At 40.6% G+C, this 127,571-nt stretch overlaps 3 protein-coding genes, 1 long non-coding RNA gene and 2 pseudogenes across 24 annotated transcripts; 4 read left to right on the top strand and 2 right to left on the bottom strand.

Moving 5' to 3' along the window:
• The first annotated feature begins 7,130 nt into the window (after positions 1-7,130).
• On the top strand, positions 7,131-7,249 carry LOC120585331 (uncharacterized; annotated as a pseudogene).
• Positions 7,250-25,934: 18,685 nt separating this feature from the next.
• DENND2D (DENN domain containing 2D) lies at positions 25,935-45,298 on the top strand. Of its 6 annotated transcripts, XM_039841175.1 has the most exons (13): positions 26,549-26,640; positions 30,321-30,451; positions 31,027-31,202; positions 32,065-32,177; positions 32,856-32,925; positions 33,628-33,705; positions 34,771-34,911; positions 36,094-36,242; positions 38,589-38,766; positions 41,558-41,599; positions 42,025-42,109; positions 42,444-42,683; positions 43,133-45,298. In XM_039841175.1, the coding sequence occupies exons 2-13, from the start codon at positions 30,364-30,366 to the stop codon at positions 43,207-43,209; spliced, it is 1,437 nt and encodes a 478-aa protein (XP_039697109.1). In that variant the 5' UTR covers positions 26,549-26,640; positions 30,321-30,363; the 3' UTR covers positions 43,210-45,298. The 6 variants fall into 6 exon arrangements, with proteins under 6 accessions (XP_039697107.1, XP_039697110.1, XP_039697109.1 ...); XM_039841173.1 differs by lacking the exons at positions 26,549-26,640; positions 30,321-30,451 and adding an exon at positions 25,935-26,164; XM_039841176.1 differs by lacking the exon at positions 30,321-30,451 and having other exon boundaries at positions 26,478-26,640.
• On the bottom strand, positions 36,236-40,473 carry LOC120585017 (uncharacterized). Of its 4 annotated transcripts, none has more exons than XR_005648191.1 (3): positions 38,870-40,473; positions 37,560-38,336; positions 36,236-37,073 (listed from the first exon to the last, which is right to left on the bottom strand). It is a non-coding gene; the product is annotated as an uncharacterized LOC120585017 (long non-coding RNA). The 4 variants fall into 4 exon arrangements; XR_005648193.1 differs by having other exon boundaries at positions 37,560-38,315; XR_005648192.1 differs by having other exon boundaries at positions 37,560-37,787; positions 38,870-40,464.
• A 534-nt stretch (positions 45,299-45,832) lies between the features above and the next one.
• CEPT1 (choline/ethanolamine phosphotransferase 1) lies at positions 45,833-77,970 on the bottom strand. 2 transcript variants are annotated; one of them, XM_039841179.1, is made up of 9 exons: positions 77,817-77,970; positions 71,174-71,583; positions 66,902-67,049; positions 65,375-65,516; positions 54,485-54,569; positions 48,582-48,713; positions 47,972-48,130; positions 47,325-47,450; positions 45,833-46,724 (listed from the first exon to the last, which is right to left on the bottom strand). In XM_039841179.1, exons 2-9 carry the CDS (start codon positions 71,510-71,512, stop codon positions 46,605-46,607), a joined length of 1,251 nt encoding a protein of 416 aa, XP_039697113.1. In that variant the 5' UTR covers positions 71,513-71,583; positions 77,817-77,970; the 3' UTR covers positions 45,833-46,604. The 2 variants fall into 2 exon arrangements, with proteins under 2 accessions (XP_039697113.1, XP_039697114.1); XM_039841180.1 differs by lacking the exon at positions 54,485-54,569 and adding an exon at positions 59,728-59,812 and having other exon boundaries at positions 45,941-46,724.
• A 54-nt stretch (positions 77,971-78,024) lies between these two features.
• On the top strand, positions 78,025-121,760 carry DRAM2 (DNA damage regulated autophagy modulator 2). Of its 12 annotated transcripts, none has more exons than XM_039841163.1 (9): positions 78,025-78,165; positions 81,731-81,825; positions 82,862-83,006; positions 86,343-86,410; positions 87,710-87,849; positions 92,427-92,604; positions 93,120-93,202; positions 94,180-94,272; positions 121,642-121,760. In XM_039841163.1, the coding sequence occupies exons 3-9, from the start codon at positions 82,876-82,878 to the stop codon at positions 121,720-121,722; spliced, it is 774 nt and encodes a 257-aa protein (XP_039697097.1). In that variant the 5' UTR covers positions 78,025-78,165; positions 81,731-81,825; positions 82,862-82,875; the 3' UTR covers positions 121,723-121,760. The 12 variants fall into 12 exon arrangements, with proteins under 12 accessions (XP_039697097.1, XP_039697093.1, XP_039697092.1 ...); XM_039841159.1 differs by lacking the exon at positions 121,642-121,760 and adding an exon at positions 94,807-97,482 and having other exon boundaries at positions 82,865-83,006; XM_039841158.1 differs by lacking the exon at positions 121,642-121,760 and adding an exon at positions 94,807-97,482.
• Positions 101,761-107,115, top strand: LOC120585014 (40S ribosomal protein S18-like; annotated as a pseudogene).
• Positions 121,761-127,571: the final 5,811 nt, after the last annotated feature.

Here is a 127,571-nt window from a genome sequence, read left to right as displayed (position 1 = left end):
TAGATGTAGATAGAGATTTAAACCTAAATATACCGGTAATTACATTAACTGTAAATGGGCTAGATACCTTAGGTTGCTAATCTGTTTTCTTATTTAAAAAATTCTTAAGTATATGCTGAGAATGTTGCCATAGGCATTAGCATATGAGAAACCAGGTAGGAGATATTTTAAAAAAGCATTCTTCCAGTAAAAGGTGAGTCACAACTTGTAAGGAAGAAAGGGAAGAGGGGCAGTTCCAGTCTCTTATAACCTTGTAGCCAACACTGTACTCAGAGTAAATACCATGGGAAGGCACCTGTCTCAAACCATTAATGTTCATTCACTTATTTGATAAAGACTTAATGAATGCCTACATCGTGTCAGGTACCATGTGAGTGCTGGGCTACATGAGTAAACAAGACAGAGTTCACCATCACTGGTACAGACAGATAAATAAATGGAATATTATGATCTGATGAATTAAGTGCTGTGGAACAGAGTAACTATTAGAACCAAATAAACAGGAGTCCAGCTTGAGGAGCGGGCGGTTACGCATCTGCATTTAAGGATTCCAGAGAAAATGGTCAGAGGTAGGTGGAGAAAATCAGGAAAATATTTTTGGAGAAGATTGCTTTTAGAATATCTAGCCCGGGCTGGGAATGAGAGGTGGTCTCACGACATGGTTGGGCCGAAGGGCGGCCCAGAGTGTGGGGTAAGGGCATGGACACCGCAGCCATATGGCCAGCTTTGAAATGCATTTCCGAGCTGTGTGACCTTAGGTAAGTCCCTCAGCCTTTCTGTGCCAGTTTCTTCTCTGTAAAGTGGGAATAATCACCATGACTACGTCAGAGGGTCCTTATGAAGAGTCAGTGAGTTGATGTTTATAGCAGGCCTGCTCATAGAATGACCTATAAGTGTTAGTTATATAAATAAAGCAGCAGGAAGGGACCTGGAACGAGGACTCGGGGAATACCAAGGGCGACTTCCTCCCCGGCATAGCCGGGGCAATGAGATAAGGAGCCATGAGGGTGTGTGGACTCTCCAGATGAAGACAGCAACCCAGATACATGTACAAGTGGCTAAAGGGCAAGTCACAGGGATCACAGGGGCTTCTGGGGGAACTCTTGGGCCAGAGACGCTTTAATGACTGTGAAATATGTGCAAAATATGTCAAATCCGCAAGTACTTAAATTCAAGTTTTCATTTTGTAGGTAGCTTACAAAATGGCTGGGTGAGCACTTTATGTAAATCCGGGGACTTTTTTTCTGCTGACTTATGAGAATATTCAGTATACAATGGAACATCTGATCAGCAATTCTGAGCCCCTTCACATAATTCATCATCCAAACCTGGACGCATTTGAGAGCAAAAGGGGCATTAGAATTGTGTAACTTTTGAAATATTTATTTTTGATTGGTTATTTTATACAAATGAACTTATCAAATAGTTTTATTAAAACTATTTTCAAAACTATATTTTTCAGTAAACACACAATAGAATATACAGATGTCAAATGATAATGTACACCTGAAAATTATATAATTTATGAACCAATGTTACCCTAATAAACTTAATTAAAATTTTTTTAAAAGAAAGAAAAAAGTATTTTTAATTAAAAAAAATTTTCTAAAAAATAAAGATATGTAACTGCATAGTAAATCAAAATTTAAAATTCTGAGTAATTATGCTTGTTAAATAGTCACAAACTTCAGCTTCGTTGCCATATTTCTGGCATTTTTCTGAAGAATGGAGGTTTTTCAGTATGGTTTTATTTATTTATTTTCTTTCCTAATATTACTTGAATCTTCAAAGTTGCTTTTCACAGTTAATCACTTCAAAAATGCTGGTACCTTTCGTGTTCGTTTGCTCAGATTGCCCCAACAACATACCACAGACTCGAGGACTTAAAAACAGAAATTTATTTCCTCGCAGTTCCGGAGGCTACAAATTTAAAACCAAGGCATCTTCTGGGTTAGTTTCTTCTGAGGCCTCTCTCCTTGGCTGGCAGATGACCATCTTCTCCATGTGTCTTCCACATAGTTTTCTCTGTGTGTCTGTGTCCTGATCTCTTCTTGTAAAGACACCAGTCATACTGGATTAGGGCCCACCCTAATGATCTCCTTTATCCCATTTAAGCTCTTTAAAGGCTCTGTCTCCAAATACACAGTCACACTCTGAGGTCCTGGGGGTTAGCACTTCCACATGTGAATTTTTGAGGGACACGATTCAGCCCGTAACACCTTCCATTGATTTTTTTTTGTAGGCTAGAATATTTTTAATTGAAAAATATTTTCTCTACAGATGATGAGAGAAAATTCTGCTAAATAGGGACTATTTTCAGTTCTGATTTTTTTTATTAAAATGTTTAAACATTTCAACTCAAATGTTTTCACGGATGATATCTGTTTGCTTCCATACAGAGAAACTTTCTTCAACAAATATCTTTACAAGAAAAAACTCGTGAAGTAAGTTATCTCTATTTATGACTCCTTTGAATGTTTCCTTAAAGTTAGATGCCGTAAGATCATAGGCCTCTTCAATTTCTTTCTAATCTAATATAGCAATAAACAGATTCAATTAAATAAAAAACAGTAGCTTCACCAAAAGAGTCTTCCCACAAATTGAAATATTTCAAAATGCAATTTTAGAATTTCAAGATTGTTTATTATATAGCATGTGAGCACTTCTCATTTAATTTGTTCAATGCCTCTTTCAGAGTCTTTCTAGTTGAAAAAATTCTTTTTTTAAAATAATAGTAACTTACTAAAACTTCAAAAGTTTAAGTGTTGTGGAGCTTCATTCTTTGAATACTTCGGCAAAGTATTTATAACTGATTTGTGATAAAATGTAATCAAAATGTAGAAGACTTGCATAAAAAAAAGGTTTCAGCACCATTGCGGAGCACTTTAAATTAATTAAGAAGTAATTCTTCAATGATCCAACTATTTTAAAATTCAAGACAATAGGCAGCAAAGAGAGAACACATGTACTGCCACGCTGATGTACATTTTCTTGTAGTCAACATCAGCATTGTAAAATAAATTTATAGATCAGTTATTCTATGTATACAAAAAAATTTGAAAATTTGGCAACTTTTTTTGAATAATAGAATGTCACAGTTTTCTTGGATGCATTAATGAGTGATTTGTGGCCTATAATCGATTTCCAGGACATTTCTCCTCTAGGTTTTTTAATTTAGAAAGAATATTATTTTTACATAATGTGGTACACCATCAATATTTGAATTTATTATTGTCACCACAAGTATTATCGCCATAGAAATAATTAATTTTCAATGTTGACCTTCTTGACTGAATTCACAGTAGCAGTGACAATAAAGTCAGATGTTTCACCTTGAAAAAATGAACCACTAAAAGCTTAACTTTGATTTCTTGAACTGGGGTGGGGTGGCGGAGGGGAATTCAACCATCATTAGAATTAATTCACCTGGTTTTCTCTATGAAGTATCTGATGACGTTGATATTAATTTGGTATTACTCAAAAGCCTGTGAACTTGTTCTAACAGAACTTCACTTTTCTACATGTACAGACACACAAAACGCAGAATAGAAAGAGACAGAAGTAAATTTTACACATCTGTCATTAAATCTACCTCAATGGAAATGTATGCTTTACTGAGTGATGTAAAAAACATCTTCGGCAGATACTTTTGTGAAATCATCATCTTTAGGCAAAATCCTTTTGAAATCAGTAGTACTTTTGAAGTAGATGCTGATGCTTGCTCAGCAGATTTGTGTCTTCTGGTTTTCATGCACTATCAAACAGCCCCATGGTGAACAGTAAATGCCAACTAACATCTTATGCAATTTTACGTTCATCTTAACTTTCTTAGAAAATGGAAATTCAGTACTTAATTTTTTTTATATAGGTATTTAAATTTTTTTAGCTCATTACTGACAAAAGCATTTTCTTGCAAAATAAAAAGTGTCGTCAAACAATAAAATAAATAACAGGTTGCAGATTGAGGCCACGTGGTAAATAACAGATCTTGTAGCAAGAGTACTCAGGCTGCTCTCCACAAGCATTTCAATGAAGACTACTCGGCTTCTACTTCCTGTTCATACTCTCATGCTCCACATACTCCTAACCCATAATTTCCCACATTTCCCACTGATTCCAACACTGCCGGCCTGATGACTTTGTGTATCTCACGAGTCATAACGAAGGCCATGGCACCAGTGGCTGGTCCACCAAGGAGCAGCAGTATCCCCCGCCAGTCCTGGAGACCAGAAGAGATAGCTGTTCCTAGCCCTTTGCATCCAAGCATACCTCAGTTTATGAGCAAGTGGCCATTGCAAGAGGCCATCATTTAATCTTCGTCAGAAAAGGGCCAGGAAAAGAGAGATGGGTCATCACTAATGAACGTTTGGATTTAACCATGTGCCCAGAGGTTCTGCTTATTGTTTGTGCTGGTCTTGTCAAAAGAGCATAATCCGCAGAACTTCACCCGTCCGCCCACATACAGCTGGTTAGTGTGGAGGCACTTCCTTGCTTCCTCAGCGTCTTTGGCTCCGCAACCGATTTGAGGAAGAGCAGAGGCCATGCTGTCCTGGGGATGGTAGGAGTGAGACCTCCCACCCCTGCTGTAATGTGCCTTCTCTTTACATTTTCTCGGTGACTTTCTAAAAGGAACTGAAATGTACATTTGGGTATGGTGGGGCGATAAAAATAATAACGAACTAATTATTTTTAGGTGAGCTAATTTTGAAATCAGTGCCGAGGGGCTTTGTTCCTGACCTCACGGGTGTGGAAGTGGGGTGCATAGATCAGCCTGCAGGCGGCCACCATGCTGTCCTCAAATGACAGGCACAGCCTGCCTGGGCTTGTGCAGGCCCGGATTTGGGGTGAGTAACCCTGGTGAGGGAAGAGTTCTTGAGGGGAGAGCTGCAGTACACTTAGCATCCTGAGTCCAGCCACTCTTCTGGATCCTTCCATAAGACGCGTTGGAGGCATATGTGAAAAAGAACAAGAACTTGATCTATCTTGTTCCCCCAGCGCCTCCCATTTCTTCTCCCCTCCTGCCTCAGAAGGGCCCAGAGTACCGGAACTTCCCACGGAGAGGCCCCAGAGGGGTCCTGGCCGCTGCCCGGCCTTCTCTCCCAGGCCCAACCTCCGGAGACCCCTGTGGAGCAGGAGGCAGGGGTCTCTTTTACATTCAGGGCAGTATCATGAGGATTTATAAATAAAAATAGACAACTTGGTATTCTGAGGCAAAACTTCCATTTAATCATCCTTCTGTCCTACAGTTCCCATTGGACCCTGCAGGTAGATGGCTTCAGCCCAGTTACAGCAAGAGCAGCTGGTGTCAAAGACCAGGCCTGTCTGACAAGTCTCCTCGTAGGTGTGTCCACCCGCACACATAGAAGGCTCGCTTGCTGGCGGGGCTGGGGTAGAGACCATTGGCATTCCTGGCACAGAATCCACTATCACCAGCACTGCCGCCCCAGGAGCCGCAGTGACAACGGGGCCCGAGGTGGTCCCCAGAGTAGACGTGGGCACTCTACAGTCTGAAGAGAGTGAGAAAAGGGTTCTGGAGCGGGCTCCTTTCCCAGGACGAGTGTCGTTTCTGCAAGGTCACTGGGGGTTCCTCTCAGGCAAGGGCACCCCTAAATTGGGCACTACCTAAAGGGTGCTACCTAAATCGGTGGTTAAACACTCGGGGCCTGAACGGTGATACCCAAGTTCACAGTCCAGCCCTGCCACAAGCTACGTGACCATGAATAAGTCACTATCTTCTCTGAGCCTCAGTTTCCTCCCTATAACGAGAAAGGAGGAATGACAGAATTCTAACTCTCTTAGAATTATCATGTAAAGCATTTTCCAATGTGCTTGGTATGTAACATAATAGGTGCTACACAATTATTAGTTTTTATTTTATTTTATTTTAAGGGGGAAAACAATGTTTATTTATCACCCTTATCACCTAAATGCTTGTCCAAATACTATGTGCCGTTACCATCTCCCCTGCCAAATCCTGCGAAGTGGAAGAATTTTAAAGATCAGTTTATTCATCTTAGCTAAGACAAGAATTGAAATTCAAAACCGGTCCCGTCTGAATTCAAAGACTTGCTATGCCTATGACGCTGATATCTTCTTTTTGAAACCACTTTAATGAGGTATGATGACATACAGACAGCTGTACCTTTTTAATGTTACAACTTGAAGAGTTTAGAGATAAATACACATCATGATCACCACAACAATGCCATAAACGCATCCATCACCTCCAAAAGTCTTCTCCCATCCTCTCTATTTGTTATTAGGATTTTTTTTTGTGTGTGATAAGAACATGTACCATAAGATCTTCCCTCCTAGCAAATGTTCCAGTAGACAATACAGTATTGTTAAGTATAGGCTCTATTCTTATACAGATTCCTAGAACTTTATTCATCTCGTGTAACTGAAACGTATACCCTTTGACCAATACCTGCCTACTCTCCTTCCCTAGTTTTTATTTTTAAATAGATAAATAACACCTGTCTCCAAGAGTGCCTGCCTATGGGGAGAACATGAAATCTGAGGAACCAGCAGGCCTGACCTGGAGTCATCTATAAATTTCTTTCACAATCCTGATATTGAATATGAGAAAATATACATCAGCCTGGCAGTACATGCGTTCTCTCTTTGCTGCCTATTGTCTTGAATTTTAAAATAGTTGGACCATTGAAGAATTACTTCTTGATTAATTCAAAGTGTTCTGCAGCGGTGCTGAAAACTTTTTGTTACACAAGTCTTTTACATTTTGATTGCATTTTATTACAAACCGGTTATAAATATTTTGCCAAAGTATTCAAAGAATGAAGCTCCACAACACTTAAACTTTTGAAGTTTTGGTAAGTTAATATTATTTTTAAAAAAGAATTATTGCAACTAGAAAGACGCTGAGAGAGGCATTGAACAAATTAAATGAGATGTGCTCAAATGCTAAATAATATACAACCTTGAAATTCTAAAATTGCATTTTGAAATATTTCAATTTGTGGGAAGACTCTTTTGGTGGAGCTACTGTTTTTTATTTAATTGAATCTGTTTATTGCTATATTAGATTAGAAAGTAATTGAAGAGGCCTATGATCTTACAGCATCTAACTCTGGGGAAATATTCAAAGGGGTCATAAATAGAGATAACTAGTCTATGGCCATGCCACACTGAATGAGCCTGATCTTGTCTGATCTCGGAAGCTAAGCAGGGTTGGGCCTGGTTAGTACTTGGATGGGAGACCATCTAGGAATACCAGGTGCCATAGGCATTGAAAAATAAATACATAAATAAATAATAGAGATAATTTACTTGATGAGTTTTTCTTGTAAAGATATTTGTTGAAGAGTTTCTCGGTATGAAGGCAAACAGATATCATCTGTGAAAGCATTTAAGTCAAAATGTTTAAATATTTTAATAGAAAAAATTAGAACTGAAAATATTCCCTATTTAGCAGAATTTCCTCTCATCATCTGTAGAGAGAATATTTCTCAATTAAAAATATTCCGGCCTACAAATAAAATCAATAGAGGGTATTAGGAGCTGAATTGTGTCCCTCGAAAATTCACATGTTGAAGTGCTAACCCCAAGGACCTCAGAATGTGACTGTGTATTTGGAGACAGAGCCTTTAAAGAGCTTAAATGGGGTAAAAGAGATCATTAGGGTGGGCCCTAATCCAGTATGACTGGTGTCTTTACAAGAAGAGGCAGTGAAGCTTCTACCGTTTCCTGAGTGCCTACCAAATGCCAGGCACTGTCACCCTTACAATCCCACAAGGCAGGAACTATTAGCCTCATTTGACCTTTAGGTGATATTCAGAGAGGTTAAACAGTTTGTCCAAGATCATCCAGCCAGTAAAGTGGCAGAGTCAGGACTCAAATCCTACTCCTCCATGCCAGTGTCTCCCCACAGGTACCCAGGTCCTGTGAGTCTGACCTTCAAACCTCCCTTTGGGCTCCCAACTGGACCAGAGGGCCAGTTAACCTATCTGATAAACTGGTCAGGCATTCCTGGGTTCTGCCACTTGCTAGTTCTGTAGGAAAATTTTAACCTGTTTTTCAGTTTCTTCAACTTTGAAATGTCTTTTAAGACTTTAATATGCTTGTTTCACAGTGTTTGTTGTTAAGGTTACGTAAATGATAAATTTTAAAAAGCAGAATAATGCCTGGCATAGTAGTCACCCAATAAATATGCTAAGTGTTTAATTGGCCCAAGAACCATTTTCGGTTTTATTGGTAGCTAGTTCATAGATTGGTGTGGGATGCACTGCAACATGGCTACCTCCAGGGGGCAGTATTCACAATGAATCCCTAGTGGGTGGCACTTCCTGGGACACACAGAATGCAATGCTGAGGATCTGGTGAGAAAATAATGCCCCCACCCTCCGTCTCCCAAAATGACAGCAATCGCCTCTCCTGGGGGGAACGTGCTGACAGCTCTGTCAATGAGGCATGATAGTGATTGTGGACAGGACTCAAACACTAGGCATTCTGGTGTTGACGTCTCCGGAGGAATTTCTGAAAGGCCTGTGTGGACACCTCTAACCCAGCACAGGGCCCAAGCCCAGAACTCACTAGTTCTTGAGGCCGTTGATGTCAGCATAGAGGACCTCATCGTTCCACTCGATGGTTTTGATCTGGTTGTTGGCTGTGCCAGTGAAGGCGCAGACGATGTGTGCGCAACAGACAAGGGTCCACATTCTCCGGCATGTAACTGGCAGTCCCAGGGAGGTACTGGCTCCAGTTGGTGAAGTAACACACAACTTTAGTTGCTGTGCCTGGAATGTCAGGGAAGTAAGAGATGACCCCTGTTGATGAATGTCAAGTACTCTGGCGTCCCCTACCTTCACATGGGACACTTGCTCAGCTGCAGCAGGAGGGCCAGCCCTAAAGAAGAAAAGGGACTTTGATGAGAGGGTGGCAGGCACATGCTGTTCCCGGCTGAGAAGGAGCAGGCCTGGGGCAGATCTGGAAGGAGATCGCCGGGCTGCTCTATAAAGCCTTTCCCAGCATGGACCCCTGCGTGATGCTTTTGGAGAAGTAGCTAATGTAGGCATTCGCAAGCTGCCGGGGAGCTCAGATGATAGTGCACAGCTCAGGAACCAGGGAAGGTGAGTCACTAACTCATGTCAGCTGCTGGTGCTGGAGATAGAAAAGAAAAACCTAGACAAGGTCCCTGCCCTGAAAGAGTTCATGGCCTGATGGGGAGTCAAACCTGTGAGCGTAAAGGTGCGATGCGATGTGACAGGCAATGTAAGGAGGTACGCACGGAGTATTCCGGAAAACAAGTGAGGGAAGACTTCCAAGAAAAGTGGCATCTGCACTGACTGGGCCTCTCTTTTCTCCTTCTGGGCCCCATTAGTACTTGTGCTGGCTTAACTCTATCACAGCATTTATCACACTGAAAGATATTCATTTATTCGTCTGCCCATCAGACAGTGAGCTCCTTGAGGGTGGGAACTGTGCTTACACCACAGAGTCCCCGCTACCCAGCACAGTGCCTGGCACGCAATCAGCTATCAATACGTGTGGAATGAGTGGACCCTAAAGATAAGCCGCATTAGTGGGGAAGGACAGAGGAGGCCCTGGAGGTGGAGAAGGGGGCGTTTCAGGCAGAGGACCACCTCTCATAAGAGTCTCTTCACACCGAGAACTAGAACTCACCTTTTCTAGAACTAACGTCATTCTACTTTTCAACTCAAACGATGTCTCTAAATTGTATTCCCTTTAAAGCCACCCAACCACAGGCAGGGTGAGCTGTTGTGCCAGGCCCACTGATCACTCTCACTGGGCTGCTATCCACAGCTTGGACATTATCTCTGGGAGGGAGTTAGCACTGAAGAAACTGCATTAGCCCTTTAAGGTCTTTTCTGCTCCCTCCGCAGCCCCCTCACACCTGTCCCCACAGTATATATTCGGATAAAACCTGCCTCATCCATTTTTTTTCTACTAATTGCTCCTGTTAGCTGATTAATCCTTGGTCAAGCCTGTGCATTGAGCTCCTGCTCTGTAGCTGGCAGTGAGGAGGAATCACAGATCATTAGAATGGGAGGGGCTAGCCCAAGTCTCCCATCATCCCACGTGGGGAAATGGCCTTGCCCTTGTAACCAGTTATCCATTTCTCTCCCACCTGAAGCCCTCAGGTGCTCAGTGGGCCCTTCCTTCCTTCCTTCCTCCTCCTTCCCTCCTCCTCCTCCCCTTCCTTCCTTCCTTCCTTCCTTCCTTCCTTCCTTCCTTCCTTCCTTCCTTTCTTCCTTCCTTCCTTCTTTCCATCCTTACTATGTTATGAACCCAAGGAGGCTGCAAGAGAGAAAAGGGACAATGCAGGTGGCCTTGGAGTACAAATACTAGTGGAAGAGGCAGAGCGACTGGAAAAGAAAAAGCATCTACTCTGAAATCTTGACTGGGCTGCCTGGGAAAGACTCACCAGCAAGAATCAGCAATTTGCCCATTTTAATGGGAAATCCTAAGCGCGAGTTCCATTTAGGCCTGGACACCCGACAGCTTTTTACAGGGAGCACTGCAGGCCCACCCTCCCTCCACCCGGCTCTCTTCAGCAGGCAAGGTGGGAACTCAAGAGTAGAGGGGTGGGGGGCATCGCAGGGCTCACATTTACCCTCTGAATCTCATCTGTGTCTTCCTTCTTGGATAATTAACCCAGGACACAATGGGACTTCGTGAGAACAGCCTTAAAAGTCTGTTGACTGAACGTACATTTAGGAAAACGGCATATCTGGCACAGATACGAGGTTGGCCTGGGGTTCAAAGTCATTACAGATCAGAGCAGGCCCATATGTCAAAAGAGACCAGCTGGACTCTAGGATAGGAGTGTGGGCAAGGGAAGCGAGGCCACCATTTGACTGGGCTTTGTTCCTGGCCAGACAATGACGGCTAGCTCTGCCCAGCCTCCAGCTCTCTGATTCTATTGTGTTAATAGATGTCAAGTAGTGGCTAGAAGTTTGTAGGGTTTCACCAAGTCTGGAGTGAGAAAGCATCACTCTCCAAGGTTGTTTCTGTTTAATTGAAGGTGGCCTGGTTTACAGAGGATGGAAGAATGGAAGAAATGTAAGGGGAACAGACATTTCTAATCAGGCTTTATCTCAGAAGGGAGAAGCAGCAAGGCCTGGGGAAAGCCCATGTAAATCAGAAGGAAAAAAAAAAAGGCAGCTGCAAAAATGCCCATGGATTGAAGCTCTGTGAATCACAATGTTTTAGGACCTACTTCTCTCTATTCCATACCCATCCCAGACTTGAGGCCCATATAGAAAGAGACGCACCTCCAGGAAGCCCACCGTGATGCCACATCACAAGCGTAAGGCAACAAGGGGAGTGTTGGCAGCACGCCAGGAGAGGCAGTGTGGCAACACCCCCCACACAGAGATCCACCAGGTGAGTCTTCAAGACCTTCTGCAAGATGCTGATCAGACCCTTGGGGACTTTGAATCCAGACCCGTTTAAGGGCAATCTGGGTTCACAGAGAATGCAGGAATGGGTCCTGCAGATGTTAGTACATGTTAAGAAAGGCCATTGCCACTCCCAGGGCTGTTATCCAGTCTCCCCCGTTATCCTTCCCAGGTGGCCTCTGTCCCAACTCGAGTCATCAACTGCCAAAAACTTGAGACATTGACTGACTAGAATTGGACCCATCTTGAAAATAATATAACGGCTAATATTCATTCAGTACATACAATGTGCCAGGCGCTAAACGAGAGGCCCTCATCTCTTTAATCTTTTGAATGTTTGCAAAGCAAATGATTCTCTCCTCATAGCAGGTATGAGAGATGCCTCCACAGAGTTTAAGGCTTAGAGCCCAAGACACGGGGCTTTGACGAACTCTTAGGCTACAAGTGAGGCCAAGGTTAATGTGTTGGGCCATTGTTCATGATAATCAAAGTAACAACAACTCCAGAAACTGTTTCAGATGTGTCAGGCACTAGCCTAAATGCTCTGCAAATATTAACTTACCCCTTATATCTCTGGGAAATAGATACTATTATTATTTCCATTTTACAGATGAGAAAACTGGGGCACAGAAAAGGTAAGTAATTTGCCTAAAGTCACATAGCCAGCAAGTTAGTGACAAAATCAGGGTGTGAACCCAGGCCATCTGACTCCAGACTGGGCTCTTAATTACTCAGCAATTCTGCTTCTCCGGAACATGATGACCAGAGGAAGCAAAGGAGTGACTCAGACTTAGAAAACCAGAGAGGCGCCCCAAGCATAGTCTACCTTATAATCAGAAGAGCTGAGCGCTGGGGCAGTGTTTAGGGAGCTTTGGGGACAAGTTCCCCCAGTGTCCATCAGTGCTCGCCCCCCATGTTCTTCAGGGGGTACATGTGATGTTTTCTCACTTGTGAAGAAATATTCGAAGCGGCTTTGACACAAATCTCCTAGAATTCCCACTCTCGCTCCCCTCCAGATCAAGCAGCCATCACTAAGCCCCTCCTCTGCAGAAATTCCAAGGGCTGCTACCCGTATCAGGTATCAACCTTACTCTCCCTGAGCCCATTAGTTCATTTGCAAATTGGGCTCACAATTTGAGCCCTGAGGATTAGCACGTGAAAGTGTTGTTCGAAGGTTAGAATAAAAGTAGTTTTTCTAGAAGAAAAGGATTAGGGGAAAAGTAAGAGAATGGGGAAAAACACAATTTATTCTGAAATCGGAGTGTCTGAATCGAGAAAAGCCTCAGACCTGGACAGCCTTAGTCACTGCTTTGGCACCACGCTTCAGAGGAGGAATCGCAAACTTTGCTGCCAAGAGCCGGATAGTAATATTTCAGGTTTTGCAGACCATACCGTCTCTGTCTTCTCAATTCTGCCCTTGGAGAGAGAAAGCTGCCATAGACAGCATGTCTACAAACGGGGCCTGACTGTGTTCCAACAGAATTTTATTTACAAAACAGTCAATGGGCTGGATTTGACCCAGGGGTTCCCCTGCTTTTGATGGATCCACTCTGGTCCCCCTCCCGCCATACCCCTCACCATAAGATGAGGAGACTGCAGGTCCAGGTGGAGCCCGCATCCCTCCTTCTCTAAACCATGATCCAGATACCCAGGATTCCTGCCCAAATAGCCCTACTAGCCTGCACCCACCTCCAGGGCCTGTACAGGCTTTTGCCTGCCCGTCTCTTTCGGATCGTCTATCTTTTTGGTATAGCTTTTTAGGAGTTCTCTCTGTATAGTATAAATTGATCTTTTCTCTCTCATATTTCTTTTATTTTTTTCCCTTTTTTAATTGTGTATTTTGTTTATATTGTCTTCGTGCGATTTAAAAAAATATTGTTCTGAGTCCAATCTGTCCATCTTCATTTATAGCTTCTGCATCTAACCCGGGAACCAGGACCCTGTGAGAGCTACGTAAGACGCAGAAGGAAGGAGCAGAGAAGTCAATACAAACGGCGCGACTGATCGCAGGACTGTGCTGAATGCGATGAGATAGGGCCCTGGCAGGGACCCGCCAGCTTCCTTTAGGAAGCGAGCTTTGCGATGGGATTAGAAAGAGCGTCTGGGTATTGCCAGGGTGCAGAAGAGGAGTCAGAAACACTCACTGCAGCCAGGTGCAGTGAAGTCTCGGGGGTGGAACCCGTGGCGGAACCGGGAGCACGTGTGACTGCTGAGGTTTAGGGGCCTTAATTGAAGGTGGCCTGGTTTACAGAGGATGGAAGAATGGAAGAAATGTAAGGGGAACAGACATTTCTAATCAGGCTTTATCTCAGAAGGGAGAAGCAGCAAGGCCTGGGGAAAGCCCATGTAAATCAGAAGGAAAAAAAAAAAGGCAGCTGCAAAAATGCCCATGGATTGAAGCTCTGTGAATCACAATGTTTTAGGACCTACTTCTCTCTATTCCATACCCATCCCAGACTTGAGGCCCATATAGAAAGAGACGCACCTCCAGGAAGCCCACCGTGATGCCACATCACAAGCGTAAGGCAACAAGGGGAGTGTTGGCAGCACGCCAGGAGAGGCAGTGTGGCAACACCCCCCACACAGAGATCTACCAGGTGAGTCTTCAAGACCTTCTGCAAGATGCTGATCAGACCCTTGGGGACTTTGAATCCAGGAACTGAGAATTGCCAGGTGGGTGGGAGTATGCGGACGTCCATTTCTTGGTGTAAAGCCAGATTTAAAAGCCAGTCTTGGGTCATCTTGATTTACAGGGACCTAGGAAGGCAAGCTCTAGCTCCGTTGCAAACCCCAAGGAGGACCCGAATCCCTAAAGGTGAGGAAATCTATGTTTACTAACCCAAGGTTTGGTCAGAAAAAAACTTTAGGGATTTGCTTGAGGAGAAATTCAGAATCCAGTTCTGGCATAGAAGAAAATGAAAATGAAGAGGGCTTTTATTAGTCAGGGAGGAAGCTGAGGCACAGTCACTGACTGGTCCAAACGGAATCCTGGGTGCAGGTCCCTGCAGTGCTTCCGAATCACCCGCAGCCTGGACTGGGAGACAGCCGGGGCCGCAGGGGCACTGGGAAGTAGCGCCCTCTAGTGGTGGTCGGTAGGCAGCTGGTGGGCTCTGAGCTTGTGTCTTTTCAGTCTCTTCTTGAGATAGGGATTGTATCCGAAAAGTTAGGAGGGAGGGTAGGGAGAGAGGATGAGTCCATGACCTGGCTCACAGGGGAAATAGGTACGAACCGAAAAAGAGGAGGAGGCAGAGGGAAAACACCAGTGAAAGCCAAAGGAGAAAATGCACAAAAAGGAGGCAGAAATGCTCTGCTCTAAATATGGAGAAATGTGTTTTCTCCGTTTGTCCCAACACACACGCATTCCTCATGCTTGGCATCTCTCCTCCTTGCTGTCCGGGGCCTGCTTCGGGCCTAAACTTGGCATAATGGAAAGGGGCTTTTGCTAAGGTGCCTCTGGGCAGAGGAAGAGACAGGGTCTTTCCACATGTGTCAGCCTGGGGGCACATGGGAAGGGTGCTAAGGGAGGCCCATCCACAATGCAGGATGCTGGGAGGGAGGGTAAACAAGGTCAAGTGTCCTTCCGGGGAAGAGAGGAGGGAGAGCAGGTTCAAGGGAGGTATTTGCTCCTTGCTGAGAAGAGGGGGCCTGTGGGGCACCCAGAAAGCCTAAATAGAAAGACCCAGCTCCTGAAAAGAACTAGAGAGGAAGAAAACAAACTGAAGGAGATACCCAAGTAACTTGTCTGAGAACCCCTTTTGCATGAGAAGTTACTATCAAACCTGAGCTAAGTGTCTCTAATATTTTCTTCAGGACTTTGTGTATGAGACTGGACTATAGTTAAGTTATTTAATAATGGACTCTAACCCTTCTCCCTTCCACTAAGTGGGATGTGAGGTCAAGGCTGCTTCTTGCTCTCCACCAGATCTTCGAGACTTGTGCTTCAAACAAAATAAGATCTCAGTAAGTCATTGTTAACTGAAAGAGTGTAAGAATAAATGAATAGGTCAGTCATCTGTGTACTTCCAGCCAGCTCCTGCACACAGTAGGTCCATCGTTGGTAGTTTGTCATTGATAAATGGATGAATGACTGACTGACCTCATAGGAGCCCAGATTTGGTGGCTGCAAGGCTAGCCATAAGCGGAAAGATGTTGCATACAGTCTCGCCTGGGTTGAACCACCGGTGGGAACTTTGCTCAAATACAGGATGTGGGCTGAAAGGTTCTCATCTACCTGTTTTCAAGGGAGGGGGTTGGCCACTGAACGTGCCTCTGATTCGTTAGTGGAGTCCATGCAGGGGCTGCCAAATCTGCTGAACTGTGAGCTGGGGGAGGAAGGAGGAAAAGGGAAATAGAAGCAGCAGCCAGAGATGAAAGGGAAGCCGCTGTCAGGGGCTCATGCTGTAGAAGGTAGGGCCAGGATCCCGGAGCGGGCCTGAGATCATCGTATATTAGTTACCCATGAACCTGTTCCCAACTCTCCACAGATGGAGGCCAGGGAAAGTCTTTACAGAATGGGAATAATAATGGGATTGTTTGTAGGGATGGAATATGATCATGCATGTGAAGCACTTAGCAGAGTGCCTGCATTAGAATGGATAGCTAATATTATATTCCAATACTTTTTGGATATTCATTTCAATTTTATGTCACATTGGTGAAGGAGGAAGCTGGAGAGTTGTGAGGAGCCAAAACTCGTGGTATCGGGGTAAGCTTCCTGTGGCATCATCACTTCCTGCCTGACCTCGTGGCCCTGGCTACAGAGAACCCGGACTCTATATGTTGCTAAAGACCGGCGGTCGTTCCCTATGTGACAGGTTAGGTTCTCCAGAAACGGATGTGGAGTCAGAGATTGAGCCCAAGTTGTTTATCAGGACTCATCACCTGTGAAAAGAAGGGAGAGGGACAGGACTGGGCAGAGAGAGAAGCCGAGACACGATCTAGTCCCAACAAAGCTTCTCCAACCTGGCGGGAGCTCTAGAACAAGTGGTGTCTGTCAGAATCGCCTCGCTTCACATTAAAATGCCTGGGCCTGTACTCCCGCCTCATTTAGTCCCTAGACCGTGGGGGAAGGGGATATCTCCGTTTGAGGCAGACCCTGGGAGAAACAGCACCAGGAGGCTGGTTGCCAACTCGCTCTGCAGCTGGGCAGCAAGTTCCCAGAATGAATGCTCCAGGAGAAAGGAGCCTTTTACTTGTGACCCTCAGCCCCTCATGACCCACACACAGAGGCAGATGTTTACTACTCGAATTATTTTTTGATGACTCTCATTTGCTGAGTGTTGCTGTTCACAACATAATTTCACAGACACAGTCTCATCTTGTTGCATGTTGGTGTGAGGGGTCTTCGGGGGGAAATCTGCAACAAATTTCAAAGCGGGGAGAGTGAGAAAGCTCATCCCGCTGACTCGTGATGCAGTGGGTCTCACTCTTCCTAGATCCGATACACTTGGGCCAGCTAGTATGAAAGAGGATCTGGGGATGCATCGGAGGGGAGCTGGCTGAAGACGTTTGTACTCTGAGTGTGTCGAAGGTGAACTGAGGGAGAGAGAGTGCTCAGAGGGGCTAAGCTGGGGTGGAGCTGGGGAGGAATGATTAGACTTGAGCATAAAGAACAGCCTGAGAACGCAAAACGCTTGAACACTGCTCCTAGCTCCAACGACAGCTTCGACAGCTTCGTCTCAAGCAGAGTACTTTCCCACTCCGAGTTTCAGTTCCTGTACCACACGCCAATGTACTCCCCCTCGACTTCATACCCTAGTAACTAGCGTGGCGGCTGAAATGCGCTACATGTTTAAGAAGCGTTTGATGTCACTTCCAGTCACGACTGAGTAACCCTCATGCCATAAACTGGAAAACTAGATGAAATATGTGAAACTATTGTTTTCAGACCGCAGGCAACATGCAGTGCAGGACTGTGAACGCTGAGAGACAGAAAACAAATGGGGTGAGCCTCGCTGCTACCCCAGATTTCTGCCCCCCCACCCCCCGCAAGTATTTGGCAGGTATGCACTAAATGTGCACTGCTTCAGTGCGGGCGCGATGGCACGGTGACTTTAGAAGACTTCATAAATAAACTGATTGAAAGTCGTGGGAGGGACGTGAAGGGGAAAAGCATTGGTTGGAAAGGCGTGGTCGATTTCGGATTGTTAAAAAGTGTCCCGTGAGTGGAGCAAAGCACTGGGGACTGGTGACATCTGTAGAAAATGGTAGGCCTGTTTGGCTGTCTCATTCAATTTATGTTATCGTTTTGTTGTTGTTGTTGTTGTTTTTCATTTTTTACTTGACTTTTTTTTTTTAATTTTATCTTATTATTACTTTCAAGTATTCCGTACATTGGTTAGACATTTATATAGTTTATAAAACGATCCCCCCGATTGCTCTTTCTCTTCTCTGGCTCTCCACCTGGCCATCACTTTAATGCTGACTGCATCCCCTGTGCCATGCTCCCCATCTCCGTGACCACCTATCAACTACTAATATGTACTTCTTTAACCTCTCGCTCCTTTAGGTTCTCTTGAGAAATGAGGGACGTGCAGAGTAAAGAACCAACATAACCATGAGGGAAAAAAAAATGCACGTCATATAAAAGCTGGAGGCAGAATTCCTTTTGGAGCAAAGCATTCAATTCTGAAAAGTTATGTCCCAGGATCTGGTGTAGAGAGCAAAAACAAAACAAAACAAAACAACAAACCAAAACAAAGAAAACTAAATTGCTCTGCAAAATAAAGTAAGACGATTTTGAGTTCAGGCTGGTCACACAAGAGGAGATGGTAAAGGGACCCTGGAAAGGAAAGGGAAAAAATTTTACTGGATGGGAGAGAGAGTTATATAACTCTCATCGCCTGCATTATACCCTCTCCCCATTTTACGGGGAGGATATTGTGCAGCTTTCAAATGGCAGAGCCAGGACTTAAATGCAGAAATCCATAAGCCTAGTGTTCTTTCCGTCTTCATCACGAGGAGTTCAGGTTTGAGCTGGGTGGTGGTTGGTTGTTCATTCACAAACCCTCCCACCTCTATCTACGGAAAAACTTTGAGGTGAAGGCCCAAAGGCTCACGTTGGCTGTGAACCGAGGTATCAGGTGCTCTGGCAGGAAGCCCCAAAATGACCTTGGGGAACAGGCAAGCTGTTTCCTTTGGTTAGTGCAGTGGGTGATCATTCCACCTCCTTCCCCAGAACAAGCCAGTAAACAACCTAAGCCCCACCTCCCACCCCCAGGCCTCTGCAACCGGGCCTCTATTGCTAGTTTCAATTTCCTGATAAGCAGGGGACCAGTATGTGGGTCCCTGAAGAATGAAGTACTGTACCAATTTGCATTTGGGTTTCTTTGTGTATTACAAAAAGAAAAAAGCATAAAGAACACAAAAGCGAAGTCAAGCAGTTTTTAACTGCACAGCTGCATTCGCCCTGGGAATTTGATGCTCATGGTTGCTCATGCATTTACAAGTTGATTGCCGCTCAGACTTCAGACCCTTCATGCAGTACAACAGGTGCTGCGTACCTGCTGCCTTCTGCTTCCTCTCAGCAACAGGGACACCGGTGAGCTCCGTTGTACATTCCAGTGAAGTATATGGTAATAATATCAGCTCGTAGTCTCCAATTGCTCAAAGCATTTTCATAACTAAAATCTCCCCTGGTCTTCACAAGAACCCTGCAAGTTCTGATGGGTGTAAAAACTCCTCTGAGAGTTGAGACGGTCCCTCCTTGGAGCCAGATTCAAGTTTGTGTGGTTCAATCTGTAGCACCCAGCCTTGCACCTGGGACAGGGGACATTCAAGATATGACAGCTGCATTCAAGACATGTTGGAGTAAAATGTAAAGTAAGTAGAGAAGTGGAGAATGATGCAGTGGGCTGTGGCCCTTTTTGTCTCTTAGAAGAGTCTCATTGGGACATCCCTTGAGGCTGAGACTGGCCCTTATCCTCTAGTAGGTGTGTAATTCCCAGAGTGTCAGCTCCCTAGGGCACTGAGTTTGTGACTATTCAGCAGAGTCCGGTTTGGGAAGAGATGCCAACCTGGCGCACATAAGAAACAGACACGTGGGCGCCTGTATGAGTGTTCATATGCACACATATACACACCAACGCGCATCCGTCTCTTTAAATGTGACCAAGACATAGGTCGGAATGGTATTCTCTGCAGGAGCCGAAGGGAAGGAGAAGAGAGCCATCTCTGAGAACCCAGTGGGCAGCCATGGTCCTGAGGGTGATTCTGTTCCTGCCCCCAGCCTCTCTACCCAGCCACCTTTCTCTCTTCCCTCCAGGTCCCTGTACACGGTGACCTTCCCCCTTTCTTCACATGCTCATCTTTCAAAGCCTTTCATCATTTCCTTGGCTTCCCCTACACAGTGGCCATGATCCCTGAGCAGACAGCCCTCTGTCTAACAAGGTTGTTCAGCACAGCTCTTTCCTGGGCTGGGCAAGGGTGAGGGAGAGGAAGGGAATTGTGGGAACATGTAACATACCTTCTTGGGCTTTGTTATGAGGGTGAACACAGGGAGCTGGGGGCCCGTGTCATTAATGAGTCAATGAACAAGTATTTGCTGATCTCTGTGTTCTAGGACTGTGCTCAGTCCTCACTGTTGTTGTCTTTGCTCATTAAGTGGGAAAAAAGCGGGGATAGAAGACAGTTATCCATCAGATCCCTTGACTAGGCTGAAGACAGGGGCTTGGACAGGGCCATCTCCTGGGTTCTGGTCCCGACAGCCACTCGCTGTGTGATGACAAGTTTTCGCTAGTCTGCCAGGGAGGCCAGGGGCTGGCAGATGCTCGGTACGTTTTTTTTCAATTTTTTATTATTAAATTACAGTTGGCATACAATATTATATTCGTTTCTGATGTACAATATAGTGATTAGACACTTACATAGCTTATAAAGTGATCACCTCGATAAATCTAGTACCCATCTGACACCATGCATAGTTATTACAATATTATTGACTATATTACCTATGCTGTACTTTACATCCTCGTGACTGTTTTTATAACTGATGATTTACACATCTTAATTCCTTCCCCTTTTTCACCCATCCCCCACCCCTCCTCCCATCTGGTCTCATTTCTTAAAGTGGGGATTTCCTGTTGCTGAGACAGTATCAGCAGAGGTACAAGCACTTGACAGGGGGACAGCCTGGGTCATAGGATTGCCTCTGATCCTGTCCCTTCTGACTTGACTTTCTATTCTGCTAGGTTCTTTCTGTCAATAAATGGCCAGGATGTGGTGGTTAATGAGACGAATGAGGTGCAGAGGAACAAAAAAGGTGTGAAATAAAGATATTTTATGGTAGACAATAAAGAGATTCCATTGCAATTCAGGCAAGGAGAAGAGAATTTAAATTCAAATTAGCCACTTAAAATTCACATGGAAGACATCTTGGTTATAAAAGGTTATCATTCAAAAAATTAAAAAAAAAAGGTGATGGAAGATGCACTATTTTGCAAGAAAAGGCATAGGATTGAGATTTTATTACTGTAAGAAGGGTTCAGCTTGTCAATTTATGGCTCTTCTAGAATGATCCTGGAATCGATGTGCAAGCTTTGTTTCTCCTCCCAGAGTCTCATACCCTGATTCTGAAATTTCAGGTATTGGAGTCTTGGGACTGAGGTAGGTGGTTTTTCAGTTTCCCCTGGTGGGGTGAGAAACATATGTAGTTGTGAGAAGTTGTACGAATAAGTAGGGAGACAAGAAAGAACTGTAGACAGAATCAGTACTTTTGATAAAACGTGTTCATTCAGGTAAAGAAATTTGTCTTTGTGATGCTGCTTCGATTACGTTCTGTCTGCTTACCTCATCGAACAGGTCGATATGTTTAATGTATGAGACTCGTTTACATTTTAGAAAAATTTTGCTTATTAGATTTATGTCTTTCCTGTCAGAAGTTTGAAACATTGGAGAAAAATCAGACATTTAAAATTTCTGATTGTAGGTAGGAAGTCTAAAGATCTCATGATCTTCAGGCCCCTTCTTTCCTCCTACAATGGTGGATGGTGGGCTCCCGTGCCCAGCATTACTGAACTACATGTCTGCCTTTTCTCTGGGGAGTTATTTACATCTCTGAGGACTTCCAGGAGCAGCGACACTTATTATGTTTAGCCTCTGTCCCACAGAGGGAACAAAAGCAACAACGAACCCACGTAGACTTGGGGGAATTTCTCAGTGTAGAAGGTAGAGCATTTGGGGAGCAGTGAGTAGACTGTCAGGCCAGTCTACTCACATAGGGCATCTGTTTGAGGACACCACAAGAGGCTTACAGTACAGACCCACATGTCAGCTCCACAGAAGATGCCACAGCAAGTGCTAGTAGCCTCCTCAGCAGTGCCCCAAGAACTTGGAGATAAGTTTCCCATCCAAGTGTGAAATAAAGGTTCACTTCATCTGCTTTGAGACTTTGGGCAAGTTTCTTAACATCTCTGAGCCTGTTTCTTCATCTATAGAGCGGGGATAGTAATACCTACTCAAAGGATTATTGGTCATGTTGATTTGAAATGTTTCCAAAATGTTTAGCCTAGCGCCTGGACATGCAGAGAGCTCAATTCATGGAGCTTTCTGTCTCTATTCAGTGAACAGCCAAGAGGACCGGAAAATTCCTAAGTGTCTTCCAGGTGTGAATACTGTAGTGCAGTTCAACAACTACGTGTTGGCTGTGTGCTAATGCTACAGTCATAGTGCTAGGGGTTTATTTGTATCTGTCCAACAAATAGTATTAATCAGATGCTTGTAAGGAAACTGGTTATGCCTATCGGTTGCCCAAAGCCCTAAATAGTGCCAAAAAGGTACTTTCAAATTCTAGCACAGTGCCAGGCAGAGACACACAGAGATGAGGGAGCAAAAAAGACATGATATAATCCGTGCTTCCTGGGGATGACTAGAAAGGGAGAGAGTAGTCGAATGATTAATCTCAGAAAGAAACGTGTAACTACAAATCTTTATAAGTGCTTTTAAGAAAACAAAGGAAATGGTATGATTTGAGGTTGTAACAGAAGGATCTGATTTAAGTGTGGGGGAGGGGTGTCAGGGTTCAGTCAAGATTATTCAGCTATAGAGTAGAGACTTTGTCTGGAGGAGAGAGATTTGAGAGCTTTGGCTCCAGGAGCTCTTCGTGGTGAAGTAAAAGGTCATCTTTGTTTCCAACACTTAGATGTTCCTTCCTACTCCTGGCCATTATTGCTTACTCCTGGCAGACATATGGTTATTGTCCAAGTCATTCATCACAGGAGATCAGAAGTCAAGATCCCACGGTAGCTTGAAGGATAGATAGTTGAGCTCTGTTCACCTTAAGCTACAGAGAGAATGGATACAACACTATTGGACATATACAGCACCATCGATAGTGTTATTGTTTTTATTGTCATCCTGGTGTTTTTATGCCAAAGGACAAGATCACATCCTGTGCATGAAACACGGTCCTCCCCTGAATATAATAAACATTACCATTGTCAGTCATTCTGGAACATATGAATACTGACTCGAGCATTTCCACCGCAGTCGGGGCAGCTGGTCCCTGCAACCTGGCACAGGCCTGGTGGCAGGCAGACAAGTGCCCAGGGGAGGGACCCCTCTGCAGATCCACCCCAAGAGCAGAAATACTTGTTTCTACTGTTCTCTCTCGTAATGTCCTTCTCTTATCACAAAGCCTTCAGCAAAGTCGTCACAAACATTATTTCCTGACCTTAGCTATTCTGTATGGAATTAGAGACAGGGTCCAGGTTGAGCAAAGTGGCACAGAGCGGAGCAGTAGCGGTTTGTCCTGAGACAAATGGGAGGAACTGTAGGAGGAGGAAGTGATAGTTTGGAGCCCCATGACAGACTGATGACAAGCAACTACTAGAATTGACCTGTGGAGCATGTAAGCACATCTTAAGGGTTTCTCAGAAATATCTGGAAACGGGAGCCCGGTAATAGACAGTACTTCCGCCATTCAAAGAGATGAAGTTGAGACTACAGCGACCTGGGCATTAAAGAGATGTGTGAAGTTTGGACATTTGGATTACAAGTCTATTTTTTCTAGGGCTCATAACCACCTTGCAAGGTGATTTAATCATCTCAGGAGAGGGAGGCTCCGTGCACCCAAGGTCATCCTGTTATGCCACGCTCTCTCCCTGAATAAAACTTATCTGTGGACTCTCTTCAAAATCTTCAAGAAAGGAGGGCTGGCACCATTTTCTTCCACTCACAGCCAGACTCTGGATACAGTGGGAGGTGGAAGCTATAAGAAGAAAAAACCCTTTTCTCTTAGCAAAAACGACGGCCTCTTTTTCGATCCTTTAACTTCCTACTTCCTCATCTACAAATTAATCAACATTTATACCCAAGGCCCTGCCTTCCACCTTCTCCCCTCCACTCAAACCTTGTTTCACCTGCCGCTTTTTCTTGTACTTTACATCTCATCCCTGCTGATTCCCTACCTCTAATGTCCATAAATACGATCTAATCTTTTCCATCATAACCCACCGCTTGAAACTCAAATCCCCCTCTCATTATGGACCAATGAACATTTTTCCTATTGTTATGTACACTTCTCAAAAAAAATTATTTAACTCTACTTCCTTACATCCCAATAATTTCTGAATTCATTCTCAACTAGCTTAAATCTTCATTTATGTCATCCCAACATCCTAATGAACATATATTTTTTATTTTTTTGAAATTAAAGTCTCATATGTATACAGGAAAATGCACAGAAGTGTACAGTGCAAAGAATGATCACATAGTGAACACGCCTATGTATCTGCCACCAGGTGAAATAGAACATAACCAGCATCCAGAAGCCCGATTACTTCTTCCTTCCTCCCTAAATCTAACATCATCCTGACTCTTCATACCATATATTCGATTTACATATTTTTAACTTATGTAAATGGAATCTTACATTATGTACTCTTTTGTGTCTGGCTTTTTTGCTCAACATTATGTTTGTGTGAATTAACTGTCATTGTATGTAGCAGTAGTTTGTTCATTTTTACTGCTGTATAGTGCTCCATTGTAAGAAGACACCTCAATTCATCCGTTTCACTGTTCATGGACATTTCGGGTTATTTCCAGTTCGAAGCTATTTCAAATAGACTTCCATAATCATTCTCGTACACGTATTTTTGGTGCACGTGTGCACATACTTCTTCATATGTTTTTAAAAGAAGGAAGTAGTTTGGTTGGGACCACCATAAAATAGTTTGGGAAAATTAAGGCACAGTAATATTCAACCAAATTGGACAAGTTTATCGTGAACAATTTCTAAACTTACACAGAAATGCAAAAGACATAGGTGCAGCCAAGAGAAGGTGCCTGGGGAAGAGATGTGTCCTTGCACGGGGGATTACACGGGGAACAGGGAACAGAAACAGACCGTGTAATTAAGTACAGAATTGCATAGGCCCAGAGTAGAGGTGACTTTTAGAATCTCTGGACTAAAACCAGACAAAACCAGACAGTTTAATTCCAGGGCTGGATTCCTCACTCCCGCTCACCCAAGCATGGGAGAGGGAAGGGAGCTGTAGGTCAGGCGGTCATATCTATAGATCCTAGATATCTTTTTGCCAGGGTGTCTTCTTCTCTCTGCCTCCCATGCCTGAAACTGAGGCTAAAACCTCTCTGAAAGAAGAAACTTCAGAAGGACTCTGTACTCTTCCCACCCCTACAGATGCTGGTCCTGGGAGGGGGCCAGGATAGATCCTCAGGGAACAATTGAGGCTTATCAGATGTAGATACTCATCTGACAAATGAAGTTTGAAGTCAGGGCATGTTTGGAAGCCAGTGAAGGTGAGAAGGGTGGAGGAGGGTCTGAAAAGCTGGACTGAGATTTGGGATTAGAAGACAGGAAGTGTGGATATCTGCAACTATCATCATCATCGTCCTCGTTGTTGTCATCATCATCATCCCTTAAATTTGTAACGCATAAGAGTTTACAAAGAGCTTTCTGTTCCTTAATTTTCATATCTTCGTGGGGGTAGGGAAGCAGGACAAGGCTTTATCCTCATTTTGCTCATCTGCCCAAGAACACAGTAGACGTTCATTGCTTTTTGTTTTATATCCCATATATCAGTGAAATCATACAGTTCTTGTCCTTTTCTGTCTGACTTATTTCCCTTAGCATAATACTCTCAAAATCCACCCACGTTGTCCCAAATGGCAAGATTTCATCTTTTCATAGCTGAGTAATATTCCATTGTGTGTGTGTGTGTGTGTATATATATATATATATATATATATATATATATATATATATATATATATATATATATGTCGCATCTTTACCAATCATCTGTTGAAGGAGAAAAGAAACAAAACACCAAACTCGTAGGAAGATACAGAGGACAGAAGGCGGCTGCCAGAGGGGAGGAGGGGGAAGGGGATCAACCATGTGGTGATGGAAAGAGACTAGACTTCGGGTGGTGAGAACACAGTAGAGTATATATACATGTCGTATTATAAGGTTGTACACCTGACCTTTATACGATGTTATTCACCAATGTTACCCAATCAAAGCAGCCTGGCTACACACACACACACACACACACACACACACACACACACACTCCGAAAGGAGACAGGATGAGGACCCGAGCCACATCTCTTCTCCCTCCTCAGGAGCCCATATGGCTCCCCTAGGTTCCCTCCGGCTCGTTGGGGAAGTGGAACCGGGAATAGAATGAGGCAACGTGCCCCGTGGGTGGAAGGACAAACACAGCAAAGGATCTGGCACTGGCGAGAGGCTGAAGCAGTTGCAGGGGGAGAGATGGAGGGGCCGGAAAGGTGTGGCGACTCTGAAAACTCTATCCCCTTCTGGGGTAAGGTCGCGGCCACCTGGACGGTGCGCCCCCTCAGGGCACCCCCATCCAGTACCACGGAGGTAGGGGGGTGACTTGGCGAGAAGTCCGCGCGTTTCGGGACTGCGGGGTACGGAAAGGCAAGCTTCCCGGGGCGCCCCACGGAAGGTGGGAGCGAAGTGGCGCCACCCCTCCCGGACTCGCGTCGAGCGCCCTCTGTCACCCCACGGGCTCCCGCGGTGGTTGAGGGACGCGCCGGCCCGCCCAGGTGCGCCGGGGATTGGGCCGAGTCCGGAAGGTGCGCCGCCCCGCCCCGCCCCGGGCGGGTCCCCTCGGCCTCCCCCCGCGTGAAAGCGAAAGTGTCGGGCGCGAGGAGGTCGGGCACCGGGGGGCGGGGCCGTCGCGGACCCGGGAGCCGGCGCGGGGCACTGGAGGGGCCATGGATGGGCTCGGCCGCCGCCTCCGAGCCAGCCTGAGACTGAAGCGCGGCCGTGGGGGTTAGTGCCGGGCTGGGGCGCTGGGGCGCTGGGGCGCAAGGGCAGCGCGGGGACTGGGGCCAGCACACGAGGCTGACCGCGCCAGGGGCCGGGGAGCGCGGCGCGGGGAGTCGGGATCCGGGAGAAGTCCGCCGGGCATTTGAGAGGACAGGGCAGGGCTCAGGTGAGAGGAGAGAGGCGCAGGTAGGGGTGGACAGGACCAGGGGGGGACGGGGTCAGAGGTCAGATGAGCGGCCAGGCCAGCAGGGGTCAGGAGGAGGCGGCCGGGCAAAGGAAACGGTTGTGGGGCCCCGGTACCACGTGTTATTCCAGTCAGGAAGCTTGCGGTGCAACTGCAGTGTGCCTGGAGCGCCCTCCCGCACCCCGCCTCAGCTCTGGGGTGCCCGCCGCCCCGCCCCGGCCTGCCCCGCTGGGATAGGCCACTTGGCGACTTCCCGCTGCGCCGCAAATAGCCACAGGCCAGAATAACTGGTCTCCCTGACGACGTGCCACCCCCGCCCAAGGGCATCAAAGGGCCCTGGAGTCTGTGGTCACTAGCAGAGCTGGGGTGGCACCTGCTGAGCTGCTTCCTTAGAATGTGTGAGCACGCCCCCCTAAACCCCCACCCGTGGGGTGAGAATAATTCCTCCAGTTCAGGACTGTGGTTATTAGTTCGTAGTCAATAGTCAGTCCCTCTCTTAGGAGGGGCTTTGGAAGGAAGACAATTAGAAATTCACTCATTTTATTCATTCAACAAACATTTATTGCTGCTTCTCACTGGCCAGACCTATGGCTGAGTAGCAATAACCCTCAACTGCTTGCCCAGAGGTCCCACCTTCTGAAGAGAAAGCCAACGGGACAGTAAGCAGGGGTGGTTCCCAGACAGCACACCTGTTCTAACAATGGAAAGTCAAAAAGTTGCGTGAGACCCCTACCCCACCCCAAGCCCCAGAGTTGGGGAGCCCTGGGAGAGAGATCAGTGCTCCTTTTGCCAACAGCCCTACCCTCCACCTTCAGCCCTTGCTCTTCTCCCTAAACATGGGGTTCCAGTATCCGGTCATTCCATCCCACCAAGGCAGAGAGGTCAGAGATCATGTGTGGAGACAGAGGCCTGGGACTGTGGGGTGAGGCTGGTGTCCTCTCCTCTCTGGAGAGCCCTGTCCTGGTCTTTCCTGGTCTCCCTCAACCCTGAGGATTCCTTGTGAATGCAAGGGTCTGTTTCCTCCAGCCTGGAGATGACAATCCAGTTGTCTCCACCCACCGTGGCCCCAAACTAGGCTGACGATTGTGCCCGGAGCTTCCTGGACATGGAAGGACTGGAAGATGAGCAGCCAGTATTACCTGTCCTGAGGTCTGGCACCTGTCAGGCCAGCAGAGTGGGCTCTCTTTATACCTTCTGCCTGTCCTCCATGTCCTGGGGAGTCCCTTCCCCTTCTTTGGCTCTTTTGGCTATAGGGCAGTTGCGTGATAGGAGGGGGTGGGTGTGTGTATGTGTGTACGTGCAGGCATAAATTACTCTGGTGGGGAGGTGTGGCAGTGGTCATCCTGGGTTGAGAGCAGCTGAGCTAGAAAAGGAAGGGCCAGCTTTCTACATCAAGGTTCCAGAAACTCCCCTCACCTATATTCTAACCTGTTCTGGGGCTTTCCCCAGGTGGCTGTGGGTGGAGCTTCCTAGTGGAAGAACAAGTGTAACCAGACTCCTGACTTTCTGAGAAAGGGTGGCTCCCTCCTTAATTTAAAACCCAGGATAATAATTCCTTTCTAGGGCACTGGGAATTAAATGAGATGACTTATATGAAATACGTGTGTTTGATGGATGTTTTGTCTTCTGCTGATAACTCCCTTTGAAAGGTAGGAGATAGCAATCTTTTTCTGGACTACTTGGGCCTCAATCCAAAAGTGAAGTAACTTTTTTTGTTGTTTGAGTTTGTGAGTTTTGTTGTTCTCTTGGCTCTCCTGATAAAGCAGGAGGAAATGGGCTGTAAATTGCAACTTAAGGGATTTAGGGAAAGGAATAATTTCCTGAGGTTCTGGAATAGTCAGCGAAAGATTTTGGTCTCAAAGTCCTCTGCAAACAGGAGGCATCCCACATTTGTGGGATGTTTGGTGTGTCCTACTTCCAGAAGGCAGGAGCATGGCATAGAACTCTCATAATTCCCACCCCCAACAGATTCTGTTAGTCCCTGAATTACTCTGTGCCTCAGTTTCCCCACCTGTGTTAGGAAGATGGTTGTTCATCAGGCAGGTGGTGAGGATTGTGCAACAAGTCTGTGCAGGTTGCAAGCAAGGTGTGGTAACAGCTCTGAGTGTTCCGGGTCACTGACTGTTCTCACCATCATAGCATTCGTAACATCCTTATTTACTGTGATGGGGGTTCTCCCCAGGAGTCATGGCTGGGCCACTGAGTGCTGGTTTTTACCAGTCCCACGAAAGCCAGATCTGAAGCGCTTAAGAGCAAGGCGGCCGTTTCCACTATTTTAGTGCCCCACTTTTTTCCAGGGGGCTGCTAATTCTTTGCAGGAGTGGCAAACACTGGCTCCAAACCCTGTTGCCTCCTGGCTCCTTGTAGGCACAGCTTCATGGCCAAAGTCCTTCTCTCTTACCCTGTGGTTTCACTCACTCAAGGGTTTATGTGAGAATTTAGGGCTATTCTTTCTCTCTTTCCCCGGCTCCAGACACCACTGGAGCCCCAGAGGCAAGCTGCTTTTCCTTTAGTTTGGGCAGAACTGTTGAACTAGGGGAACAGGGAAAAAAGACTGAGCAGAAATGAGGGTGGTGTGGAGATCACCTGGATGCTTTCCACTGCCACTGAGTGACCCTCAGGCTGCTGATGCAACCAGTCCCCTACTGTAGGCCAGGGAGAATGTCCTGATTCGGTGCTTCTTATTTGCAAGGGGGAGTCTTTGCTGGAGCCCTGGAACCGGTCCCATTGAGAGAAGTCTGTCTTAGGACATTTTGCAGGGGTGAGAGGTACGCCATTGTAATTCTCCTGAAATATCAGGAACTCTCCAGCTCAGAGATGGACTTTGCCCTCTGCTTCACCACCAGGAGAGGAGGCTTTTAGGTTTGCCTTGATTTCCAAGATTCCTTCTTGCTAGAATAATTTCTCCTTTTAGATCATTAATGGGCCAAGTCTACTGATCTTGATCAGGGAAAGCGAAATGTTTGGTCCTGTGCTCTTGCTTGCAGCCCTGAAATCCTGGAAGTCCCAGTGTGTGACAGGTGGCCTTGCAGGGGCTTTTGGCTGCTGTTGAACAGGTTGAGAATTGAAAGGTCAAGAATCAAAGTTACGGGGATGTAAGATCCCTGTCCTGGGCCCAGCCAGGTTCCAGTACCCACAGTCTGATGCTATCAGGCGTTCTTCACTTTCCTGAGGTTGTGAATCAACCTGTTGTATAATCTGCCGCCCAGAATTCAAAGCCCTTAGCCCAGGAGCAGCTGGGCCTTGGAGATGTTTGCTCGTGACCTTTTGTCTCACCACACCCTGGGGCTCTTGGGAGGAGCTGAGGTCTGAGCTGCAGTGCCAGGATGCTGCCTCTGTCACTACGGGCATTCGGCTGCCTTCCTGGGTCCCGTCACATCCTTCTTGCTCAACCATCGGCTGCACAGGATGGAAACTGCTCTCTCTTGTTTGGAAGACAGCGTGGGGCTCGGCTTCATCGAGCTGTGGTTGGACACTGAAGCGGCTGCCCCTTCCTCAGGCTTTCTGTAGCCAGTTCGCGTTGGAGGAAAGGGTAGCGCTCCATGCCCCACAGGCCCGAGAAGAGGGAAGGACCAGTGATAGGCGGGATGCTCAGGCTGTTCCAGAAATGGGTGCCTCGACTCCGAGCAGGTCTGGACTGGATTACCCACTTCCTTCTTTCCAGGGTCACTCTCATTGATGCGGCTGTTTCTTCCTTGAAACGCTTTTTTTCTCTTCCTTAAATCTTGACTTCCACCTCGTCCCCCACGTGACCGGGCCGGGAGGTTTCCCCCCCGTGGGGGTTGGCGTGGTCACAGCCACATGGCCCTCGTGCCTGTTCTGGTTTCGTGAGCCCAGGTCTGGGCAGGGCACACTGTTTTGGGTACGGACGTCCTGAGCACCCTGTGGGTAGGTGGAGCCTCCGTGGTACCCTGGGGCATAGGGCCTCCCAGGCGGCCTTTCCAGTACATTTCCTTGGCTTCCAGACCAGTGGTTTCTTTTCTCTTCTTTTCTCCCCGTGGTTTCACATCTCCCGGGGCAGGCATGGAAACTGCCCGGTTGGCTCTGGTCCTGTTCCAGGACCTGAGGTGCTGGGCAGGCTCCGGGAAACTCCACGTTGGCGTTGGCAGGGTGGCCTTGAGGTGCGGAAGTTGCCTGGAGCCTCACAGAGGCCACTCAGGGCATGGATCGATGCGATACCGATGGGCCCTGTGCCTCTGTTTCAGGATCTGCCCAGGACAATTCGGAAGAAGCTGCAAAGGAGCCAGAAAGGGCCCAGGAGCACTGTCTGACCAATTTTGCTGGAGGACAGCATTTCTTCGAATACCTCCTCGTTGTCTCCTTAAAAAAACGGCGGTCAGGGGAGGATTATGAGCCCACGATCACCTACCAGTTTCCCAAGGTGAGGACTGAAGGAGGGGGCGGGGGGAGACAGAAGATGCCGTGTTTGAGAGGCAGCGGGGTGGGGGTGGTGGGGGTGCCCGCTCAGTCTCCCCACCTCGCCAGAGTCTGAGTCTAGAGCTGCCCTGAGCCCGCCGCTCCCATTTCCTGCGGGCCTGCCCCGTGTTCTCTTATCACCCACAGAATCTAGGTCTGGCTTCTTTTCTGTGAGATGCTGACCTAGGCTCCCTCGCTGGGAAACTGGGCTAGTTCTTATGTCCCTTTAGGGACCTCCTGGTTATTCCCGATCCCATCCCCAGTCACCCTTCTCCGGAGAGAAGCTTCCCTTGCAGGAATCGCCTCCCTGGGATGGGCGGGAAGGACAGGGTGGCAGGGCTTCCGGCTGGTGGCCAGGCTCAGCCTGTGGCTACAGCAAATGTATCAGGCCCCAGGTGGCTCCCATACTGGGCAGTGGGGCAGGGACAGGGCTTCCTTCTCACTAATCCTGAGGGGGAGGCGGCTGTGCTGCTTCCTTTCTCTCACGCGGGCCTCACAGGAAGCCGGGTGCTCTGCCTGCCTTTCTGTCTTCAGTGTGGCCCTGGCCCCCTTCCTGACTATGTAGATCCTCAGGAGGCTGAAGTCTAACTCAGGGTCATGTAGACGTGGCCCAGGAGGGGCTGCTTTAGCCTTGGCGGTCGTTCCTTCCAGACCCGGGATGAAATCCCAGTGCAGAGTGACAGGCAGAGGCACCCTTTGACCCCATGCCGGTGGCAAAGCTTAGTCTCAGACTGCTTCGGAGGCTCGGTGGAAGCGTGCCAGCCCTCCAGCCCTCTCCCGCCTGCCCCTGCCTGCCGCACCCACGTGTCTCTCCCTGTTCCTTACAGCGGGAGAACCTGCTTCGGGGCCAGCAGGAGGAGGAGGAGCGGCTGCTTAGTGCCATCCCCTTGTTTTGTTTCCCAGATGGGAACGAGTGGGCGCCCCTCACTGAGTATCCCAGGTAACTGCCCACTGCTCACCCCCCCACCCCCACCCCCGGACGGACTCTGGGACTGGGGGAGAAAGACCAGCGGGAGCCGTGTGGCCCCCTCGCACCTCCTCGCTGGGTGTGCACGCCAGTTCCTCCCCAGCTTTTCTCATGACCTGGAGGGACTCAGTTGATTCATTACCAACATGTTGGCTGGGGGCCCTCGAGGCCAAGGAACTTAGCTAATTGAGTTAACCGGTTACCTCTGCGCTAGAAAGGATCGGCTCTGGGTTTTGACTCTGTCACTGGCAGACACTGGACTTAGGAGGAGGCCCTCGGCCTCTGAGAAGGTAACATGGCAAAGTCCCGACAGCATGAGCCCCGCATTTCAACTGCCCGAGTCTGAATTTTGTCTTCACCACTTATGAGTTGAATGATCTTGGACAGAAACATGTTCCCAGCCTCAGATCCTTCATCTTCGAAGTGGGGATAATTGAATCTACCTCAAAAGGTTGTTTTGAGAATTAAATAAGATGAGGCGTTTAGAGCTTGGCACCAATAAGCACTTAATAAATCGCTGGTGTTATCATTCTCACGACGAATCTGCAGCTCCCTTGGCCCTTCGCAGCCCCCTGAGCACCCCCTGAGGCTGACCGCCTTCCTGGTCTAGAGTCTAGTGAGCAAATGCAAACCTTGTCTGCTCTTCCTCAGGGAGACCTTCTCCTTCGTTCTGACCAATGTGGACGGGAGCAGGAAGATTGGATACTGCAGGCGCCTCTTGGTCTGTGCAGCTCAGAACCGCCCCCTCCTCTCTGCGGCCTTCTCGGCTCCACAGCTGGGCTCACTCAAGCCTCAGCTGCAAAAGCCCAGCCTCCCTGGCAGTGGTGGTTGTAGAGAGCGCACAGCCCAGCACCGGCTGCCATGTTAGTGCCCTCTGCAACCCCGCGAGAACGGGGACACACGCCTCTCCTCGCCCACCCAAGGGACCTCGCTCTCCACGCTTCGGTCTTTGCTCTCCCCAGCTTTCGACAGCTCCCCTCCGAGGGAGCCTCCGACCTGATCCTCTCCGCCTTCTCAATCCAGGCCTTAGTGCCGTGGCCCCGGGAGCCTCCCAGGTCACGGACTGGGATGTAAAGGCCATTCTCGGCTCCCAGGATTCTCGGAGTCACTTTCACAGTGCCCTCCTCCCTCATCGTTTCCTCATCTCTGCCCCCTCTCTTTGCTGACCCCAGTTGGTAGCAGTGCCCGCCGGCGAGCCCACCGGCCCCGTCAAGGTCATCTTCTTTTGACTTTGGTGGTCGCTCTGGCCTCCCTGCTGCCTGTCCCATGAACGGGACCGCTGTCCAGCCAGGCCTTTCTCCACCCAGCCCACTCTTCACCATGAATCCCCAGCCCCAGACACCAGCTTGATGCCCCGTCAGCCCCAGCTGGGTGAAGGTTCTGGGGAGGCTGCAGCACTGACCGAACCATTCTGTCCCCGCAGCCCGCCGGCCCCGGCCCTCGCCTCCCCAAGGTGTACTGCATCATCAGCTGTGTCGGCTGCTTCGGCTTGTTCTCCAAGGTAGGGGCGGGGTGGGGCGGGATTCCCCAGGCCCCAGGTCTTCCTGGCTGCCCGGGTTTCCTGAGCCCGTGGTGGGGCTTCCCCCTTACAGCCAGTGTCAGCCGAGCCACACATGGGTAAAATGTGGCAGACAGGGTCTTGGGCTCCACTTGGTTTTAGAGAAAAGTGGGAACTGAACCTAAGGTACTGACTGTCTCGGTGTGACTCCAGCCAGGCGGGAAAGCAGCTGGATCAGGACAGTGGGCGGAGCCCAGGTTAGGAATCAGGAGTTTCAGTTTCTTTGTCTGTCAAATGCATATAATGGTCCCACACCTTTCTAGCTCATGGGCTGGTGTGAGGTGACCTGTGAGAAAGGCAGAGCTTTGAAGAAATGTGGAGATAATTATTACACAATGTCGGACTCCCTCCGACTCCTTCCAGGGCAGAAGGGAAGATGAGGGTTCTGGGACTTCTGCTGGAGTTCATTTGCGAGCCGGTACATCTGAGTCAGACTCAGAGAGAAGTCCCTCGGAAGGGATGGGGAGTGTCGTGGTGGCCACAAAAAGGGCTTTGGTGTGCTCTGTCCCCAACTCCGGCAGCAGGCCCCTTGGAAGATGAAGGCAGGAAACTCCATCAGCCTTTGCTTGGGGGAAGTGTTCATCTGTGTGGGGCTCTGAGGGACGAAGGCTGCCTCTGGCCTTGGGGAGTCCTCAGTGGAAGTTGGAGGGCAGAGTGGCAGCCAAGAGGCCCAGGCTTCTTGGCTCACACTCCAACTGGCATGAGTGACCATGGACCATCATGGATGATGGGTTTACTCTGGGATGGCTCTGTGGGGCAGGTAGTTTATGCTGATGTTTGGAGAAGAGAAGAACATGGATTGGTGGGGAGAGGATGAAGAGAAGGCTAGGGAAAAGCAGGAGATAAGCAGCAGACCGGTCTCTGCCCGGAGGAGAGAACCAGCTGGTGGAGGGGCTAGAAGTCACGTGAGGACTGGCTGGACCCATGCAGAGCCTCACACACGGGGTCTCTGCCCCTCGCCCAGCGGCTTCCCTTTTACCTTGCCTCCCGTGGTCCTTTTCCGTGCAGATCCTGGATGAAGTGGAGAAGAGACACCAGATCTCCATGGCAGTCATTTACCCGTTCATGCAGGGCCTCCGAGAGGCGGCCTTTCCCGCTCCTGGGAAGACTGTCACCCTTAAGAGCTTCATCCCCGACTCAGGCACTGAGGTGGGTTAGCAAAACGGGGGAGACACTCCCTGGCTGGAAGAGGCAGGCTTCTTATCAGCCCTTCGATTCACTGAGTTAACATATGGGGAAACTGAGCCGGGCAGGGACTGGATCTTGGCTTGAATTACTGGCGGAGCTGAAAATCAGACCCCAAATCTTCTGATCCTCCCAACCTGATGTTTACAGGGACCTAGTCACTGTTCAAACCACCAAGACTTGTATTTATAATAAATAAACCATGTAGGCTGAGGTTCCTGGTGCTAGAAGGGACTTTGCCTCCAGCCCCCAAACTGCCACTTGCCCCCACGCCGCACCCTCATCCTCCTGTGGCTGTCCACATCAGTACTGTGGCCTCCACCTGTCTCTTTCTTATCACTCATCCACCCTGAGTCCCCACCCATGCCTCATGGGGATGCTATTGTTTTAAGGCACTGAGCAGACAAAGCAGCAAGTAGAACATTGTTTTAAGAATTCCAGTGCTGACCCCTGGTCCTCTGGAGAATCTGTGTCCCTCTGAACCTTGGCTCCCCCATATAAAAATCCGGGGAGGGGCTGGGCCTTTTCACTTACTCAGAAGATAAGTATGGAATGTTCGCTAGGCGCCAAGCTTGACTATTTTCTGGATATGAAGTGGTGAATAAAAGGAACATGGTCCCTGACGTCATGGAGCTAAAAGTCTAGTGGGGGAAACAGACGTGAAATAAGAAAATGAACAAATAAATATATAATTAAAAAGCGTATGATCGTGACGAAAGGGGAAAAAAAATCGTACGCTGCGTGAGAAATGGCAGAAAACACCGACGGTGACCAGAGAAGGCCTCGGAGACTGGCATGAGGACGAGAGCCAAGGGGAAGAGCGCCCCGGGGAGGCCTCGCCAGCTGAGGACCTCGGGCAGGGGAGAGTGCGCCGCGCTGGGGGCCGGGAAGGAGGCGGCGTGGGGAGGGAGGTGGAGTGGGCTCCACGAGGGCAGCGAGGGAGGCAGGACTTCGCGGCTTATGCCGGGATGACAACATCAGTGTTATCCCCAAGCAAAAGGAAACCGAGGTTGGGTGTTTAGCAGGGGAGAGACGGGATCAGATTTACTCCTGTGGGGAGAGTGGAGCGGAGGCCGGCAGAGTCCCGGCACTCGGGTCTGTGGGCGGCCTCTGTGGTGACACCCTCTCTCTCTGCTTTCCCCACAGTTCATCTCGCTGACACGGCCCCTGGACTCCCACCTAGAACACGTGGATTTTAATTCTCTGTTGCAGTGTCTCAGTCTTGAACAGATCGTTCAGATCTTTGCCTCCGCAGTGCTGGAGAGAAGACTCATCTTCCTGGCAGAAGATCTCAGGTGGGTCCAGTTGCTGAGCAGCCGACCTGGACTGACTGGCTTCCCTGGGTCCAAGGGGACAGCTGGAAGGTCCTGGAAGGAAATCAAGCTGTAGGACCCGTGTCCTCGCCCTCCCACCTCTGGGTCTCGGTCTGCGCTAAACCTTTCAAGGAAGCCGTTCCGGCTCCCCTGCTTCTGCCTCTCAACGTGATTGCTGCCTAAGCTCGAGGAAGGTTTCTGATTTAGCTCTGAGTATGATGTGATCCCGGGACAGCCCAGGCCGAGAAGTCAGGGCAGATGCTGATAGGATTCTGCTCGTGCAAGGCTGAGGGAGGGAGAGAGGGCGAGGACAGGGCAGGAAGGAGTATAATGGTATGGAGGTCAAGCCCATCATCCTTAATGGCAAACACATCTCATCTATCCACTTACTCATTCAACAAACATTTATCGCGTGTCAGCTGTTTGCCAAGCATCGGGAAGATATAGACAAACAAGACATAGTCTTTGACCTCAGGGGCTGCAGAATTCTGCAGTGGTTGAAAGCATCGGTGTTGAAATGAGCGGAATGAGGCTCGAGTCCTGACCTTCCATCTTTCCTTACGTGGTTCCCCTTAGGTTAGTTTCTTAACTTCTTGAAGTCATGATCCCCTTATCTGTAAAATGGAGAAATGTATTGCATCGACCTCATAAGAGTATGGTGAGGATTAAATGAAATAATGCACCTTTGGCACTTAGCACCCGACCAGGCAGTCTCGGTAAGCGCTAGGTTGTTCTTTATAAGATGTTCACAGCTGAGTTGGTCCCTGTGTGTAGCTGTCATGTCTTGGTCTCTACCTCTTAGAGACTTCGAATCTGAGAAAGTCAGAGGGAGATGATACGTGATAAAATGAGAGAAGGAAAAAAATATCCGAACAGTGGGAGGTTGGCCTTCTAGTCACGTCCGTCCGGGGGAGGGAGAAAGCCAATATTGGGCTGACAACCTTGGTTCTGTATCTTAGGGAAGAGGAAGAAAAGGCTGTGGGGCAACCGAATGTTAGGCCAGAGGGTCAGGTGAATGCTGTGGGTTTTAGAGGAAAGGGAGCTTGGGCAGGCAGTGGGCTCTGTGGGTTGAAAATTCTATAAAACCAGTGGTAACAAATAGGCTAATCGTGGAGGGAAGTGGTGTAAGCTTTTGCTTTGGGAAGAGCTCCTCCACTCCCAGCCCTGCAGGGAAACGAGAAGCTCCAGTGTGTCGAGAGCTGGGATTCTGGGCCTTTCCCCTAACATCGGCGCTTTGGAAGTGAAGGCGGCTCCAGGTGTCAGCTGGTCGGGACATGGGCAGAGGCTGGCAGGACTTACCTCTCAGGCATTAGCATTCTCTAGGGAGATCCCTCCACTCCCCACTTCCTTCCCAGATGGAGTTTATCAGATCTCCGAATTGCTGGCAGGGAGGGGACTTCCAGTCAGCCTAGGCCTTGGCTAGACTCTCAGAGGCTCGATGTTTCCCACTCAGGAAGCGCTAGCTTGATACCAAGAATTGGAACAAGGTTTCCGCATGTGTTTTCACTGGCCTCGGTCTGGGGCAGCCTGGAGAAATGAAGAGCAGGGGACGCTCGTGGGGAACAGAGAAGACAGAGAGAAGGGTCGTGCTGTGGTGCAGGGGGGAGGAGCTGGGCCAGAGCTGTGACTGAGGCGAGGGTCACACCGGGAATGCCTCACTGGAAACGGGAGAGGAGGCACCTCCGTGGGACTTTCCGGGTAGGAATTGCTGGGCAGGGGTTCCTGGAATCCAGGAATTTCCCAAGCAAACTCAGGCGCCAACCTGGTAACTTTTAACCTCTCATGGCCAGAGGGAGCCGTGAGATGTAAAGACTGGGCAGGAGGGTGGATAGACATAAGGAGAAAAAACGGTTCGCCTGTCTGCTGCACCCAGTGTTTACGGGCTGGTCTCCTTGACTACACCGTGAGTTCCTTAAGCAGGGTCAGCATCTTCCTCTGCCTCGTATCCCCATCCTTAGCGCCGAGGTGCGCATACAGGAGCGCAATCGATAATCGGTTTCAGCGAAGGCATTTCTTCTTTCCTCCTCTCTTCGGAGTCACTTTTATTTTTGTCCGCTAGTGAGTTGAGATGACTGACTGGGTAAGGAAGATCAAATAAGAGGCCCCATCCTTGATGAGAGGAACCGCAGCCTCTGCTGGTTTCTGTCCCTCCCCTCCCCTCCCAGCCGCTAGAAGTCACAAGCTCTGACCAGCGCGGCTCCCAGACTTGAGTGCGCATCTGCACAGGAAGCAGTCACGGCAGCTGCCGTTGGTGGTGGGCAGGCGGGGTGCAGGGCTGGGGGTGCGGGGAGGCCGCTCTGACTCTCGTTCTCGGTGCCCTGTCCCCAGCACCCTGTCTCAGTGCATCCACGCTGCTGCTGCGCTGCTCTACCCCTTCAGCTGGGCGCACACCTACATCCCCGTCGTCCCCGAGAGCCTGCTGGCCACGGTCTGCTGCCCCACCCCCTTCATGGTTGGAGTGCAGATGCGCTTTCTGCAGGAGGTTACGGAGAGCCCCATGGAGGAGGTAAGACGCAGCAAGAGGAAGGCAGAGTGTGGAGCCAGGCAGACCTGGATCTGGACCCCAGCTCTGCTGCTAACAGCTGTGTGATCTGGGTCAAGCTGCTTACCTCTTTAAGACCGAGCTGCTTCGTCTGTAAAATAGGGATGACAGTGTTCCGTTCCTAAGGATTCTAGGGGGAGTCAGTCGCCTGCTGCATGAAGATCCTCGCCTGGTGCCTGACACAGAGCCGATGCTCAGTGAGTGTCAGCTCCCTCCTCCTGAGCATTTTCCTTTTGGAGCAGCACCTAGCTTATGTGGGGGTCATCCAACTGTCCTAGGCCAGTCAGCCCCTATGGGCAGGCTCTGGGGCCTCCCATATCTCATCTGAATGAATAAGCACAACTGGTCTATACAGCACACACCCCACTGGAATTCATTCTCATTCCTTGGCCGTGAGCTAACTAAGGTAGCTCTCTTGAAAAGTAGGAGTCTTGAAAATGCAGATTTTTGCAGCAAGAGTCATCTTTCTGATTAGCTCAGAGCTCAGCTGACAATTGAGGACACAGCCCTTTGATTCTGTCAGCTTATTTCCTGACAGTGCCCCAGACACACCAGGGCCCAGTGGTGAAAATGGGTGTTCATAGCATAAATCTTATCTCCAGTGTTGGAAGAACAACTCAAAACATGTGCTCTGCTTAGAGCTGTCAGTAGGAACTTTCAAGAGACGGCACATTACTATAATCTCAAGCGAGAAGAGTTACTTAGAGATGTATTTCTGGACTGGTTAACCATTGACACCCTCTGTGCAGAGAAGGACCACCCAAGGGGGGCGGCTAGCAGTAAACTACTAAAGAGGCATGGAACCAGCCCTCATGGCAGGATTTCCCCATTTACATAAGAAATAACTGAGGTCCCGGGAATTCGACATTTCCGAGGCCACACAGGCAGTGGTGGAACCCGGCAGAGGGAGCAGCTCAATCCTCATTACACAGCACTGTTGGAGAGGAAGGTGTGTCCCTTCCTGCGTCCTGGCCTTCCCAGCCCTCCTCAGAATCACTGAGTACACACGCCCTTTGAACGAGCCTTCGCCTCATGACTAACTGGGGCAGAGTATCAGCCCCCGTGTTTAGCAATAAGACTTAAAACGTCCCTACCCTAGAAGTTGTGAAACTTCCTGACGCTGTAGCTCCAGCTCCTCGGAAGCTGTGGCTCCTCCCGCTGCCGATGGCCAGGCAGGAAGACACCCCAAGGCCAGCAGCCTGCAGCTCCTGCCATACAAGAGTCCTGGCCTGTCTTCTTCTTCAGCGGCTGCTCTGTGAAAGGGGCAGGGCACGAGGCAGGGCAGGCGTGGGGGGTGCCCTGACTCCCCGTATATGCTCTAGAAGGGATTCCTTGATAAACAGCAATGTACCCCAACACGAGAAAGATTTTGGGTAATGACTTCACATAACAGTTTTCTCACACACACTCTTACCTCCCAACCCCCAAGTGAACAGCCGTCCCTGAGTGAAGGCATCTGAGCCAACATATGCAAGTGGTTTCAGGCCTGGACTAGTTCAACTTTTCTCCCTTGACGGGTAATTACAGTGCCTGCTCTGTCTTTTGGCACACTTTCCAGTCCCTCTCTTTCCTTTTATGTGGAGGAAGAGAACATGGAAAGATCATTCACGCTATAGTCAAGACCAAGAGTCCAAACCGAAAACAGGAGCCCAGCCAGCGTTTCAGTGACCAACACAGGTTCTGCCGATGATGGCAAACGGTCGAGCACACGCCTGCCCTGCTCAGCGGCGGCTGCACTCGGCTCCCCCTGAATGTTATCCTTTAGAAATGAGGACCAGCGCCAGTCCCTCAGTTTTCAGAAGCTCCAAATCCAAATTTTATATGCAACTTTCCAATTTAAATATTGGAAACTAATTCCATTATTTAAAAATGCTCTAAGGATCGAAGAAACGGATCTGCAGGTTGGATGCCAACCAGCAGAATGCCTGTTTGTAACCTCTGGTCTAGACTGAAGGCCCCTCAGGCAGGGAGGGAGCTGGTACTGGAACTTAGGGTGCCCAGGTTCCAGCCCCGTGCCTGTCTCACCTGTAGCCTGGAGACACATGGTCTCCTCACCGCCTTCCCTCCCCTCTTCCTGTTGACTCTGGGCTCATTTCCTTCTCTTGCTCTTTCCTGTGTGAAGGCCCAAAGCTGAGGGAGTTTTTAGACTAGAACTCCAGGCAGCTACACAGAAAGCTGTTGCAAGCATGAAGATGTCTACCCCTGTCCTAAAGTTGACCAGAGGGCGGGAGTCGCAGGCGGGTACAAGGAGTGCCACCTTGGGGATGCGCATTCTGGGCTTGGAGGCTGGCTCTGCTATTTGTTAGCAGTATGAACTCAAGCAACTTCTTTGAGTCTGTTTCCTCACCTGCAAAATAGGGATAGTGCCTGCCTCTACGGGGGCTGTTGGGAGGATTAAGTAAGTGTGCAAAACAATGATCGCGTGCGCCATGTACGAGTTCCATGTATAGAAGCAATTACTCTACTCGGTGTTGAGTTGAGGGAGCGACTGGCCATGTGTTCCCCTTCTACCTTACCCCCCTCCCTTATCCTCCTTCTTACACACTCATACCCTTTCCCTAGAAAGGGAACTGAGATTTCCAAAGAGAGGAATGGTGAGAAAGGAGTGTTAGATAGGAAATGAGAATTAAAGATGCTGATTTTGTGTTGCTGCTTGGGCTGAAAGGTACAGCTGCAGGCAGAAATGGAAGTGGTAAGTCCTCTTGAGGTCTGTGAAGCAAGGGAAGGCGACAAAGACACTCTGTGTTTATTTCAGGTCCTGTTGGTGAATCTTCGTGAAGGAACCTTCTTAATGTCAGTGAGTATCTGGGTTCAGAGCCCCCTGCAGGCCCACCATCAACTCAGTCACTCTAGTTTCATCCATGTTCTACTTATGTCAACGAGCTTAAGTACTTTTGCTGAGTGAGAACTCATGCCAACAAGACCTATCCTCGCTCAAGGAGCTCTGTACAAACCAGGACACAGATGACTTCACAACAAGGCAATCAGTGTTGGTGCCTTTACAGCAAGGGTATAAACTGGGAGCCGCAGGGGTAGAGATGAGACTTGCTGATGCTTCAAGTCGAACTAAGTCCAAGAACCAGCTTCGGCTGTTTCTCTCCTATGTGGCTGATTATTAATTTGGGGGTGGCATAGGGGTGCGGAATGCATGCCTTTCTCCTCTATCACAGCCTTCACACCTCCTCGCTGACTGCTTGACCTCTGGCCTCTGTCCTCTCCTAGGTTGGTGATGAAAAAGACATCTTACCACCCAAGCTTCAAGATGACATCTTAGACGCTCTTGGTCAGGGGATCAATGACTTGCAGAGTAAGTCCCAGGACCTTCTTATTTTGGGTTTCCCCTTGAGGGCATGATTCCCAGCCATTTCCTTCCCGAACACAAATGGACCCACTTGGCAGGTCTGGGCCGGTCTCAGACCTAGATTCTAGGGCAAGTCTGAGCATGAGATTTAATTCTTCCTAAGCAATGGAGGAGAACCCATACCCAGTCTCCCATTTTAACGAGTCAGTTAGTAATGATGAAGCCTACCCCATCCCCTTCCCCAGAGCATTCAGCCTGCAATGATGGCCACTTGGAGGTAAGAGTGGGTAGTTTCATCCTGCTGCTGCTCTCTGAGTTGACCTCTATATGTCTCCTGCAGCTTCAGAACAAATCAACGAGCACGTTTCAGGCCCTTTTGTGCAGTTCTTTGTCAAGACTGTGGGTCACTATGCTTCCTATATCAAACGGGAAGCAAATGGGCAAGGCCACTTCCAAGAACGGGCCTTCTATAAGGCTCTGAACTCCAAGGCCAACCGCCGATTCGTGAAGAAGTTTGTAAAGACACAGCTCTTCTCCCTTTTCATCCAGGAAGCTGAGAGGAGCAAGAACCCCCCTGCAGGTACGCAGTGACGACCCCTAAGCCCGGAGGGGGCCAGTGCGCCCCAAGTCAGGTGTGGCGCTGGGATGAGGAGGGAAGGAAGGAGCGTCGCCTTCTAGAGGCCCGCGAAAGAGCCATGATCTTACTAGTGGGGCTGAAATAAGCTAAAGCCTAAGAAAATGCCCTCTGGCCTGACATTTCGTAGAAGTTGCTCTGTTCATTAGCCAGCCGGAGGCCCGGTGCTCTTCAAGTCTAGCTGATTCCTATGCTTTGTCTGTAGGCCCCTTTTTGGGCCATATTAAATACTGGGATTTCCAGAGGCCTGTGAGGGCAGGGGACCCCCAGGAGAAATGGGGGTGTAGCAAGGAGAGCACGGGGAGCAGACAGGACACTTCTGACCCTCATTCCCGAGCTCATCTTACTTGTCCTGGCCAGGTTCAATGCCTCTAAACCTGTATCTGAACCCACAGGCTACTTCCAACAGAAAATACTTGAATATGAGGAGCAGAAGAAACAGAAGAAATCAAGGGAAAAGACTGTGAAATAAGAGCTGTGGCACGCAGGAGTGATTGGACCTACATGCCAGTTTTGGACTTGTCCCCTGCCAGCACGGCAGGAGCAGCGAAGCTCCACAGCCTTCTTCCAAGTCCTGGTAACCAGGTCTTGCTTCGAGCCGGTGTCTTGAGTCTGGGATCCTTGGAATCAGCTATCTCAAGATTTGAAAAGGCTCTGACCTCTGTACCCACAGAGCTGGGCACAAAACTGCATTTTCTGCAGAGGTGACACAAAGCACGAAACAGTAGCATAGGTGTTGCAGAGACTTAGAAGTTGTTCTAACTGCCTTGTTCCAGGAACCACTATGACCAAATCCTCAACGGAGAAAGTGGCTGTGACCCAAAGGCTCAGGCCGTCCACATGAAAAACAGAGGGGCCTGTGGACATGAGGATGAGAATAAAGGTGAACTCTTCTTGTTGTGGGTAATGTGTATCTTTGGCTTCCACCATGGGAGGTGGTGGCAGAACAAGGAAGACAAGGACTACAGATGGGAGAATAGACTGGACTAGAAGTAGAGGACCTGGTCCTACTGGCCCAGAACTCTGGGGCTGTGTTTTGAGTGGCAGAATTATAGGGGTCAGCAGCTCCGCTTCTCACAGGAAGGACTAAGGATACTGGTACTAGCAGCAACAACAGTGGGGACAGGACAGCGGTTGTTGGTTCTAGTCCGGTGAGCTTTCCAGACTCCTGAGAGGAAAGGCTGCTAGCCGCAATGCAGCATGCACAGGCTCGGGAAACTTAAGGGTAGGAACTCAGTGACGGCAGGCAGTGAAGAACACCACACTGCTTCCATAAACAGGCCTGTCTACCCACCACTTCCGGTTTGGAACCTTTTGTTTTGGAGATCTGCTTCCTACTTCGTTATTTTGAGAAGCCCAGTTCAACTCTTTGTTAAAGGTGAAGGGATCCCTGCATAGACCATTCTCCCTTTGAGAAAAGAGAATCCCAATCTGAAGTCCAAAGGGGCTTAATGGTCACCTAGTCCATCTTCCCTCTGCACCCCCACCGACAGCTTCTGTTTAAACGCTGTAGGAGACAGGAAACTTTTGGCATCTTGTCTTTCAAACATTCCATCTTATTAATGTGTGTGTCAATGTGATCCTCAGAGGCCCCTGAATCCTATACAAAGAATACAAATGTTTTAAAAGTGTGAGACAGGGGTCCGGGGTTACCAAATTGACATGAAAGCCAATGAGATTTGATTTGGGGGCACAGAAACTTACTGCAAGTGGCATGTGTTCCACTGTCCCCACATGCCACCCATAACTATGCCACAACTGTTCACAGCTTCTGAGAGTCATTGAATCTTTTTAGGTAGTTTATGGCAATGTTTCCTAAACCTAGTTGTCCCTTAAAAGGTTTTAGAACAAGGACGGAATCCTGGGAAGCTTATGAAAATACTTTCTGAGGCCCCTCCCAAACTTACCAAATCATCTCTAGAGACAGGACCTGGGAACTTGTATTTTAAAGCTTCTTAAGGTGATCTTGATACCTAACCAGGTATATGATCACAAGTCACAAGAAGAATCATGGCCAGTTGAGGTTTACTATAAATGTACCCTTAATATGACACTGATGGTATCTAGAGCTGAGGGAAGCACACGCCAAAGATGTGAGTGTTTTCCAGATTCAATCTGTGCTGAAAAAGATTCTAGCATCTCAGTTTACGGCTTTTGCCCACTAAAACCTAGTATGGTATAGGAAAGAACACTGGACCAGGATTCAGAAGATCCAGATTCTGGTCCCCATTCAAAAATGTAACAACTGTGGGACACTGGTGTGCTTTGTCCTAGCTTTCAAAAGTTGGTCTGCCCTAGCCTTTTCCTGTATGTACTTCTCTACCTACCCCAGATTCTGGAGAAGTTGCTAGCAAGCAAAGATAATGAGAGATTGCCCTTCTTGCTATAGTGTAGCAAAGAAATTAAACATTTCACTGTTCACTGCTAATCCAGATTACATGGGATTGATGGAACCCCAAGTGCAAGAAAGCAGAGTTCCGGCTGCCAGGCGAGGCAATCAGCTATTGTTTATCCATGATTTTGGAAACGGGGCATAAATAAAAATAACAAAATACTTCATTTCAGCCAATAGTTTAAGCCTTTTCTGCTGTCTCCCTTCTTCATTCAAGCAACTGAACTATCTACATACAATGAAGGAGATCTGGTTTATAGTTACTGAGGAAAGCTGGTTCTCATTGCAAAGTGTAGTACAGTGCATCTTCACTTAACATCGATAGATTCTGCAACTTTAAGCAAAATGATGTATGAGGAAACCAATTTTACCAAAGGCCAATTGATATCAGCAAGAGTTATGTTCCTACGACACCTCGTCAACGTTATAATGAAACAACACTGAGCGAAACGACATTATCCAAGGACCCGCTGCATAAACACTGAGGACCCAGAAAAGGAGAATGCAGGTTTTCGGTCATTTCCCAGAGGCCCAGGCTTCTCGTACTGAAAATCTGGGGCAAGGGTTTGAGATTCCTAAAAGGCTCAGAATCTCAAGGGTGGCGACTACAGCAAAAAAACTTATCAAGGGAAAAAGATCACAGTTTTCAGTTAAACAATTATATAAAGTAGAAAGGTCACAGGACACACAACGACAACGCAGCTGACCGAATTTTCTTATTTATTAAAGAACAAATAAATTTTGCTTAAAGTTTTAAAAATGACATTAAAACTTAGTTCATCTTTCCACTGAATAAAGTTGAGAAAAAGGCTGGCTTTCAGATCATATATTTATTTAAAAAAATAAAATGGATCAACAAAATTACCACATTATTCTGCATGCTAATAGGATTTCCCCAGCCCATGAGAGATACCATTTCTTGAGCAATAAAAAAAAAATGACTTCCTTAACAATGTAAAGATAAGAAACCTTTCGATTCAAATTCAAGGTCTTTGTCACTAGTTCCACCTCACAAACTAGTGGGATGTATCTGTGCCACAAGCTGAGCTCCTTAGTACAATGCTTGAGAAGACACGAAACAAGGATGTCACTAAAAGATGATGATTTGTTAAACTTATAAAGCAACCACCTTTTGGCCTGCAAATATTCATCATTAGAAATTTCCACCACTGGTGATCTGCTCCCCCCATGACAATTTTATTCAGAATCCAGGATAATTACAAACACATGGCATTTTTTCCTGCATGCTTTCTTGGGCCAAACCCTGTATGACAACGTACGATTTACAGAATGGGACCTGAAATTCCCATCCTCACACAGGATAGTTAAGGAGTGTTATCAATAACAAAGAATAAAAGTTATACGACATTGATTATTATAAATTATATTTGTTCTTGTCCACCCCATTCTCCTTAATATGTTCAGATTCTTTCCCACAGAAAACATGAGTTTCTTATAAAACACCGATTATTTTGTTAATGATGATTAGAATGAGCTATAGAGACCTTGATTCTGAAGACATGTATGTGCAGGTGAGACGCAATCTGATTGCAGACACTGACACAGTAGCGGATCAAATCAAAGAGAGAGAAGACCTGGAAGGAAAAACACTATTAGAGTCTCGGGACTGCTACGGTCATCCCTAACATCCCCGAAATGAAGACGAGTAGCTTCTGACTTTGTTCTCTTCAGATTCACTCTCGATTACATACAGTTTAAAAACTCAATATCCTCATTAATTTTTCCTTTATGTTAAAGATCAACACTCTTAGAGACACAGTGACTATTTTAGGCTTTGCGGACAATGCTGTCTTTGTCACAACCACTCAACTCTGCCACTGTAGCATGAAAGCAGCAATAGACAATATGTAAAAGAATGGCGATGGCTGTGTCCCAATAAAACTTTATTTACAAAAACAGGCCATTGGCCCACAGGGTATAGTTTGCAAACTCCTGCTTTATAGTTGGAAATATGGAATTTCTAAGCACTGATGCAGGCAGAATTTATAAATAATGATGCCAAAAAAAAAAAAAAAAAGGCTCAAAGATGAAGCCACAGGAACTCTCACAAAGTCCCATAAATATGGTTTTCTGATGTTCTAAATTGTTACAATTTTGTGATCTATCTCTCAGGACTGGCCCACTGATGCAAAGGAACTAGCAGCTTCTACCTCATAAAACAGCACAGTACTTACCAGGGCAATCCAAAGTACAATATATTCATCAATAAAGCTGTTAAAATATTGGTCCAGAAACAAAAGTGCTGGGCCTATGAATGCTGTGTCATGCAAATGCATTTCACTTTTAGTCATGTGTGCCACCTGTGAATAAAAGAGAATCAATTATGTATGTACACATTCCCATATTAGAGCAACTGAGAGTTACAGAGTAAATCAGTATTCTGCTCAGATATCAAATTTCAAGAATTTTTTTTAGCAATATCTGTTGAATTTCCAAAACCAAAAAACCAACAACATAAAGCATATGTGAGAACTACACACCAAAGAGACATACCATGTCACCTAAGTCCCACAAAAGATGCTTTTCAAAAGGAGCCTAATTTAAGTGTAGAGACTGAGATTTAAGAATGCAAATAAATGAAATAACCAAATTAAACTATGGATAGAAAGGAGAATTGTGGAGGTTCAAGGAGCATCTGGTAATCTCATATTGAAGCTTCACAGAAGAGCAAAAACAGCTCCCATACTGATGTCAAGAGATACTGATCGGAGGAGAGCAAACTCTAGTACTGCGTAGGAAACTATGGAATGAAAACTATGACCATAAAACCAAAATAAAATTAAAATTAAAATAACAAACGAACCCGAACTTTCGTGCTTACCACAAGCTTATTGGTGATTTTAGCAGATACAAAACCAAAAGTCAGTATATAAAGACATGGATGCTTTTCAAAAAGCTGGACTGCTGATTTCTTGTAGATCATCACAGCTAATGTAATCACTGATCCAATATGGAGAAAAGGAGAAAGGACACTTGTTCCCTGTACAGAGTAAGGAGAAATGAGGAATTAATAGTGCTCAATACCGATCAGATGCTACTTGAATCTGCCATAAGAAAGATCAACTCAACTTTTCAAAACCTCATGATGCCTGGCGGCCAGCAGTTTCTATAACGGACACCAGAACAGCAAGCGAAAAGCGGCAGCCTGGCCTGGTTCGGCACAAACTGAGAGCCCAGGACAAAGCAGGTCATACTTTTTAAAAAATATATGTATATAAAAGTTTGTGTCTGTCTATGTGTGTGCATCACAAAAATATGCATCTATAAGCATATAAATATGCACGTATAAATAAAACTGAAGTTTTGGATATTATTTTTTTAAGACAAAACAGAAACTCTAAGTTAACAAGTGATTTTAAACAATTCAAATGAAAAACAGAGTGACTACAAAACCAGGTCCTAGCATAAACAAATACTGGAAATACACTTACTGCTATTGTTGATCCATTTTTCCCAACACCACCGGTGAAGATCACACGGAAGTAATTCGTACAGGAAAATATGGTCCCTGCTACAGTACAAAGTGCAGGAAAAACTTTCACTTGAATATTCAGCATTGGAATCTTTAATAGGTAGAGAGAAAGAATGATTAAAATACATACAAATTAAAATAAGAATCCGGAACGAATATTTGATTCATCTTCTGATATGTTCTCTATTCCCTCTAGTTTAGTAACTACTTAAATTAATGGAAGTTTCTCTCTCCTTTCCTTTATAAGCAATATAACAAGTCACAAAGGATGAGGCTATATAAAAGTTGGTCTAATTTTTGATATCGATCCTTACAAAAAATAACTGATCCAACTTTATTTGTGTCATAAGCTAAGTAGGGTTCACCTAACACATCCCAGAGGTCTCCCAACAGTGAACCTGGCTGTCTTCTGGCGTTTTTATAAAAGAAGTGTAGTTTGTCTTTTCCTTTGTGCATTTTTTAACTCCACCTTTAAATCTGTAATTCATTACTAATTGTTATGGAGAGAAAGCATGGCGCATAAAAGACTAGAAATATTTGCAACTAGATTGAAAGAAATCTGTAAACTAGAGAATGGAAGACAGAATTTCTACTCAGGAGAGTTCCCAACTCCATATTGTTAGGATAGGGCAGCTGGTAAAAGCAGAGGACCCCTAAGGGAGCGCGCATATGCAGAGGAGGAAACAAGTCGAGCTCCACCAAGCTAGGTACAGTTCTACAATTGTGAAGCCAAAATTTTTAACATATGGATTTACTTTTCAGAAGAAGTAAATAACATATTTTTATAGTATACTGAAAATCTACCTAAAATAAGGAGGGCTGAGTGGATTGGAATCATATATTTCATCTCACAAGCACAAATCGATCATTTAAAATGAAAAATACTTGCATTGAAATTTTAAAATCCTTAAGATTCTCTCCCTTTTTACACCTCTCCTTTAGCTTTTCTGAAATCTCAAATTTTGTCCAATATGGACGGAAAAGAAAGCACCAGTAGAATGATACAGTCTAACAACAGAAACAAATGACTATAGGAATAAGATTCCAAAAGCCCACAAAGGTTTAACAGGCAATGAATTCTTACAATGAACACATTTTAATCAGGGTCGTTCATACTTTTTAGGGCTGCCATCTGCCTACACTTTAAAATCAAATAGGAAATGTGAATTTCCCTACTTTTTGTATATATAAAACTCCAGTAAAATCGGTAGAGACATAAATTTTAATGTTTAGATACTCTATTCAAAATTCTCAAGAACTCTGTTTATACAACTCTGATCTCTTGCAAAACTGCAGCTCTAAAAAAAATTGAAATCAACTGTTCAAATTCCAAGTTGCACTGTGGCAGTGTTTAATTTTCTAAAATGAATAGGTCAACTTAAAAATCAAGCCCAGAACTTTATGGAGCATCCTGATCTTACTTCCCTAATTGATCTCCAAACCCTACAGCCCAAATCAAAACTAGTTTTCAATAAAAGAGAAAATCAACACCATGGTTGCTTTGAACTCCAAGAGATTTTTCTGCTCTAGTTCTGAAAACTAGAACTATCACAATGTAAATCTGATGCACCTGGCTGGTTTCTTTTTCTCTCCAGAGACAAAGAACCAGTCTAGCAAAGAGGGAAATACTACACTCCCTCAGATTTCAAAAGAAGCAAAGCATTAATCCATTGCACGCCTGTATTCAAGCCAGGGTACTGAATGAGCACCAACTCTGGTGTAGCAGTAATCTGTGCCAGTTGAACTAAATGGCATCACAACTGTATTTAAAATCTGGAAAATGCTACAGGAGCATGGGAATTGTGGCCCTTTAAAGAGAGAATAAACAGAAACATTAGAAAAGCCAGGCTTAGTAAATGGCTTGGAACACAAAAGGAAGCAAGCAAGCAAGTACAGACTCAGAAGCAAGGTATCATAAACATTCTTAGGACCCTCTTCACTTCTGTCATATATAATAGCTATATACACCAAAACATAAGCTCCTGACTGCAGGACTTTGTTTTAATTGATTTTTATATTCACTCTAAAACTGCATATTGTAGGTGCTCAATATACACTTGTCAAATGAAGATCTCCTTCTTGCTCTCCATGTAGAATTACTATTTTGAGAGAGTACAGAGCTACACCTTGCCCCCACATTAAGAAGGAAAAAGGTAGTTAGCTACCAGAAAATCTGAGGCAAAATGAAGGGAAATCTGGGGTCAGAGGAATCCCAAGCCTCACCAAGTGATCCCTTAAAAATCAGCACCAAATGACTGACTTACAAAAAGCACTTAAAAGTGTTGCCATTTTCACCTCACACCCAAGATTAAGGGAGGTGAGCACTGTCTGTCTTTCCCAATCTTTCTCTTTCTGTCCTCCTGGAACTTGTCCAAGGTGGCCAAAGTGGCCAGAAAGCTGTACGAAAACATCTTTGTCTCAGGCCTACCCAGAACTCCCTTGGGTCATAGTGTCTACCCTACAGCCAAGGGAAACCTTCAGGATTCATGCCATGAAAATTATATAACTCAATAATATCGATCTAATGGAATGCATTTTTAAAAAGGTTAGAAATGAAAAAATATCTTAAATCCCCCAATTTACTATATTATAATGCGCCAATGCTTTAATAGTTTGGGTTAATGCAGAATATAAGTTACTAAACTGCTGGGCATAATGAAATGTTTTTATAGGCTTTACAATTTTTAGCAGAAATAGAAACTATCATTTTGAGATTAGATACTTTCTTCCAAAGGATGTGGGAATATGCCTATTTATAAATACTTTTAACATAAGTGATTTCCAGCAAAGTAGGATTTAACAATAATTAGTGTCCACCAAAATGTTTAAGAAAAATCGCCTTGTCTGAATTATTTAAGTGTAAGGGTACTTCTTAAGTCTTTTAGTTTAAGAATGAAATACAAATAAATTACATTACTTAGGAGGTCTTCAGTTCTACCTAATGAATAAAGTGTCCCACGGTTTAATACACATTTAATGAACTACACATTTACAAGAATCGAATGTCTAAAAATAAACAAATGAACAAAATCATCAGCTGTCAGTGAAAAGTAACCATGAGGAGATTATCTGTGGGTCCCCTTCAAAGTAATGATAGTTTTTTTTTTTTTTTTTTTAAAAAGAGTGATATGATAGAAGATAGTCCTAAGACATTCCAAAAGGATATATTCTTTTGGGGGAAACGATACACAAAAAATATAGTTTTGTTTCTTGCAACATGTAAACCATGTACTGACTTTTGCATATGAAAATCATTTCTTTCATTAAAAAAAAAAATCCAGCCAAATCAACAAAAACTACCTATCAATCACCTTTGGTAAAAACCCATTTCTTGGAAACAAACAAACAAAAAGAGCAGCAAGAAATGAGTAATCTACATACAGTGGACCTAAGTCACTTACTTTTGCAGGACAGCTGATCTTGTAGAATCAACTTTACGAAGACATTTGCACTACTTTTGTTTTTATCATAAATTCGCTTTCTAAATATCAGTTAAAGCTTTTTAATGAATATTTGGAAAGCAATTTCCATTTTATGCCCTCGAACTCAAAAGAGATGAACAATTCATATCTGGGCCCTAAATAAATAACCTTCTCTTCATTTTGGCACACAAGTGGGATCACAACATGTAGTAATCCTTCCTAAACCAATATAATATAATTCAGAACAGCATATTTGGCAATAAGTCCATAAGGCCAAGTTAAAAAAAAAAAAGAAAAGAAATGTAGTGGCTTGAGGTCAATTATGTGAATTTGTACTGGGAATTGCTCAAAGAACACAGAATATTTCTCTCAGCCTCCAAATAGCCCCAGTGATGTCGAGTCCTTCCCTTCTAATGCTGGTACCAGTAGGACCAGTGATGCTCTTAAAACAAGGGCCTGGGAGCCTGTTTCCCTACTGCAACCTGACCTCACTGATCCTGGAACTGGACTGCTGGTTCTGGGAACTCCATTCCAGTCCTGGATCTGAGAGTTCCTCAGATTACTTTTTAAAATATATAATAAAAAAAGATGATTGTTATCTTTATTATCAATGAAGATAGGACAAAATATTTGATCTTTTTAAAAGAAAAAAGTCACATCTGTCATATACATGTACAGATCATGTGAATAAATCTTAATTTAAAAAGGCAACAAGCATACTTGAAGCAAATTACTGCCAGGCAATACCTAAAAAATAAGGATATGTGTATAGCCGATGTGTGTACATAACTTCATTTACAACAATGCTTTATGTATTTCTCTACTGATAAGAATAATTAGGTGTATATACCTGATGCTGATTTGTTCTTGGATGATCAAGCCAGAAATCCCATTTTCTTTTTGTTACTGAAACTATGGTAATTTATATATGTTTAAGATATTCAAAATAATCTTGGAGGGGGTAGATTTTGGCATAAAACACAAATCCTCTGAAAATAATCAATCTAGTCAAGAGATATAAAAAATTTAAGTGGAGTTAGGCTTCAGACTTTGTGATCTCGTTTTAGGGAAAGGAAAACTTCCTCTATGGCTAAATTGTTTAAAAATGTAGTATATTTAACCTGGTGGAGAGCAAAAATAATAAAATTCTCTAGTGATATCTATAAATCTCAGATTTCACTACAGACCCTATTGGCTTTTGAGACTAATGTGTAAAAAAGATGTGAACCTGAATATTATGTACATGACTGAATAGTTTCATATTTTTCCTGGTTGACAACGGATTATTTTTATTCCTTCATCTCCTTCCTTACAACCTTATCCTCCTAACAAAAGGCATTAAACAATTACCGGTACTAAATACTCAGGAAAGTATATTAACTACACTTCGCATATCTAATTTACCATCACTAAGTGACTTGGGTAAGGGAAAACTCTTGCTCAGTACATTTCCTCTATACCTGAAAATTAATCTGATTTATAAGAATTCTTTTCATTTAGGAGTAGTAAATCTTTTTGGTTAAGATCACACCAAACAGATTACAAATCCTCTATTCTGAATGGGTGGTGGCAGCAGCGAGCAGCAGCTACCTGGACCAGGGAGTACAGACTACTCTGACTCCAACCTGCAAGGAGTCATTCCACCTGCAAGAACAGCTACTTTTATTAAGGGCTTACCATTTGATAGGCACTGTTTGAAGTGCTTTAGACGTATTTACTCATTTAATTCACAAAATAACCTGATGTGACAGGTGCTAATATTGTCCTCATTCTACAGAGGAGGAAACTAACCCACAGAGAGTTAAATAGCAGATTAAGTTCACACAGTAGGCAGTGGAGCCTGGAGAAACTCGGGCAGTCTGGTTCCAGAACCTATGTTCTTGGCATCCATATTGTACATATTATATTCTGTCTTTCAGAAGTCTGTGGGAAATAATTGTGATTGTAGGGGTGACTATGTTTCGGGTCAGGTTGAATCGTGTCTTAGCTTGTTAAAACAATCCCTATGGCACTGATTTTAATAAGTATTTGTTCTGTTTTGGGGCCAGAGTGAATGTGCTACCCCAAATTTGTTATTCAGCTTTAAGCACATGACAGAAAAACTAGTAGACTCAGAGAGTTCAGAAAGACAATAAAAGGTCTGGTTTAATCTTGTCATTGGTTAACTTGGTCCACTACCTGCTGTTTCCTCAGATGTAAAACAGGATGACAATAATTCAGACGGCCTTCAAAAATGGTCCTTAATGCACCTAATATACCCTGTAACTCAAGTAGTAAAATTCACCATGCCCTAAGAGAAGTCTGTGTCCTATCACTGCTGTGACTCTTGATTTTCAAAGGATATTTTTACATGTTACCCTTTAACTGGATTATCCTATATTAGAAACACAAGCAAATGACAACATGCATTACATGGGATACACAATATGAATAGAATTACCATAGATTGCCAAAAAGGTGGTCCTCCAATCACTGCCAGTAAATGCATGATTATTATGAAGATTTGCACTTCAGTCACATCAATTCTGATTAGGTAAAAAAAAAGCCAAAAAAGCAGAATTACTCAAAACAATTTCAAGTTAATTAATTGCAAGCTTAGCAGCATTCCTCTATCATGCACAATAGAAAAAAAATCTCAAATATTGAGGAAAAGGGAAAAGGAGGTGTCAAAAATTTGTTATGAGCAAAATCAAATAACATCCAGAGACTTTTAATTTAGTTTGATGAATTTCACAGAGCAATAAAAACCCCTCCTTTCCAAAGGAAATTTCTGACGCACTGAAGTTGGGCTGAAACTATAACTTAACCTTTCCCACCAAAAAAAAAAAAGAAAAAAAGAAAAAGAAAAAAGAAAAGAAGTGTGTGTGTATTAAATATTTTGAGTGTCAAACAGAAGATTGCACGGTACCACTATGTAATATGAGATCTTGAAATAAGTGTTTTGTAGCATCAAATGGAAGAAATGGTGTGCTTTTACTAACGTAACATAAATCACTGAGACCTTGCAAAACTTACTGCCCTTTAGATATATTCATTTAATGCTTTCTATGGTATGGGTACGAAAAAAGTTTTACCCAATTCTCAATCAGATTCTTATGTTTATTAGGATAACTACCCTAAGATTTCTGAAAAGAAGATAGTGAAAGTAGTCAAGAATTAGCTTGGAGGTTGCTGAAAATGACCTTACAGTTGAGAAGAGACAAACCTGGTACAAAAACAGGGCAGTAGAAATTAGAAAGTCTGAAGAAAAGAATATGGGCAAAAAGATTGAAAAACAAAGCCATAAACTGGTGTTTCTTTCCTTCTGCAGACTAGTGCTTCATAAAATCTTGAGATTATTATTCTCAGATTATTGGATCCAAAAACATCACTCATTGAGGGAGTGGTTATAAAAATTATGGTAGTTCCACGCCATGGAAAATTTGGTAGCTTTTAAAAAAAGGGTGGGGCAGCTCCTTACATAGTGATATGGAAAAATATCAGATATATTAGGTTAAAAAAAAAAAGTTCAAGAATGTGTATATGCTACTTTTTGTAAAAAAATGAAAAATAATATTCTATTTTTATTTTTTGCCATTACATAACAAATTTCCGGAAGGATGCACTACACACTAAGAACAGTGTTACCCACTGGAGGACAATGTGGGAACTGGGCAGCTGGGAGATGAGGATGGGAAGGAGACTGTTAACTGCATAACTTTTTTTTATTAGTTTTTAAAGTGAATAATTTATCTATTAAGAAAGTAAATTTTTAAAAAATCAGTTTAAGTAAATATCATCAAGAGGGTCACTTCCCAGAGCAGAATGGAGGCCCCATTTCTAAAACTGATACTGAAAACAGTCTCTAAAGTGAACTTAAGATACTGAGCTCTCACGCCCACAACTAGGTTGAAACCAGTTTCCCGCAACTAAAAAAACTGATCTTTGTTTGCTCAAGAATGTTTTTTTAAACAGAAGCTTATCAAGCTGCAAACATAGAGTGATGTAGTTATCTTGAAATACACATTTATTGGAAAAAAAATGGACTGAATTAGGCTAAAAAGAATCTGTAGAGCTGACCTGGTGAGTGGTGTTGCCAATAAGGGAAATTAGACTCAGTAGCAGACTCAGGAGACTAAGCAGGTGTCAAAGATGATCGACTCTGTCCTGGGTGGAGGAGGGCAGACATCTTACAACATTTTGCTGGATATGTGAAGTAGCCTTTTGGGAGGGGAAGGGCCAGAAGTATAGAATTACAAAATAAAAATGATGGGAACCTTATGCAATTAATCTTTGTACCTTGGATAAATGTAAAAGAGAATAGGAAACATGAAAGATCTTTATAAAGCCCCACACTGGGAGAGCTAACAAATGCGTTTAGTTTGAATTCCAACAAGACTCAGTATTAACTGAGGGATGTAAAGGAATTTAACTGACATCCCGTGAGAGTCGGTAAGCATGTTAATCATCTTTTCCCAGGCTTTTTAAAGCGTCTTTCCCCTCTAATATCCAAAATAAGACAATTTAATCTATTTTTCTTCGAGATGTGACATATGCATTTCAAAGATATACTTGTAGTTAATTTTTAAACATAAATTTTTTTTTGTTAAACTATACATAATAAATAGTGTTGTAATTTGGGTTGACTATTAGCTTGGTTAACACAATATATACTAGGGCTAAATTCACAACGTCAAAGAAACCCTGATTTGTATAATTTGACTTGTGAGCTATTTTTTAAAATGAAACATTTTGTTTAAAAAGTCATTGAAGGTGCCTGGAATCCTATTCGATTAGATCGCTATTAACTACAGATCTGCAATTACAGATTTGCAATTATTTATAAATGGATCTGAAAGACTAGGGAATTTATGCATAACCGGAATATGGCATTCATTGTATATTTTACCAGAAATACCATGGGTAGGGTGAAGACTGGTAGAATGAATACAGATTAGCCTAGGCATTTAATATACTGCCTTGCAATATTTTACTTCCTATCCTTGATAAGGGGCAAACTGGGCACGTAAGCTTCATGTTAAATAACATAACACTACAGCTGGTGACAACTGAGTTTTTTAATTCAAATGTTATATACAGAGAAAATCGAAGCATCTCTTTTTGAGATAAGCTTAGTTATTTAAAACAGTATTATCTACCATGTGAATGACTATACGAATCTTCAGATTATCTGAGAAGACTTAAAAAAAAAACCAAAAACGAACAAAAACAAACAAAAAACCCCAACCCATCTAGTGAGTTTGAGTAAAAAGAGAAAAACACCCAATATCTAGAATAGAGCGAGTCCCCAAGCTGAACTAAAATTTAGGTCTCAAATTTGAGGGGCGGCCTTTCCCTATCATCTTTGGAAACAGAAGAATTAGAAGAGAGTCCTCTCATCTCATTTAGTAATAATGCTGGAGTTAAGAGAAGGGATCGCAGACATATTCTTCCTCTCAAACTAGCATAGTCAATTCTGGAAGATATCTGGAAGCTACTGGGAGTTACTAACACGAGTCTTAACATTAATATAAGAACAGTGATAAGGAATGCCATTTATATGCCAGGCATTGTGGTTAGCATGTTACATTTTTGACTCTTCAATCTTCACGACCATCACAGGTGGTAGGACCTATTATCACAATTTTACAGATGAGGAAATGTATTCAGATAGGTTAAGTAACTTTTCCAAGGGCCCGTTACAGAGACAATAAATGGCAGAGCCTTGAAAGAAACTGGGAGTGTTGTTCCTACACAGGGCTGACGACACTCTTCTAATTTTTAGTCTACTAATCAACAGGGACAATCATCCGTCATATGTTTTTAACTTGCTATCACTAAGATTTCTATATGTTTCAGGATAATGTTTCTGTGCTTTAACAGACTATTCCCTAATGGTAGAGTACAATAGGCAGTAGCTGACATCAGAAGCTTGGATGCTAAAAAACTAAATTAATTTGGAGACAAATTAGAAATACCACTCTTTCTGAAGCTTAATGTTTTCCCTGAACTTTGTTAAAAGCAAAAAGTACATCTGGCAATTTCATTTCAATGACCAAATCGGTTAAAGCAACAAATATTAAAAGCACAAGAAAAATCTCTGCAAGTTAGCAGCAATTGGTAAAAAACAGTAGATCTGAAGAAAAAACATTTTTCATGATGTTAAAGTTCAAATGCATTAGTCTCCAGAAACCCTTTAATAGAAAGGGCTCTATAAATACATGGTACTTGTTATCATAGACAAGTATGCAATACATACAATCAATAGTCTCTTAATTTCAGTAAGAATATTGGTAAAAATGATCCTTGGTGAGTATATTAATAAACAAGCTATTAAAAATTATAAATTTATATTAAAAATTATAAATTTAGTCAAGTGTCATGAGCATAAAGCTTCAGTTCTTTAGAGAAAGTACCAGAAGACAGGTTAAGAGAAAAGGAATGCTAAAGAATGACACATCTTAAACTATGCACAGTTTTGACCGTAGGAGGGAATCCCACAATTATGTAAGTACAGTGTGAATTCAATTGAAAATGGCTTGTTTGCTCCTGAAATTAACTTCTCAGTATTCTTCACATTTCAAGTTCATGAGGACAAAAAGATGCAGAATATCCCCATTATTAATTTGTCCCCAAAATCATCATCACTGCTATTGAATAACTGGATTTACAACGCTGCAAGATATCTTTCAGAAACAGCTCTGCTACCAGAGATTCACTATTTCTATCATATTATCAAAGCATTTGGGGGCAATGGGACTCAGTGTAGGAAATCTAAAGTAGCCTTGCATTGCTAGAATAATCTGTCAGCTGTCCATATGAATAGCTCCCCAACACTCCCTGAACTGCAAAATAAACAGAATCTAAGCTCTATTTTTCTTGTAAATAAACCTTTTCATACTAAATTGTGAAGGATTCTGGGCTATTCTACCAGGAAATCATTTCCTAATAAATCTGGATATTTTATAAGTCATAAGTTCAAAATTACACTTCTAGTATGAGAAATAAAAGATGCATTACTTACTCTTAGCATTAATTGAGGAAATATGTATTTACTAAAAACAAAAAACCTGAAAAAGGAGGGTATTCAAAGGATGACTATAGTTAACGTTAAAGCTAGGGATACTTATAAAAGTGCAGATAAGAGAGGAAAACAGTAAACATAACAAATAAAAGTGAAAATAGCTTCTAGCATTAATTTTTTAAAAAACCAAGATCACTGAAAATAGAAGCAAAAGAACTAGTACTACATTGCTTAAAGGTTATGCTAAAGAAGTTAAGAGAATAAACAGAATCTTTTCTACATTACTATAAAAAGTCCCCTCAATTGATCTAAGGAAAACTCTGATTGCTTTATTGTTTTCAAAATATAAATACCAAAAAAATTCTATTTAATGGTGGAAAGGTATTTGTTTTAAAAATATTACATAGAACAAAAATGATGTTAAGTATAGTAGGTAAGTGAGATAATTGTTTTTAGCATCAAATCACCAGAAATATTATTTTTCAAAAATTTTTGTTTAATAGGGTGGATTTTTATTGCCCTATTATATATTAAAATTATACTTCTAATAATCTGTTTGTCTGTGAAATACCACCAGGAAGACTTTATTTTGTTGTTTTTAATTACTCTGTGCATGACAAAGGTGCTGTCTGAGTTTCACGCCATTGTTCAATGGACAGCATGAATACTCTAACGGTTACCGTGAAGTTCCAGAACCAAGGTCCCAGGGTTCCTGTGAGAAGCTGGCTTATTATAATTATGATCTGGGACTCTGTAACATCGAATCTATGCATAAGGAAACAAACATTTCAAAATAACTTTACTCAGAGCTTTTGCTAAAGAGCCCTATTAATACAGGTGACAAAAATAAATTTAAAAGGTAGCATTCTCCTTATAAAGACGTCCAAAGAGTCAATGATATAATTTATACAATACGATTACTATCCTATGCATACATAGGATACACAGGTTTATTTCTTACCCAAATCAAAATAGTACAAGAGCTTAAAAACTATAACATGCTGAATAAATGACTAAATCGGCAGCTGGAAACACTAGAACTGAAAACACATTCAACTCTCAGTACCTCGGAACAGTGATTACTACTTGCCAAATGATCACACTGTCTGTGTCACAGGTCCGTTCAGTGCCAGAACCTACCCAGACTTCCCTGCAGACAGAAATGCTTCCCAGAAGCCCCGATGCACAGTCACCTATGTGTCTGAAAAACTATTACTATCCCGCACTCTTTCACTGCCCCACACCTCATCAGGCTCCCACCTCTGCTATCTCAGTAAAATTAGCACTTGCATGTGGAAAGGAAAAGTGTGACTTTTTTGGATATGGTTAGAGCAAGATTCTAATTGGCCATTTCATTGTCCTGTTTCCTGATAATCTCCAGTCCAAAATCTTAACCTTTTTCCTCTTCCTCTTCCCTTAATTCCACACCAGCATCATAACTCTACTGGAGTTGTTTATCAGTGGCAAAAATAAGTAAAATATCCAATTCAGTTGCTAAAAAAAAGCTTTAGAACACAGATGGTAACAAAAATAGTGGTTCAGAACAGGTTTCAATAAAACTGGCATAATCAAAATTAAGTACTGAGGAATCCTAATGATACAGAAAGAGGTCCACGATTTTACCTGACGATCTCAGAGTCCAACTTGCAATCCAGGTTTTACAATAATACAAACAGTTGTTTTGGGATATTATAAAAATTTGATAAAAATTAAAATGGACAGAATCCAAATGAATGAATCATTGCTGAGAAAAAAAAAAACACAGGAAAATAGAAACTTAAAGGAAAACCTCTGGTGTTTAATAAAACCTTAAACATCTATAGATACACAGATCCTATAAAGGCATTCAACAGGAAGTTTCCTAATTCTTAATCCACAGAAAGTGGATTATACATTAATGGACAACAGTTTTTAACTACTAGGATTGGATATTTATTCTTTAAAGGTTACTTAGATAAGAAGGTGAACTGGATTTGTCAAACTACCAGTTAAACGGTCTATTAACTTTTTTCATGTGATTATATAAAAAAAGTCAGAAGTTATGTGTGATGGCATGGTTTTTAACTAATATAAATGTGAAACCTTAGAAGCATGAATTGAAAAATGTAACAAAGTGAAGATCATACTCTGTCTGCCATAATTATAAATAATAAGTACATTAGAAGCAACATCTGTAAAATTAACAGACTCACAGAAAGAACCTTAGATATCATCTAATCCAAGACTCGGGTCTATGAAAGTTATGGGCCTTGCCAGAGCTGACACATAGAAAACATAATTTGAAGATAACACTTGGGGCAAGATATACTGCCCTAAGTTCAATTTACTATAATTTCTTTCTTATTTTTCTCTTGAAAAGATAAAGAGATTTTTTTCCTGAAATGATAATTTAAGAGCTCTACCTTTCATGGTGTGAAGGATTTTTTTTAAAGGCCCATGTTTTACATAAACCTAGCTTATTAAAGATTATTTAGGGTTCCTAAGCATTTATTACAGTGATTCTATACAGACATCTAGAAGTTATAAATTTAAAAATACCTAGATATGAAAGGTTTAGGTCTTCAAAGAGGAAATGTGAACTCTTCCATTTAATATAATCCATAAACATTTAAAAAAATATTTTACAAGTGTTTACAGATGAGCTTCAATTCATAAATCTAATCTTCTTCCTCTGACCCAATCCTTCTCTGAAGTTCTAGCCTCTAAGCCCATTTCCTCCCCAGTCTTTCACATCCAGGCTAATAAAAATCCTGAAGGCCTAAGCTGAGCATAGAAGGGTCCCAAAGAGCAGTACTCATCACCACTGGATCTCTACTTGCTTACTCCAGAAGCACTACAGGGGCATGGGTCTGCCTAGATGTGACAGGTACTAACATTCTCTGCGTAAGGCAGCTTTTAGCTGTGATCAGGGCAAAGTGCTGGAAGATAAGGCTCATAATTTCAGGGATGATGTATCCAAATCATATGGGCTTTCTCACAACACCTGACTTTGAGGGGAAATTACTTAGTTATGCATTAAATTACTGTGCCTATTTTTGTTTAAGATAATAAGAGCAAATATAACAGCAACTAAAAATACTGGCATTAGGAGACTAAGAAATACAAACAAAAACTTCTCATTTGGCAAACATACTATTTTATAAGGTTATTAAATACATAACTTGAATTTATTACATATAAAAAATAAATTCTTGTGATTTTTCTCACTCGTGTGTAAACATTAAAATAAAACAATTAAAATAAAAATGTTTTAAAATAAAATCTCTAAGGTGCATAAGGCTGCTTTCACTTTCTGATTAACAGTAATTTTTAAAAATTTCTCTACTCAAGTTACAACTGAGAGTTGACCTTGTTCTTTCCTAATTAAACAAAATAAAATTTGGGCTTTCTCCTCCATGCATACAAACTTTACTTCCATATTTAACCTATTAAACATGTGCCTATTCTCTCTTCTCTCGAAAAACATGTAAAATACAAAATGGCATTTTTAAGACTTCTTTAGCAGGATCTATATTATTCTATATGCCTCCATTACATGGGTATTTTGATATCTCCTTAAATGTAAAGCACCTGAAACATATTTCTGATTGTCGTAGCTGCCTTTTAATTTAAAAAATACTGTGTTGCTTTAGTGTGAATGCAGAATTTCAGAAAATTGTATACAATTTTCCCAAGTCAAAATCAATTCCTTATGATACTAATATTTAATTTAAACTGAAATATTAAATTCAAAATACGGTCTCAGTGGGAGAGGGTCCTCATCTAGTCGCTCCTATTACCCTAAAGTCCTTTGTTTCTACACTTTTAGCAATCTAGCTCCATAAATCATCCTCTCTCTCCTCTTTTTTTTCAGAGATCTCCAATCTTTTCTCTAGTCAATTTCTTTCATACATCCCCATGATCTGGCTTCTACCCTACCACTATGGAGAAACCACTCTGGATGGCCTCGTACTGCCAAATTCAATGTACAATTTTCTGTCCTCATTTTGAGTTCTGGCAGCATTTAGCATAGTTCTCTTTTGAAATTCATTCCTATTCTGGCTCTTCATTCTGGTATAACTTCTCCTACTCTGGCTATTCAGTAATGTTCACAGGCTTCTTTCTAGGCTCGTTTATCTTTTCTGCTATTATTCTATCTGGATATCTAAAATTCCTCATTACATGTTCTAGATAGAACTTTCCCTTCAAATAGGTTCCTTCTCCTGTATTGCCTTTCTCCACCTTCCAATCATCTGAGGAGGACTGGGAGTCATTCCAGCCTAAGTTCTCTCATTCGTTCTCCATATCCAAACAGAGACTATATCCTATAGTTTCTACCTCTTAAATGTCTCTCCATCTTACCCCTTAATAGCACTGTAATTGGGTTAGTTCAGACATCATCAGTCCTCACACTAATTATGCTGATGCCTCCTAAGGGGTCTCCTTACTTCTGTCACAGCCCACTCCAATTCACTCTCCAAAATGTTGTTAGATTTGTTTTCCCAAAAGGTACTTCTGTCATTTGCCTGCAGATTTGCCTTGGCAGGACATAGAATGCCCTCGATTTTCTGGAGCTTCTCCAACCTATCTCCTGCCACTCCCCCACGGGCATCTTAAGATCTAACAATATGCAACTGCTTGCAGTTCTCCAAGTACATATTTCATCAAAGAAATACACCATCAGGGAAATTCTAAGATTGGCAAATAGAAAGCTGTGACAGCAAATCACTCCTACAAACACCAACTATTTACTCTTCTCCTGCTTCCATGGATTTCTCTTTCCTTCCTTCGGTTTCCACACCATATGGCTGGTGCTGATTTACTTGAAAGGGAAAGAGAATAAATTAGGGCTAGATGATTAATAAGCCTTCAAAATAAGGGCATGAAAATTAATTGTGAGATAATAACCAATGAAACATAAACTGTGAAATTCAGATATTACGAATTCTTCTATTTTTGAAAACAGTAACATCACTAAAAATTAAAACTGAATTAGGGCAAACCAAGTGATCTTAGAAGTCTTACATTTTGTGGTTTTACCTAAGGCAGAGGAAGACTATGAAAACATTGAGATGAACTAAAGGCTATGAAAACAATACTGACAAAAAACATCTGCACATATTTTCAATTCCTGCTTTTTAAAAAATGTTAGAAAGCTTCAACATTTTCTGAGCATTGATCAATTTATAAACTGCTGATGAATGCACAGGCAGACAGTTTTCACTCATGTCCACTACTGTCATTTATAATCAGGATAACACCTTAAGATGGGCCTTAAAAAACTTCCCTAAACTCCTTTATTTTGAAATTATTCTGAGACATGTCCCTTAGTTAACATCCAAAGTATTAATAATTATTCAGTTACTGTACAAGTTAAAAACATCTTAAATTCTATTTAAATAATTTAGTAAAAATCACCTGAACTGAACTTATAGGGAAGAGATGAACTTCTATGCATTCAGGCCTTTTCAAGGCCTAGAAAACTAAGTTTATCAGGGACTTAAATTTAAAAATCCATTAATGATTCATATTAATTAGAGACTAGGTTAAGGTGTTTCCTATCATTTGCCATCAGATTTTTACTTTGACATTTCATGAAGTATACAGAATGTTTTCAAGTTCTCTTTTAATCCTACACCACAAAAAAAATAAAAGACCAATTCGAGCAGTGTAAATAGGATCTGTGACACTTAAACACCAGTTGGTAAATTCCATCCTCAACCTCATTCCAACACTAGTTTACTCATTAATATTTATGGAAAAGTTCTGATCACCAGGTTGGAACTATTAGTTTTGAAGTCTGAAAGGAGTATATATATATGTATTTTTTAATTCTTAGGCATTTTATTGGCAGTAATAATCTATATGGTGTGCTCATGTCAACTGAATTATCAAGAGCTTAGATTTTTATAGATTCATAAATAAAACTGTGAAAGTAAATCTAATTAAGTTATGATATTTAGAGATGAGAGTTGTTCTCTGCTCTCATAAATTATTGTTTCCTTCCTGAAAATGGAATTTTATATGTCCAAATAAAACAGAACTAAGGTGAATAACAATAAGAAACAGAAAAGTAAAGCTATCTGATGGAAAGACAAGTGGATATGAGTGAGGAGGGACTACTGTGTTTCACATTACTTTAAAATGGTTGGGAGGTTCTAATATTTCTTTTAAAAAAGTGTGACAGAACGAGTACACGATTTAGACCATTAGGTAACAGCTATAATGAGTGTTTTCAGTTTCTTTACTAATTTTGTGATCTGATCAATTCCTAATACTCAAATTCCTAAAGGCAAAATTCTCCATATTTGAAAGAGAAAACAAAAATCACCATTAAGTGTTACTTACATTCCAAATCGCAATGTTCCAGAAACATATGTTTGCCAGTGTGCACAATAAAACATGAATGTCCCAGCAAAACAACAAAAAAACATCCAATCAGGGTTTGTCCCCAGTTGCACCGCAATACAAGTTCCAAGAACCACAAAAACTGCAAAAGAGAGATCACAATGAAAACCAGACAATGTGAATAACAAACACTGAGCTGGAAATGATTTCAGAGGGGGCAAAGAGATATGCTGTATATGTACAATCTTCTCTCAATGACCTATGGTAACAGATAAAGTAGAATATAACTTTTTACATTATATTTTACCCTATAATTTCAATCTCCCCTTTCACTCCACCACCTAATGGAACCAAAGTTCTTGAAAGCAACTAAAATACTTTAGCATTTTTTATCGTATCTTCTCAACTTAATGTACTAATGAGCAGTAAAAAACTATAAGGCAGAGAGTCAAGAAGAAAAACAAAAGGCTTAGATCAGCGGTCCCCAAGCTTTTTGGCAGCAGAGACCAGTGCTCTTATGAGAATCTAATGCCTGGTGATGAGGTGGAGCTGGGGCGGTGATGCTAGCGCTGGGCAGCACCTGCAAATGAAACAGACAAAGCTTCGCTGGCTTGCCCGTCGCTCACTGCTCACTGCTCACTGCTCACCGCTCACCGCTCACCGCTCACCGCTCACCGCTCACTGCTCACCGCTCACCTCCTAACAGGCAAAGGATCATACTGGTCCTCGGCCCAGGGGCTGGGGACCTCCTGACCTAGATAATTCACAAAGGGACCTACTTACTTCAAATAGCAGTCTTTTCTTATTTAGCAGATATCATTATGGATGACACACATATAAAAAGACTTCCTACAAAAGTTCGGAACTCAAATTGCATTGCAAAAACAATTCATTTAAAATAAAAAATAGGATATCTATCATTCTGCTATCACCTAGTTAAAATAGTCTTTTGAGATGCCCAACTAGCTTTTATTCAGTGGAAGTTTTAAGTTTTTCTTGAGTCTTAAAAGTTTTTATAAGAGCTTAGCTGTTCCTTCTCCTCTGCTAAGCAAGCTGATGTCAGAATACACTGAAACAATAACTTTAACATGCACCTACATCTGCGAATCTGAGTTTACGAGGAATAACTATCAAAGATTTTGTTTCTTTTAAAATATTTTAAATGCTATGCCAAATGTCAAGAAACCAACTAAAAACTAGAATTTCTTAGTCTCCCACTATTATACTCACCTCTGTAACTTATGAGATTTTTTTATGACAATTACACCCTAAGATTTTAAAAATAACAGGTGCCAAAACAATTATAGTTAGGGTTAAAAAAAAAAGTAGAAATTAACGTAAATTCTCAATTTCCCAATACAGCCAGTAATGAACAAACGTTACTTATAGATTTTTGAAAACACTAAAATACAATATCACTTATTTTGATGGCTATACCATAAGACTTTTATTTAATCTAATGTTCTTTATTTATCGTATTCCTTTAATTACTCTTAATCATTAACATTAAAAAAAAATCAATAGTACCTGTTGATAGTGAATCACAACCATGATCAAAAAGTTCTCCCAAAGGAGAACTACTATTGGTTCTTCTTGCCTGTTTCCCATCTATAGCATCCAAAGACTGATAAATAAAAAGGCCACATGCACAAGCAATATATGCCCACGGAGGTGCCTGTGAAATAAAATAAGAAAAGCAAGACTGTTAAGACATATTAATTAGTATGGCTGACTATATTTTTGTTTGCAGATATTTTATCTTCATTCTCCAGAGAAGTACTACTGGTTGGAAGCTATGGGAGAGAAGATCCAAGTGCTACATAATGAAAAATGTTTTGAAACAATTTGAATTGTAAAAGAATTAAACTCCTTGCTTACTAGGGGAGCTCAAGCAAGATGATGGATAAGCACTTCACAGGGACATTACAGAAAACCCATGAAAGATTGGACTAGGCAACTTTCATAAGCTTCCTTCTAACATTTAGATTCTAAGAGTCAATTAATGAATAATCTAGTTCAGTTTTTTTTCCAAATTGTAACTTTGAAGATGTTTCCAGGTATTAGATACAAAAAAAAATTTCCATGCTAAACTCATGTGGGAAACACTGGGTTAAACAATATTAAACAGATTTCTCTACTGGAAGACTTCCTCCAGCCCTTAATATTGCTAATGCGTATCGTGAATGTTCAAGAAAGGGGACACAATATGCTGCCATTTTCCAAATTTATTTGAGCATGTATGTAATTTATTTTTAAACACACTTCTTCAATGTTCCATGAAATAACACTAGGGAAATAAAGATCTAGTACACAGAGTGCTTACAACATTATTTTTCTAATATTTATGGCCACATTTTCAAAGAATAGATTCTATTTCCCAGACAGAAATTGAACTAATAGTGAATTTAAATGTTGTACATTAAAAAAGGACAGCTTCTATTTGGTTTGTTCTCTTTAAGAATGTAGAAGTGTTCTGTATCACTTTTCACTATTTTCCCATGCCCGGGCCATGAAAAAATTATTATAATCATAAGATATTTTCTTAGGTACTGGTTATCAAGTTAAACTGTTGAGTATTAAATGCTGAGCTGCAAGTAATATTCAGTATATTCTGCACTGCAAAGAGGTTCCTCTCTGATGGACATCTACTTAGTTGTTATTAAAGGTAAGGATTTTCTCTTAAACATTTTCTTGGAGTCTCATATTTTAGGACAGTGAGGCTGTTAATAGGACCATAGTATATACCTCCCCCAAGCCAGAGTTACCAACTTGAAAGGCAGCAGCTGAGGTTACATAACCAGTTAGCACGCAAGCACACTGGACTGAGTGATTAATCTTAGGTGACTAAGAACCGCATCTTCTAGACTTTTGGTCTACTGCCTCTTGCTCCAACAGGAATCTAGTAACTCTAAAGGAGCACTGTGCTATATAGTAGCCATTAGACGTGTGTGGCTATTTTACTTTAAATTCATAAAATTAAATAAAACTAAAAATTCATTTCTCAGTTACACCATACATATTTCAAGTACTCAACAGCTACATGTAGCTATGGCTACCAGACCAGACCACAAAGACACAGAACACTACCATCATCACTGAAATTTCTATTGAATAATGCTGCATTAGGGGACTAGAAAGCTAGGGACTTCTTGGGGTCTAAACTTCGGATTTTAATGGGGCAAGGTATTACTCTGGAGCAGAGATAACTTCAACTATTAGTATACACCTAATCCTAAAAAGCGGCAAGATAGTAATTACATATATAAAAAGAGAACAATGCCTTCTTGTCTTTGAATTTTTCTTTCTTCCTGTGAATCTGTACAACACTACATCAGTATTTATATATTTCTTCCTTGTTCCCATTATTTCACAACTCTCAGAGGTGTTTTAAGAGGAAAGCCCTCTCATTCAGGAATTAGTATGAGCTCAGCTGGGTTAAGAGCCTGGAGATACTAAATGAACGAAAGAGCACATGTGTCATCCAGGAAATCATTATCACACCATGAAAGGTGGGTAGGGGAAGAACTGGCATAAGCAAATAATCTTATCAAAATCTAGCAATTAACTTGCAAAATCTTGCAGAGATGTTCTCGTGTGAGTCAACTCAGGTGAAAAATTCTAAGACACATAAGGTTCTGTTGAGCTTTTGAAACAGAACTGAAGGATTTACATACACTCAAATAGACTGGTACAAGGGTGATTTTTTTCCTGAAAGAATACAACAAAAAAAATTGTTAAACTTTATGTATGAGGAGAGAAATTAAAGGTACAGGTGTGGGAAGGAAAGTCAGGTAAAAAAGGAGAGATTTTACTTTTGTTTTGTAGCTTTCTAAATATTTCTAACTATATACTATCTCCCCATTCCTTTGTAATGTTAAGAGGCTCAGTCATACTCCACCCTGATTCCTCCCAGCAGCAACACTGAAAAGTTCTCTGTGATTAGAGTAGTTCCTATTCTGGAAAATTTCCCACGAATTCTTTAATTCTAGGGTTACTCCAATAATTCTAAAGCACTTAAGAACAGAGGCTGAGGAAAAGTAATACAGGGAACATGGTGCCTGGGATATTCTGGGTGTTTAGTAAATGACTGTTAATGGCTGAGCTACCTTTAAACCTGCTCTCATTCCCTGATCCCCATCCTGTAACTAGCTGAGGACTATTAGGAGGCTTTTACCGGAACTGACCCACGTCCCTGCTGTTCTTCTGTATCTCTATTTAGGGTGTGTGAGATCTGGACAAGTTCCTCTGGAAGCAGCTATTAGGTCCTCAAGTAAGCCACAGGTAAAACAGCTCAAAGGACACATTTGTGGAGGAGAGACTATTCCATGACATGACCGCTGCCTGACCACAGCTAGATCCTGGCCAGAAGAGAGAGAGCTCACCAGAAATCCCCTCAGAAACGATCTGACCCCTCCCCTGTGTCCCAGGCAGGCTGGTTCCTGGAATAGGCCGTTGCCCTGCCCCCAGCAAGTAGGGCATGCCTCAGTATCCCTATCCATCTTGCCTCGTTTTATATTACTCTTCAATGCCTGCCTTGGGCAATTTCCCCTACAGTATTTAAGTAATCATACTAGTTTTCAAGTTTCCCAACTGATGTAAAGCAAGAACATTAAGAACATGAGGAAAACCAGAAATACGTTTATAGGATCTGTGTGGACTGGATTTGTAAAGTAAAAGAGGAATCAAAGTTATTCAAGGATGAGGGGAAATGAGCATCTGGAAGAAATAAAACCCAACTAGGTAACTATGAATTGATGAAAACAAGATAAAGGGTTAAATGGTGACGATTTAATCTCAACGGACAAATAATCTGAAAAGAATGATTTTTCTTTTTAAAAATAGTTGTTACTTCAAGCTTAAAACGAGACAAGGAATACTGTGGCCGTTAGGACATATGGTTCAGAATCACTTTTGACACCTTTAGTTGAAGATCATCTTCTTTCTTCTTGGGTTACCTATGACTGACTGATCATTCTCATTTACATGGCACAACAAATGTTTCTGATTTTCCTTCATCAACCTAACTACCCTAGTTCATTTATTGACCAGGAAATTTTAACGTCAAAGAAATAAACACTGATTTACCCACTCTGATGAAAGATTCTAGTTTCAGTTTTGGTTTTAGGTAATGAGTAAAGAGGGTACAAGAGGGAACAGCAGGAGAGAGATTTGTATTTGAGAAGGTCCCAGGAGTCTTTGTAGGCGATCGCATGCTTCCTTTCTTAATGGCAGCCATAGCAGGATACAGAACAGGAAATACACTATACTGACCTTTTCTTACACTTCTTCTGCCATGTTAGACTAACGGAGATATACCTAAGGTCTAGCAGCCACGTGTTCATAGGAAAAGGGTTACTGAACAATTCTCACTGGAATGAAGAGGAAAACGCTTTTGATAAGACTAATTTACAGCCATGCCATCTTACTTCCAGAGACTTTTCTCTGTGATCATTTTAAACTTTGATAAGACTTTATTCAGCAATTTTTTTAAAAAAGGAAATAATACTTTTGTAAAAAATTGAGATTTACGTATTTTAAAAAGAACATTTAACATGTTAATCCCTACTAACATTAACTTATCTGCTGGGATCAGAGACCACCTTTACTTTTGGTTTCTCATAAGCATAGTGTATAAAGTAGATTGTACTTTTATTAATAGTATGTGTGACAGGAGATTTTAAAACAGTTGACAAATAGCTGTTAGATCATCTTATCGTTAGTTAAAATGACCTAGAAATCCCAATTACAGTGTTTCCAGTATATAACAAATGTTCACAGCTGTTAAGAAATTCCTCTTACCTGCTCTGTAGCTGTGGGGCAGTAGAAGACTAATAAAACAGTCGTGCAGATGTTTATTGACAATCCGATGATGGTGATGAGATTCGGGGCAATCCAGGAGGGAACTCTTCCAACTAGCCATTCCCAATACCCTTGCATTAAGGGCTCAAGCAGCGACCTTCCGGCACTCTGATATCTATGTTCTTCTAGCCGCTTTAGCTGGTGTCTTGACAATGGTGGGGTAGGTAACTGAAACAATTTATTTAATACACACCCGGGAGTACTCAGATGCCCGAAGCCCACAGGGGACTCCGGGTGAGAGTCTCCACATCGTTTCCTTGTTGACCGATGCCCACTCATGGACTTTGGCTTTCTTTTGGGGGGCAAGAATAGTTTATCTTGTTTTATAGCTTTTTGTGGCTGGTCTTTACCTAAAAAAAAAAAAGTCAGCCATCATATATATCAATGTCAATAAATTAAAAAAGAAAAATCAAACTGGTAATAGAGTAACAGATATCAAACAGATCATAAAACCAGAGATCTGTTTTATTTCTAGTTCTTACTGATGGTGTGAACCAAAAGAAGTCATATAACCTCACCTTTAAGTGAAAAATATTAAGGGATTTTAATAGTAATGTGTGTCCGGTTACCTTACATTTTGTCTGACTTTGAAGCTTCAAAACTCTTTTTTTCCTACCTCACACTGCTTTCAGGAGTTTAATGGAACAAATCTTAGAAATGACCTAATCATTTCACATATATGAAAACTAAGGTCTACAGGCATACCTAAAGAGCTAGCAAGTTAGTATTAATATCGGAGGGATGACTTGAATAACCTCTATCTAGGTCTTAAACTAGATTTTCATTTAATTATAATAGCTAACATTTACTAAGTACTTATTATATACTAAAAATTTAAGCATGTTTTCTATATTAACTCATTAATCCTTACAACAACCCTGGAAGGTAAGGACTCTAATAATCATCCATATTTTTACAGAAAATGAAACTAAGCTCAGAGAGGCTAATTAACTTGCCCAAGTTCATAACAGCTGGTAAATGAGGTCAAACAAAGGCAGGGTTTCTGTTTAAGTTTAATAGTAAAAGATAAAACTTCTTACTAGTGGAAAGGGATATATTGTAGCTGGTATTCCAGGTGGGGGTAAACAGCAATGAAAAAACACGTAACTTTAAGAGGAGTGCGTGTGTTAGCACAGTGACCTGATGAACTGAAGTGGTAAGAAAAAAGTCTTAAGTGCATTAAGTGATGACTGTTCATAAAGGACCTTGAGTTTAAATCCTGAACTATTTGCATAAGACCCAGAAAATATTAAACAGATTACAAGTTATTAAGCAACGCAGGAAGATAATGACAAGTATATTGTCAAGATTAATAGGAAAGTTATATGTATTCATCAGAATGGAGAAAGTAGTAAGAACATTTGAAAATTAATATGGTGACCTCAAAAGTTTTGAAGTGATGAGGGCCTAAAGCAGGGTGGTAAAATGGAAATATGAAACAGTCAAATCTATAAGTAATTTCTATTTAGAAGAGTCGAAAGCAGGTATTTAGGGATTAGACAGGATGATGAAGGAGAAGAGAAGAAAATAATCGGCAGTCAGAGGCAGTGTACTCTTATCAAAAGGGAGGGTTGGAAAGGAAAATCAGTTTATTATTTTGGCTTCTGGTGGTGGGGGTAGGGATGAGGGCAGGAAACACACACAACTTTTAAATAGAGATGTTTTAGACAAATCAAATGACCGGAGATGAAAATTTCAAGTTATCAGTGTAGAAGCTGAAGTCTAGTTAAAGACTAAAAAGTAAAAAAGTTCTTAAAGGAATTAAGTATGAGAAGAAAAGAAAACGAAGAACTTTGTGGGAAACTTCTGGTTAGTGAGAACAAGGAAAAGAAGCCATAAGAAGATTTAGAAAGAAAAAAAAATAGGAATAATCTTATAGAACTGAAAGGGCAGTGAACCAAGAGAGAGATACTTTGATTTTCTGGTAGAAAGCTATCCAGAACACAATATGAAATTCCCAGACATGCTGCACTATGGGAATACAGGTGACACAGGGTTCTAGGACATTCTAACAATGGATCTAGTATCAAAAGATGCCCAGGACGTCTTCCTTCTATTTCCATAAGTAGCCAATTTCAAAATGTCTATGTCACCAATGTTCTAATGTGGCATTTAAAATCTCAATCATGTATCTCAATAACTGGTTCAAAAAATAATTATAGTCATTAACTACTTAAATAAAATTTTGAAATACTCAAAAGAATCACCAGTGCCACAATTTAACTACCTGAAGTGCTCTGAAATAAAAATATTGAAATAATTTTCAAACTAAAGCAAATCAAAGCTAATTTCCTACTATTTCAAAGAATTCTTCCACATACCCATGTCACCAAACAATGGATTAAAACTGTTTTTAAGCCATATTTATATGTCAAACAAACTGGTGACAAGATCATTTCAGATCAAATGATAAACTGATAGCGACCAAAATACATAGCTTTATAGTAGCCAAAATTTCCACGGTCAAACTGAATGATGCATTTTCACATTTGGTGAGCTATAATCAATTAGCTCTTACAGAATTCCACTTAAAGTGGGAATAAAAAGTTAAGCCAACTTAATTTATAATTTATTATTGTAGTCTTCCATTCTCCTATCATTAAAAGAAAAAAAGGTGACATAGTGAGGGTGCTGGCCTGCTTTTGGCACTAAACAGCTACAAGCAACTGATCCTAATGGTTTTAAGTTTGAGCATTTGGCAGGACTAAAAGATAAACTGATACTTTTCCTTCTGAGTGTTTCCCCCCCGCCCCCCACTGACCTAGATTTTTTTTTTTTTTTACCATCTATCTCTCTTTTAGAAAAATCTATATTTTGGCAAATCTTTCTAGATCTAACCATTATGTAATTCACACATGAAGAAAAGCCAATGAGTTTTGACCATTTCAACTTGGCAGGATCGTCTCTGTAAAGTCATTAGCAACAAGATTGCAAATACAAATTCAGATCTATGTAGCCCCTGACATATAGATAGCTACTTCATTTTCAACAAATACAGACAGCCACAGAGGTTACAGTCAGGGCCACAGGCTTATCTCTCCTCTTCCTTCCATCACACCTGAGACCCAAAGGCTATTGACATGAAAACCATCTCTGGAAAAAACAGAAGCTTCTGAATTTCAGCAAATGAAAAGCATGCATATTTCAAGGGAGCAGGACAGGGTAGGTGGCTACAATAGAAGATCAGACTTGATGAAGAGAGAGGGGCAAAGGATGTGGGATGGGAATATGGAAAGGAGGTACAAATATTACAAAAATTATTTCATCCACTTGAGATTTTTATGTAAGCCAGGCCTGTGGCCCAAAAGGGTGAGGAAAAAAATATCCTTTTCTTGCCACACTACAAGGAACTAAATATAATAATAATAATGTAAGAAATTAAAATTATTGCTGGCTAGCCTAGCAACCTTGCCACCAGTTTTAAGATGTTATGAGAAAATAGACTGCAAGTTGCAAATGCAATCAGCCAATATCTGAGTGCAGTAAACAAGACAGACACGGTCCCAGCTCCCAAGTCCAATGGGAAAATAACCAAAAACTGGTAAACAAGCAAATAACACTATACATTGTGAGGGGTACTATGAGGAAAAAAGGGTGGAGCCAGAAAACAGTTGGTGGTGCGCATTTTAGATATGGTAGTCGAAGTCCATGGAGGTAACATTTATACCAAATTCAGAGGAAGAAAGGGAACTAGTCATTCTAAGAGCAGGAGGGAAAAGGGACTAGGCCCTGAGGCAAGGAGAAGCTTATCATATTCAGGTGCCTTTGAGATCACCATGGCTGGACAGTAGTAGTAAATCAGACGGAAGAGTGGGATAAAATGAAGTTTGCAAAGCCAGACAATGCAGTTTTTATTCTGATGTTACAGAAAGCCATCAACGAACTTAAAAAGAAACCTGTAATTTCGTAGCACAGCCTATTTGTTAACTGAGGATATCATCATAAATCATCATAATAAAAGTGGATATTTTAAACTGTAAAATTCAGTTTATGATAATATTGATCACAGTCCTATAGTTATTGTAACCTTAGGACTACAATAGTCCTAATCAGCAAATCTCCCTTCTGTGATAACCTGGCTTTATTCCCTAGTCCTTTCAGAACACTTATCTCATTTGGGACTTTTTTTAGTTGTTGGTGGTGGTGTTTTGGCCTTTTTCCCACACTGATCTGTAAGCTCCATGAGCACAGGGGCCATACCAGTCTTAACATTATTTTCTCAGCATCTCATACCCATACCGAACACTAAGTGGGTAATTAGTCCTTATTTGTGAAACAATAAACAAATGTGATTCATCTAGGACTTAATGATCACTTAGTTGTTCTAGACCCTGAGGAAACAGAAAGACTGAACCATGCCATTAACACCCACAAGAAGCTCAAGAGGGTGGGGTGGGGGGAGTCTAGTAAACTGCTAAATTATAACATGGTTTAAACAAACTTGTGGGAGTCCAGAGGAGTGTGTGCATATGATTTAACAAAAAATATTCTTTGTACAGGCATGGGTATCTATGTGACAAGTCCAATACAGATATAATCAGAGACATTTAATAAATATTTTAACTAAAATCACACAATTTGTGGACCTTAAATCTGTGTTTATAGCAGCTGAGGATAATGGCATGCAGCCTACATTATTCCTGTGTTCAGCACTGGGGAACATCTGACAAGTATCACACTAAAAAAGGAATTTCCACTGCTCAGCAGAGCATAAGGTAAGCTTATACAATATCCAACCTGTAGTGTGAGATTCCAGAATTCCCAGTCCCCCCTCCCCCCCTAGCCTAAGGGTGCCAAGTTTTGAGCTGCACTGATTCAGCACTATGTTTACGGTCCTTTCACAGAAGTTGGTGACTACACAGCACTTTCCAACCTTTACGGCAACAAAAGAATAATACTAATGGCCAACACTATTTGGGAGGCAGAGCAAATTATAAAAAGCAAGTTTAAGAAAAAGAAAGAAAGCCAATAGGATCACAGGATTACATTCAGCATTATTTAACAAGAGATACACAGAACAAGTTAGTAAAAACAAAAGCCTTTTCAGTAGACTTGGAAGTAAAAACAGTACTGTGTAATACAATTCAGATCTACTGTTTTGCGGAAGTGAAATCTTGTATTCCTTAAAAATAGGAAATAACTTCCTCCAGAAAAAAAAAAAAAGCAAAAGCCTGGCATCTTATAAAATTATTTTCCTATTCCCTTAAAAGAGTCAGCACAGCATGATCCTCAAAAAAAAACCAGTTAGCTTAAAGAACACGTCTAATACTGCCTAGAAAACAAACTGACTATGAAATAAAATGTAATTGAGGTTATAAAGAAAAGTTTGGAGTTATATATCAAACGTTTAATATAGTTTATAATGTAAATTTTGAGAGATTGAGTGGAGGAAGAAGAATGAATTTATGAAACCAAAGTTGTAAATAATTCAGTAATAATCCATTAACTAGACAACAAAGAAGCCTCTGTCAAAACGCCTCTGCCTGTTAATGCAAGAGGCAGATTTATCTAACTTATTCTTAAGTGTAAAGACAAATTGTAAAGACAAATTGCACAAGGTGCTTTGACAAGTTTTTCTCAGCACAGAACAAATATGCAGCAAAATGCTTTTAGAACTTCGATCTCTAGAATTTTACGAGAACGCCGATGGTTCTCTAAATGCCCTTACCACAGTCTAACTTGTGTTGTCAGTCAACTCAATCCACACATTGAACACATTCCTACTAGTTCAAGAGCAGAAATCAATTCTTTATTCTTTGTCCACAAACAAGACACTAATATTTGTTGAAAGAACTATGAATTTGCCTACTATCGTAATATGGATGCATTAATGAATTGAGAGACTTCACGCAAAATTATGTATTCAATACCAATGATGCGGATGGCAAAAAGGACACAAAAAAGCCAACTACCGAATTGGAGAAAACAAGTTAAACACGACTAAAGAATCCATTCATCCAGTGTTCCTGGGGACACCATCAAACACTTGCAACAGTCCTGCCCCTTCTCCTTCTAATACTGATAAACTAAATCCTAGCTGGCGATCTCAGAGCTTGTCAATATACACTGAAATTTCTAGAAAAGTTGCTGACCAAGAAGCGTGGCCCAGCCACGAAACACCAGCACCGCATTCTAAAAGGAAGGCAACCCTGGCACAGGATGCAACACGGCTGTGGACTTGGCAGTACCGGAGCAGGAGGGTGTGGACCTGACAGGCAAGGTCGGTTCCGCGCGGGCAGCGCCCCCAGCCCTCGGTCCGCCCAGCCTTGGCCCGCCGAGGTTCTCCCCACTCCGACTGCCAGCTCGCGCACAGCAGCCTCTCTCCCGCGCTGGCACTTCGCCACCTCAATCTTTCCACCGGGGCCAGAGGGGCAGTCGCACCTCACCCTCCCCACGACCCCGTACGGGAGTCCACCTAGCGCGAGGAAGGACCGCGTTCGCCTCGCGCAAGTCCATACACAGCTATACCCCCATACTCCACCCCAGAGCATGCAGCCTTCTCTTAACCTCCTTTGAGAGTCGTGTCCCCCAACACATCCTCCACACCCTGGTGGTTTTCCCAGCACGAGCACCCCAGCCTTACCCGAACCCAACAAGCACACCGCTAGAAATAAGACCTCCGCCTCCAGCCGACTGGGTGACTCTGATGGGAGGCAGCACGTTCACGACACTTTCGCGATTGCCGTAAAGGGACACGGGGTCGGAACTCGCGCGCGGCGCGGGCGCGGGCGCGGGCGCGGGCGCGGGCGCGGGCGCGGGCGCGGGCGCGGGCGCGGGCGCGGGCGCGGGCGCGGGCGCGCTCTTCGGGGCCGTGAGCGCGCCCCGGGCCTGGCCTGGCTGCTCGGGAGCGCGCGCCGCGGCCCCGCCCCATCTCCGTCCATCCTGCAGGCTCCAGACCCGGCGGCCAGCACAGGCGGCCTCATCCAAGCAAGGTAGGCCGAAAAGGGGACGAAGAGCGGCCCCAGCCCTCTCTAGGGGTGTGTGTCAGGGGACTGGATGGGTCGGGTAAATGGACGCAGCCGGTAGTCTCCCACCCCCATGGCGGGCGTGCGAGTCGCGTGCCAGCTCGCGGCACCTCCTGGGACAACACTGTTTGAGAGGCGCGAGCGAAGGGTGGTGGCTGCCGGCGGGCTCTGAGGTTTCCGGAGGTTGAGGGCCGTGCTGACTGGGTTCAGGTCTCCGCGCCCCACCTTTCGGTCCTGGACCTTGGTCTCTTCCCCCTCTTCCCCTCCCCGCGTCCCCACTGCCCCAGGCCAGGTCAAGCTCCGCCTCTCTCATCCTTTCTTGGCCTCAGGCGAAGCGGAGTCTTGATCTTGGTCCAAATGCTTTGCGCCTCCGGAAAAAGGCAGCGGTCTAAATAAACAATTCACTGGTTTTGTTTTAAGCGGTTACCGAGAACCTTTGCCCCGTTCCCACAAAAACTACGCTTGAGTACGCGTTCCAGTTGTCACTCTGGGAGAGATTCCGTGGTGGGAAGGTTTGAAATTGAGATATGTGGTGACCTTGTGTTTATATGAAGTTCAAGTTTACGCGCAATTCTATCCGGGGAGGGGGGAGGGGAAGGGGGGTCGGGCGGGCGGCGATCCCAGTACCGAAAGGTAAATGGGAAGTCATTTGTATCCACAACCGTGCTTTACATTAGGATACATTTGAAAAACAGAGAAAACACCACAGAAATGATTTTTCCAGTTTTCCCAAATTTTAATTTATAAATTAAATTAGTACCCAACTGCAGCTGCATCATCAGATTCTCTCCAATACTCTGTAATATTCGATCCAATTTATAAAGTCGCTTAATCTTCTAGACTCTTTAGGCTTTAACCATTACAAGAATATTACATTTATCAGAAAGCCAAGTTAAAATTTAGAAAAATAACGATTTTTCTATTATGCTTTGCTTTTGGCCTATGTACCTCTGAGTGAAGCTTAGGGCTTTCTCTCTTCTCTTGGAATATCCAGAGTTTTCTTTCTTACCATTTCTTAGCAGTCAGCACTTATAGGAGACATCATAAGGAATTCAACTTATTACCAGTGGCATTTAAATATTTGTGAAACTTAAAAATTGTAACTGCAGTTCCAATTTATGGATCTTCAAAGAGAGCAGAGGAGATGAGTGAGAGATCCAAGTACATTTTGTTAAACACTGTTACTGCTATGTGAAGTAGTTATTCCTGCATATTTTCAAGTATTTTGAAAGATTTCTTAAAGTATTAACCACTAAAATTCTAATTTTGCTTGGTTGGCAGTTAGCCATCCATCCTTGCAGTTTTCCAGTGTGGAAATACAAGGGCAATAGTAGTCTTCCTCACCTGCTTGGTGAACTTAAATTTCTCAGTTGTCATTAGCAGACTGGTAAACCGTTTCAAGCCCTGCTTCCCCTCTAAATTGTCTGTTGAAATAGCTAAACCCTCAAAAACCTAAGGAGACACAAATCCAAGATGATTGATATATACAAAGAATTAAGTGTTGTCATTCCCCCCTCCCTGTGGCTGGTTATGGTTGTTCAAAATAGATAAATCAGCTATCACTATTATATTTATGCTTACTCTGTTTTACTCTAAGGAACAACCTTTTGAGATGGCTACCTTACAAATGAGAATACTGTAACTCAGAGAAGATAACTAACTTGCCTGAAGTTATAAGGTTGGGACATGATAAAGCTGGGATTAGCACTTAGATAAATCCAATCTCACCACTGTGTTCTTTCCATTGCATCACTCGGACTAATTATTGCTTTATCTTGCTTAATAACAAGCTATTATTTTTTCCTCATTTATGTCTTTCCTTCTAAAGGAGGAAACTCAGTGTTTTTTCTTTGATCTTTTTTTGAGGTCAGTGAGAGGTGTCCTATATGAGAAAGGATGAGAAAATTGGTATCTTAGATTTAAAGTATTTAATTTCTGCTGGTACAACATTATTATAAAACACACAAGTATCAACTCTTTAAGGAAAAATAACCTCGTAATAATGCATAATATAGCATTATTATGCATTATTGTAATATAGCAGAGTGTTCTGCCCTTGAACAATCTCAGCGCATCGACTCGAAATTGTACATGTTTAAAAGCATGTCCATGGATTTCAGGATTTACAAAAAAGGTGCAGGTTTGGACAGATTTGAAGACTAATACTTTAAAACAGGTAATTCATCTTTCACATTCTAAAAGAGGAACAAATGTTTATTGACTGCCTATGACAGCATCTTACATATATTATCTCATTAAGTTCTTGAATAAACCTATGAAGTGGGTATTATTTTAGACATTTTAACATTTAAAAGCTACTATTCATTATATATCAGCAATGTGTTAGTTTCTTGTGCTGTGTCAGTACAATTCTTGCAATAATTATATAATACCGTCCAATAGAACTTTTCCACAATAATGGAAATGTTCTATATTTTCACTGTCCTTAATGGCAGCCACTAGACATGTGTGGCTTTAGAGCACTTAAAATGTGGCTAGTACAACTGAGGAACTGAAATTTTAAATTTTGTTTAGTCAATTGAATGTTTTCTTTTTTCTTTTTTTCCTTACTATGGTGCTATTAGTTAAAGAAATCCAAGAGTACAATTCAACAGTTAAGTCATATATATTGTGTGGTGCGTTCACCACCCATATTGAAATTTTAATTTAAATAGCCACCTATGGATAGTGGCTACTATCCATGTGTTTTTTGCCAAAAATGTGGTTTTTGCCAAAAATATTATTTCCATTTTTCAAAGGGGGAAACTCAGAGAAATTAATGAAGCTTGTTCAAAGTTCATACAGTTTTATTTTTTTAAAAAAGTTTTTGAGCAGAATGTTATAGGAATGTTAATTTAGAAGTACTGTTAATTCAGAATTTGTAGAAATTGAGAGTTATTGTCCCCAAAATGGGGAAAGCACCATAGGAATTTAGCAAGCAATTGTCATGATTTACTAAATAGATGCAGAAAATTGATGGAGTGTTAAGGACTGGTGAAAAAAAGAACAGAAAAAGGGGAGATTATGATAATTCAGACAAGAAATTACTCAAATTGAATCTATAATGGTAGCTTTAGAGACAAAGAAGAAGAAACTTAGCAAGATTTGAATGTACATATTAAGCAATAAGTCAGATGATCAGAGTAAATGACAAATCAAAAATAGCTGAGGTTTTATTATTTGGAAGGTCAGTCTGAGATGAGGAAGCTGAGCACATTGGAGATAAGAATTGCAAGTTTTTACAAAGTTTATGGGAAATACTAAATTTCAGTCCAGCAAACTACGAGAAGATACTCCTCCAAACATGAGATTATTTTCACATGCATAATATAAGTAATTTCTTATAATTTGAAAGTATTTCTATATATATATATATTTTTTTTTATTAAACGCATGAAGACACATTAATGTTTTCTAATTCACATTATTGACTCATCGTTACTTACCAATATCCTCAGTCTGGAATGTAAGGGAGAAAGTGATGTGTGGTATGTGTATATTTAGGCCCTCTTTTTTTTTCCCCCTCCTGTAGGAGCTGGAAATATAATGGTGAACAAAACAGTTGGTTCCTCCTCTCACAGAACTTAAAGTTAAGGGAGGAAGATAAAACCAAACAAGCAAGTAACAGTTAAGTGTGATGAGTGTCCTGGTGGGGAAGTAAAGGGTGCTGTCGGTAATGAAGCAGAGACACTCAGTTGAAGCTAGAAGAGTTGGGACTTAATATAGGTGGGAGTTAACCGGTGGTAGTGGGGAGGGAAGGCTGATAGCACGGTGGTCCAGACAGAACAGTATGCGGGAAGACCTGAAGGCACGCAGGAGAGCATGACACATTTGAAGATCTGAAAGAAGTTTGCTGTGGCAGAATAGCATAGTGATTGGTGTTAGAATGGAACTGTTGAGTTTGAATCCTATCTTGACCTCTCTATGACCTTGAGCAATTCTCTTAACTCTATAATTCTGTTGTGAGGAGTAAATGTGATCACGTATTTAAAGAGCTTAGCAACGTTGCTAACACAGTAAAACACTATGTTTCCTTTTGCCATGATGAAAATGAGGATAGCTAGAGCAAGGAATTAGGAGCAGAGTGGCCACAGATGAATATAAAAGGTATATAGAGCTCTGACAATAGAAAGACCTATTTACAGACCAGGTTAAGGAGGAAAGACTGTTTATAAGGACACAGGAGAGACACTGAAAAATTCTTTGTAGAAGAATAAGGTTGTCAGATTGGTATTTTAGAGTTAGAAGGATCGCTCTGGTTTCAGAGTGGAGTCTAGATTGGTTGTGGTCCAGACTAGAGGAGGACCACTTTGTAGGTTATAATCTGACCAAGAAATGATGGTGGTTTAGGTAGGGTAACGGCAGTGAAGAGAGAGAGAAGGGGCAGATTTGAAGGGAATTAGGAGGTAGAATAAATTGTCCTTGGAACTTCATTATGTATAAAAAGATGGGAGAGAAAGGCTTCTGGATATGGCAAGTGGGTGAATCTTGGTTTCATTTACTGAGAAATCAAAGGAGGGCAGGTGTTGGGAGATGGTGTGGGGTATGATTTCAGAAGGGGAGCAGCTTGGGGTGATAAGTCCAAGGTTGGGAGAGTTGGTGGCTAAAGTAGAATAGATGAAATACTTGCAAATCTCTTCTAATTTGTATTTTTCTTCTTCAGAAGACCTATTTGAGATGTGGTGGTTTCAGCAAGGCCTCAGTTTCCTTCCTTCAGCACTTGTAATTTGGACCGCCGCTGCTTTCATATTTTCATACATTACCGCCATAACCCTCCACCATGTTGACCCTGCTTTGCCTTATATCAGGTCAGTGAAATATATTTTATAGGAGAATGTTTCTCTCTCATTCATATTTTAACATTGAGGGCAAGATTTAATGTTAACGTTTTAAAATTCAAATTTTATGTTTGGCATTACAACGATAAAAGGAACATGATCAAGAAGTTGTATTTGGCTCTTTTTATGTGATAGAGAAACATGGAGACAGGGCTAAGATTCAGTTGCGGAATTGCTTAGTGAATTGTGACACTTAGGGCCTTGTCTTCCAAATTAATATTTGAAATTATCTCAGAAAATAGAATTGGAGTTTTTCTCCCCATAAAAAAATGCTGTAAACACTAATATTAAAAGATAATGGTAATGACAAATATTTATTGATCTACTTATTGTATACAAGGTAATGTTCTAAGCATCCTTCAGATCTTAAATAATTGAATCCTTACAGCCACCCTTTGAGGCAGGAACTACTAACCCCGGTTAGAGAGGGGAGGAAATGAGGTCTAGGGAGGTTATTTGTCCAGAGGCACATGAATCAGTAAGTGATGGAACTAAGTTTCAATTTGACTGGGAAATTTGATTCTAGAGGCTATGCTCTTCTTACTCATTATGACATGTTGCCTATGTCTTTCTGACACACTAAGTATCAAAATTTATTGGTAACATTTTTGAAATTTCAAAATTACTAATGATGTAAATATGGGTACTCAGTTGCATGTTCTATGTCACCCTCCTTTTTTCCAATTATGAAGGTAATATGTGCTTATTATAATATTTTAAATAATACTAGAGTGATTATAAAAATAGAAAATGGACATCTCTTCCAGCTACCCCTTCCAGTTCCTACCCCTGCACCCCCAGAGATGATTAATGGTTTAGTGGCTTTCCTTCCAGAGTTTGGCTTGTTTTCTTGTTTCATTTATTTAATCGTTTACTTTCTGAAAAACAACCTTTCTAACAGAAAATGGTAAACATTTAAAGGATGATAAATCAAAAGGCTAAATTTGTTATTTTTTTAATGTCAAAAAGAGATCAGGGCATTCCCATTACATTTGTTGTTTCCATACTGGTATGACAGAAAGGATATCAACAAATGGGGTACACTTGGGGAAGATTCACAAAACCCAAAGATACATTAAAATTTAAAGTTTCAGTTCTAAGAATAATTTGTTAAATAATCACCACTGTTTACCACTCTGTTAGAGGAACATGTAGCATAAGGATCCAGTTCAATCTTTAGTAACTTCAAGAGAAGATACATCTATAAGATTCACAAGAGTCCTTCAACGTTTTTATTTCTCCTTCGAGAACTTGTCTGAAGAACTTTAAATAATTTCAGAAGCTATTTGAGTTTCTTTTCAGTTTCAGTTCTCTGATGGCACTGTATGTGATTTTCTGACAGAAAGTCACCTAGACACTTCCTTTTCTGTCCCTTCTGCCTTTTTATTTTTCTGTTAATGAACTTAGTATTATTACCCAAAGATCTTTCCCCAACATTCTATTACATTTAAACTCAACAGTAGTTATTTCGACTTCTTAGGCTCATTTCCTTCATCTGAAAAGTTGAGTTAAACTAAGTAGTCTGCAAAGTTTATTTCAGTTCATAGACCCTAACTAGAAGGTTTAACTGAAAGTAAATTTCACTTCAAAGACAATTCTACTGAAGTGGGCTTCAGGTGTTCGCTTAGTTGGTTCAAGTAGTGGATGCCCAGGTAGGGTGCATGAGACTAACCACTGGAGTATGAGAAGAAATTATTAGAACTTCTATGTATATTTTTTAAATCTCAAAATGTTTAAACTTATATTTAATATGTACGCAATAATAATATAATAAGCACATATATTTTGAAGTTACATGATCAGACTTTTGTTTTATGATGTGTGATCACCATAGTGTGATGAAGGGATGTGCTGATGAAGTGATGGGCATGGCTGTTTTCACTTGGAGGCCAGTTCATGTCAGTCTGTTCTAGAGCCAGGAAAGGAGCCCACTTAGCCAGCCATCTTGGAAATGCATGCTTTTGTTTACTTTTGGGGTAATCCAAAACAGGAGCATCATTTGGAATATAATTGTTAAAATTATGTTTTTTTCCTGATTATAAAAATAATATATATTATTCTTCAAAACTTGAAAGGTACAATGAACAACAGCAACAAAAAAACCATAATCCTTACTTCCTGAAGATGATCAAGAGTGACAAAATCTTTTGTATCTGAAGATATATTTTAAAGTTGGAAGGAGCAGGCCTTAGAATTCATATCCGATACTTTACCTTTCCTAACTCCAATCCAAATGTTCCCCAAATCTTACTGATTCCTTGCTAGATATGGCTTTACCTTCCTGTTTTATTCCCATTACATTGGCTTAGTCGAGATCCTTATTGTCTCTTTCCTATAGTACTTCAATTCAAGGCCAAAGATTTTGTCTTTTTAACCTTTACCATAGTTTGAGGGAAGGGAAAGGAACTAACATAACACTTAATGGGTGTCCCCTGTGTGCCAGATGCTGTGCTAGACATTTGACATGCATTACCACAGTTTCAGTTCCTCATGTTGATCGACGAGGCTGGGAAGGAATGAATAGCCCCGTTTTGCAGATAGGTAACAGTTTTAAGGAGATAAAAGAATGTACCCAAGGTATCATAGTTAGTAAATGATGGGCTGTCAACCTGGGTCTGTCCTCCACAGTGTCCTGAAAGGCAGGCATGGAAGCAGGTGCATTGCCATACGGCACAGTGAGTGGTTTTGGTTGACGTCTGGACAGAATGTTGTGTGAGTCACATTCGGCTAGAGGATTGGCCAAAGCCACAGTGAGGAGGGGGCTCAAAATTGGTCTTGAATGGGAGTTCCAGGAGGGCAAGTTCTTTGTCTCATTTACTTACTGTGTATTTCTGTCCCTAAAATGCTGTCTGGCACATGGTAGGTGCTCAATAAATATTTTTTTAATTAACCAGGAAATGATTTAGTGTTAATTGCATTATAGGCAAAGTCAACAACAGATGACAAAAGACACTTGTGAAAGGACCTGTGATGTTTAGCGAATATTCAAGGGAGACAGATAAACACATCTACTGACAATAACACATCTTCAACATGCCAAGTGTAACTTTAAAAAAAAAATCAATTTATATTGATTTCTATTATGTAAAAAAGAGAGAATCTTAAGCGATGTAAGAAAAGAGTGAACTAGACAAATATCGTGAGCTCAAATTGTCATGTTTCATTATAAAATTATGAGTTGAACTCACAGATTTATAAAAAAAGATAAAGAATTTGAAGTAACCCCTGTTATTTCTTATCCTGTAGAAGAAACGTATGTGTACATCTAGAGTCAGAAATCCACATACCTTCTTTTTTTTCTTTCAGTGACACTGGTACAGTAGCTCCAGAAAAATGCTTGTTTGGGGCAATGTTAAATTTCGCCGCAGTTTTATGTAAGTAATGAGAGTGAAGTTTTAACGATCAAAATTAATAGCTAAATTGCCCTTTTTTAATTTAGACACTATTGTGTTACTTGTTTTACTTTATAGTTACTGTACTTGAGGGAATGTTATCACTAAATTATTGGTCACAGATATGTTCCTTTTAAAAGACAATTTCTTGAAATGCTAAATTATGGAAGTAAATCTTGAAACAAATGAACAGGACTATTTGCACATTCAAATACAAGTTGTAAAGTACAACCAAATATTTCTTGAGGCCTGAAATGGATTTCTTAGCAACCAGTAGAGGACAAAGAGCTATAAACACAGTGACCATAACTAACCCCAGCTAAATTCCTTTAGAATAAATAGTTTAGAAGTTTGAGAGTAACTGGAATCATGTTTCGATTTTTGAGCAATATTCCAAATACCAACGAAATAGAGTTCTACTATAGAATTTTGTATTTCTATTAATTGTTTATTTTTGAACCAAATTTTTATTAATGGTTTATTTAAAATATTATTTTTTTCACCACTTGTGATTGTTTTAAATATTTGCATTCTTCCATATGAAGTCAAAAAATAAGGTCAAGTAAATGATTCTCTGTACAGAAGTTCATCTTATGGCTAAGGTTTCCAAAAACATTTCTACAAAAGCATAACCCTGCTATGTTCTCTACACTTCTGAGTTCCTTGGCAATATTTTTACAGTGGAAGTTTGGTTTGGCCTTTGTTGACTAATAAGGATGGTAAAGTTTTTATTTTTTTCTGTGTAATTGACTGCTGTATCTGATTGAGCCAAGTTGTAGTAATTTGAAATAAAATGGAATGAGAGTGAGGGACATAACCTTTTTTTTTTTTTTATTTTTTTTTTTGAGGCAAGTAATCTTTTGGTGTTTTTTTGCCTATGCCCTTTTTATCCAAATTCTAGAACTAATTACTTTAGACTTTAATGCTAATTAGATATAATATTTTGTGTTTTATGTAACACTTATTAGAGATTTCAGAAAGATTGATGTTCAGAAAACAGCAAACTTTTCTCTTAAATTTTATCCTAAATATTTGTAAATATGAGGCCTATGGGAGCCAATGACTTGTTCAGTCACCCACAAATAGCAGTAGTTCCATGATGCAACCTTACAATTTCTTTAAAATCTACAGCTTTTTTGTTTGTTTGGCTTTTTTCTTCTCTCTGATTAACTTTAAAAGGAAAATCTATGTTTTTGGATAGCAGCGACCTTTGTGAGCTCTTTTTTGGCAACTTTATTCCTTGGTTATTTATTACTTGTTTTTTGGATTATCTCTTCTCAGGCGTTGCTACCATTTATGTTCGTTATAAGCAAGTTCATGCTCTGAATCCTGAAAGGAATTGTATCATCAGATTAAACAAGGCTGGCCTTGTACTTGGATTGCTGAGTTGTTTAGGACTTTCTCTTGTGGCAAACTTCCAGGTTTGTGTTTTAACCCAGCATAGATATCTTCCTGAAGTACGTAAATATACATGTTATAAAGGAAACCTGAAACATTCAGTTATATGCCCTATTGTTTCTTTGCCTTAACAAAATAGAATACACTGCTTTGACAGCTGACCCTTTTAAAAATAGCGATATTCACAATTAGAAAATTTCATTCTCAGTAATCTTTTGAACAGATATAAATTGTTCTGACTTTTTAAGGATCCATAGGACTCTATTAGACTCTTTATTACTACTTAGTTGGAGATTACTCCAAGACCAGAGAGAATTGATATAAATTATAAGTGACACAGATTTAAACTTTAAAACAATACATGCTTGACAATTTACACTCATTTCCTTGTTTTATAGTCTTGTTCAAATGGTCCCATTGATTGCCCGTGTTCATAGGCACCCAGCTCTTATATGAGGAGGTAAAGGGAGAATCTGTAGCTCTTTGGCTTTTTCTCAGGGAATTCTTAATGTTAAAGTAGCAGTCAGCCTTCACCAAATATTTCCAAACTCTCCACATTCCTTTCTATTGATGTTCTTTCCGGTAAATCTCTGATGATAATGGTTGCATCCTGGGTCTGTGGTGCTTTTTGATTAACCTCTCTGCAGTCTTTCAAGTTTACAGTTAGACATTTGATAGTCTGTTAAAACACCTGATAATTATTCAGACATAAAAACACGCATTCATCATCCGAATATACATATAAAGGCATATTCTGTCTCTTTCTTATTCAAAGTTCTCTATTCCTATAAACATTCTGATTAGTCTTCCTTACTTTTCAGTTTTTAGGAATGCTTAACACTGGTAATCTCTGTAACTATAATCCAAGGGGATATTAATGTAGTGCTTGCTGCTGTACCAAAGCCCAAAATTTCAGTGTCTTTACACAGTGGAAGTTTATTTCTTACATCCACCTATCCAGTGTTTTGGAAAAGAAGAGGGAAGATGCAGAATGAGGCTGGAGAGGTGGACAGCAGCTCGATCATACAAGACCTTTGAGTTAATTAAGCGGGTTTATGATTACAGAGCCTGACTTAGAAGAGAAGCTAGCTCTGTGTTTTAAAGTAAGGACTTGTTGGTGCCATGCATAAGTGTTTCTTGAAAGTGTTTGCTTCTCTCCATTTCCATCTGCACTTCTCTCCCTCCAGTCTCCTTCTCAACCTGTTTAGATTCCATCGTCTCTCATCTGGACTCCTGCCGTAGCCTCCTTACGAGTTTCTCTGCATTCACTCTTATGTCCCTTTAATTTAATATTACAGCCAAAGTAATCTTTTGGAAATATATATACATCTTCCTCTGTTGCCCTGTCTTCCTGGAGAAAGCTCTGTAGGCCCAAAGTTGCATGGAAAGAGATATAATAGAGAAAGAAGAAGTAATTGAACAACTGCCCAACTGCTTAATTAACTCAGAGGTCTTCTCTGATCTGGGCACTGTCTACCTCTCCATCCTGCTTCTGCATCATTTCCCTTCCTAATGTCTCAGCTATACTTAATACTGGCCTTTCTTTGTCCCTTAAATAAGACAGGTTTGCTTAACTCCATTTCTTATGTTGTTTCTTCTCTTGGATGTTCTACAACCCCAAGCCTAGGCTTCTTTCAGATCTCAGTGCACACTGTACTTCCTCAGGGAAGTCTTTTCTGTTGATAGACTTGCTCCTATATATTTCAAGTTTTTTTTTCTTTGAGTTCTCTAATCTCTGGAAACTAATCCTTTATAGTACCTATTATAGTCTAATTTTATAGCTATGTTTTTAAAATTGTTAGTTGAAATATTTGTTCATTAATTATAAACACAGCAATTTTGTTCACCATTGTATGATTTGTTCACCAGCATATTCAGCACCTACAGCATTTAGCACAAACATGCTCTGATTAAATAGTAATTCGAGAGAGGCCAAAGGGACTAGGCAGGGAGGATAAAAAATTCTCTTCCTATCACTGAGGTCTGTATTTAAAAAGACCTCATAATTTTAAAAAGACCTCATTTCAAAATACCTATAATATGGTATTTGAAAAAAATCTGACTTAAAAAATACAAAACTTCTTTGAAAACAAGTATACGTAATAATATTCAGTAAAACAAATACATGGTAAGTGTCCTCACTGTCTACTAAGAGGAATTTTTTCTCTTTCTAGAAAATTTATCCTCAGGAAAACAGAAGTGATACGTAGGCAGAAATCTCAGAAATCTATGTTAATTTCCTAGGGCTATCATAACTAAACACCACAGCCTGGGTGACTTAAAATAACAGAATTTTTTTCTTTCAGAGTTCTTGAGGCCAGAAGTCTGAAATCAAAGTGTGGGTAGAGATGGTTCTTTCGGGGAATCTGTTCATACCTCTCTCCCAGCTTCTGATGGTAGCTAGTAAGTCTTGCTATTGGTTGGGTTTTGGCAGCATAACTATAATTTATGCCTGTGCTGTCACATGGCATTCTCCCTTATTAGAAAATTTATCCTCAAGGAGACTTTGGAAGGGATAAGGATAAGTAAGCAGAAGATTAGTTTCTAAATTTCACTAACTACTTTTAGGTAAAGATTACAGACCACTCGTGTAATTTATACATTCTATATAAAACATTTGCTCCTGACCACACATATCTCTATAATTTCTTGTTTGTCTTTGTCAAGGATAAATTTTTGTCTTAAAGAATATATTTTTAAAGAGGATAATCCTATATGTGTCCAGGATTTTATTTAACTTATTTATTAATGAGAGAAATAGCTACATATTACAAACCAGTTCAAAAGAGAAGTCAAAGTAACATGTTTATGGTCAGATAAGGAATGCTAAAATGAATTTACAAATAAATGCAAAACTAGCAAAACTGATCATTATTCACTCAACAGCACAGTTTCATTTCTATGGATATGGATTATTTGCATTACTATCAGTTTTTTAAAAGTTCTGTCTCTATCCTTAACTTCTATCATTAACAGAAGTTTTCTCTGTACAATAACTTAATCAAAGCCAAAGAAAACTTACATTCCTATAGAACCAGTTCCAGAGGCTCTAGCATTCCATTCGAAGGATAATTTCTTGCCCATTTCAAGATCTTTTGTTGTTTCCCTAGTCTCTAAAATGACAAAAATGGATATATTAAGCAGAAATACTGCCAATTGAAACCAGTTTTATTTACCTCTATTTTAATTAGAAAAATATGGTAGTAAATGCTCTCCATTCTTTATTTTTGCTTTTTAGTTCACAGGATTGTGTTTATATAACTGTATATCAACACACAGTACAAGTTGGCATTGATCATGCTATATCTGTATTTAACTTCATCGATATATGCATGAATACTTCTAAGGGGGAAAATTTACTCATATTCCTGGTCTTAGCCCTAAAGTAATTAATTTCTTTCTTGCTTATATTTCCAGCCTTTATCCATATATAGAGATAAATTCACATAATTATGAGCCAGGAAAATAATACCATTTTATATTAATGTTTCATGGATGCCGAATGGTTTTTTCTCCCTTGTTATACAAGATAAAAACAATGAACTTTTTTACCTGCCCGGTGCTCATAACTTATTGCCAGTTTTAATACCCCAAATTATATCAAAGTAGCCCTTTTTCTCTCCAAAAGGAAACCAGTGCCTTTGGCAAATAAATTATTACCTTTTTCTTCTTTATACTAGAAACTTCCTGCACCTTCATCTAAGTAATTTGGACTCTATATTTGTGAATTAGCACAGTTGATTGTAAATTGAGAGAACCAAGCCCTAACATCTCTTGTTAGTCAGACCCTCTGTGCTGAGTGCACATTGTATACCTTCTCAACCAGATGAAATACAGACATCAGTTTAGAAAAATAGAGTGGTTCACACAAAAACCTTCGATTGTAGAATTTTTAGACAGCCACTGTTGTCACTTTTAAAGTAACAGGTACGTATAGTAAAAAGTGAAATGCAAATGGATACTGATAAGGTAAAGGAGAAAAAAATAAGAATTTATGATGATCCCTTGTTGTATAATTTATCAAAACCAATCAAATTAGAGCCAAAGGGGGATGTTTTCATTTCTTGAGCCTTTTAACTGCATTTAGTTTTAAATTAGGTTTAAATTGAAATTCCCTTCCCCCAGTGTTCCCAGCCATCCTAATCCTCTTTACCTTGAAGTATTCTTTTTCTATAACCCTTATCACCATCTAACATACTATGGAATTTACTTATTTCTAAAGTTTATTATTTATTGTTTACACTTCTTCACTTGAATGTAAATTCTGAGGGCCAGATTTTTGTCCGTTTTGTTCACTAACATATCTGAGTACTTAGAACATATAAGAAGCACCCAAATAAACAAACATATTAATGAGTAAATAAATAATTACTATCATGTTTTTAATAGTTCCTTATGAAATGATTTGTACTGCTGTAACCCTCAGGTTTGTGCTGAGTGCTCTGAGAGAAAATTACTTCAGGAAGGAATTTGTAGAATCTGCAGAGCTTTCCCACAGAGAGCATAGCTTATTGAAATCACAGGCTGTGCTTTTAAATAGTGTGTTGGCAATGTGTTTTGAGTCTCTTTTATTTTCTTATTTCTTCTTTCTGCTTCTCAGAAAACAACCTTTTTTGTTGTACACGTATGTGGAGCTGTGCTCACCTTTGGTATGGGCTCATTATACATGTTTGTCCAGACCATCCTTTCCTACCAAATGCAGCCCAAAATTCATGGCAAACAAGTCTTCTGGATCAGACTACTGGTGGTTATCTGGTGTGGAGTAAGTGCATTTAGCAGTATCCTTTGCTGTAAAGTGTGGCTACACTTGGAAGGGAATTGAATAATAAGATTTAAGTGAACACTGTTGGAATAGTATAAGCAGGCCTCTTGTGGACTGTGAGATCCTCAGGTTAGTAACCCTAAATTAAAGGATTTGAAACATGAAATTCAAATTTTACAGAGGACCTCAGTACCTGAGCTAGGAACAAAGAATATTTAGCCTAATCATACTTCAAATATATGAAAGATGAGTTAATGCCCTCCCTGGGAACAATTATGTAGCAGAAGCTTGTGATAGGGCTGCTGAATTACCGAACGAAGAGGGATTGGCTGTATGAATCCTTTTGTAGTAATCCTCTGGGCACATTTAAATTTTTCCTTCTGCCATGTAACATGTTAGTCTTTAAGAAAATGGGTTTGGGCTTTGGAAACAAATGTATGAGCAATCTTTTTGGACCTTTAAAGTGATTTTTGAATCCAATTAAACTTACAGGTCTCCGAGTTTCTTCCTTGACTGACTTTTTTTTTGTAGTGCTGACTTGCTCATCACTTTTGTACAGTGGCAGTTTTGGCACTGATATAGTACAGAAACTCCATTGGAACCCCAAGGACAAAGTAAGAACATAGAGTCTATAAAACCTAATTTTATATTAAAGATGAGAATTTTAGTTAATTTTGATTAATTTTAATTTCATCACTAACATTCTACTCTTTAGGTAGAATAATCAGTTATGTATTAGGATTATTTTCTGTATATGATAGAGTTTGTATCGAACAATCCATATTCTGTCACCTGTGGTCTGTGGCCATTTTTAAGACATGAAGAGAATTGAGATGGCAGAGTTTTCTCAGAAGTTGACTCCTCTCAATGTGAATAAAGTATACAATAGACTAAACTGAGATCTTTTATTATTAGAATTCTTCTTATCTGAATTGAAAAAAAATGTCTTCCTGTTATCTGGAAGTTTATTATTATGAACTGTACATTTGGATTCAGTGTAGTGCATATCTGAATGGCAATTTGATCCTAAGGAAAAAAGAGGAGGGACATATCTTAAGTAGAAAATTAAATGAATTCATTTGTTTTCACAAAACACTCAATGGAATTTTAATTTAAAGTATCTTTAAAGAATCAGCCCTAGATAGGACATGTTTGTTAGAATGAGTGAATGAAATAATTTACTAGAGTCTCTAAATTATAATTAATATATTATTTAATGCTCTAAAATTAGCACTAAGTTCATCATGTGCATTGTTTACTTAAACTTTTTTTAGTGGCATTTAATGAATCTTACGGCTTTGGGAAAGGCAGCAACTTCTTGATACAGGTGGAAAGGTGGTTCTATCTCCAGTTGTTCGGCCAGAAATGACCGATGATTTTGATGAAACCCAGCGCATAGCTTTTTTTTTTTTTTTTAGGAGGACTTTCCTAGTAGCTGCCCTGAATTCTCTAGATATGTTCAGTAAATCGAAGGTTTATTTTCAGAAGGCAGATGAGTTTATAAGTGTTATGGGCTTTTTATTTGAGAGCAGTTACAAATCATTTGAATGAAATTTCACAGAACTATTCTTTTTTTCCATTGTCACTCAAGGGTTATGTGCTTCACATGATCACTACTGCAGCAGAATGGTCTATGTCATTTTCCTTCTTTGGCTTTTTCCTGACTTATATCCGTGATTTTCAGGTAAGAAAACATAGAATTAGACACGTGTGGTCAAACTTGCTTCAGGTGGAAAATGAGAACTTTCTATTGGCAAGTCTCCAGCCTTTTCTAAAGTTAACTTCATAAACAGTGATACAGAAGAGAAAAATCTCAGATTAAATGTTTTTGTTTTTGCAGAAGTAGTGTATTGCTAGCAAGATTCAGCCTCGAATGGGGTTGTAAAACAATCAGATATGCAAAAATTCTTTTACAGAATTTTCATCAAGTCTGCCTACACATACATAGGCCATCCTCAACATTTAGTTTTACTGATTTTTCATAGAAATGAAAGAAAAACAAGGAACTGCTGAGTGGAGAAGCTTGGTTTCCCAGATCTGTGGGTACACAGAGGATACCTTTGGCAGTACAACAGAAACTGTCTCACTCTTGCTACTCAATAGAATTGATTTATATTCCTAATCCCAAAATATGTTCCTCAGAACATACTGAAGAATTGAAGATGTAATCTGTCTCTAAGGAGCAAACTTCTATATATAATTTTTTTTTCTGTTCCAGAAAATTTCTTTACGGGTGGAAACCAATTTACACGGATTAACCCTCTATGACACTTCTCCTTGCCCTATTAACAATGAACGAACACGGCTACTTACCAGAGATTTATGATGAAAGGATAAATATTTCTGTGATGATTATTTGTCTCAGGGATTGGGAAAATATTCATAAAAGTTACTTATTCTCCGAAATTTTTAACCAGTTAATCAAGGCTGACAGTGACATTGATGGATACCGATAATCAGTAGACATGAATTAAGCCATTTGATAAGTTATTTTAAAGGATATCTTCAAGAGGACCATGCAAAACCATTATGCCTATACTTCTTTTTATCCCAGAAAATAAAACCAAAGGACTATGACACTGTAGATTTTTTTTCTACTTTAAGAGAACCACCAGAAGTACACCAAGCAGTCTGCAAAACTCAATGTTTGTGTTTTAGAAATCATTGTAAAACATTTGTTTAAGCACTTTCATGAGAGATATTTTCCAGGACACCGAATAATCAGCATTGTTCAGCAGCTTCTTCAAATTCGGTTTTGAAGTAATAATAGTTTTCCCATATTAATACGTTTCTTACAGTCTTTATAAATTGTTTTTCTTCCGGAATCCACCTATAAAGAGAAGCAGGCCTGAATCGATGTGAGCCCTGTCATCGCTTAAGTTTTGCACAAAAATGTGCATAGGTATTAATTTGATTCCTGCCACAAGGCCAGGTGTTATGCTGACTAACTGGTCTGTCACACATGCTTGCAATAATTTCATGAAGCTTAGTCTCTGGTATGAGATTTTAATCACAAATGAGAGAAGAAGCTATAGTTAAATTTACTCCGATTATATTTTACATAAAACAAAGGTTATGAACAAAGTGTTCATATACAAGGCTAAGAAGTTTGTGAATAACAGCGAATATGATTAATATAAAAGTCACCCTAAACTGCAGTCAAGAGCTTTTTAGATTTTTCTTTATAGCAAAGTATACTTTTATAAAACTAGCCTTGAGCAAATATTGAGCCTTTTTAATGGGGTGTGTTCTTTGTAGAACCCAAATTCTAAAGGACAAAATTAGCAATCCAAAAAAACTAGGTACAGAATAATTGTGATATGTACATCCACCCAAACAATTTCTCTCTTCCACTGGTCGTGCAAGTGATTGGACAGCTTCTACTTGGATTCCTTCTTGTACCGAAAAAGAATGGTTTGCAGACCCCAGATAAAAAAAGAAAACGCTCACCTGGAAGGTGCCCACTGACAAACTGGCTTGCAAAAAAATTCTCGAAGAAATTTAACAAGGTTTATCTTTTTAAGAAATAGTTCTACAGCCAGAAGAAAAGGTAATGAGAACAAATATAAAGTGAAAGAGGGAGCAGTTTAATGGGAAATGGTTATATGATAGAACCAGAGAGCTTAATTATGAATAAGTTGCTAGAACAGGATTGTAAATAATATTTCTGAAGACTCCTAGACTAGTAAGACAGAAAATGGAATAAAATTCTGTTTACTTTTATATCAAGCAGCAGTGAACTTGGGAGACATTTCATTAAACATTGATTGATTGAAACCTGGCATCACTAGAAAAAAAAGTATGTATAAACTTTAAAAAAATTTTATGCCTCTGAAAAACATGGTGCAACCACACCTGGAAAATAGCATCCAGTCCTGATTGCCATATCTCAAGGAAACTAATTCAAGTTATGAAGGACCACAGTGTGGTGAGGGGAAAATGATAGAATCAGAGTTCATAAAATTATAAATTATGTGTGTGGGGGGGAGGTGGCACAGGGAAGAAGATGCACTTTCATGTCAATACTAGGATATTAAGTTTAAGGATCTAGACTAACACAATAAAGAAATTATTTTAAGACAAAAATATTACTTGGATAGTATTTTAATTCCATTATTTAACTTTTACCCTTCGAAATAACATAGGCTGAAAATATTAATAAGTTCAAAGAAATAGAAATTTTAAATGTGTATCTGTCCCTCACCTTAATTCTGAAGTAATGGCAGACAACTGTATTCCTAAAATATGCTTTGCCTCCACTGTCAGATACAGTTGATTGGATGAAAATATAAGGCATTCCTCTTTAATTTAATTAACATTTTTGTGTTGAATGTTTATCTTTAAGAATAAGAGGTTTTTCATAGATAAATTAGTAGATACTATGAACTGATAGTGAAAATCTATTTCATTTTTGTCCTGGGTACACAGTAAGACTATATTTCCCAGTCTCCCTTTCAAATAAGTGTGGGCATGAGATTGAATTTTAGCCAGTAAAATAGAAATGAAATGTATATTTATTTTCATATTAAGGTTTTGAAAAACAGAAATGTTCTTTCCCAATTTTTTCTCCTTACACTAATTAGATATTGATTGGATAAAAACAAGATTTTAAGAGATGGCAGAATCACATGGTAGAAGGAGCCTGCAGTAGTCCACTATTAACCAGATTTTAGAAAATCAAACTAGAGGTCTAATATAATTTAGGAACTTTGTTTTTATCCATCGCAGTTATTGAGATTGTATTGTATACTTCTAGGATAATGTCATAATTTGTAAATGTTTGATGGATTTATGAAACAGAAAGACAGCATTTCTTATATCTTCTGCAGTGTCCTGTACAGACTCACTGTGAAGTGAAGTTCAGTAAATATTGGCTTATTAGTATCTTTGTAAATCCATGGTGTACATCTTGCCTCTTTTAACCAGTTGGAGTGCTAGTCTTATAATGTTCTTTTTAACATAAAAATAGATATAGATAAAAAGATAAAAATATAACACAGACCTAGAACAAAGGAAGGATCTTTCTGAGGCATTGAGTCTTAACAGTGTAAGCAACTCTTTCCTCCAAAAGCATGGTAATTTGAAAGAGTCTACCTGAGAGTTCACCCACTTAGAAAGGCTGTGTAGACCGCAAAGAGGATGCCTCAGAAATTCTAAAATATGCTGTTGGATTGTAGTGCAGAGAGAAATCTCCCCTGTCTGGGAAGCGGCAGCTCAACTGAAAAGCACAAAGATTTCACTAAAATCACACCAATCCTCAAATCCTAATCCCTGCTAAAAGAAAACTTTATTCACTTATAATATTTGAAGAAAGTGGTAAAGTGAATCAAACCAAAGTAGCAACATCACCTCAGCTACAGATCTGATTAACTCAGCCTTCTACTCTAGGAGTCTGACAAAGGAACAGGCATGTATTTTTCTGTAGGTAAATTATTTCCATACCTACTCTTCTTTTGTACAAAATATCCAGCATGCAGTAAGAAGTTATAAGACATGCAAGGTAGCAGAAAACTTTGATCCAGAGAGCAAACAGTCAATAGAAGCAAACTCAGAGATTTCTCAGATATTGCAATCATCAAGTTAGATAACTGTGATAAAAATGCTGAAGGAGCTAGTAAAAAGTGTGAAAAACAGGCATGAAAAGAATGAAACTTTCAGCGGAGACACATAAATGTTGAAAAAAGAGAAAATTTTAGAATTGAATATGATATGACTACACATAGAAGAAAAGATCATTAAACAGGACATTTGAAAGTATGAAAAATAAAAGCGAAAAGAAAAAAGTGAAACAAAAGAATAGAGTACGTATGTTTTGAAGGAAAAGCAAGTGGCCTTATATATGTTGTAATGAGTTTCAGAAAGAGAAGATAAAGAGAATGGTGCAGAAGAAATGTTTGAAGAGATATTGACTGAGAACTTTTTCAAAACTGATGGAAACTAACAGAGAAAAATCAACAAAATCAAAAGTGAGTTTTCGGAAATGTTCAAAATTGATAAAACACCTAGCAAGACTAATTTATGGAATTGAATAGTATTTCCCCAAAAAGTCATGGCCATCCAGAACTCCAGAATGTGACCTTGTTTGTAAATAGGTTATTTGCATATCTAATTAGTTATGAAATCTCACTAGATCAGGATAAGCCCTAAATCCAGCAACTGGTGTCCTTAGAAGAAGGCAACATAGAGATACGGAAATAGAAGGCCAAGTGAAGACAGAGGCAGAGACTGGAGTAATGTAGCCTCAAGTCAAAGATTGCCAGCAACCAGAAACTAGAAAGAGACAAGGAAGAATTCTCTCCCACAGCCTATAGAGGGAGCCTTGATTTTGGATTTCTGTTCTCCAGAAATGAGAGAATAACTATCTGTTGTTTCAAGCTATGCAGTTTAATTAAAGATATTAACGTCATGGACAACTTTATGTCAAAAATTCAACAATTCAGATGAAATAGATAAATGTCCTTTGAAACATAACTTCTCAAAACTGATATAAGAAGAAAAGATCTAAAAAGAGCTTCATATTTATTAAAGTTTTGAATTTGTAATCACAGATCTTTCCAAAAAGAAAACTCTAAGCCCTGATTATTTCACAGATGAATTCTATCAAATATTCTACACAAACTCTCAAGAAATAGAAAAAAGAACTTATCAATTTGTTTTTGTGAGGCCAGCATAACCCCAGTAACAAAACCTGACAAATATAAGAAAGGAAAAAGGTTCATGTCTCTCATGAATACAGATGCAAAAATACTTAACAGTAGGAAATAAAGCTTAGCAATGAAAATAAATGATATAGCATGACCAAGTGTAGTTTATCCCAGCAATATAATTCACTTTAACATAAAGGAGAAAAATCAGAAACGAAAAAGTTGACAAAATTGAACACTCATGATAAAAATTCCCAGCAAACCAGAAACAGAAGAGAATTCCACCGCTGGATAAAACGTATTTGTAAAGATCTAACAGCTGATCTCATACTTAATGGTTTAATATTAAATCCTTTCCACTTAGGATTGGAAATAAGGCAGATATCCTTGCCTACTATTCAGCATTGCAATAGAATTCCTAGTCAGTACATTAAGGCAACAGGAAACAGTAAGAAAAAATGGAAAGTGCGTATTTACAAAAATCCTATGAAAAATTTTAAACTAGTTTTGGGCAATAAGTGAATTTAAAAAGGTCACAACAGAAGTTCAGTAATGGTGATGAACTGCAATTCTATATTAATGAGCATTTTAAAACAAGTATATAATACTCTCTACCATAGCATGAAACAGTCTTATACCTAGAAACAACTCTAATGACATATGTGTAAGCCCTATAAACTGAAAGCTAAAAAAGTGCTGTTGAGAATTTTAAAATACCTAAATACAGTTATGTGCTGCTTAACCATGCTTTGATCAATAATAGACTACATATATGATGGTCCCATAAGATTATAATGGTGCTGAAAATTTTTTTGTTACCTAGTGACGTGACACAGCCATCATAATGTAGCACAATGCATTATACAAATACCATTCTGTTATAATTGCTAGCAGTATTCAGTACAGTAACATGTTGTACAGGTCTGTGGCCAGGAAGCTGTAGGGGAACAGAATTTGTTACCCCAAAATATGTATGTTTGACATAATATTTTAAGCCACTTAATTCTAAGAAATGGCAGATATGGAAGAAGCTTTGAAAAACAAGAAGTTACCCTTTGTAAAAGAGATTTACATTTTTAAGGGAAATCCCCATTTGTAAGAGTCTCTCGCTGTATCAGGAAGAAAGGGATGGTCTTATTTCTACAAACTCTTAAAAATGTAGAAGACAAGGATTTAAATGTACATTACAATCTTGCTCTTGTTTACTTTGCTTTTACTGTAACCTCCCCTAACTGACTCCTCCCAACCCCAATACTTTCTTTTGTATTCAGCTGAGGCTAAGTAAGGCGGTGGCTTCAGCCATTTTGGCACGTGACTCAGTTTTTCTGGGTCTTTCCCATGCATACAGAAGGTGCACATGTTATTAGATTTTTGGTTTTCTCCTGTTAGTTTTTATTACAGGGGTGTCTCAGCCAAGAAGAACCCAGAAGATTAGAGGGAAATTATTTTTCTGCCCCCACAAAGCAAAAGACTATACCATGTAGTCTAGATGTGTAGGAGGCTATACTATTTAGGTTTGTGTAAGTGCACTCTATGACATTTGCACAATGATAAAATTGCCTAATGATGCGTTTCTCATAACATATCCTCATTTAGTAGTACGTGACTGTAAATGGAAAGGTGTGTCACATTCATATATTGGATGACTCCGTATTATTAAGATGCCCAATCTCTACTTGATGATCTATAGATTCAATGTGTCCCCTAACAAAATTCCCAGCAGGAAATTTTGAAGAAATTGACAAGTTAATTATAAAATTTGTAAATTCACAGCATCTAAAATAGCCAAGGCAATCTTGAAAAAAAAAAAAAATGGAAGACATAAACACTACCAGATTTAAAGATGTATCATAATGTTACAATAAACAAGACAGTGTATTATTGACATGAGAATAGACAAATACACCAATGGAACATAATAAGAGTCCTAAAATAGACCACACAATACATAGTCAACCAAAGAGTCAAGACAATTCAATGAGAAAAAGTCTTCAACTGATAAGTTTACACCAGAACATTCAAATGGAAAACAGTGAACCTCAGCATTTACCTCAGTCTTATACAGACATTTTGAGGTACATCACAGCCCAAACCATAAAGCTCCTAGATGAAAAGCTAGGAGGATATTTTTGTGACATCAAGGAAGGCGAAGTTTTCTTAGGAACATAAAAGACAATAACAGAGGACTTTTTCAAAAATTAAGATTTTTGTTTACCAAAAGATACCCTTAATCTGAATAGGCAAATCAGACTGGATAAACATAATATGTGAATTTTATGAAGAACTTGTATGCAGACTATATAAAGAGCACCAACAAATCAAAAAGAACCATCTAGTTTTTTAAATGAGCAAAGGACTTGAACAGATACTTCACAAAAGAGGATTTACGAATGGACAAATTGCACATGAAAAGATACACTACATCAGAGTAATAGTAATAAATGCCTCGATGAGACACCACTGCATAGCCACTAGTATGGCTAGTGTGTGTGTGTGTGTGTGTGTGTGTGTGTGTGTGTGTGTGTGTGTGTACACACATACATAGAGACTGACAACACCAAATAGAGATAAGTATATGAGAAACTGGACCTCTTGTGTTGCTGGTGAACCAGTTTAGAGAATGGTTTGGTGGTTTCATCTCAAGTTAAACATATATCTACTCAGTGGTCCTCCAAAATCCATTCATAGGAATTTACCTAAGAGAAATAAAAATATGCCCACAAAAAGACTGTAACAAGAATCTTCTCAGCAGTTATATTCACCAAGGGTAGCCATAACCCTAATAAAGCTCAATAAAAATGGATAAACAAGTTGAAGTGTATTTATATAACTGCTTACTGCTTGGCAGTAAAAAGAAGTAAGCTAAAGATATGTGCAACAACATGGATGAATAACAAAAGCATTGTATTGATCAGGAGAAACCACACAGATGCAAATATATGATGTCTGATTAATTTGAAGCACAAGACCAGGCAAAACTGGTGATAGAAGTCAGAAAGTGATTGCTTTATGGGAAAGACTGACTGGAAAAGGGGCATGAGTGATTGTTATGGGCTGAGTTGTCTCCCCCACCCTCAGACTCATGTTGAGGTCCTAATTCTCATTACTTCAGAATGTGACTGTACTTGGAGATAGTGTCTTTAAATAGGTAATTAGTTAAAATAAGGTCACTAGGTTGCACCCTAATTCAATGTGACTGGTATCTTTATAAGAATAGGAAATTAGGACAAAAACATATACAGAAGGAAGACCATATGAAAGCACGGGAGAAGATGTCCATCTACAGGCCAAAGAGAGGCCTCAGAAGAAACCAACCCTATAAGCACAATGATACCAGACTTCTAGTGTCTGAGATTGTGAAAACAAATTTGTTTAAGCCACCAAGTCTGTAATACTTTGTTATGGCAGCCCTAGCAAACTAATACAAGGATTTTACTGGAGATGCAAACATTCTGCATCCTGAAATAGATGTGTGTGACATGGATATACTATTATCAACTGATCATACTGAACACTTAATATCTATACTTGAACTTCTGGTCAAGATGACAGAGTGGGGAGATCCTAATGTCACCTCCTCCCATGAGCACACCAAAACTACAATTAAACATAGAGCAACTATCTTTGAGAACAAACTGAAGACTAGTGGAAGACATTCTCTACAACTGAGGATATAAAGAAAAAGCCACGTTGAGACAAGTAGGAGGGGCAGAGATACAGTCTAGTCTGGCTGCACGCCGTTGGTGTGGCAGGGATATTCCACAGGTGCCAGGGATATTGCAACTGTGGAAGATCCCTTGATGAGTGAAGGCTCTGAGACCCATGTCAGCTTTCTCAGCCCAAGGGACCAGCTCTGGTACTGGAAAGTGGAGCCCCTATAATATCTGGTGTTGAAGACCAGAGAGGTTTGCTTCCAGAGGAGCAGAAGTTCTGTGGGAAACTGAGTCTCCACCTTCAAAGGACCCAGGTACAAACTCTCAGTTCCAGCACAGAGGCAATTTGAAAGGCATCTTGGTCAAAGGCAAAGCAGATATACTGAATGACTGGAAGCATGTGCAGAGGGGCAAGGATCTCAGAACTTTCTCCAAGAATGGAAGCACTGGTGGGTATTATTTTCTCTTGCTTTGTTTTTCTCTCCTTTCACCTAGCTGGCCCTGCACTGGCAGGCACCAGTTCTGGCAGTCTCCAATAACCTACTAGTAGTTTGCCCAGTACTCCTCTTAAGGACCTGCCCAGACTAACATCATATTGGCCAGTACACACCACAGCTGCTCCGGGGTACCTCTCTGGTCTTGCCCCCCAGCACCTGGCAGGAGGCCCTAGGCAACCCTGGAGTTCCTCCAAAGAGGCATGCCACTCTGGGGGCAAGCCCCTGCACACCAACATGCACACAAAAATAGAATCTAGGCCTCATAGCCACCCACATCAAAGACCTGTGGCAGACATCCGTTCACCCACACCAGTTGTAGCCAGCCCGGCTGAGGCCAGCCCATTTCATCATTGTACACACAGCAGTCACATCTGGACCTCATATACAGCCATGTTGGGGGAGAGCCTGCAAATCATTGTGCCAACAGTAGTTGCAGCCAGGCCTCAGAGACAGCTGGGCCTAGAACCAGTCCTGCCCACCAGCATGTGCATGGCAATTGTGGCACAACTACAACAGGAGGTCACATAGTTCTCACAGGGTACACCCCTGGAACACCTGGCTCTGGTGACAAGGGGGAATTGCATGACTGGACCCCACAGGATACCTTCCACATATGGCCACTCTTTCAATATCATGAGATATATCTGATCTACCTAATACATGAAAAGGAACATAGAGACTTCGGGAAAATGAGGAGACAGGAATATGCTTCAAGGGAAAGAACAAGACAAACCTCAGGAAAAGATATAAAACAGAGATAAGCCATCAACTAGATAAAGGATTCAAAATAATGATCATAAGAATGGTCACCAAACTAAGGAAAAGTATGGGTGAATACAGACACCTTCAAAGAGAAAGCTTAAAAGCAGCACAAAAAGAACTTGAAAAAGAACCAAACTACTGAAAAATACAATACCTGAAATGAATACAACAGAAGGAATGAACATCAGATTAGATGATTCAGAAGAATAGATCAGTGATATGGAAGACAAAGTAGTCAAAGTCACCCAATCAGAACAACAAAAAGAAAAAAGAATTTGAAAAAGTGAGGGGAGTATCAGGGACCACTGGGACAACAAAAAGCATACAAACATTCACATTATGTGAGTCCAGAAGTAGAAGAGAAAGAGACAGAAAACCTGCTTGAAGAAATAATGGCTGAATGGGTCCCTAACCTGGCAAAGGAAATAGACACCAGGAAACATGGTCCCAAAACAGATGAACCCAAAAAGATCCACAACAAGATATACCGTAATTAAAATGTCAAAAGTTACTCTTCCACAGGAGGCCTACATGCCACCACTGGAGCTATTGCCATGTCTCTAGTGATCCTTGAGAAGTTCCAGCACATTATGTGAGTACTCAATGCCAATATTGATGGGCAATGGAAAATAGTCTTTGCCATCACTGTATTTAAGGATGTGGGATGAAGATATGCTCATGTGGTGTTGAGAAAAACGAACATCAACCTCACCAAGAGGATAGGGGAACTCACTGAGGTTGAGGTGGAACATGTAGTCACCATTATGCTGAATCCAAGCCAATACAAGATCTTAGGCTGATGACAGAGGACATAAAGAACAAAAAATACAACCAGATCCTGGCCGATGGTATGGACGACAAGCTCTGTGAAGACCTGGAGCAACTGAAAAAAATTTGGGCCTGCAGAGGGCTATGCCTCTTCTGTGTACTTTGTGTTCGAGGCCAGCATACAAAGATCACTGGCTACCAAGGGTCCAAGAATAAATAAATCTCTAAGCCTTGTCTGTTAATAATTTTTTGAATTTTTTTTAATGTCTAAGGTTAAAGACAGAATCTTAAAAGCAGCACAAAAAGAACTAGTTACATAAAAGGGAACACCCGTAAGACTATAAGATGACTTTTCAGCAGAAACTTTGCAAACCTGAAGGAAGTGGCACGATATATTCAGTGATGAAGGGCAAAAACCTACAACTAGTTTACTCTCTCTGGTAAGGCTATCATTCAGAATTGAAAGATAGTTTCCTAGATAAGCCCAAACTAAAAGAATTCATCACCACTAAACTGGCATTCCAAGAAATGTTAAAGGGATTGGTATAAGCAGAAAAGAAAAGGCAAAAACTAGAAATAAGAAAATATAAAAAATAAAAGAAATAAAAATAAGAAATAAAAAAATCTCACTGTTAAAGGCAAATGTAGAATAAAGGTAGCGGATCAGCCACGTCAAAAGCAAGTATGAAGGTTAAAAAACAAAAGTAGTAAAGTCATGTGTATCAACAATAATTAGGAAAGGTATAAAATATGTCAAAAACAAAACATGGGGGAGAAAAATAAATGTGTAGTCCTTTTAAAATTCAAAGTGTGTAACAACTTTAAATAGACTGTTACATATATATAAAATAGATGGACTTAACAGATATATACAGAATATTTCTTTCCAACCCACCAGAATACACATTCTTTTCAAGTGCATATGTAACAGTCTGCAAGGTAGATCACATGTTAAGCCACAAAACAAGTCTCAATAAATTTAAGAAAAACGAAATCATGTCAAACATCATTTCCGGCTACAATGATATGAAGCTAGAAATCAACAACAATTAGAAAAATGGAAAGAAAAACAAACACAATGGTCCTGAATAACATGGTACTAAATATAAAGTGGGTCAATGAAGAAATCGGAGAGGAAATAAATCCCTCGACAAATGGAATGGAAACGATATTTCAAAATCTATGCAGCAAGAATATCTCTTAAGGGGATTGCAGGGGTCTGTATTGGCCTGACAGCCCTTAACAACCTGAGCTCCTGCCCTATCCAGTACACAAAGTGCCCACTGCACATTGATAGGTAGCTGCCCCTGCTTCGGGGTAGCGCATTTAGGCCCAGAGTGGGCAGCAGTTGACCTTGCTACAAGTGGAAACTTGTACAGCAAGCCACAGAGACAGCGTGGGCACATAAACTGACACTGCAGTGGCAGGGGAACATTTACTCACTAGACCCAGAGTCCCTGTGCCACTCAACATGCATATCATCCAGTTTCAGAGATAGGCAATCGATAGGCAGTATCAGGCCTTGAGGAGCACTGGTCTTTCTGCATCTTTCTGCTAAACTGCCCAAGTCAGGGACGAGGGATAACTGAGAGCTGCCTACAGGATTGTCTCTTCCACTTGCCTTTAGATCCAGCATAGGCAACAACCATCAGCAGATCGCTTTGTAGTTCTCATCGGGTAGCCCTGAGCAATCAAAAGCAGCAGCTGACCTTGGCCTATGGGGAAGCCCCTCCCAAGGGGCCATAAAACCAACTCATCTGGAGGCTGGCACCAGACCACAATGGAGCAACTCCTGAATAGTTCCAGTAGTGAAACCCACAAAGGTTGGTTGCAACAAGTACATAAGCCTGCCAGGGCAAATCCCACTCAGCAGAGTCAGCCTCTACACAGCAACTCTCATCCTGAGGGTGCAGCCAATTCCTACAATTACCCTGAACATTAATCCCACCTACTGATCTACTAACAACAATAAAGCCTTAGCTACAACAAAAGGTCACACATAACCCATCAAAGGTCACTTCCAGACCTCCCAGCATAAGGGATCAGGGAGAGAGTGCCACTCGACCACACAGGATACTTTCCACATTAGGCCATCTGGCCAAGACAGAGACAAAACAAATATTCCTACACATAGAAAAGAACACAGAGGCTAATAAAATAAGAAAACAAACATGCCACAAATGATACAATAAGAGAAAACTTCAGAAAATAAGCTAAATGAAATGGAGGTAAGCAACCTACTAGAGTCAGAGTTCAAAATAATGGTTATCAGGATGCTCAATGAACTTATGGAGAGAATGGATGAGCACAATGAGAGCATAAAAAAAGGACATAGAACCCATAAAAAAAAAAACAGAAATGGGGAATACAATAACAGAAATGAAGAATACACTAGAAGGATTCAACAGTAGATTGGACGAAGCAGAAGATCAAATTAGCGAATTGGAAGACAAGGTAGCTGAATTCACCCAATCAGAATAACAAAAAGAAAAAAGAATTTTAAAAAATGAGGACAATTTAAGAGACCTCTGGGACAACATGAAGCGTAAAAATATCTGAATCATAGGAGTACCTGAAGAGGAAGAGAGAGAGCAAAGGATTGAGACTCTATTTGAAGAAATAATGACAGAAAACTCCTCTAATCTGGCAAAGGAATTAGACATACAAGTTCAGGAAGCCCAAAGAGTTCCAAATGAGGGATTCAAACAGACCTACACCAAGACATCATAATTAAACTGCTAAAGGTCAAAGACAAAGAATCTTAAAAGCAACAAGAGAAAGGAAGCTGGTTACTTACAAGAGTATCCCCATAAGAATGTCTGCTGACTTTTCAGTGGAAACTTTGCAGATCAGAAGGGAATGGCGAGAAATATTCAAAGTTATGAAAAACAATCTACAACCACGGATATTCTACCTAGCAAGGCTTTCAATTAAAATGGAAAGTGAGATAAAGAGCCTCCCAGACCAAAAAAAAAAAGCTTAAGGAATTCATCACCAACAAGCCAGCATTGCAAGTAATGTTAAAGGGTCTTCTGTAAAAAGAGAAGGGGTAAAAAAGAAAATAGAAATAACAAATATGAATAATAAAATGACAGTAACAATGTACCTGTCAGTAATCACTTTAAATGTAAACGGATAAATGTTCTAATCAAAAGACATAGGGTAACCAAATTGGTAAGAAAACAAGACCCATGCATATGCTGTCTACAAGAGACCCACTTCAGATCAAATGACACTCAGACTGAAAGTAAAGTGGTGGAAAAAGATATTTTACGTAAATGGAAATGAAAAAAAAAAAGCCAGAGTAGCAATACTTATATCAAATAAAATAGACTTTAAAACAAAGGCTATAATAAGAAGTAAAGAAGGACATTCATAAATCAGTAAAGAAGGACGATCGATAAATCAAGATGATATAACCCTAGTAAACATATACGCACCCCACATAGGAACACCTACATACACAAAGCAGTTATTGACTGACATAAAAGGAGAGATCAATAGTAATACACTCATAGTAGGAGACTAACACTCCATTGACACCAATGGACAGGTCTTCCAGGCAAAGAATCAACAAGGAAACAATGGGCCTAAAAGATAGACTAAAACAGAAGGACTTAATAGATATTTTCAGAGCATTTTACCCCAAAGCAGCAAAATATATACTTTTCTCAAGTGCACATGGAATATTTTCAAGGATAGACCACATGTTAGGACACAAATCAAGTCAATAAATTTAAGAAGATTGAAATCATATCAAATGTCTTCTCTGATCATAATAATATGAAACTAGAAATCAACTACAAGAAAAAAACTGGAAAATACACAAACACATGGAGGCTAAAAAACATGCTACTAAACAATGAATGAGTTATTAATGAGATCAAGGAAGAAATTAAAAGATACTAGAGACAAATGAAAATGAAAACACAACAACTTAAAATTTATGGGACACAGCAAAAGCAGTCCTAAGAGGGAAATTCATAGCAATACAGGCCTACCTCAAGAAACAAGAAAAAGTTCAAATAAACAATCTAACCTTACAATGAAAAGAACTAGAAAAAGAACAGCAAACAAAGCCCAAAGTGAATAGAAGGAAGGAAATGATAAAGATCAGAGTGGAAATAAATGAAATAGAGTCTAGAAAAACAATACAAAAGATTAATGAAACCAAGAGTTGGTTCTTTGAAAGGGTAAAGAAACTTGACAGACCCTTAGCCAGACTCATCAAGGAAAAAAAGAGAGAGGCCTCAAATAAATAAAATAAGAAATAAAAGAAGAGAAATAACCATGGACTCCACAGAAATACAATGGATCAAAAGGAAATACTATGAGCAATTATACGCCAATAAATCGGACAATCTGGAAGAAATGAACACATTCCTAGAAACATACAATCTCCCAAGACTGAGTCAAGAAGGAACAGAAAATCTGAACTGACTGATTACCATCAATGAAATAGAATCAGTAATCAAAAACCTCCCAAAAAACACAAGTCCTGGACCAGATGACTTCATAGGTGAATTTTACCAAACATTCAAAGAAGAATCATATCTATTCTTCTCAAACTATTCTAAAAAATTCAAGAAGAGAGAAGGCTCCCTTACTCCTTTTATGAGGCCACCATTACCTTGATTCCAAAACCAGGCAAAGACATTACAAAAAAAGAAAACTATAGGCCAATATCTCTTATGAACATTGATGCAAAAGTCCTCAACAAGATATTAGGAAACCGAATTCAGCAATACATTAAAAATATACACCATGGTTAAGTTGGATTTATTCCTGGGATGCAAGGTTGCTTCAGTATCTGCAGATCAATTAATGTGCTACACCACGTTAACAAATCAAAAGATAAAAACCATATGATCATATCAATAGATTTCAGAAAAAGTGTTCGACAAAATCCAGCATCCATTTATGATAAAAACTCTCAGCAAAGTGGGAATAGAGGGAACATACCTCAGCATAATAAAGGCCATATGTGACAAACCTACAACTAACATCATACTTAATGAGGAAAGGCTAAAAGCATTTTCCTGCAGATCAGGAACAAGACAAGGTTGCCCACTTTCATCACTCCTCTTCAACATTGTATTGGAAATCTTAGCCACAGCAATAAGACAAGAAAGAGAAATAAAAGGCATATGAATTGGAAAGGAAGAAGTAAAACTTGTTATTTGCTGGTGACATGATACTATATAGAGAGAACCGTAAAGACGCCACCAAGAAACTGTTAGAACTGATCAATGAATTCAGTAAATTAGCAGGTTACAAAATAAATATTCAGAAGTCAGTGGCATTTTTATACACCAATGATGAACTTTCAGAAAGAGAAATTAAGAAAACAATCCCATTTACAATTGCATTGAAAACTATAACGTACTGGGAATCAAATTAACCAAGAAGATGGAAGACCTGTTTTCAGAAAATTCATTGAAAAAAAGAAATTGAAGAAGATAAAAATAAATGGAAGCATATACCCTGTTCATGGGTAGGAAGAATCAACATTGTTAAAATGGCCATACTACCCAAAGCAATCTATAGATTCAGTGCAATCTGTATCAAAATACCAATAGCATTTTTCAGAGAGCTAGAACAAATAAACCTAAAATTTAGATGGAGCCATTAAAAACCTCTGAATAGCCATGGCAATCTTGAGAAAGAAGAACAAAGTTGGAGGTATCTCACTACCTGATATCAAACTATACTACAAGGCTACAGTAATCAAAACAACATGGTACTAGCATAGAAACAGATATTGATCAGTGGAACAGAATAGAGAGCCCAGAAATCCACGCCTATACGCTCACTTAATATGTGACAAAGGAGGTAAGAATATACAATGGGGTAAAGACAGTCTCTTCAATAAATAGTGTTGGGAAAATTGGACAGATACATGCAAAAAAAGAAGTTGGACCATCTTCTTACACCATATACAAGAATAGACTCTTTTAGAAGAAAACAGGCAGTAAACTCCGTGATATTATTAACAGGAATTTCTTTTCAGAAATATCTCCTCAGGCAAGGGAAACAAAAGAAAAAATAAATGGACTACATCAAACTAAAAAGATTTTATACAGCAACAGAAACCATCAACAAAACAGAAAGACAACCAACTGGGAGAAGATATTCGCTAATAATACATCTGATAAGGGGTTAATATTCAAATTATAAAGAACTTATACAATTCAACAACAAAAAACCAATCCAATTAAAAAATGAGCAGAAGACCTGAACAGATACTTCTCCAAAGAGGAAATACAGATGGCTAACAGACATATGAAAAGATGCTCAAGGTTGCTAATCATCAGAGAAATGCAAATTAAAACCACAATGAGATATCACCTCACACCTGTCAGAATGGATATCATCAACAAATCAAAAAACAGCGTGTTGATGAGGCTGCAGAGAAAAGGGAACTCTCATACATTGTTGGTGGGATTGCAAATTGGTATAGCCACTATGGAAAACAGTATGGAGGTTCCTCAAAAAATTAAATAGATATACCTTTTGACCCAGCAATTGCACTTCTGGATATTTATCCAAAGAAAACCAAAACAATAATTCATAAAGATCTATGCACTCCAGTATTCATGGCAGCACAATTTACAATAGCCAAGATATGAAATCAATAGATGATTTAATAAAGAAATTATGGTTCATATATACAAAGGAATATTACTCAGCCATTAAAAAAATAGAAATCCTATCATTTGCAACAACGTGGATAGACGTAGAGGTTATTATGCTGAATGAAATAAGTCAGAGAAATATAAATACCATATGATTTCACTTATATGTGGTATCTACAGAACAAAAAGAACAAACTAATCAAAAACAGACTCACAAATATAGTGGACAATTTGGTGACGGACAGAGGGGACGGGGGTTGGGAGGCTGGGAGAATGGGGTGAAGGGTCAAAGAAGTACAAATTAGTAGTTGATAGTTGGGCACGGGGAGCATGGCAGAGGGAATGCAGTTAGCATTAATATGATGGCTAAGTGGAGGACCAGGGGAGGGAGGGAGCAATTAGGGGATCGTTTTATGAACATTATAGATGTCTAACCAATGTACTGTATACTTGAAACTAATTTAAATAAATACATTTATTTCTCAAAAAAAAAAAAAAAAAAAGCCCAGGAATCTATCCCACCAGCAAAACAACTACTGAGATGACAAGAACTATCCAAATAAACTATTTTGGACCTCTGAAATCTAATTGAAATCCTGCAGTAAACAGTGGAGTGCCTATTAAAGAAAGCGGCTAGTAAATATTGTTAAATTTCTATCATAGGCACGGTAGTATCATCCTCCAGCCCCAGTCCTGCAGCAGCCAGCCATAGGGATAGTGGTCCATATCCTGGTGTAGCTTGTCGGTTCAAGGGGGACAATAAGGACTTTGTCCTCCAAAAATCAAGGTTCTGTATTTCGATCTGAGTGGCAGTTCAATGAAGGTACAGCACAGTGGATGGTCATTTAAAATTCAGTCAGAAGTGATTTCCAGATGGCATCTGTCTAAAAAATTTTAAAAGATAGAACACAGTTTTCTTTTATTTTCCCCTTGGGTCCAGGCTTTTAAGGTAATCTATGTCAGATCACTGGCTGATAATGTATGTAGTGAAGAGAGACATCAGTGATCACACATGACAAGGAATACAGTCTTTGTAAATATAGTTTGAAAAAGTCACTGAAGAATCAATAATGTTGATCCTTATTAACCAACAATAGTACTCTCTGGGCAAGGGATGAATCTGATTTCCAGAGCTGCCACATTACTATATTCAATATATCCATTTACTATGATGTGACTCTTTGTTCTACATTTCCATATATTTATTGTTTCTTCATTTCTCTGTCATTGACTTCTTTTGTGTTAGACATTTTCTCATCTACCAGTTTAATTCCTATATATTTTTGAGTCATTTTTTAGTTATTTTCTTAGTGATCACACTAGGGATTATAATTAACATTTTTAACTTAAATAATTTTAATTCTTATTAGTGCCAACTTAATTTCAATTGCATTTTGCTCAAATATAGCAATATTATCTCTTCATGCATTTGTGCTATTATTTACATATATATTACATCTTTATAAAGCCATTGATTTTAAGCCCATCAACACAATTTTATAATTATTGCTTTATGCAGTTATCTTTGGAATCAAATAGGAGAAGAAAAGAGTTATAAACCAAATATATTTATACTGTATTTTATGTTTACCTATGTAGTTACCTTGAGCAGTGCCCTTTATTTGTTGGATTCAAGTTATTCTCTAGTGTCTTTCATTTTGGCCTGAAGTTTTTTCTTTTAATACTTATTATAGGTCTCACCTGCTAGTGACAAATTATCATCTTTTCTTTGGGAAGAACATCTTAATTTTACCTTCATTTTTAAAAGATGGTTTTTATGGACGTAGAATTCTTGGTTGATATTCTTTCTGTCAGCACTTTGGATATGTTATTTTATTGCCTTAGTTAATAATTTATTTTCTTTCAGCACTTTGGATATGTTGTTTTACTGCCTGCTTTGAATATGTTATTTTATTGCTTGCTGGCCTTCACAGTATGTGATGAGAAGTCAGCAGTTAATCTAAATGAAGATCCCTCATATAATGAGTCATTTTTTCCCTACTGAATATATGAAGCAAAAATTGACAGAACTAAAAAGACAAAAGGAAAAATACAAAATCATAATTTGAAATGAGCACAGCTTTGGTAATGAATAGAACAATGACATAAAATATTGATAAGGATTTAGAACATTCAATTACATTATTATTCTTCTCATCTTAAACATTATTTGTGGAAGACTATGCCCAACCACTTCAGAATATACATCCTTATCAAGTATACAAGGAGACTGGCCATTTATTATGCCTTTAAGCAAGTCTAAATACATTTCAAAGGGCTGAAATCATACAGAGCATTCACTTCGACAAACGTGAAATTAAACTAGAAATCAATGACAAAAGGTGACTTTTTAAAGTCCAAATATTTAGAAATTAAGCAACATACTCCAAATGATGAATTGTTCAAAGAAGAGCTCACAGTGGAAAGTGGAAAAAATATATTTTTGGACAATATTTAAAGTTGAGTAATATAAACTTTTACAACTTAAGGGATACATCTAAAGCAGAGCTTAGAGGGAAATGTAAAACTTTAAACACATCTGTTAAAAAAGGAATTTTAAAATCTGTACTTCCACCTTAAGAAAAATAGAAAGCAAATTAAACCAAAAGAAGATAGAAGAAAACAATAAAGAGCAGAAATCAGTGAATAGACACAACAGAGAAAATAAGCAAAGTTTCTTTGTAGAGAAGTTTAATAAAAATAATAACTGCCTAGCAAGACTGATTAAAGAACAAAAGAGAGAAAAACTAATTTTTCAATATCTTAATTTTAAAAAATGTCATCTCTAACAGGAGTTATTTGCTCTTGAGGATCATGATTTTTAAAGCCAGAATGGCTCTCAAACCCACCTAATGTGAGTCTCACTTTTTTTACACCTGAGCTGATACTTGAGGAGCCAGAGAAACTAGCTCCTACCTGGCTTTGTGGAGTACTGCAAGAACTACTGTATGCTTTACTCCCATGGAAGAGGTGTACTCACAGCTGTCCCATTAGCAGCTGTGGTTCCTGTCCTATATCATTTTGAATAGACCCCTGACAAAGAAGGGTAGCCTCTGCTGTATGTTTGCAAGATGCACTGATAACTTAATGAGGCCAAGGGTCATAGGAAAAAAAAATATCCAGTAGGCGCGGGAATGAGTAAACCACGGCTAGGCTGGAAACAACATTCCAACAAAGTCAGCCAGTGAATGTTCATATAGTATAACCCTCTATCCTAGAGTATGACACATGTCCTCTGCTGTCATCTAGTGACAACTGATAAGAACGCAAAGATTTCTTAAATGTCTTAGTGCAAACTAAGTGACTGTTTTTAAAAATTTAAGCCAAGAGATTTTGTGACTTTGGGTGGTGAGCACACAGTGCAATATACAGATGATGTATTATAGAATTGTCCACTCGAAACCTATATAATTTTATTAACCAGTATCACCCCCAATAAATTTAATAATAATAAAAGAGACAATGGACACAACCTTAGTTTTGAGTGACTGTGATAAGACTGCTATCGGGCTGGATAAAACACCTAATTTACTAATAATGTGAAAGAAACACTCTTACTCAAAAGAATGAAAAATAACTGCACCGCATTTGGTTTATTAAATGCTCTGATGTGTTGTTACTTGATTTAAACTTACATTTGATATCTAGAATATAAAATCTGTGGGCACTATGAAAACTAATTAGCTAAAGAAAAGTCCAATTTGTTAAGGGCTAGATGGAATATTGACTAATAAGTCCCATTGAAGGATAAAAACTCTGGTGGTTATAAAATGTATTGATATGTCTTTTATGTTAAAGGTGTCAATGAAAGATCATGGGTGGTAGGGTATGGATAAAAGCTTAATTTTTTTCCTTTTCTGCATAAGAATTTTACCTTCAATTAGCTTCCTAGCTCTGGAAATAAGGAAAGATGGTATGTATCAACTATGCTATTGCGCAAATTTTACTGTGATTAAAATGAACTCTGGTTAATAAATTGAGTCTGAGCGTGGAGACCTATAAATACCTCATGAGGAACCATATTTTGAGGAATTCTTTAATTTGGGTTCTTATAACTGGGCGACTTTCTTGTGGGAACCCTGAAAGGTATATGTATGGAGTTGTGTCAGGCTTTTGAGGAGCATGAGACTTTTAAACCAGAAAAGCTTCCACATTTCACCCAATGTTAATCTCATTTCTTTGAAACTGAGCTCTTACTTGGAAGGTCACACAGAAAAATAGCTCCTAGATGGCTGTGTAAACTACCACAGGGACTGCAAGGTTTACTTCTACAGAAGAGGAATATAGGGTAAGCTGTGTCTCATAGCCTCTGAGGAGACCTAAGAGTGGCCTGTGATAGTTTTGTAAGACTGAATGCTTAGTTCAATCTAAGAAATACCTCGTTAAGTGACATGAGGAAGATGGTGAATATGAAGATCACAATGCTTAACTCCTTCATAAAAACAAAACGTGAAGAGTGACAGAGCAGCAAAAAACAGCTCTCTGAAAGCTCTGGACTGCAATAAAGTAGCAGCGGAAACCCTGTAGAGCACAAAATCTGAGGATGACTGCATAGAAAAGCATAGGAAGCTGTTTACCTGCCTTGCCCCATCCACTGGTCCAAAGCAGCTTGGCACCAAGAAAGATCCCCCCCGGAGGGATTTCACTCCATGGTGAAAAGGGAAACAGGAGGAATCTAGAACTCTTCATCACCACCAGGGAACATCTGTAGCCTTTGCTACCAAGGATCCCTACAGGCCCCTGGACACAGCTGATGTAGCTCCCCAGAATCCCTGTTATTAAATTTTCTCCCCAAGACTGGAGATTTTGGCTATGCTGAGATATATTCTCTGGTGTCCTAGTCACTGTTGCACCCCACTTTCAAAGAATAGGTTCCCACTGCACCTTGCCATCTATGGAACCAGAGCTGCTGCACTGTTCCCTACACCGTGGGTCCTCAGGGCTTTGACCCACTATCCCTAGTGCTTCACTGCCTCTGCTCTGTTGACCACACTTTTGCTGTTCTGCGCTCTGTTTCTTGAGGACTGAGTGATGATTGTAAACTGCCATCACTAACTGCACTGCCATGGCACCTTGTTTCCTAGGCGCAGGCCACCACTGTACCCTGTCATCCCTGGACCCATGCCACTACTGCACCCTCCACCCCAGGGCCTACATCACCACAGCAAGTCCCAGATACCCAGATTTCAGTTCTCTGAATAGTTTGCAATGCCTGCACCTCATACACCCATGCTGCCACAACAGCACATGTGCCTGGGCCCCGGGCCCCAGGCCCCAGGCACCACAGTACTTATGCATGCTCCTGATCACAGCACCCCAGCTTGGCTGCTGCTCAGAATGTCATTGCTCCAGACCTGGTGCCAGAAATTACCTTGTTGGCTAGAATTTTCTCCCATAGACAAAAAGAACAGGAGGACCTTAACAGCCTTTGCCACTAAGGCCAACATTCCTCAATACCACTGCCACTAAAAACACCTACAGCCTTGGCCACTGAGGATTCCCATAGTCTTCACTGACATTGACTACAGGTGATCGAGCTTCATGAACACAGTACGCCACTATGCCCTCCGCAGAACTGTAAACTCTGCACCCCACCAAATAGTACTTTCACAACCAGTTGCAGGTGAGAGTTTTTCCTCACTGAAGCCAATCCAAAAGGAAGAGGTGATTGCTTTCTCAAATGTACAGACATCAATACAAACCCACAAGAAACATGAAACAGTAAGGAACCATGACACAGCCAAAGGAACAAAATAATTATCCGGCAACTGATACAAAAGAAATGGAGCTCTACCAGTTATCTGTAAAAGAATTAAAAATAATTATCTTTAAGAAGTACATGGATTTTCAAGTAAACAGAAATAAACAGCTCAATGAGCTCAGTAAATAATACATAATGAAATGAGAAGTTGAACAAAAAGATGGAAGTCATTGAAAAGAACCATACAAAAATGTTGGAGTTGAAGACTACAATGAAAACAATTTTTTAAAATGCAATACAGAGTTTCAGCATCAGACAATCAATTGGAAGACAGAATCCGTGAACCTGAATACAAATGTCTTTATCCATTCAGAGTAGGAAAAAAACAAAAACAAAAACAAAAACAAACAAAAAAAAGCAATGAAAAATGGTGAAGAAAGCCTACAGAATTATGGGACATGATCATGAGGGCAAATTACTTGTTATAGGAGTCCTAGAAAAAAAGACAAAAGAGAGAAGGCAGAAAAAAAGCTTATTTAAAGATATAATAGCTGAAAACTTCCCAAATTTGGGAGAGATATTGACATCCAGGTACATGAATCTTGAAAGTCCCCAAACAGACTCCACTCAAAGAGATCTTCAGCAAAATACAGTATATCCCACTAAAAAATCAAAGATAAACTGAGAGTTTTTAAAGCAGAGAAGGAAAAAAGGTGTCATTATACAAGGGAACCCTCTATACAACTATGATCGGATTTCCCAGCGGAAACCTTGCAGGCTAGGAGAAAGTGGGATGATGTAGTCAAAGAGCTGGGGAAAAAATGCCCAACAAGAATACTTTACCTCACACACTTGTCCTTCAGAAATAAGAGAGCTAAAGACTTTCCTAAACAAACAAAGGGTGAGGGAGTTCATCACCATTAGACAAATGATGCCCAAAGGTAGCAGAAGGAAGGAAATAATAAAGGTTAGAGCAGAAATAAATGAAAGAGTACCAAAAAAAAAAAAATAAACGAAACAAAGAGTCGAGTTTTAATCTTTTTTAATTTTTATTTTTCAATTAGAGTTGAAACTCTATTATTTTATATTAGTTTCAGGTGTACAACCTACTAATTAGACATATACCTTACAAAGTGGAGTTGTGGGTGGTTTTTTTTTTTAAAAAAAAAGATATACAAAATTGGCAAAACTTTAGCTAGCTAAGTGAGAAAAAATAGATGACTCAAATAAAAATAAGCAAAAAAGGGGGGATATTACCATTGATATCAGAGAAATACAAAAGATCATGAGATTCCTATGAATACTTATGCTAACAAATTAGATGACCTAGAAGAAATAGGTAATTTACTAGAAACATACAATTCACCAAGACTGAATCATGAAAAAGTAGAAAATCTGAGCACACCAAAAGTAGAAAATCTGGGGTGCTGTGATCAGGAGCATGAGTCTGGAGATTGAAGCAGTAATCAAAAACCTCCCATTGGGAAAAATATAATGAGATGACTTCATTGGTAAATTCTGCCAAACATTTAAAGAACAATTAATACCAATACTTCTCAAACTCTTCTAAAAATTGAAGTGGAGGGAGCATGCCCAAATTCATTTTACAAGGCCAGCATTACCTCAAAACCAAAGATAGATGAGGACACAAGAAAATTACAGGCCAGAGTACTTGATGGACATTGATGCCAATCCTCAACACAATACTAGCCAACCAAATTTGAGAGTCCATTAAAAGGATTTTATACCATGATAAAATGGGATTTATCCCTGGGATGCAGGATGGTTCAATATGTGTTAATCAGTCGATGTGATCATATATTTTTACCCTCCATTCTTAATGTAATCAGTAGATGCAGCAAAAGCATTTGACAAAATTTATCATCTTTTTATTATGAAAGCTCTCAACAAATTATGGATAGACTGAATGTGCCTAAACATAATAAAGGCCATATATGACAAACCCACAGCTAGTATCAAATTCAACTGTGAAAAGCTAAAAACTTTTCCTCTAAGATTAAGACCAAGACAAGGATACTCACTCTCACCACTATATTCAACACAGTTCTGGAAATCCTAGCCAGAGCAATTACATGGGGGAAAAAAAAGTATTCAAGTCAAAAAGAAAGAAGTAAAACTGTGCCTATTTGCAAATGACATGATCTTATATATGGCAAACCCTAAAGACTCGAAGGAACTGGTAGAGCTAATCATATAGAAGACAAAATGGCAGAAGTTAGCGTCTTCCTTTTAAGTAGTTACTTTAAATGTGAATGTATTAAACTCTCTAATCAAAAGACAAGAGACTGGCACAATAAATTTTTTAGAAAATGATGCAAGTATTTGCTGTTTACAAGAGACTGCTTTTAGATCCAATGACACAAATAGGTTGAATGTGAAAGGATAAAAATATTTAGTTTATGCAAATAGTAACCAAGAGTGTGTGTGTCTTTAATATCAGACGAAATGAACTTTAAATTAAAAAATATTTCAAGAGACAAAGAAAGACACTATGTATTAATAAAAGGCTCAATACAGCAAGAAGATATAAAAATTATAAACATTTCTGTACTTTTGAGAGACCTCCAAAATATATGAAGCAAAAGTTGACGGAATTAAAGGAAAAAATAGATGATTCTACAATAATAACCGGAGACATCAATACTCCACTTTCAAGTAATGGGTAGATCAACTACACAGAAAATAAGTCAGGAAACAAGACTTGAAGAACAGCATAAATGAACTAAACCTAACATATTCACCCAAGATCAGCAGAATACATATTTTTATAAAGTGAACATGCGACATTCTCCAGATAGAACGTTTGCCAGGCCGTGGAAGCATCTTTGCTTAAGTGGAAATGGAAACTCTAGTCATTAATCTTGATAAATAGGGCCTTTCCTAGTTGCAGAAGGATGTGGCTTCCCCCATGCTCAGCCTCCTGCACATGGTCCTGGAGATGGCAATGATGCCCCCATTCCTTCCTCTCATGGTGACATGAGTAACTCCTTGGGACCAACTGTGTGGTATGGAATGGAAGTGAGTGTAGTTCGCTGATGGCAGCACCATCACTGCATGTGATGCAGCCTGCTGGAGAGCCACAGCCTGTCATATGATCTTAAATACCTCTCTGACTAAGGACAATATCTGTGGGTCTGCCTAGCTTGCAGAGTTGGAAGTGGTGCATTTGACATCACAGGATTCTCTTTGCTAGGCAGTTTCCCCATGTCCAGATCTTAATTAATTCATGGGAGGTTGCAAATGGCCTGTGTTCTAGTCAGGCCAATGGCAGAAAAGCGATTTCTTAGTTAGTACAAGGCCAGCCCCTCTGAGGATCCCACATTTGGAAAGAGTTGGAAACATTGCCCATTCCCATTTTTGTCAATCGTGACACATACATGATATGATACTCTAGAGGCACATTTCAACAAAACAGCAAATCAGTTATCTAAGATTAACACATTCACTAGCCACCTCAGCTGCCTCCCTGGACCCTTCTTGTTTTCATACCTGCTGGCAGTTTCAGCACATAGAACTTCTGGGCATTGGGGCACGTATGTTCTTGTCAAATGGGACCATAAACAGTACACTCCTCTGGGACTTTCTGTGGCCATGACAATGGGTGGCAACTGTGACTTATGTTCCAAAACTAAACACTGACATGTTCCACAGTGGAGATCTTTTCCACAGGGTAACTGTCCTTTCTCTCAATGACACATTGTTTATATTGGTACCTTTCCCCCAACCACAAGTGCTAAAAAGTATGCCCTTACTATAATTGACTAGCATTCCCCATTTGGCATGTCACAAAGGAGACCACTGTCACTCACCTCACACAGATCATTTTAGATCCTTTGGTGTTCTGGTTATCATTGATTCTGACCAAGGAGCTCACTTTACTTCTCCTACTGTCCAGACCTGGGCATTGGAACTGGGTACCAAACTCTTATACCTAATAAGACCCTTCCCAGTTGTCACCTTCATCAAAATTTGCCTTCATTGGCTAAGTCAAGCTCTTCCATTTACCTTTTAACATCTCCACAATCTACGTGGCAAGCATTATCCATCCCAAGGTTGATCGTATTGCAATTTTAAACACATTTCCTACTGCCACAACATCTCAATAAACAGGCTGTGAGTGCCCTGCCCAGATAACCAGTGTGATAAGGTTGGCCCCTGACTCAAGTTCCCCTTCTTGCCCTCCCCTGACTGTCACCTAGTGACAAATGCAGCAATGAAATCACCTTGTACCTGTTGTACTCCACACTGATCCCCAATAAAGGTATTTGTCCACAAGTTGTCTCTTTCTCTCAGTTCCTCACTTGCTTATTGAGTCTGCTCCCTTGGTGCTCCCCCTGTGTAACCTAACATGAAGTGATTTTTGTCTCTCCAGGACTGTGAGTATACCAAACTTTGTTTTCCTGAGCCTTTCCTGTGCCCTCTCTTGTGGCTGCACCTGACTGTCACCACCTAAAAGAACAAAGAACAGAAAGCAAAAAAGGCAACCTACTGAATTGGAAGAAATATTTGCAAGTCATATGTCTAACAAGGAATTTATATTCAGAATATATAAAGATATCATAGAACTCACCAATTAAAAAAAAATTACAAATGGGCAAAGGACTTGAATAGACATTTCTCCAAAGAAGGTATATGAATGCTCAGTCAGCACATGAAAAGATGTTCAACATTATCAGTCATTTAGGGAAATGAAAATCAAAACCACAATCAGAAACAACTGAGGGACAATTGAACAGCTTCTACACAACATATGGGAGAGAGAGAGACCCCATATAGAGGAGTTTGGGGATCTATGAGAGCTCTCAAGGAACTGAGGGAACTCTCTAGTACTGGAGGAACCAGTAAGCACTATTGTTTATGTTTCCCCTGCACTTGGATAGTGGGCAAGAGCTTTATCCAGGTTCTCTGACCTGCAGGACTGCTGTAGCATGTCTCCAGCCACCCCTCCTTGGTAGAGTGCAGAAATGGCAAAGCTTTTCAGTACCCACATACAGGGCTGCCCCATCCAGAGAAAGTGCAGAGATAGTGTGGCACTGCTGCATGCACACAAGGATCTGCCCTAGCCAGGGAAAGTGTGGAACTAGTGGGGCATTGTGACACACACTCACACCAAACCATTCCACCTGTATCAGATGGGCAAGAGAACACACATACATCGGGCTGCCCAAAATTGACTTTGTTCTGGCTATGGGCAGCCAAAACAACAGAGAGCTACCACACATGCTTATACACTAGTCATCTCTGCCTAGGACCCACTCCTGGCCAGGTGGCACACCAGGCACTGCACATGGCCACCCTGACTACTGCTGTCCTGTGAAAACCATCTGGCACACAGTATACACAGAGACCGCTTTTTCAAGATTGGGAGAGAGAGCTATATTATCTAATTCATAGAAACAAACACAGAAAGCCAAACAAAATGATGTAATAAAGAACCAATCAGAAATGAAGAATACATAGAAGGACTCAACAGCAATTAGTTAATACAGAAGAGTGGATTAGCAATCTGGAAGACAGAAGAATGGAAATCACCCAATGAGAACAGCAAAATTAAAAAAATTTTTAAAAATGAAGATAATATAAGGGACTTCTGGGACAACATCAAGCACTCTAACATTTGCATTCTAGGGATTCCAGAAGGAGAAAAGAGAGAAAGGGGCAGAAAATATTTCGAAGAAATAATGGCTGAAGACTTTCCTAATCTAGGGAAGAAAATGGACATACAGGTCTAGGAAACAAAGAGTTCCAAACAAGATGAACCCCAAGAGGCCCACACCAAGACATTGTAATAAAATGGCAAAAGTTAAGGATAGAGAGGCAATCTTGAAGGTAGCAAGAAAACAACAAGGCACATACAAGGGAACCCTATAAGACTATCAGCTGATTTCTCAGCAGTAACTTTATGCGCCAGAAGGGAGTGATAGAAAATATTTAAAGTGCCAAAAGAAAGGAGCCTACACCCTAGAATACTATGTCTGGCAAGATTATAACTCAGAATTGAAGAAGAGATAAAGATTTTCTCAAACAAGCAAAAGCTAAAGGAGTTTGCCACCCTAAACCAGCTTTACAAGAAATGTTAAAGGGTCTTCTTTATGCAGAAAAGGTCATAACCAGAAATAAAAAGAAGAAAGAAAATATCTCACTGGTAAAGGTGAATATATAATAAACACAGTAAATCAACCATTTAATAAGCTAATATGAAGGTTCAAAGACAAAAGTAGCAAAATGAACTATAAAAGTCAGGGAATACACAAAAGATACAAAACATGATGTCAAAAACATAAAGAGAGGAAGGGGAAGTAAAAATGTAGTCTTTTAGAATGTCTTTGAACTTCAATGCCTATCGGCTTAAAATAGACTGCTATAGATATAGATGGCTATATATATGAACTTCATGGTAACCACAAACCAAAAGTACACACAAAAACATAATAAAGAGAAAGGAATCCAATCAAAACACTAAAGAAAACTCGTCAATCAAAAGGAAAGAGATCAAGAAAAAAACAGAACAAAATCAACCAAAAAACAAATAAAATGGCGATAAGCACATACCTATAAATAATTAAATGTAAATGGACTAAATAGTGCAATCAAAAGACATAGGGTGACAGAATGGATTAAAAGGAAAAAAAAGGCGCATCTATATGCTGCCTAAAAGAGATTCACTTTAGATCAAAAGACAGACACAGGCTGAAAGTGAACAGATGGCAAAAGGTATTCCGTTTTAACTTTGTCACTGATGAAGGGAAATTTAAAGTTACACTCAAATTTACACTACCAACATGTTCTTAAATATTTCAAGCAAAGAATTAAAAGGACTCTAATGTGGGCAGCTTCACCAAAAGACTGGCAAAAGAAAATGCAAATAACTAGAACACATTCATCATTATTAAGATAAGCAAATTAATTAATTATGATGTTATGTGATGGAAAATTGTACAGAAAAAAGAAGTGAACCAGCAAAACTAATTCATAACAATAAAAGTCTGAATATTGTTTATCCTTAGTGGTGGTCTATTGAGTGGTAAGATACAAGATGGAGCCTACGAAGGTACAGAAAATGTTCTACATGTATGCATACATAAATAAAACTTTCTGAGTTGCATACTTAAGATTTCTATAGGTTATTATATGTAAGTAATGCTTTGCTAAAAACAAATACTTCGCATTACAAAGCAAATGCAAATTTTATAACAAGAAATGCAACTAAAAGGACTAACACAAAATTCTAAGAAATATGATCTTACATTCAGAAGTCATAACTACAAACAATGGATAACAGAATAAGTTCCTCAGTGATTTTAGATACAGTGTCAAGCTATAAAGGAAAAGTGTTTACTTTGTTTACAGAATAAAATTAAAATTAAAAACATAAACAGGTACCAAAAAGCCAATTAAACGATGGAAAAGGAACTAGATATCCTAGGAAAGAAAATTACAAATATTGAAATTAAAGAATCAATGGGCTCTTGAGAAAACTTCTAGTTCTGTCCAGAATGGAGTAGCTTATGTCTTCCCAACCCTGATTCTTATAAATAAACATATACATGTATACGTGTGTGTGTGTGTGTGTGTAAATTACATTCCCAGTTCCAATGTGTTTGTATAGGTCAACAAGCAATTCTTGGACACCATCAGGATGTCTGAAAATTCAACTCGATTTTGACACTATCTACCTGGAGATAGAATCAGATTCCACAGATAAAGGGCTCAGTCCCATGAGACTGCCCTCCATGTCAGACACCCGTTGTAAGCCTAGGTTGTTACCTATGCTTACCAGATACAGATTGGAGGTTCCAAAGACCCCTTCCAACTTAGGATGGCAATCGCAAGCCCAGGTTGTTACCTGTACTTCTGAATGACCTGCTATAAATCAGAGGTCCTCACAACCCCCTTCTTGGGTTTAACTAATTTGCTAGAACAGCTCACAGAATTTAAGAAAACCCATTTACTCCTACATTATCAATTTATTTCAAAAGATATTAAAGAATATGAATCAACAGACAGATCAAGTGATACAGAGGGCGAGGTCCTGTTTATGTTTTGTTTGGGGAGGCAGCAAAAGTTATGCTTAAAGACTGATTTTGTCTTTGCCAACAATTTAGCATAGGTCTGCTGTGGGAATTAAAATAATTTCACAAGCCAATAGCATACATAATAATATCTCTTAAGAAGCCAAATAAAGAAATAATATACTCCAAAATAAATGACAGATTAATTATACTATTGCTCTAGGCTAGGAGAGATGAGAAGGATAAAATCCAAATTTAATATAAAGTGTACCTTTTTATATGAGTAGGCACTTGGCAGTCATAGACCAAACAAAGAGCTGATTTCCAGCTGCCCGTGCAAAAGCAAAACTACCCTGTTGCTAGAGTACATTGCTAAGGAATGAAGATGCAAGTATTGGTGGGTGTGATGGCCTCTTTCACAGGGCCACTGGTTGGTTTATCACCACTGTCCAGGAGGAATGCCTTGCTAAGACAGAAGCAAAATCCCCAGTGGTCTTTTGAGAATTTTTAGGTTAGTGAAGTCACCTTGCTTAAACCAAAACTCTCAAGTAGTCTTCACAAACTCAGTATTTATAGTCTAAATATCCCCTTGCCATTATTGCTTCTCCATGCTTGCTTATCAATAAGCCACACACACAGGCCCTCAGCTTCTGGGCTGCTGACTACTTATCAGTGACAACAGAGGTAGAATGATATCCTGGTAAGACTTACTTCATACTTATATCTATGCAAATTTTGTTTCTTTGTGATAAACAAGTGGATTAAAATACCGCACTTAAGTCATAAACAAGTGGATTTGAAATTACATTAAACCTATATGCAACAGGTCCTGATCAAAGGAGCTTCTGTCCTTGTGTAGCTTGGAGCCCAGCATGGTGGCACTTAAAACTGTTCTGGTTTCTAACATGGAAGCCTGCCAAAAAAGGAAACCAGCGAGCTGTCCTTTTGAGTTCTTATGGAGGTTTCATTACATAGTCACAATTGACTTAAGTCATTGGCCACTGGCAATTGAACTCAATTTGCAGCCCCATATCTCCCTGGAGGCTGGTGTCAGGGGCCTGAAAGTTCCAAACCTCTAATCACGTGGTTGGTTCTCCTGGCAACCAGCCCTTATCCTTGGATGGGGTCCAAGTGTCACTTCACTAACAAAAGACTCTCAACATTTAGGAAATTCGTAGAGTTTTGGCAGCTGTGAGCCAGGAACTCTGGATAAAGACCAAATATCTTATAAATCATAATATTGCAGACCACACTCTGGTCTTTGAACATGAATCCCTCACAAAACAATTATATAAGTCAAAATGAGAGAGTCTCATTTAGTCATTAATACCTATCCAGTCAATCACCATATCATATGAAAATGTCTCCCAGGATATAACTCGGATTTGCAAGCTGCCATTCAGCCTTGTCAGGTTCCAAAGCAGGAGTGGTTTTAGTAATCATATGGCTTCACACTTTATGGCATCTGGTCCATTCCTATTCTTATACAGAAGGGTTACACAGGTACAGAACCAGTGGGCTGTCCTGACTGCTGCAACACAGCAGCTTTCACTCTCAGCCCCAATTTCACCATTTGGAGTGAAGGCACAATCCGCCCTATCAAGCCTTTAGGAATTCTGACATAAAGATTTAAAGGGATAGTTACGGTTTCTTGCTTAGGAATCGTCCCTGCTTCCTGCACCTGCAGTTGCATCCCTGGTTTGGGGACCACTGCATCAGGGAGGAAAGAAGTCTTGGTAATGTAAGAAAGATTTGTATAGTCGAACCCACATCCTTCCCACCCCCTCCCAGATCTCCCAGAAGAATGGAGGAATCTATCTAGTGGGGACCTTCTCTCAGCCCCCCTCATGTTGAGTATGAGCATGCATCCTTGAAGGCGTGCAAGCCAGCCACTCAAGTCTTTATCTCCCTCTATTTTAGACAACATATGTTTCAACTGCCCATTCTGATTTTCTATTAAACCATTACTCTGAGGATGATATGCAACATGATATGTACACCTAATGTGACATCTGTGGGCCCACTGTTAGACACTATGGGATGTAAAATGCATTCCCTGGTCCAAAGGAATGTAACTTGGTAGTCCAAACTAGTATGGTATTTTCTGTTACAATTTTTTAATAGTATTTTGAGTGTTTGCATCTACCACCGGGTATGCAAAGCTCATTTCGAAGTAAGTATCTATTCCTGTTTGGATCTATTTATATTGCCCTGGGGACTACTGGCATTGGTCCAATGTAATTCACTTGCTAGTTATGTGGGGGGCCTTCCTCTTTGGAGAATTTTCTTC

This window comes from Pteropus medius, unplaced genomic scaffold, assembly GCF_902729225.1.
Source record: "Pteropus medius unplaced genomic scaffold, Ma_sr-lr_union100, whole genome shotgun sequence".
NCBI lineage: Eukaryota > Metazoa > Chordata > Mammalia > Chiroptera > Pteropodidae > Pteropus > Pteropus medius.
Note: the sequence above shows the minus strand (reverse complement) of the source record. Positions and strands in the feature narration are given on the sequence as shown.

Bases quoted from the DNA above. Each gene is read 5' to 3' on its own strand.
- DENND2D (XM_039841173.1), top strand. From the start codon at position 26,026: ATGAGGCAACGTGCCCCGTGGGTGGAAGGACAAACACAGCAAAGGATC. The intron at 31,203-32,064 runs GTGAGGACTGAA...TGTTCCTTACAG, and splicing joins TCACCTACCAGTTTCCCAAG to CGGGAGAACCTGCTTCGGGG. The intron at 41,600-42,024 runs GTGAGTATCTGG...GTCCTCTCCTAG, and splicing joins AAGGAACCTTCTTAATGTCA to GTTGGTGATGAAAAAGACAT.
- CEPT1 (XM_039841179.1), bottom strand. From the start codon at position 71,512: ATGAGTGGGCATCGGTCAACAAGGAAACGATGTGGAGACTCTCACCCG. The intron at 54,570-65,374 runs GTAAGTAACACT...TTACCTAATCAG, and splicing joins GGAACATTGCGATTTGGAAT to AATTGATGTGACTGAAGTGC. The intron at 48,714-54,484 runs GTAATTCTATTC...TACCTATTAAAG, and splicing joins CACCTTTTTGGCAATCTATG to ATTCCAATGCTGAATATTCA.
- DRAM2 (XM_039841159.1), top strand. From the start codon at position 82,876: ATGTGGTGGTTTCAGCAAGGCCTCAGTTTCCTTCCTTCAGCACTTGTA. The intron at 86,411-87,709 runs GTAAGTAATGAG...ATCTCTTCTCAG, and splicing joins AAATTTCGCCGCAGTTTTAT to GCGTTGCTACCATTTATGTT. The intron at 87,850-92,426 runs GTTTGTGTTTTA...TCTGCTTCTCAG, and splicing joins CTCTTGTGGCAAACTTCCAG to AAAACAACCTTTTTTGTTGT.